We start from the raw sequence: 144,179 nt of genomic DNA, 5'->3' as shown, positions 1-144,179 counted from the left end.
TGTCAATTCCATGGATACTCCAGATCGTCAGCAAACATGCTTGAGAGGTAGATGATTCTCTTCCTTTGCACAAGGCTTCCTTATGCCCCACTTTCTTTCTCAAAAATTTTCTACGCACGCCCCATTCTTCTCCTCTTTTTAAAACAATATAGAACGTGTCTTATCCGCATGAGAGGATAAAGATAAGTGGTTACACATTTGAATTCAAATCAAATTTGAATTCAAATGCAAACCAACTCCCCCCTATCCACTTGGGCGTGAGAAGAGAAGGTGCGAGGCTGCTTTGTGCATGGAAAGGTTTCACAAGAAACTCTTTCTGGTGTGAGATATGGGGCACTAAATAGGATAAGGACATGATGGCGCAAGAGATAAGTTATCCATTCAAATTCAAACATGTTTTGAATTTGAATGGCTAACTAATCAATTTTATCCAAAGATTGGCGCACAAGAGTGGGCGTGAGAAGGGCTTTGCGTGAGAGAAAATTCATGAAAAGTTTTTTCTCGTGAATTCAAATGGGCGCAGGGATATGAGGTGGCACAGGGATTCAAATTCAAATAGTAGTTTAATCTTAATTGAACCAACCTAATCAAAATAGGTTAAGCACAATTAGACTAAATTAAACCCAACTTAATTAGACTTAATTAGGCTCAATAAAATTCTAATCAAATCAGAAATTGACTAAGCCCAATCCCTGATCAACTCAGGGACCAAACCATCTCGACGATTAGGTCAACTCTTAACCTAATCGGGTCAAACCCAACTGAATTTAATTCAATTGGACTTGATCTAAAAATAATTACTCAATAAAATTGAGTTAATTAGTGATTAAATTATTAATTAAATCTCTCATAAATATTGAGTCCAAATCCGGTGAGCAATCGGGTATCAAAGTCCATCAATATGAAACCTTGATCGAAGAGTCCCAAACCAGTGGGACTCTTGACCCCGGTACCCAAAATGTGTGGAACTTGTGATCAGAGAATCCTGATTCTCAATCACAGAGTCCCAGACATGTAGGACTCATAGTCTATAAACATTAGGACTCTTCATCAGCCATCAAATCAGATAGAAACCTCTAATGTGTGTGACCCCGCAGGTTCGAACCTAAGCCGGTAGCACAGGAACCAATTCCTGTACTAATCGAAATGACCATCTAGCAATGATACCCGATGTCTGGATAGATCGAATAGTTGCAATCGTAACACTCAGAACCTACGTGAATATGGTTATTGTATAATTCATCCCTTTTGACCCCTGTGTATAGGACGACTTAGGGTTAAACTATCAACCCTGATTAGATCATCCGAGTCGTGCTCAACTCAATCAGTCCTGTGACTTCTCACTAGGACTACCCTGGCCAAAGTTTTGCTAAATTGAAACACGACTGTACACAGCTCCTGAACTGGAGTGGTCAATCCCATCTTGACACACGCACCGACAAGTCAAGTACTTGACTACACCCAGCAGCCTTCCTTCACTGAATTAGAAATTCAGGTAGTCCAGTGCCTAAGTGTAGTGAGTTACTTGCAAGTCACTGTGGCGGTCTCAGGTCAGAGAGATAGTTATACCCATATCCCATCGGAGCAAATTTTGACAGTAGAAATAGCTCCAGAATCGATCACGTTCAGTGCAGATGTACCTTTACATCTCACCTATATGCCATACCAGTGTCTCCACACTCCTTGGTTAAGAGGACAACCAATCTATATGGCACACAATGACCTATGCTCGATAAATATTGTTGTCCTTGGTAACAACGTATCATTTGGTCGCGAACAGATTTAAGGACTAAACGATAAATCTTCCTTTGTCGAGTCTAAATAGTCCTAAGGACTTCACCACAACACAGGAGTTCATTAGAAGATCACAATTTGTGATGAAAAATATCAAAATAATTTTTATTTATTTATAATTTATGTACTAATACAACAAAGAGCACAACCGTCAACAGGTTGATGATTGGCTTTGAGACACTATTCCCAATAATCTTCCACTTGGCCTAAAGCCAATCGGTACAGTATCTAATACCCATCTTCGACTTGAAGTCGTCGAACTCCTTTACCGCAATGGCTTTAGTGAATGGGTCAGCCAAGTTCTCCTTCCCGTCGATCTTCTGAAGGTCGACGTCTCCTCGATCCATGATTTTCTGGATGAGATGGTAGCGGCACAGAATATGCTTCGTCTGTTGGTGTGCCTTTAGTTTCTTCGCCTAAGCAATGGCTCCAGAGCTGTCACAGTAGAGCAGAACTGGACCAACAAGGGAGGGTGCCACTCTTAGCTCGGTGATGAATTTCTCAGCCACACCGCTTCTTTGGCAGCATCTGATGTAGCGACATACTCCACCTCACAAACTGAATCAGCCACAGTGTGCTGCTTGAAACTCTTCTAGCAGACAGCCCCACCATTGAGGGTAAAAATAAATCCTAACACACTCTTGCTGTCATCGTGATCAGACTAGAAACTAGAGTCTGTAAACCCTATAAGTCTTAAGTCTGATTCACCATAAACAAGTCACGGTCTTTAGTATTTCTTAAATACTTCAAGATGGTTTTAACAACCTTCCAGTGATTCTCCCCTGGATCAGATTGGTATCTACTCACTACTCTTAGTGAGTATGCCACATCTGATCGTGCACATGTCATGGCGTACATGATAGATCTCACTGCCAAAGCATATGGAATTCTACCCATACGCTCTCTCTCTTGAGGTGTTGTCGGACAATCCCTCTTTGAGAGAGAAATTTCATGGCCTATCGGTAGATAGCCTTTCTTGAAATTCTCCATGCTGAATATTTTCAGTATAGTATCAATGTACGTGGACTGAGATAAGCCAAGCAGCCTTTTAGATCTATCCCTATAGATTCTCATCCCTAGGATGTAGGAAGCTTCTCCCAGATCCTTCATGGAGAATTGTAATGACAGCCAAATCTTTATTCCCTATAATGCAGGGATATCATTCTTGATTAAGAGAATGTCATCCACATACAATACAAGAAATACTACTACTGGACCATTAGCCCACTTATAAATATAGGGCTCTTCTCCGTTCTTAACGAAGCCATACGTCTTGATCATCCTATCAAAATGTATGTTCCAACTCCGGGATGCCTGTTTAAGTCCATAAATGGACCTCTGTAGCCTGCACACCTTAGACTCATCTGTGGATGTGAATCCTTCAGGTTGTATCATATACACCTCTTCGTCCAGCTCTCCATTTAGGAAAGCTGTCTTCACGTCCATCTGCCAGATTTCATAGTCCAGATGGGCAGCTATCGCAAGCATAATCCAAATGGATTTGAGCATTGCCACAGGAGAAAATATCTCATCATAGTCTATACCATAATGTTGACGATATCCCTTGGCAACCAAACGAGCTTTATAGGTTTTTACCTTTCCGTCTGCGCCCCTCTTCCTCTTGAAGACCCATTTACATCCTATGGATTTTGCTCCTTCGGGTGGGTCAACCAATGTCCACACATCTTAACCTTCATGGACTCCATTTTGGATTTCATGGTCTCTAGCCATTTCTCAGAGTCAGATCTCTGCATTGCATCCATATAGGTGATCGGATCCTCATCGTTTTCATCAAGTTTGATAGGATCTCCATCCCGGATTAAGAAACCATAGTATCTGTCCGGTTGACATGGTACTCTACTAGATCGCCTTAAGGGTGCATGAATAATGGGCTTTGGATCTGATCTAACCAAATTCGGTTCAGGTTCAGCTACTTGTGTCGATTTTTCCACCTACCAAACTTTCTCAAGTTCGATCTTAGAGGCAATAGTCCCTTTACCAAGGAACTCCTTTTCTAAAAAGATTGCCTTAAGGCTGACAAACACCTTTTGCTCATCAGCTAGGTAGAAATAATATCCTTTGGTCTCTTTTAGGTTCCCTATGAAATTACACTTGTCAGACCTAGGTCCAAGCTTGTCCGTAATTAAACGTTTAACATAAGTCGGACACCCCCAAATCCTAAGGTGCGAGAGTACTGGCTTACGTCCTATCCATATCTCATATGGCGTTTTGGTTACAGACTTACTCGGAAACCTATTTAGAAGGTAACAAGCCGATTCGAGCGCATATCCTCAGAGAAAGATCGGCAGACCAGCAAACCCCATCATGGATCGAACCATGTCCAACAAGATCTGATTCCTCCTTTCAGACACACCATTATGCTGTGGTGTTCCAGGAGGAGTCCACTGAGAGAGAATTCCATTCTCCCCAAGATATGTCAAAAAATTATTGGAAAAGTATTCATCTCTTCGATCAGATCGAAGAGTTTTAATACACTTTCCAGTTTATTTTTCTACCTCATTTCGGAATAGTTTGAATATTTCAAACGACTCCGACTTATGCTTCATTAAGTAGACATATCCATACCTCGATAGGTCATCTGTGAAGGTTATGAAGTAAAAATATCCACCTCTTGCACTTGAGCTCATGGGTCCACATATATCAGAATGTACCAGACCCAAGAGTTCACTGGCTCTCTCACCTTTTCCAGTAAAAGGTGACTTGGTCATTTTTCTAAGAAGACAGGACTCACAGGTTGGAAGTGATTGACAATCACCAACTTCAAGAATTCCTTCTTGAGCCAACCTGTTTATCCTATTCTTATTGATATGACCTAGCCTACAGTGCCAAAGGTAGACTTCTGACACATTTTCTATTCTAGGGCGTTTACCGGAGGTTTGAACCACATTAACAGGCTGTGACAGTAAGTAAATTCTTTTATTTAATTGTCCAATAAACATTGTAACATCATTCAAAATGATATTGCAAACATTTCTTTTTATTAAAAATTGATAACCGTACATGGCCAAAAGGCCTACAGAAATAATATTTAATAAAAAGCTTGGACAATAGTGACATTCACTCAGAATTACATTACGAGAATTGATTACAAGGTTCATGATTCCTAAAGCTAGAACTGAAACTTTACTTCCATCTCCAACGTTCAAGAACCTCTCGCCATCATCAAATCTCCTACTGACCTGCAGACCCTGCATCGAATTACAAATATGATAAGGGCTTCCGGTATCCAATACCTAGGCAGTAGTATCACAAATAAAAAAATTGCAAGGTGTTATCATATAATTATCTTGCTTCTTCTTCGGCCTGTTTGGGTCCAGAGAGGCAATGTATAGAGGACAGTTCCTCTTTCAGTGCCCCTACTTCTGGCAAAAGAAGCACTCCACCTGGCTCTAGTCGGGCTTGCGCTTCTTGGTCTGACCCTGTACAGACGTCCCAGCATGCGGCTGCACCTTCTTGTTCTTCTTCTTGTTCTTCTTCCCTTTCTTAAAGGGTCGACAACCAGAAGAAGACCCTCCCACAACATTCATCGACTCCTTATGGAGCTAGTGGTCCTTCTCAAAGTTCTACAGCAACCCCAACAAGCCGTGGTAGTTCACTGCAGGCTTTATCATTCGAAAATGAGTAAGGAAGGGGAGGAAGGACTTGGGTAATGAATTAAGGATCGCATCCTTACCGAGCTGCTCGTGCAAGGAAAGCCCAATTTACTTAGGTGCTCAATCATTTCGATCATGTACAGTACATGATCAGTGACTGAGGCCCCATCCCTCATCCGAATATTGAAAATGGCATAACTAGTTTTGTGCCTTTCAACGTCGTCAGGCATGCCAAAGGAGTCGTTCAATATTTGAAGCATCTCTTACGGCTGGGCGTTCTCAAACCTGCGACTGAACTCATCATTCATTACCGCCAGCATTATGCATCGAATGGTGGTGCGGTCATTGAGCCACTTCTGGTAAGTATCTCGGACCGTCCCTCTCGTATTCGGGGCTGGCTCCTCAGGTGCTGGATCCGTTACTACATAAAGGATCTACTCATACTCAAGGATGATTTTTAATTTTTGATACCAGCTATCGAAATTCAGTCCCATGAGCTTGTCATTATCTAATAATGACTGAAGTGATAGGGTAGTGGCCATAGCTGCATAAAGAAAAATCGAACCTTAGTTAGTACATAAATTATTAATACTAAAGACTTGGACTTTAGTCTAAAGTTTCTCTCAGTATTTTAATGAACTGGTAGCCTCAACCTCCAATTCGAGAAATTACTTTAATTCCTTAGTGGGTATTAGAATCCACACAGACTACACACGAGCCCAACTTTGGTTGGTCAACCTATGTGCATCTATGGGTAGGTTCATAACCAGTTATTTCTCTAAACAACTTCTAGTAATTAATTTTGCCCCAGAACCTAATCAGTAGGCTTTGGCCTCCACTGAAAAGATCTAGTTAGATCCAACCATTAATATGACTTGATTTGGTGAATCGGACCAATAAATGATCAGGCCCGACTTTGGCCGGCCAACCTGACCACCATCAGAAAGACTCAAACCAAATTATCATACTATGAATGATAATTCCATTAGTCAATAAGCACCAGGCCTTTGGGCCTCCAATGATTATTAAACTAATGGACTCATTATCATTCACTTAATGGGAGGCAATGACTTAGTTATCACTAAACTTAATCATTTTAGGGATCTAATAATTTTGAGGATTTTATTAAAGGATAGAAGAGAAGAAATTAACCAGCCAATTTCAATCCTCCCACTGACTTCACCAAGTCAGATTAAAAAAAAAAAGATTTAATTAAAGTCGACATTAGGAGCACCTAAATCAGTCATACTGATTTACCTAATGACATGGGTGAGCCCTAATCACCAAGTGATCTAATCAAAATCTAACTCACCAGGTTAGCCAGGTAAGTGAGATCAATGGTGGGGATAAGCCATTAACTCGTCAGAGATCGAATCAATACGAGTAGCTCCCACTTAAGAACCACTGGTCAAACTGCCAAACTTACCTTAGACACCAACCGGTTCATTAGTTTTAATTTGATCAACTTAGTAAATAAGGTTCCACCGTGTAGCCATGAATTAAGTCCATCTTGGTCTAGTTAAAGACATGGACTCATTCAACTACAACTATTGGAGTTGAGTCTAGAGTGTCCTTGATCTAATCTAATTCAATTTTTGATTAGATTTGATCAATTACTCTAATTTAGTCTATTTCTTTAAGCTAACCTTAGGTCTAACCCAATTATGGATCTAATCCATCTAACCCATTGACCCACAAGTTTATGCAACTGTCTTAGGTCTTAATTCATAATTTTAGACCAACTTGACAACACTTAATTCTTTTAATTAAGTATTTGGATTGATGGGTCAGGATTTAGCATTTCAAAAATAATTTTTAAATTTGAAAGGTTTTATTTTTTTGTTCATCAAATATGTTGACTCATTTCACAAATAGATCAGCACATTTCATAAATAGCAATCCTATTGCTAATTACATAACAGAAAATAACTCAATCAAAATAAATCATGAATATTGCTTTAGATCTAATCTAACACATTCATGATAAATTTTATAATTGAACCTTTACAATTAAGTCCTTTCACTGCTTCATCTGCATGGGATATAATTACAGCGACACCCCTACCGCCATAGGAGACCCCATCGAATGGGAGGAGAGGGCCTTTAAACCTTACTTTTCTCCTATGACCGGACGGTCATGGCAACCAACCCAATTCGATTACTTACTACTTGGATCAAGTATATCTAAATATACCAATTTTAAAATTTAAATTTTAAATTTCAAATTTTTGAATTTTAAATTTCAAACAAATTTTAAATTTCAAATTTTTGAATTTTAAATTTTGAATTTTAAATTTTTAAATTTTGAATTTTGAATTTTAAATTTCAAATTTCAAATTTCAAATTTCAAATTTCAAACTTTTGAATTTTGAATTTTGAACAACTTTCAAAATTTAAATTTTAAATTTTGAATTTTAAATTTTAAATTTAAACTTTTAGATTACAACTTAATCTACGCATGCAAATTCATATATCATATCTTAGAACCTGCTCTGATACCATTTGTTGCGAAATTTGAGTGCAGGGGTAAAATGGTAATTTTAAAACTTTTCAAAATCATTATTTTACAGTAAAAATAATTAATTAATTTAATTAATTAACATGTATTTATCCTACACTAAAATCTAAATATGATATACAGCATGCATGGATTTAAATTTGAAATTCAAATTTGAACAGTAAACAATTTACTGTTTTGTGTTCAGAACACAATACCTTTGTGCGGGTAGTCGATCACCACAATCTGATCACCGTCGGAAGGCTCTGATCACCACAATCACAGCATGTCTGGCCTCTGCGGATCATCCATATGAGGCTTTCGGTCTGATCAGCTCCTCACGAGTGCTAGCTCGTTGTAGAGCCTTTTCGACAGCTGATGCTGATCAAACTCTTTCGATCGATATCTGTCGATTCTACAGATACTTCGGATCATCAGCAAATATGCTTGAGAGGTAGATAATTCTCTCTCTTAAATTTGGTGGGCTCACGACACTCGTAGCTCACTAACTCACTTCCCGAACCCCAGGCTGAAACCCTAGGGAACACACTGAAAACCCTGTGCCCAATTTTGTTTCTTTTCTTTCTTTTTCTCTCGGAAGGTTTTGGACCTTCACCTCATGCACAAGGCTTCCTCACGCCCCACTTTCTTTCTCAGAAATTTTTTACGCACGCTCCATTCTTCTCCTCTTTTTAAAACAACATAGAATGTGTCTTATTCGCATGAGAGGATAAAGACAAGTGGTTACACATTTGAATTCAAATCAAATTTGAATTCAAATGCAAACCAACTCATCCCTATCCACTTGGGAGTGAGAAGAGAAGGTGCGAGGTTGCTTTGTGCGTGGAAAGGTTTCACGAGAAAATCTTTCTCGTGTGAGATATGGGGCGCTAAATAGGATAAGGATATGATGGCACAAGAGATAAGTTATCCATTCAAATTCAAACATGTTTTGAATTTGAATGGCTAACTAATCAATTTTATCCAAAGATTGGCACACAAGAGTGGGCGTGAGAAGGGCTTTGCATGAGAGAAAATTCATGAGAAGTTTCTTCTCGTGAATTCAAATGGGCGCAGAGATATGAGGTGGCGCAGGGATTCAAATTCAAATGGTGGTTTAATCTTAATGAACCAACCTAATCAAAATAGGTTAAGCACAATTAGACTAAATTAAACCCAACTTAATTAGGCTTAATTAGGCTCAATAAAATCCTAATCAAATCAAGAATTGACTAAGTCTAACCCCTGATCAAATCAGAGACCAAACTATCTCGACGATTAGGTCAACTCTTAACCTAATCGGATCAAACCCAACTGAATCCAATTCAATTGGACTTGAGCCAAAAATAATTACTCAATCAAATTGAGTTAATTAATGATCAAATCACTAATTAAACCTCTCATAAATATTGAGTTCAAATTCGATGAGCAATTGGGTATCAAAGTCCATCAATATGAAACCTTGATCGAAGAGTCCCAAACCAGTGGGACTCTTGACCTCGGTACCCAAAATGTGTGGGACTCATGATTAGAGAATCTTGATTCTCGATCATAGAGTTCCAAACATGTAGGACTCATAGTTCATGAATATTTAGACTCTTCATCAGCCATCAGATCAGATAGGAACCTCTAATGTGTGTGACCCCGCAGGTTCGAACCTAAGCCAGTAGCACAGGAATCAATTCCTGTACTAATCGAAATGACCATATAGCAATGGTACCCGACGTCCGGATAAGTCAAATAGTTGCAATCGCAACACTCAGAATCTACGTGAATATGGTTACTGTATAATTCATCCCTTTTGACCCCTGTGTATAGGATGACTCAGGGTTAAACTATCAACCCTGATTAGATCATCCGAGTCATGCTCAACTCAATCAGTCCTGTGACTTCTCACTAGGACTATCCTGGCCAAGGTTTTACTAAATTGAAACACGACTGTACACAGCTCCTGAACTGGAGTGGTCAATCCCATCTTGACACACGCACCGACAAGTCAAGTACTTGACTACACCCAGCAGCCTTCCTTCACTGAATTAGAAATTCAGGTAGTCCAGTGCCTAAGTGCAGTGAGTTGCTTGCAAGTCACCGCGGCGGTCTCAGGTCAGAGGGATAGTTATACCCATATCCCATCAGCGCAAATCTTGACAGCAGAAATAGCTCCGAAATCAGTCACATTCAGTGCAGATGTACCCTTACATCTCACCTGTATGCCATACCAGTGTCTCCATATTTTTTGGTTAAGAGGACAACCAACCTATATGGCACACAACGATCTATGCTCGATAAACATTGTTATCCTTGGTAACAACGTATCATTTGGTCGCGAACAGGTTTAAGGACTAAACGATAAATCCTCCTTTGTCGAGTCTAAATAGTCCTAAGGACTTCACCACAACACAGGAGTTTATTAGAAGATGATAATTTGTGATAAAAAATATCAAAATAACTTTTATTTATTTATAATTTATGTACTAATACAATAAAGAGCACAACCGTCAACAGGCTGACGATTGGCTTTGGGACACTATTCCCAACAGTTAGGACTTAAACCAAAATATATAAGTAAAACCTACTCAACCATCTTTTCTAAAGTTTCTTCTATTAAGATCTTTGATATCTATTGTTGACACAAAAATCTATCTCGAGGTCAGATCGACTGGAGTTGGTTGGTGATGGCAGGTCAATGATGACAACAGGACCTACAAGAAAAATTTCTGACCGAAGGTGGCTCTCCGATGGAGATCCTTTGATACTCAAGTTAGAATTTCAGACAATAGATGGAAAGAGTGAGTGTGTTGGGAGAGAAAAAATTTCATACCATGGGGGTCCCCTGTAGGCCTTTATTTATAGACGGAGGCTGAAAAGCTGTAAGGATAAAGAGGATCAAGTGGTTGGCATTGACTTATCTGGAGAGATTTGACCGTTATCATTCTCTTATTTGAAGAGATTTTGATTATTATATTTTTTTATCTGCTCTACTGTCAGTGGTCATTTGAATTTTGAAAGAGAGCCTAATAGGATAGGGATTAGATCGGTGAAGATGGATTGCCAAAGTAAAGATCATAACCAAGGATTGGATCGGTAGTCAGAGCAAATAAATCACAGAATTTGGTGGGGCTGGAGGTGTCCTCATAAACTTCACATCTTCGGTCAGGATGAAATTACCCCCAACATAAGTCCCCCTACTCTCGAGTCTGAGTCAGAATTGGATCAGATGAAGGGAGTACTTTAGAATTGCCGAAGACGTGCCTAGAGAATCTTTACTCAAACGACATTTTTTGCTCCATTTGTCTAGGGGCAAGGAGTGCCATAGTGGGTCTGTTGGTTTGTTGAAGAGCAAGAAGCCTGGGCCGTTGACTCATTGAAAAGTGAGGAGCCTTCTTTATGGACTGTTGACTTGCTGAAGAGCGAGGAGCCTTCGAGGGTCCTGTAGATTACTCTTTGTTTGTTTCTAGAGTTGACAGACTGAGGATCCTTGTAGGTTAGCCCTCCGAAGATTCTTTTAGATTAGCCTTTGCTTATCAACTATCGGGGTCTTCATAGGCGTTGGCTTTGTTGAAAAATGAGCATAATCTTCAGAGGTCCTTATAGGTTAGCCCTCGCTTCTCAAACTGATGAGATTTCTGCCCATGTAGGTTGGATCGACAAGTAATGGGGGTCCTTGTAGGTTAGCCCCCATTTTTCATGTGACTAAGATCTTCATGGCTGTTGACTCACTGAAGAGCGAGTATAGCCTTTGAGGGTCCTTGTAGGTTAGCCCCAGCTTCTTAATTACCGAGGTATTGAGTTATGAATCTGTATAAAAGATGAGAAAACTCATCGGATCAGCTCTAGCTGGACCTCTCAATTTTCAAATTAAGCCGAGCTTTTGGAGTAATAGATAATTAAAATTATGTTACTCTATTTTAGCCAGTTTTCTTCTAGTTGGCTTTCTCAGATCAACCTCATTTGAGCTTGTTTTTGCTTTGGTTCAGTCTTGATCTGACTTCGGATGGGTCTGATTCAGATTTTGGATTAGTTTGATTTTGGACTTCAGACTAGTCTGGATCTGACTTCGGATTGGTCTGATTCTGACTTCAGATCAGTCTTGATCTGGCTTCAGATTGGTCTTGATCTAGCTTCGGATCGATCTTTAATTTTTGCTTTGAATTATGTGCTCAAGAATTCATTGTTCTGCAAGAAAGGAAGGAAATAGAATAGTGGAAGGGGCTTGAGAATCTCTTACCATGAGAGTTCTTTTTATTGGAAAGCCCTAAGGTTTTGCTTAACTCCTTCCTATTATTTATCTTAGAGTTGATCCTTGCTCCAGCTTGACCTTATTTTTGTTTCGATTTTATTTTATTTTTGACTTCAGATTGGTTTGATCTGGGCTTCGGATCAACCTTAATCTAGGCCTCAGATTGGTGTAGATCTGATTTCTGATTGATCGGATCTGATTTTGGCTCAATCTAGAGTTTGTTCTCAGCTCGGGCTTATAAGCTTGTGGACCTGCTGAGTGTCCTGGAATCATCAGCCGGTGCCCGGATGCCTCGATAGTATAGCCTCTTGGTATATGGTATGCAACCCATAGCTGAAGCGGAGAACTAATGACCCGGTGAACCTCTTCCTTCAGAGCCTTTAAAATCCAACGGACCATCTCACTTCCCACTAGTCAATCTCAGTTGGTTGACTAGCCCATCAGAGTTTGCTATTACGCTGGGGCTGTAGGTGTCATGGGTGACTTCGGTTAGGGAGAGCTTAGGGGCCGCTGGATGTGAGCGCGCAAGGAACAGGGCCATCCATGGATGGCTTCGGCGTCGGCAAGGATCGCGGGCATGCCAGATGGCCCCGGGCCCATCGTGGGGAATGGGGTGACTCCGGACGTTGTGGGAGGTAGATCAGCGCTGTGAGTGGTGGATCGGCGTCGTGAGAGGTGGTCGGCACCGTCGGGTGTACAGGGGGTGCACGGGAATCTCCACGGACTGGGACTGCCTTGGTCGGGCGGTGGGATCAGCCCCTTGAGCCCCTCCTCATCGTGCTGGTCGTACATCACTTGCCGCCAAAGATGGAGGGGTTTGAAGGGTGGTGATGGTGCTGTAGGTTGTCATAAGAGGGGGCGAGCTCGGAGCTGCTTTGATGCCGGCAGGGAGGATGTGACGGGCTTGTGGTGGCCACAAGAGGGCGAACTTCGAGGCCTCTCCATAGGCGATTTCGGAGTCGATGGAAGCAGAACATGCGTGGAGGGCCCGGCTGCTTCACAGGAGACTTTGGCACCGTCAAAAGCCAAAGGCGCGTGCGGGGGGACTTCGGAAGCCACGGGCGTGCGGGGACTTCGGGACTATTGCAGATCCGGTGGAGTTCGACGTCGAAGGATGGAGGTGCACATGAAGACTTCGGGCTCATGGTTACTGACCTCAGCATCGTCGAAAGTCTGAAGCATGAGCGGAGGAGGAGCTCGATGCCTAAACCCAGTTTGAACTCGGATCGGAGAGAGCTCAGCACCGCCGGAGGTGAAGATCGGCACCACCATGGGAGAACTTCGGGGCCACGAGCGGGAGGCTCGGTCGGTTGGAGCTGGGAGAGACCAGCGACGATAGCAGGGGGGAGGTCAGATCTCGCTTGCGGGTGAGATCCCCGGTGCCCCCGAACCCAAGCACAGGCAGGGTGGCATCAGGAGCCCAGATCGGGGCAAGATCGGTGTCGTCGGCCAGGGGAGCTCGAGTCTGGGAGCCGGGAGAGATCAGCGTCATTGGCAATATCTCACACACGTGGGGGAGGATTCAGATCCATGGACCTGATGTGCAACGTGTGCATGGTGGCGCTGGAAGACTCGGATCTGCGGGAGGGCTATTGGGCCACGATGGCTGGCTTTGGCCACAATGGAGGCGAGCTCGATATCGATAGGGAAGTGTGCATGAGAGCTTCGGCATCGGAGGTACACACGCCATTTTTGTTCCCCTATTTCCCTCTCTCCCTTTTCCTTTTTTTTTTTTTTGCCTTGGCCTTGGGTGCTGAACCTGCGAGAAGGAAGGCAAATAAAATAGTCGACGGGGGTTTGGGAGCCTTTTACCGTGAGAATTTTGTGGAAGTCCCTCTTCTTCTTTTTTGTTTGTGTAGTTTTAGGATCGCCGTATTGGGCATGGAGAGCTCCAAAGTGCATAGTCTTCTGATAGCTTCGACGTGAGAGGTAACTTCAGTATGGGAGGATTTTGGCTTATTGGAGATATGCATGTGCAGGAGGAGCATCGAGGCCCATGGATCTGGTGAGGTTCAGCACTGTCAAGGAGGATTTGACATCATTCAGACCAGCTTTAGTTAAATGCATGGGGAGATTCCAGTCCACCAATAGGCGCAGGGATAAACGGAGTTTATGACCATAGAGGGTGGACAAAGGTGGATTTCCATCCTATAGTCTCCCTATTGTAGGTGTCATACTATCTCAGCTAATATCCTCGGGACCCATACTCAGGAGTTTTCAGATTGACAAGAATACTGATGTAAGGCTTGACCGTGGAGCTCATCATTAGGCTGCCTCATAAAAGGCCGACCTTAACAAGAGGTCGAGGTCATTAGAAAGCTGACCTCATCAAGAATTAGAGTGCCGACCTTATTAGGAGGCCGACCGAAGAAAATTTGCGGTAGTGCAGTATATACAATTAAAAAATTTTATACAGTAGAAACAATAGATTAAATAATTTAATCCTAATCATATGTATAAGATCTAATCTTAAACTACCACATAATGATTTTTGATATGAAAAATATGTATTTTAGATGTAAAAATAAAAATTACATCGATCTCATCAATGCTGAAATTCTAGATTTAACTATTAGATCTACCATAGGAATCAAAATAAGTTAGAGATTATTACCAAACAAATTTTGATCTTAATCACTTCTGATCCAATGGTTGGAGAGGGTATTCCTCAGGTCGCTCGCAGCTACACGAAGTCATCTGGCCTCTATAAAAAAATCTACGCAAAGACTGGTGCAGATCAGGGGCTCAGAGATGCTAATCTGCGAACAACTTCGATAGCTGACCTCTTCCTTCTTCTACAAGCATCTTGGATACTTCCAAGTGATAGGAGATCTGGAGGAGGAAGAGAGAAGGAAGAGAAGAGGTTCTAGAAACAAAAAAATCTTCAAAAAAATTGATCATGGGACATCCAAGAGAGGGGTCCTCTTTTTATAGACTAGGAATTAGGACTTTTCAAGAAAGGATGCCATGAATCAACGCCAAAACCCCTTTTTGGCATTCTCAAAAATTTCAAAAAAATCATTAAGAAATGGAGAAAAAATTTGGAGTCTCACACATTAAAAGATTTCTCAAGAAAAATAAAAAAAAATAATATGGTACCAATAATATATCATATACGAAAAATCTATTTCTTAGTCTGCATCTGATCTTTAATTAGGATCGTATTCGAAATAGGCAAAAGATAATATTATGACTCATTAGCTATAGCCGATCATCCTTATTGGATCTTCTCTCATGATGCCAAAAATCACAATCCAAATCCAATTAGGTGTGGAGAAATTGGCATGGATCCAGATGTGGTGCAAAAGATAAGGATAGAGTCCTAGTCTGACTTGAACTCTTCATTTCTAATTCAATTCTAATCCAAATCAAATTTAGATTGAAATCACTGATAGAAATGAACCTAATCCAATTAAGAATCTAAATATCTCATCAAATTTTTAACCCAATTAGAAAATAGCTAAGTTCAAATCCTGATCGAATCAGGATCAAATTTTTCTTATAATCGGGTTTGATCATATCAATCCCAATATGAGTCGAACTGAATCTAATTCAATTGGACTTATTTCAAAGCTCTTTACTCAATCAAATTGAGTCAATTAGTAATCTAATTACTAATTAATTCTCCATAAATGATAGAGTTCCAGTCCCAATGAGACTCTCCTATAGAGTCCTAATCCAAGTAGGACTCTTCATCAGAGTCACAATCCAATTGGACTCTTCAGCCATCAGATCTGATCAAATCTTCTAATGCGTGTGACCCCATAGGTTCGAATCTAAGCCGGTAGCATAGAAATAACTTCTTATACCAATCGATGTAACCATCTAGCAATGATGATCCGATGACTGGATGGGTCGAAGTGTTGTAAAGCAACCTTCTAGAACCTACTGGCGTATGGTTACCATATAATTTATCCCTTTGATCCAAATGCTCAAGATGACTTAGGATTTAACTGTTGTTGGTGCAAAAATCCGCTTGCGCCGGAGAAGCTGGAGTCGAGGGAGTCGCGGTCGCCGCCGGGACCTACAAAAGAAGTCTAAACTGGAGGTGGGGTTGCTCCGGCAAGACCCTCCGACGCTTAAGTCAGTTCTCTGCCTCAACAAGAATAGAGTGCTCGAACGAAAATTTTAGTAGAGTTTTTAGGTAAAAATGAGAGCTTATAGAATAACGTATCTGGGGTCTCCCTTTTTATAGGCGGAGGGCTCAACAGACTGATAGCGACGTTCATAACCGTCTGGTAGTGGGCCGCCCACTATCAGGAGGAATTTATTGCGAGGAGTAGTGGAGTGGACCCGCGGCCCTCACTGTGGCGCGCCACGTGGAGTCTGCCGCAGGGAGTGGAGCGGCGTCCGTTGTCGCGACTTGCCAGAGGATGGAAGAATCGCGCAGTATCCGTTACAGAAGGTGGAGCAGGATCGTGGGCATCATAGCGGTCTGCCAGGGAATAGTGGAGCCGCGCGGGATCCATCGCAGGAGGTGGGGCAGAGTTGTGGCCGTCATAGCGGTCTGTCAGGGAATGATGGAGCTGCGCGGAATCCGTCGCAGGAAGTGGAGCAGGATCGTGGTGGTTGCTGTGTCGCGCCTGGGAGTGCAGATCCGTCGGCTGAAGTTCGGCAGTGGTCGGAGCAGGTGACGGAGCCTGGCTCCCGTAGGAGTCCGGGCAGAGTCCTTGCAATTGAAGTCGTGGGCGGAGCCCAGCTCCCGTAGGAGTCCGGGCGGAGTCCTCCTGCAGTTAAAGTCAGGTGCGAAGTCCGGCTCCCGTAGGAGTCCGGACGGAGCTTACCGGCAGTTAAAGTTGGCGATGGAGCCCGGCTCCTGTAGGACTCCAGGCGGAGTCCTCCGTGCGGTTGAAGTCGTGGGCGGAGCCCGGCTCCCGTAGGAGTCCGGGCGAAGTCCTCCTTGCAGTTGAAGTCGTAGGCGGAGCCCGGTTCCCATAGGAGTCCGGGCGGAGTCCCCCTGCAATTAAAGTCAGGTGCGAAGTCTGGCACCCGTAGGAGTCCGGACGGAGCTTACCGGCAGTTGAAGTTGGCGACGGAGCCCGGCTCCCGTAGGAGTCCGGGCGGAGTCCTCCTTGCGGTTGAAGTCGTGGGTGGAGCCCGACTCCCGTAGGAGTCCGGGCGGAGTCCCCCTTGCGGTTGAAGTCGTGGGCGGAGCCCGGTTCCTGTAGGAGTCCGGACGGAGTCCCCCTGCAATTAAAATCAGGTGCGAAGTCCGGCTCCCGTAGGAGTCCGGACGGAGCTTACCGGCAGATGAAGTTGGCGACGGAGCCCGGCTCCCGTAGGAGTCCGGGCGGAGTCTTCTTTGCGGTTGAAGTCGTGGGTGGAGCTCGGCTCTCGTAGGAGTCTGGGCGGGGTCCCCCATGCGGTTGAAGTCGTGGGCGGAGCCCGACTCCCGTAGGAGTCTGGGCGGAGTCCCCCTCGGAGTTGTGGATGGAGCCCGGCTCCCGTAGGAGTCCGGGTGGAGTCCTCCTGCAATTAAAGTCAGGGGCGAAGTCCGGCTCCCGTAGGAGTCCAGACGGAGCTTACCGGCAGTTGAAGTTGGCGACGGAGCCCGGCTCCCGTAGGAGTCCGGGCGGAGTCCTCCTGCAATTAAAGTCAGGTGCGAAGTCCGGCTCCTGTAGGAGTCCGGATGGAGCTTACCAACAGTTGAAGTTGGCGACGGAGCCCGGCTCCCGTAGGAGTCCGGGCGGAGTCCTCCTTGCGGTTGAAGTCGTGGGCGGAGCCCGGCTCCCGTAGGAGTCCGGGCGGAGTCCCCCTTGCGGTTAAAGTCGTGGGCGGAGCCCGGTTCCCGTAGGAGTCCGGGCGGAGTCCTCCTGCAGTTAAAGTCAGGTGCGAAGTCCGGCTCCCGTAGGAGTCCGGACGGAGCTTACCGGCAGTTGAAGTTGGCGACGGAGCCTGACTCCCGTAGGAGTCCGGGCGGAGTCCTCCTTGCGGTTGAAGTCGTGGGCGGAGCCCGGCTCCCGTAGGAGTCCGGGTGGAGTTCTCCTTGCAGTTGAAGTCGTGGGCAGAGCCCGGCTCCCGTAGGAGTCCAGGCCGAGTCTCCCTTGCATTTGAAGTCGTGGGCAGAGCCCGGCTCCCGTAGGAGTCCGGGCGGAGTCCCCCTGCAATTAAAGTCAGGTGCGAAGTCCGGCTCCCGTAGGAGTCCGGACGGAGCTTACCGACAGTTGAAGTTGGCAACGGAGCCCGGCTCCCGTAGGAGTTCGGGCGGAGTCCTCCTTGCGGTTGAAGTCGTGGGCGGAGCCCGGCTCCCGTAGGAGTCCGGGCGGAGTCCCCCTTGCGGTTGATGTCATGGGCGGAGCCCGGTTCCCGTAGGAGTCCGGGCGGAGTCCCCTTGCAATTAAAGTCAGGTGCGAAGTCCGGCTCCTGTAGTAGTCCGGACGGAGCTTACCGGCAGTTGAAGTTGGCGACGGAGTCCGGCTCCCGTAGGAGTCCGGGCGGAGTCCTCCTTGCGGTTGAAGTCGTGGGCGGAGCCTGGCTCCCATAGGAGTCCGGGCGGAGTCCCCCTTGCGGTTGAAGTCGTGGGCGGAGCCCGGCTCCCGTAGGAGTCCGGGCGGAGTCCCCCTGCAATTAAAGTCAGGTGCGATGTTCGGCTCCCGTAGGAGTCCGGACGGAGCTTACCGGCAGTTGAAGTTGGCGACGGAGCCCGGCTCCCGTAGGAGTGCGGGCGGAGTCCTCCTTGCGGTTGAAGTCGTGGGCGGAGCACGGCTCCCGTAGGAGTCCGGGCGGAGTCCCCCTTGCGGTTGAAGTCGTGGGCGGAGCCCGGTTCCCGTAGGAGTCCGGGCGGAGTCCCCCTGCAATTAAAGTCAGGTGCGAAGTCCGGCTTCCGTAGGAGTCCGGTCGGAGCTTACCGGCAGTTGAAGTTGGCGACGGAGCCCGGCTCCCGTAGGAGTTTGGGCGGAGTCTTCCTTGCGGTTGAAGTTGTGGGTGGAGCCCGGCTCCCGTAGGAGTCCGGGCGGAGTCCCCCTCGGAGTTGTGGATGGAGCCCGCAAGGGTTAATCCCGCTGAGAACTTTGGCTGTGGGTATTTTATACCCAACACCAGCCCCCCTACTTTAGAATTTGAAATTTCAAATGAAGGAAGTACAGAGTGATTGGCATAGCCAAAGTTGTCCCCTCGAATCCTGCGCACGACCGCCCCCAGATATTTTGGCATTAAATGCGCGCGTGCTCGAGTCTTTTCGAATCGGGGCAATACCAAGGGACCCTTCGAAATTTCCGTCGGTACACTGGCCCAGGTACGATGCCATAATGGCTCTGCCAATCCGTCAGTCGCTTTTAGCCGCCTGCCGGGAGAGTGGGACACGTGTCGGGCGTGGACTGGCCTGGGGGGATTCACGATCATTATGGCGTCGAATCCCAAGGTCTATTTAAACCCATCCTTCCACCTTTAGGGGTCTTATTCCGTTCCAGAGTTCTAGCAGTATCTGCCCTCCCTTCGAGAGCCCTGTTTTTGTTGGTGTCCTCTCGGGCCATAGGCGCCCTTCAAATCATCCCTGTCTTCGTCCCTCTGCATCCCTCAGAGCGATCTAGGTTAGTTCCAGCGCCTTCATCTTTCTTCCCGCCACTTAGGGACCTCTTCTTTGCCATTATATATTTTTTTTGTATTCCTTCGAGTTAGTTTCCTGTGACCTCTCGCCCCTCATCCTGTCCGTCTTCTTCGAGATCTTTAGAGCCCTCATTCGAAGTTATTCGAAATGTCGTCCGGCTTTTCCGCTCCCTGCAGTTCCGGGAGTTCTTCCGCCTCAAACCCCCAGGTCCCTCGTTCTGTAGACAAACCCGCATCTGGGGCTGGGCTCCGCCCGATTTTTGCGCCGGGTGCTGTTCCATGTTCCCTGACTCCGGAGGAACTCCTTCTGATAAGGGTTCGGTATGGAGTTCCTCCGGAGTACGATCTGGAGCTGCCTAGTCCCTCTGACCGGGCTAGCACTCCCCCACCCGGTCATTTTTGCCTGTATCAGGAGGCGTTCCGTGCCGGACTCCGGCTTCCACTTTCGTCCTTTGTTGTCGCCCTCTTCCGCTTCTTAGACATCTCCTTGGCTTCTGTGGCCCTGAATTTTTTTAGGTTTTTAATAGGGTTTCTCTCCCTTTGCCACGTAGTCGAGATCCAACCGTCCCTCTCCCTGTTTAGGCACTTCTATACTTTCAAGCACCATCCTTCGGTGAAGGACTGGTGGTACTTCTCCCCTCAGTTCGGCAAGAAGGGGTTGCTGAAAGGTGCCCCTTCTTCAATCCATAATTGGAAGGGAAAATACCTCTTCGTCCACTGTCCGACCCTGAGGCTGGGCCTGCCCCGTTGGGGCTCTTTGAGGGATTCTGTCCGCCGGGCCCCCAGCCTGGGGAAGGATGACCTCCAGGCTGCCCGGAAGCTTCTTGCCTATTCCGCTCCTTCCCTTCCCAATCTTCTGAGGGAGCAATTTCTGTTCAACATTGGTCTGAGCCCCCAGGATCCTGCGAGTACTTCATCTTTTCCTCTATCTTCTTTTCTTCTGCCCTTCTTCTTTTCTTTCTCTTTTTTCACTCTTCTTCCTTCTCTCTCTTTTTTCTTCTTTTTCTTCTTTTCTTCTCTTTCTCTCTCTTTTTTTTTTTTACCCCATTGTCGATTTCTGACTCTTGATTGATTGGTCTGCTTCTCTTTTTTTTTTTTTTAAGGAATGGACGCCGAAGCAATGCGGATGCTTGCCAGGGGCCTCAGGACCCACAAAAGAAAGGGTGTCGCGATCTTCGGATTGGCGAAGAGGGTCAGGGCGGAGGAGTCGAGCTTGGCCGCACCCGTCCAGGCGGCTCCAGCGATTGACATTCCCTAGGATGCCGAGGCAACATTTTCCCAGACCTCCTCGAGGAGTCCGCCGGCTGGGGCCTCCATTTCGGGGGTCCGCTCCACGGAGGCGCCCGTAGCCGAGAGGGGGAAGAGAAGGAAGTCGGTGGCCCGCAGGGTGAGTAGCCGTCGAACTGCTGCTGACGAGTCCCTCGACTCTGAAGAGGGGCCGAAAAATCTCTTCAACGACAGGGACTTGATCAGGCGGTTGATCGACGGCTGCATTCTGCCCGACGTCGTCGAGAGGATCGACCGCACCGATCCTGAGCAGCAGGTCTGGGACTCTTTATGGTCCTTCCTTGAGGTAAGCAAATCTTCATTTACCTGGCTATTCGGCCCTTGTTCTGATCCTCTAGCCGCCCTTGCAGATTGGGCACCAGCTCTTCGCCAATATCGAGGCGACGAACCGTGCGAGGAGGGACATTGTCCAGGTGGAGGAGCGCTGTCGGGCCGAGGTTGCTCGCCTCCAAGAAAAGATGGCCAAAGTAGTCGCCCTCCAAGAGGCCCTAGAAAGAGAGAAACAAGCCCAGAAGGAGGAGAGGCAGACCTTGGAGGAGTCAGCGAGAAAGGCGGAGGCCGAGGTTGCCAACTTGGCTGAACAGATTTCAGTCCTGGTCTCGGAGGTCAGAGTCCTTGCGGTAGAGGAATTCAAGACCTCCGCGGAGATGAGGGACCTGAATGTCCAATTCGGCCAGGAGGCGTTCATCAAGGGATTCAAGCTCTGCCAAGAGAAGGTGGTCAGAAAATTTCCAGAGCTCGACCTCGGCTTCCTAGTTGAGGAGTCCGAAGACGAGGCCGGTCCCTCGCCCGCTACCACTGCTATCGCAGCCCCCTTGCCGGGGACGCCGAGTTCTCCAACCCCAGCCCCTGAGGTCTGAGACCTCCGACCTTGTATTTTTATTTCGTCGCAATTTTTCTTTTCTTTTTTGTCTTCAAGAATCATCCAATCAATAAAGTTGAATTTTTTATCGTGGGTGGCTTCTCCTTCCTCCCCTTCTTCTCTCTGCTTTTCTTCCTGCGATGAGTCGTGTTTTGACGCTTTTGCCTTCCGATGACAGTGTCCTGCAGAAGCACTTCCCCTGCCCCTGGGGATCCCGCTGAAGTCGATGATCCAGCGGCTGAAGAAGAAAGTCCTTCACTTGACAAAGAAGTCAAAGAAGATGGAAGGCGAGCTTCGCAGATTGAGAGAAGGTCATTCTGAAGCCACCGCGGAGGCCACCCACTTTTGGAATCTCCACGTGAAGGGGATCATGGAGTATAGCCGGAGGAAGGTGGATTTCGCGAAGGAGCTCGCGGAATGCAAGAAGAGCGCCAGCGATCGAATTTGGGCTCAAGCCACCAAGATTAGCACCCTCAAGCTGGAACTGTCGGCTGCGAAGGAGAAGATCGGCCAGTTGGAAGGGAGTTCATCCCGACTCTTGGCCCGGGCCGACGGCGACCGGGAGTGGTCGAAGAGGGTCTCCGCCCTTCAGCAGCAGCTTCAAGACGTCGAGATGAGCTACGACATGCACTGGACCGGTTGGCGCAGGCAGGTGGATGAATATAAAGGGAGACTCAGGGTGGCGACCGACGAAGTCGCCCATCTTCAGAGGCAGCTGGCTGACAGGGCTCAGCTTACTTCCGCTCGGAATTCTGATGAGCTCTAGTCCCTAAGAGGAACCGTTGAAGAGATTTCCGTCGCCCTCGGAGAAAAGACGGTTGAGCTGCAACAACTGAAGATCCAGCTGGCATACAAGCAGCGGGCCGTCACGGACGCGGAGGCAGAATCTGAGGTCTTGAGAAAGAGGCGTCGAGAGGTGGAAACTGAGAGCCAGCGACTTCGTCGGGCGCTCCAGGATGCGCTGCAGAGAAGGAGAGAGCTAGAAGAAGAAATTGAGAATCTCAGGCAGTCCTGGATGAGGGGTGGAGCAGATAATTCTAGGTCGGAGGGAGCAGAGCTTCCCTAGGGCTCTTTTCGTCCTTCTGTCGTTTCATGTATATATTTTCCCTTTTGTTGTTTCGTCCCGCTTTTGTCGTTTTGCTTTTCTTTCCTTGGCCTTCCGGGCTTTGCAGTGTGTATTTCAGAAATGAAATGAAAAGGGGATTTTGTGTTACCTCGTCCGCGCGTTGTATTAAATTATCATCCGTCGAACTTTTCTTGTCGTTCGACCTGTCTGATGTTGACGTCGTTGGGAGGCGCCCAGTCGTTGATACGTTGGCTTGCCTTTCTCGTCGTTCATGGCCGCGAGCTCGAGCTTGGCGGTCCGAACTCCGCATTACCTCGGGGGCGTCTCTGTCTTCTTGACCTGTGTCGAGAGTTTTCTCAGAGACCGGGGGTGTTTGGTAGGAGCTCCCCGTCTTTGTTGAGACGAGGTTCTTTAGGTCTTTGGTGTGGTTCATTCTTTATCTGTTTCCACCGTAGCTCGCCGCTCTTCCTCCTTAATATCCCTCCTCTTCTCAGAGTGAGGGCCCTCCCCTCGCTTTTGCAGGGTTGCACAGGAGTGTGGAGGTGCCGCTGAGGGGCCTTGTCCCTTCACCTGATCTTGTCGGGCGGTCGGGTTTCATCACTATCAGGACGAGGTTCTCCTCCCGTTTCCGCGGGGGCACGTAAGGGCCATCGCCAGGGTCTCTCCCCCCAATCTGGTCTAAAAGAACTGAACCTTCGACTTTGCTCATGGCTGTGGGGGCACGTTAGGACACCGTAGGGCCTCTCCTCCCATCCGGTCTAAAAGAATCGAGCCTTTGACTTTGCTCATGTCAGGACGAGGTTCTCCTCCTGTTCCTGACATGGCCGTGGGGGCACGTTAGGGCACTGTAAGGCCTCTCCCCCCATCCGGTCTAAAAGAATCGGGCCTTTGACTTTGCTCATGTCAGGACGAGGTTCTCCTCCTGTTCCTGACATGGCTGTGGGGGCACGTTAGGGCGTTGTAAGGCCTCTCCCCCCATCCGGTCTAAAGGAACCGGGCCTTCGACTTTGCTCATGTCAGGACGAGGTTCTCCTCCTGTTCCTGACATGGCTGTGAGGGCACGTTAGGGCGTTGTAAGGCCTCTCCCCCCATCCGGTCTAAAGGAACCGGGCCTTCGACTTTGCTCATGTCAGGACGAGGTTCTCCTCCTGTTCCTGACATGGCTGTGGGGGCACGTTAGGGCGTTGTAAGGCCTCTCCCCCCATCCGGTCTAAAGGAACCGGGCCTTCAACTTTGCTCATGCCAGGACGAGGTTCTCCTCCCGTTCCTGTCATGGCTGTGGGGGCACATTGGGGCGCTGTAAGGCCTCTCCCCCAATCCGATCTCAAGATAATCGGACTTTCATTTTAGGTATGTTAGGATGAGGTTTTTCCCCCGTTTCTAGCATAACTTTATTTTAGGCGTTTGAAGGGGTTATACCCAGTCGTGACAAATCCATGCCAAATGGGAAGAGCATGTCAAGTAGAAAGGAATTTAGATTCAAGGTGAAATCGTAAGCGATACATTTACAGGTTTTCCGAGTCCCACGGTTGTGGGAGGTCTGCTCCTCCTTGAGGCCCTCCGGCGATGGAGTCGATGGTCCCGATGGGAGGCCGATCTCCGGGCTGCTCCTCCCTTCTTGGCGATTCAGGTTACGGTAGGGCCCTTGGCCGATCTCCTCTACCCTCAGGCCGACGTCGGATGAACCTGTCGAGTCGACCTCGTCGGATGAGCTCCTCGATCTCGTCTCAGAGCTGGATGCATTCCTCCGTGTCGTGGCCGTGGTCGCGGTGGTAGAGACAGAACTTGTTGGAATTGCGCTTCTCGGGGTGTGTGTGCATCCTCTCTGGCCTAGAGAGCTGCTCCATGACCTCCATCAGTACCTGGATCTTCGAGGCATTGAGAGGGGCGTAGTTGTGGAACCTTCCCGGTGGAGAACCCGCCTTACCCCACGATCCGGACTTTTCTGCCTGTGCACCCGGGGTGGAGTATGGGCACGCTTGTGCCCAGGAGGGGATCGAGAATGCGGTCGGGCTTCTCTCGACCTTTTTTCGATGGTGGGCTTACTCGAGTCTCCCGCCTGTCGCTCCCTCGCTGTCTCTTCATCCTTCATTTTGAAGGCTTCTTCCGCTCGGACGTATCCTTCAGTCCGAGCCAACAAATCAGCAAAATCCCTGGGATACTTCTTCTCCAGGGAGAACAAAAGGTCATTCTTCTAAAGGCCACCCTTCAGAGCGGCCATTGCGACTGATTGGTCCAAGTTCCGGACCTCCAGCACCGCGACGTTGAAACGGTTGATGTAGGCCCGAATGGACTCCCCTTCTCTCTGCTTGATATTGATGAGGGACTCCGAACCCTTCCGGAGGCGCCGGCTGCTGACAAAATGGGCCATAAATTGGTGGCTCATTTGATCGAAGGAAAGAGATGGTACCTGGTTTCAGAGCCGAGTACCAGTTTCTCGCCGCTCCCTTCAAGGTGGATGGGAAGGCCCGACATAGAATGGCGTCGGGAGCACCGTGAAGCAGTATCATCGTCCGGAAGGCTTCCAGATGATCAACCGGGTTCGAAGTCCCGTCGTAGCTTTCGAACTGGGGGAGCTTGATGTTTGGCGGGATCGGTTCCTGCATGATCATTTGAGAGAAGGGAGGGTCAGTACAAATATCCTCACCATAAGCGGGGGGAGCATGGCGGAGTTCTTCGATCCGCCGGTTCATCTCTTGGAGTCTCCAGTCCAGGAAATCCTTCCGACTTCGAGTCTCGAGGGTCCTCTGGCAGAATGGGGGCAGGGATCTTCCAGGGGTGGAGTCGTGGTCCGATTGAGGGCTCTCCACCCTCGGGTTCATTTTTCCAGGAAGGATGGGGAGGCTAGCCGAAGTGGCCCGCCCTGCCGTCGGATTCTGATGTTTCGGGGACACCCTTTTCAGGCATACTGATGCCTGCGGCTGCTGCTGCTGCATAGCCTGCACAGCTTCTGTGAGGCCTCTGACCTGCTGCGCCAGCAGGTCAAACTGCTCCTTGCCGACCGCCATCGCCGGAGGAGGAGGAGGAGGTTGAGAAACAGGAGGGGAGGCCGGAGCCTGAGATCTGGCCGCGGAGGCCGTGGACCGTCGCGTGGACGCCTTGCGGGGAGGCACCAAGCAAGGACCAAGTGGAGAAAGGAGGGGGGAGGGGATGCCGGAAGAGATGCCTGGGGGCGGTCCCGTTGAGCGCTCCTTTAAGAACAAGGATACTGCGAAGACACAACCCCTTCCTCTAGCGCCAATCCTGTTGGTGCAAAAATTCGCTTGCGCCGGAGAAGCTGGAGTCGAGGGAGTCGCGGTCGCTGTCGGGACCTGTAAAAGAAGTCTAAACCGGAGGTGGGGTTGCTCCGGCAAGACCCTCCGACGCTCAAGTCAGTTCTCTGCCTCAACAAGAATGGAGTGCTCGAACGGAAATTTTAGCAGAGTTTTTAGGTAAAAATGAGAACTTATAGAATAACGTATCTGGGGTCCCCCTTTTTATAGGCGGAGGGCTCAACAGACTGATAGCGACGTTCATAACCGTCTGGTAGTTGGCCGCCCACTACCAGGAGGAATTTATTGCGAGGAGTAGTGGAGTGGACCCGCGGCCCTCACTATGGCGTGCCACGTGGAGTCTGCCGCAGGGAGTGGAGCGGCGTCCGTTGTCGCGACTTGCCAGAGGATGGAAGAATCACGCAGTATCCATTACAGAAGGTGGAGCAGGATCGTGGGCATCATAGCGGTCTGCCAGGGAATAGTGGAGCCGCACGGGATCCGTCGCAGGAGGTGGGGCGGAGTTGTGGCCGTCATAGCGGTCTGACAGGGAATGATGGAGCTGCGTGAAATCCGTCGTAGGAAGTGGAGCAGGATCGTGGTGGTTGCTGTGTCGCGCCTGGGAGTGCAGATCCATCGGCTGAAGTTCGGCAGCGGTCGGAGCTGGTGACGGAGCCTGGCTCCCCTAGGAGTTCGGGCGGAGTCCTTCTTGCAATTGAAGTCGTGGGCGGAGCCCGGCTCCCGTAGGAGTCCGGACGGAGTCCTCCTGCAGTTAAAGTCAGGTGCGAAGTCTGGCTCTCGTAGGAGTCCGGACGGAGCTTACCGGCAGTAGAAGTTGGCGACGGAGCCCGACCCCCGTAGGAGTCCGGGCGGAGTCCTCCTTGCGGTTGAAGTCGTGGGCGGAGCCTGGCTCCCATAGGAGTCCGGGCGGAGTCCTCCTTGCGGTTGAAGTCATGGGCGGAGCCCGACTCCCGTAGGAGTCCGGGCGGAGTCCTCCTTGCGGTTGAAGTCGTAGGCGGAACCCAGTTCCCGTAGGAGTCCGGGCGGAGTCCCCCTGCAATTAAAGTCAGATGCGAAGTCCGGCTCCCGTAGGAGTCCGGACGGAGCTTACCGGCAGTTGAAGTTGGCGATGGAGCCAGGCTCCCGTAGGAGTCCGGACGGAGTCCTCCTTGCAGTTGAAGTCATGGGCGGAGCCCGGCTCCCGTAGGAGTCCGGGCGGGGTCCCCCTTGCGGTTGAAGTCGTGGGCGGAGCCCGGTTCCCATAGGAGTCCGGGCGGAGTCCCCCTCGGAGTTGTGGACGGAGCCCAGCTCCCATAGGAGTCCGGGCGGAGTCTTCCTACAATTAAAGTCAGGGGCGAAGTCCGGCTTCCGTAGCAGTCCGGACGGAACTTACCGGTAGTTGAAGTTGGCGACGGAGCCTGGCTCCCGTAGGAGTCCGGGCGGAGTCCTCCTGCAATTAAAGTCAGGTGCGAAGTCCGGCTCCCGTAGGAGTCCGGACGGAGCTTACCGGCAGTTGAAGTTGGCGACGGAGCTCGGCTCCCGTAGGAGTCCGGGTGGAGTCCTCCTTGCGGTTGAAGTCGTGGGCAGAGCCCGGCTCCCGTAGGAATCCGGGCAGAGTCCCCCATGCGGTTGAAGTCGTGGGCGGAGCCCGGTTCCCGTAAGAGTCCAGACGGAGTCCTCCTGCAGTTAAAGTCAGATGCGAAGTCCGGCTCCCGTAGGAGTCCGAACGAAGCTTACCGACAGTTGAAGTTGGCAACGGAGCCCGGCTCCCGTAGGAGTCCGGGCGGAGTCCTCCTTGCGGTTGAAGTCGTGGGCGGAGCCTGGCTCCCGTAGGTGTCCGGGCGCAGTCCTCCTTACGGTTGAAGTCGTGGGCGGAGCCCGGCTCTCGTAGGAGTCCGGGCCGAGTCCCCCTTGCGGTTGAAGTCGTGGGCGGAGCCCGGCTCCCGTAGGAGTTCGGGCGGAGTCCCCCTGCAATTAAAGTCAGGTGCGAAGTCGAGCTCCCGTAGGAGTCCGGACGGAGCTTACCGGCAGTTGAAGTTGGCGACGGAGCCCAGCTCCCATAGGAGTCCGGGTGGAGTCCTCCTTGCGGTTGAAGTCGTGGGCAGAGCCCGGCTCCCGTAGGAGTCCGGGCGGAGTCCCCCTTGCGGTTGAAGTCGTGGGCGGAGCCCGATTCCCGTAGGAGTCCGGGCGGAGTCCCCCTGCAATTAAAGTCAGGTGCGAAGTCCGGCTCCCGTAGGAGTCCGGACGGAGCTTACCGGCAGTTGAAGTTGGCGACGGAGCCCGGCTCCCGTAGGAGTCCGGGCGGAGTCCTCCTTGCGGTTGAAGTCGTGGGTGGAGCTCGTCTCCCGTAGGTGTCCGGGCGGAGTCCCCCTTGCGGTTGAAGTCGTGGGCGGAGTCCGACTCCCGTGGGAGTCCGGGCGGAGTCCCCCTGCAATTAAAGTCAGGTGCGAAGTCCGGCTCCCGTAGGAGTCCGGACGGAGCTTACCGGCAGTTGAAGTTGGCGACGGAGTCCGGCTCCCATAGGAGTCCGGACGGAGTCCTCCTTGCGGTTGAAGTTGTGGACGGAGCCCGGCTCCCGTATGAGTCTGGGCGGAGTCCCCCTTGCGGTTGAAGTCGTGGGCGGAACCCGGTTTCCGTAGGAGTCCGAGCGGAGTCCCCCTGCAATTAAAGTCAGGTGCAAAGTCCGGCTCCCATAGGAGTCCGGACGAAGCTTACCGGCAATTGAAGTTGGCGACGGAGCCCAGCTCCCGTAGGAGTCCGGGTGGAGTCCTCCTTGCGGTTGAAGTCATGGGCGGAGCCCGGCTCCCGTAGGAGTCCGGGTGGAGTCCCCCTCGGAGTTGTGGACGGAGCCCGGCTCTCGTAGGAGTCCGGGCGGAGTCCCCCTCGGAGTTGTGGACGGAGCCCGCAAGGGTTAATCCCGCTGAGAACTTCGACTGTGGGTATTTTATACCCAACAACTGTCAACCCTAATTAAGTCGACCATATTATATTTTAACCTTTCAAATCTATCTCATGGATTATCCTGGTCAAGATTTTGCTAAATTGAAATACATTTATGCATATTTTCTACCAATTCAGAGGGTCAATTCCATCTTGACTCACACACTAATTTGATAAGTACTTGACTGCACCTAGTAACCTTCCATCACTAAGTTAAAAACTCAGATAGTCTGGTATTAAAGTACAGTGAGTTGCTTATAAGTCACCATGGTGGTCTCAGGTCGGAGGGACACTTATACCCATACCCTTCATAAGCTACTCTTGACAGCAGAGTGCTCGACACATGGTCACGTTTGATATGAATGTACTCCTACATTTCATCTGCATGCCATAATAGTATCTCCATACTCTTTGATTAAGAGGATAACTAACTCATATGGCACACAATGACCTACACTTGATATTGCTATCGTCTTAGTAATAGCGTATCATTTGGTTGCGAATAATTTTAAAGACTTAACGATAAATCGTCCTTTGTCGATTAATATATATAGTCCTAAGGACTTCATTACAACACAGGAGTTCAAAGATGATCAATTTATAATAAAAATATCAAATAACTTTTATTAGTAAAAATTCATATACAGTTTATAAGATAAGCACAATCGTCTAACGATTGACTTTAAGACACATTTTCCAACAACTCCCACTTGGACTAAATTCAATAGATACAGTATCGTATATCCATCTTCAATTTGTGATCATCAAACTTTTTGATTCTGAAAGCTTTAGTAAATGGGTCGGCAAGATTCTTCCTTCTATCGATCTTCTGAAGGTCGATGTCACCTCGATCCACGATCTCTCGGATAAGGTGATAACAATGCAGAATTTGTTTAGTGCGCTGATGGGATCTCGGCTCCTTGGCTTGAGCAATGGCTCCAGTATTGTTGCAGTATAATAAGACAGGGCCATCAATGGAGGGTGCCACTTCGAGCTCGTCGATAGACTTCCATAACCATACAGCTTCCTTCGCAGCATCGGATGTCGCGATATACTCTGCTTCGCAAATAGAGTCTGCCACAGTATTCTGTTTGAAATTTTTTCAGCAGATTGCTCTACCATTTAAGGTAAAAATATAACCCAACACACTCTTACTATCATCATGGTTTGACTGAAAGTTGGAGTCGGTGAAGCCCATAAATTTCAAGTCAGTTTCACCATACACAAGCTACTGGTCCTTAGTATTTCTTAAATATTTAAGAATGGTCTTTACGACCTTCCAGTGGTTTTCTCCTGGATCAAACTGGTATCTACTCACTACTCCTAATGAGTATGCCATGTCTGGTTTCGTACATATCATGGTGTATATAATAAAACCCACTATCAAAGCATATGAAACTCTACTCATATGCTCTCTCTTTTGAGGAGTTGTCGGACAATCTCCTTTCGAAAAAAAAATTTTTTGGCCTATTGAAAGATAGCCTTTTTTGAAATTCTTCATATTGAATCATTTTAGCATAGTATCTATGTACGAGGATTGGGAGAGCCCGAGTAGTCTCTTAGATCTATCCCTATAGATCTTAATCCCTAGGATGTAGGCTACTTCTTCCAGATCCTTCATGGAGAATTGTGACGACAGCCACACTTTTATTCTCTGTAATGCAGAGACATCATTCTCAATTAAAAGAATATTATCCACATACAACACAAGAAATACAATTATCAAACTATTTGCCCACTTATATATGTTGGGTTCTCCTCTCCATTCTTAATGAAGTCATACGTTCTGATCACCTTATCAAAACGTATGTTCCAACTCTGAGATGCTTGCTTCAATCCATAAATGGATCTCTGAAGCTTACACACCTTGGATTCATCTGTGGATATGAACCCTTCAGGTTGTATCATATATACCTTTTTGTTCAGCTCTCTATTTAGGAAAGCTGTCTTTACATCCATTTACCAGACTTCATAGTCTAGATATGCTACTATCGTAAGCATGATCTGAATGAATTTAAGCATTGCCATATGAGAAAACATCTTGTCATAGTCTATACTATAATGCTGACGATAACTTTTGGCAACCAAATGAACTTTATAGATCTCCACCTTTCTGTTTGCACCCCTCTTCCTCTTGAAGACTCACTTACACCCTATGGACTTTACCCCTTGAGGTGAGTCAACTAATGTCTATACATCGTTGACCTTCATAGACTCCATTTTGAATCTCATGACTTCAAGCCATTTATCAGAGTCGGATCTCTGCATTGCATCCATGTAGGTGATCGGATGCTCATCATTCTCATCGAGTTCGACAGGATCCCCATCCCAGACCAGAAAACTTAAGTATCTGTCTGGCTGATGCGGTACTCTACCAGATCACCTTAAGGATGTTTGTTCATTGGGCTCCAAGTTTGATCTCATCAAATCCAGTTTCGATTCAATCATTGGTGTCGGTTCTTCTACCTATCAAACTTCATCAAGCTTGATTTTAGAGGCACTTATTCCTTCACTAATGAATTTTTTTTTTCAAAAAATGTGCCTTACTGCTGACAAACACCTTTTGTTCAGCAGGCAGGTAAAAGTAATATCTCTTCATTTTCTTGGGGTACCCTATGAAATTACACTTATCAGACTTAGGACTGAGCTTGTCAGTTTGTAATCATTTAACATAAGCTGGACACCCCAAAATCCTAAAGTAAGAGAGGTTCGGCCTACGTCCTAACCATATCTCATATGGTGTCTTACTAACTGACTTGCTCAGAACATTATTGAGCACAAGACAGGCTGTTTCAAGTGCATATCCTCAAAAAAAGATCGACAAAGTTGCAAACCCCATCATAGACCAAACCATGTCCAATAAGGTTCGATTCCTCCTTTCTGAGATGCCATTATACTGTGGTGTCCTTGGAGGGATTCATTAGGAGAGAATCTCATTCTCTCCTAGATATGTCAGAAATTCACTAGAAAGGTATTCACCTTCTCAATCAGACTGAAGAATTTTAATACTTTTTTTAGTTTATTTCTCTACTTCATTACAAATCTGTTTGAACATTTCAAACGATTCAGACTTGTGTTTCATCAAGTAGACTACCCATACCTAGATAGGTCATCTGTGAATGTGATGAAGTAGCTATACCCTCCTCTGGTACATGTGCTCATGGGTCTACATACATCGATATGTATCAGATCCAGCACATCATTGGCTCGTTCATCTTTTTCAGTAAAAGATGACTTGATCATTTTTCCAAGCAAACAAGACTCACACGTAGGTAACGATTCATAATTATGTTTATCAAGAATTTCTTCTTGAGCCAACCTGCTCATCCTATTTTTGTTGATATGACCTAGCCTACAATGTCAAAGATAGACATCTGTGACATCATCTATTCTAGGATGTTTATTTGAAATGTACATTATATTAGGCCTAGATACAATATAGATACCATTGTTCAACTGTCCACATAAAATTGTAACACCATTCAAAATGATATCATAAAAGTTTTTCTTTATTGATATTTCATAATTTGAATTGGCCAAAAGGCCTATAGAAATAATATTTTAAAAAAAACTAGGACAGTAATGATACTCATTAAGAACAATATACTGAGACTCGAATACAAGCTTGATGATTCCTAAAGCTAAAACTGGAACTGATCTTCCATCTGCAACATTCAGGAATCTCTCACCTTCTCCAAATCTCCTAGTGATCTAAAGATCCTACAATGAATTACAAATATGAATAGAGATTCCAGTATCAAATACCTAGGTCATTGTATCTATAAGAGAAAAGTTACAAGGTGTTATCACATAAGTATCTTGTTCAGCAACTGATTATTTCTTCTTTTTTGGCCCGTTCGGGTCAAGGAAAGCGATATACTAAGGATAATTTCTCTTCCAGTAACCTTGCTTCTTGCAAAAGAAGTACTATGCCTGACTTTGATCAGCCTTGAACTTGAGTTTCTAGGACTGACTTCCAACACCAGGCACCTTCTTATTCTTTTTCTTTTTTTCTTTCTTAAAGGGACAATGACTACCTGAAAAAGATCCTCCCACTAGATTCACTGTCTCTTTATGGAGCTGGTGATCTTTCTCAAAAGTCTGTAGTAACTCCAACAGAACATGGTAGTTGACTACAGGCTTCGTCATTCCAAAATAACTGAGGAACGGTAGATTGGACTTGGGAAGAGAGTTTAGGATCACATCTTTTCCCAGCTGTTCATGCAAAGGGAAGCTGAGTTTGCTCAATTTTTCAATCTGCTCAATCATGTACAATACATGATCAGTAATAGATGCACCCTCCCTCATCCGGGTATTGAAAATAGTGCAACTAGTCTTGTGCCGCTCAATGTCGTTAGGAGTACCAAAGGAATCCTTCAACACTTGAAGTATTTTCTCTGGCTGAGCTTCTTCAAACTTTCGACTGAACTCGTCATTCATGGAGGCCCGTATGATGCAACAAATCTTGGTGCGATCATTGAGCCACTTCAAATAAGTATCTCGAATCGCTTCTCGAGCATTAGGAGCAAGCTCCTCAGGTGTCAGATCCATTATCACATAAAGGATCTGCTCTTGCTCTAGGACAATCTTTAATTTTTGATACCAATTATCGAAATTCGATCCATTAAGCTTCTCACTGTCCAACAATGATCGGAGTGACAAGTTTGAGGCCATATCTGCACACACAAAGAAAGAACAAAGCCTAATTAGTATATGAATCTTTTTTAATCCTAAAGACTTGGACTTTAGTCTAAAGATCCTTCCATTATTTTATACGAATTGATAGCCTCTATCTCCAATTCGAAGAATTACCTTAATTTCTTGGTAGGTACTAGAAACCACACAGACTACATAGAGGCTCGAGGATGGCTCAGTCAACCCATATGCACCTATGGATAGGTTTTCAATCAATTATTTTTTCAAATAATTTTTAGTATTTAATTTAGCCTCATATTTTATTTCAGTAGGTGATGGACCTCCACTGAAAGTTTCAGTTAGGTCAAACCATTAACATGAACCTACTCAGTGATTCTACCGAATGAGTAATCAGGCTCGAGGATGGCTCGATCAATCCAACCATCATCATATAGTACATCAGAGTCATCATATGATGAATGATAATTCCATCATTCAAAGAGAACATCAGATGGATGGAGCCTGCAATGTCAATCAGAAATAATGGATCTATTATCACTCACCTTAATGGAAAGCTATGATCTAGTTATCACCATAACTAGCTCATTTTAAGGATCTAATAATTTAGAGAATTTAATCGATTTAGAGAAGAGGCTCTAGAAATAAAAAAATCTATAAGAGAATTGATCATGAGACATCCAAGAGAGGGGTCTCTTTTTTATAGACTAGGAATTAGGACTTTTCAAGGAAGGATGCCATGAATCAATGCTAAAATCTCTTTTTGGCATCTCCAAAAATTCTAAAAAAATTATTAAGATATGGAGAAGAAATCTGAAGTCTCACACATCAAAAAAATTCTCAAAAAAATAAGAAAAAAAAATATGGCTCCAATAATATACCATATACAAAAAATCTCTTTCTTAGTCTGCATCTTATCTCTAATTCGGATCGCATTCGAATTAGGCAAGAGATAATATTATGACTCATCAGCTATAGCTGACCACCTTTATTGGATCCTCTCTCATGACACCAAAAATTATAACCCAAATCCAATTAGGCATGGAGAAATTGGCATGGATCCAGATGTGGCACAAAAGATAAGGATAGAGTCCTAGTCTGACTTGGACTCTTCATTTCTAATTCAATTCTAATCTAAATCAAATTTAAATTGAAACCACTGATAGAAATGAATCTAATCCAATTAAAAATCTAAATATCTCATCAAATTTCTAACCCAATTAGGAATTAGTCGAGTCCAAATTCTGATTGAATCAAGATTAAATTTCTCTTGTAATCGGGTTTAATCATATCAATCCCAATCTGAATCGAACTGAATCTAATTCAATTAGACTTGTTCCAAAGCTCTTTATTCAATCAAATTGAATCAATTAGTAATCTAATTACTAATTAATTCTTCATAAATGATAGAGTCTCAGTCTCAGTGGGACTCTCGCATAGAGTCTTAGTCCAAGTAGAACTCTTCACCAGAGTCACAATCCAATTGGACTCTTCAGCCATCAGATCTGACCAAATCTTCTAATGCGTATGACCCCATAGGCTCAAACATAAGCCAGTAGTATAGGAATAACTTTCTATACTAATCAATATAACCATCTAGCAATGATGACCCAACGATCAGATGGGTCGAAGTGTTGCAAAGCAATCTTCTAGAACCTACTGACGTATGGTTATCGTATAATTCATCTCTTTGACCCAAATGCTCAAGGTGACTAAAGGTTTAACTGTCAACCCTAATATTATCGACCACATTATATTTCAACTTTTCAAATCCATCTCATGAATTATCCTGACCAAGATTTTGCTAAATTGAAATACACGGATGCATATCTCCTACCAATTCAAAGTGGTCAATTCCATCTTGACTCACACACCGACTTGATAAGTACTTCACTGTACCTAGTAACCTTTTGTCACTAAATTAGAAACTCAGATAGTTCGATACTAAAGTACAGTGAGTTGCTTATAAGTCACCATGGTGGTCTCAAGTCGGAGGGATATTTATACTCATACCCTTCACAAGCTACTCTTGACAGCAGAGTACTCGGCACTTGATCACGTTCGATGCAAATGTACTCCTATATTCCATCTGTATGCCATAACAGTTCTCCACACTCCTTGGTTAAGAGGACAATCAATTCATATGACACACAATGACCTACACTTGATATCACTATCGTCCTAGTAATAGCGTATTATCTGGTCATAAACAATTTTAAGGACTTAACGATAAATCCTCCTTTGTCAATTAATAATATAGTCCTAAGGACTTCATTACAACACAGGAGTTCAAAGATGGTCAATTTGTAATGAAAATGTCAAATAATTTTTATTAATGAAATTTATATATAGTTTACAAGATGAGTACAATCGTCTAACGATTATCTTTGGGATATATTTCCCAACACTGACCTCATCAGAAAGTTGAAGGCCGACCTCATCAGCAAGCTGATAGCTGAGCTCATCAGAAGGTTGACCTCATCAGAAAGCCAGCCTCATCAGCAAGCTGATAGCTGAGCTCATCTGAAGATCTCATCAGCAGGCTCACCAAATTTCTCAAAGACAATTCGAGTTCTCTCCACTTTTATCCACTCAAACTCTCACTTTTTGCTTTTTACTTTTCTATTTTCACTATTTATTCTTAATACCCAGCTAACTTAAACATCGAAGGATCCTAAACTAAAGGGCAACCCAGGTTTTGAGACTTTTTTTGCAAGTTTTACTTGAGGTTCAAATCGACACAGCTCTTAGCTCTCCAGCTCGATTTATTGCCGATCTCATCTTTAGAGCCTTGCAACAACAAATGGGTATTAGAGAAAGGGGAGTTTTTAAAAATTTTTAGTGAAAATGGTGAATTGAGAGGCACAGAACCATTCTTTATCCACACCATCATCTCTAGAAAGTGCGCTCGAAGCTACTCAATCTCTAATTATGGTAGATCCACAACAATTTAATCTGCTAGTTTAGCAAGTCCAAGTTCTTACTGCTACAATACAATAGCTCCAATGTACCGCATAGTAGCAATGAGAGATCATGATAGAAATTAGAGGGTAGCTAAGAGTCCTTCTCTGAAAAGGCAGAGATGGTTTTCTTAATCCCATATTGGTTGTAAGTCAAGAGGGAGTATGGCTTATATGGATTGGAACATTCTCTCCTCATGTTAAAGTACAAAACTGTAAGGCTCCAAATAACCAAGATCCACTAAAGCCCAATAATGGTCAGAGCCAAAGTAGATAATACCTCATGTACATAAGAGCAGACTTAACCCAACCATCCGAGCCATCCAAGCCATTGACGGCAATAAATATCTCCGATCAAATGAGATAAAAAAAAGAGACTATGTTTGTCCAAATGAGGTCAGAAAAAGCCACAATAAGACCATGAAAATCCTAACCAAATCAGGATAACCTAGTGTTTAATTTCATAAATATCTGATGTGAAGCATTTAGATTTATGGATTAGAGTTTGCAACATTAGCACAAGGAGATTTATGTTCTAAGTCATATCCTTAGATAATATGCCCTTGAAAGGAAAGAAAATGACGCACCAAAGATTGAATTCCTATCAGATATATAGGAGATCTGATCTGCTCACTTCGAGCTCAAGTGGAAGGATGCAGTGGTTCACTTGAAGAATCAAATGGCATGGATTCATCACCTCGGACAAGCTAAAAACTTTTTTCATGGACTACTTTCATTCGATGTAACTTTCTTAGACTCAAAAGTGGGGGGCAAGTATCACAGGGATCAATACTGTTAAGAAAAATACATCGAGATTCGATCACAATAAGCCTAAGGTTCAAAACGACAAAAAGAATCCAACAAGCCCAAGAACAGCTCAAACAGAGTCCAGACAGAGGAGATATGCATGAAGGAAGCTCGACAGTAGGCTGGTCAGCCCACAGGCCAGGGCAGGCCACAGCTGGGCTTGGCCTAGGCCAATGCATGAGCCAACCCAAGCATGCACGGGCCAGCCATAGGTGCGGCGGGCCGGCAGTGGATGCGGCCCAGTGGGCATGCGTGGGAGGCCCAGGCGGGGTGCGACGTACCGTGGTCTATCGTGCTAGAGAAGTTGACATGGTCCATAGGAGGTCGCATTGATTGGGTGGCTGTTTCCCCATGGTTTCTCATGGTCCACCATGGACCGAAGGTGTTTCCCATGCATTTCTTGTAGTCCACAGTGGTCTATTGCACGATCGGATAGCTGGAATGCATTATGGGCTTGATCTGGTGGCTGTGAAGACTGCAGATGCAATTCGAGGTGTTATGGACTTGGATTTGGACACTGAGTCCTACCAAAACTCCTGTGCAAAGCCTAAGACAAGGTTTGAGGCCTTTAAGAAGGCCCTATGGGCAACAGTGGCTCGATGGTGGATCGACAAAGACCTGGGCGTAGGAGCAGTGGAGAGCATTGAAAGGTTCTAGAGGGCTGTGAGAGATAGGGAGGTCTTCTTGGGTTTCTTGAGAGCTTTTGTGAGGGTAGCATCTAGTTGAAAAAGAGTTGTGTATAAGGGTTGAGAGTGTGAGAATCTTTTCTTGTACTTGTTCTTTTTCGTAGAGAAGCTTGCATGCCCCGTAGAGGCGAGCCTTTGGCTGATCCACGTAATTGATTATTTTCTTATTTTATTTCTTCTTTCTTCCTTCTACAACGAATGGTATCAGATCTTATCTAACACATACCACCTTAGCTGATGTCCACGGGACTCCTACTCAGGAGTTTTTGGATTGACAAAAATATTGATGTAAGGCTCGACTGTGGAGCTTATTATTAGGCTGACCTCATTAGGAGGCCGAGGTCATCAAAAAACTGACCTCATCAAGAATCAGAAGGCCGACCTCATCAGTAGGCTAACAGCTGAGCTCATTAGAAGGCCGATCTTATCAAGAGGCCAACCTCATCAGTAGGCTGACAACTGAGCTCACCAGATGACCTCATCAGCAGGCTCAGATTTTTCAAAGAAAATTAGAGTTTTACTCTACTTTTCTTCACTCAAACTCTCACTCTTGCTTTCTACTTCTCCATTTTCACAATCTGTTCTCAAGACCCCAACTGACTTAAGCATCGGAGGATACTAAATTAGAGGGCATTCTATAATTTTGGGACTTCTTTTGCAGATTTTGCTCATGGTTCATGTTGGTACAACTCTTAGCTCTTCAGCTCGGTTCATTGCCAACCCCACCTATGAAGCCTTGCAGCAACACTCCCCACTAAAACTCCCAGGGGGCTTCTCATGTGAGCCTTTGACATAGATTGATGGGACATGTGGGTAACTAGGATATGATGTAACAATATATAGTACAACTCCTTATTTAGCTAAAGGCATCCATCCCTTGATTTTCAAAGGTTCAGTGCAATAACTCTATCCATTTCATCATTTCATAAGTCGAGTGCCTCTCTCGTATTTTTACTCATCCCAACTATTGGTCAGTCCAGTCGCATCTTCAATCTTTTTTTTTAGACAATGACTCTTTGACGTGAGCTTTGGCCCCATCATTTTTAAAATCATACTCGATGGAAGCAAGGCTATTCCATGCGGCTTTGGTGTAGGTATAGGACATTCATGCAAATAGCTAGCTGGTGGCTTCGACATCGCCCGAAGTCAGATGCATGCATAGATACTTTCTTTTCCTTTTTTTGTTTCCACCACCTTTTCTCTCTCATTCACTTTCTCTTTTCTTCTTTTTTATTTGATTATGCCACTTATAGGGGGAGGGGGCAAGAGAGGAGTTAGGTGCATGCGTCAGGTGCGAGCAGATCTTGATAAATCCAATGACCTCATGATGCACGTGGTATAGAGGCAATGCAAGATGCTTAGGCACTTTGTGTTGAGGGCAGATTCTATGGCACTGAGTGAGTAACATCAATGTCATCTGCTAGTGACTTTGACAATATCGGACATGAGGATGTGCGGGGGACTTTAGCGTTGACAGGGGGTCAAACTCGCTTGTTGGTGCTCATGAGGAACCTACTTCGAGGTCACTTGCATGTATAGGAGAAGCACAGCCGCTCATGGGGGACCATGCATGGGTGTCATTTGAGGTAGGATGCATGGGTACCTCCTTTCTTTTTTTCCCATGTAGTCACTTCTATTGCCATCTTTCCTGCATGCTGCTAAGAATTCAAAAATAAGGAGGAAATGTGAGTTTTGTTATGGCAGAGATTTTTAAAATTTTATTCCTTGTTTAGATGCCATGATATCATTTCTTGCTTGGATCTCTCTTTTTTATGTGATCTCTTTCCATATTTGGAGCCTTTCTCCCTTTTCCACATGATTTCCTTCCATGTTTGGAGCCTTATTTGGATGCCGTGATTTCCTATCTTGCTTGGACCTTGTTCCAAAATTCAAATTTTGAAATAAATAAAAAAAAAAATAAAAATGATTCAAAAATCAAAAGATCGCCAGCCCCTAGTTTCAAGCCCGATTAGAGTAATTTGGAAGGCGTTGATCGATTGAGAGGCGATCAGATCTAATCAATATCAATTGATTTGGAGAGGGTTGGCCTGGATTTTGTCAGCACCCAACAGATTTAATCATCAAGATTTCGATGACATTGGGATGATGGGATGAAGTTTCTTTGACTAGATGACCTGGATCATCTGATCGATTTGGAGGTAGATGATCGGATCTCGTCGGCGTTGAAGTAGTGTGATGAAACTCCTCCCATTAAATACTTACTCCTTGTAAAATGGGTCTGAGCCCTTCCCTTATCATCAATCTATTGATGTAGAAATCTATCTTGAGATTGGATTAACTGGAGTTGGATGGTGGTGGTAGGTCGACGATGATGGCGGGACCTGCAAAAAAAATTTTTGATCGGAGGCAGCTCCGGCGGAGATCCTCTGACGCTCAAATTAGAATTTTGGACAACAGATGGAAAAGAATGAGTGTATTGGGAGAGAAAAAATTTTTTATCTTGGGGCTCCCCTGTAGGCCTTTATTTACAGGCAGAGGCTGAAGAGCCATAAATAAAAAAAAATGGATAGTTCAAAATATATATTTTTAAAATTTAATAGCAGATAAATAAAAGATTAAATATTTTAATCTTTTAAACATATCTTGGATCAGATCTAAACTACCATTAAAGATCTATAATATGAAAAGTTTACATATAAAATTTGATATAAAATAGAAAACTACATCGATCACATCAATGCCCTGAATTTGATCTAACCTCTAGATCATATCAATTGAGTTCAGAACTCATCACCTTTTCGTAGGTTGATGATCTCCACTACTAATAGGTGTACAAAGATCTCACTGATGCTGAACAGTAGCACAGGCTGTCAGACCTCTACAAATCATCCACTCGAAGCCCTGATCGAATATTCTTTCGTGGGAGTGCTAACTCACATCGAAGGCTCTGGATGGCTAATCCAAGCTCCTTTCTTCAGATCTTCTGGACTCCTCCAGATTAGAAGATAAAGCTTTATAAGAAGATGGTGGTGTAGGAGATTGGACAAGACTCACTTTTATATTTTTCTTCTCACAAAATCTAGAGTCGAAACCCTAGAACCCACCCTATACCTCACGTCCAAGCGAAAGATCACTTCCTCTATTTCTCATGCATTGAAGCCCAACCCACTCTCAGCTTTTCAAGCCTCAACTCTAAAGTTTCTCATATCAAAAATTACTTCTTTTCTCACACAAAACTGATCCCTTCTTAAGGATGGCATCCCATGGAAGATAAGGATAAAAAAGAGGTAGTTTCGGTTTAATTTCAAACATTGGTTGATCCTTATCACCAATTCAAATTAAATTTGAATTAAATTTTGAACCAAACTTTATTCTTATCTTAGGAACTCAGAGAGGTGCTGACTAGCATCAGAATGGCATAAAAAAATTTATGCAAAAGTACTTTATGCGTGGAGAAAGGTGATGGCATGAAGAGAAGAGTCCAACTCAATTTGGACTCTAGATTTTTTAGTCAAATTCAAACCCATCTGAACTCAAATTTAAACCAAACAATTTCTAATTTAAAAATAAATTAGATGTAGACATGAAACTACTTTTGGGTGTGAGAAAAAAATTCACGTAAAAAATTTCTCGCATGAAGAATAAGAGGGCGCAGAGAAAGGAGGTGCAAGGGATTTGAATTCAAATTGATTTCTCATCAATTAGATTCTTAACCCAACCGAATTAGGTTAGACCCAATTGGCCCACTAAACTTAATCTAATTAGATAGAAAATAATCTCAATTAAATCTTAATCAAATCAAAAATTAATCAAGTTTAAGTTCTGATCAAATCAGGATTCGAACATCCTTAGTGATTAGGTCATCTCATAACCTAACCGGATCAAATCAAATTGAATCCAATTGAATTAGATTTGATCCAAATCTTAATGCTCAATCAAGTTGAGCTAATTAGTAATTTAATTACTAATCAATCCTCCTATAATTCATCAATAATTCATAAATTGATTTATTGTAACTTTTATATAGGGTTAATCATCAATCGAATTGACCATTTTATCCTAGAATGATTCTTAATTGTTGATCAGCCATATGATCAGTCAGAATTTTTTTTTGAATATGACCCCATAGGTTCGAACTTAAGTCGGTAGTATAGAAATAATCTTTCTATACCAATCAAACTGACCATCTAGCAATGATATCCGATGTCTGGATAGGTCCAAAGATTGCAAAACATCATTCAAGAACCTATTGGCATATGCTTACCGTATTATTTTTCCCTTTGATCCAAATGATTAAGGTGACCTAAGATTTAACTATCAATCCTGATATAGTCATCCACATTATATTTTAATTTTTCAAATTCATTACATAGATTACCCCTATCGAGGTTTTACTAAATTGAAACACACTGATATATTAACTTCTACTTATTCGGAGAGGTCAATTCCATCTTGACTCACATACTGACTTCGCAAGTACTTGACTGTGCCCAAAAATCTTTCATCACTGAATTAAAAATTCAGATAGTCTGGCATCAAAGCACAGTGAGTTACTTATAAGTCATCATAGTGATCTCAAGTCGGAGGGACACTTATACCCATATGCTTTGTGAGCTACTCTTGATAGCAGAGTGCTCAGCAGTTGGTCACGTTCAGTGAGATGTACTCCTATGTCTCACTTGCATGCCATGCCAGTGTCTCCACACTCCTTGGTTAAAAGGACAACCAACGTACATGGCACACAATGATCTATACTTGATATAGCTATCATCTTAATAATAATTTATCATTTGATCGTGAACTTAAAGTTTAAAGACTAAATGATATATCTTTCTATATCGAATCAAATAGTCTTAAAGACTTCATCACATAACAAGAGTTCAAAATAAGATGTACATAGTGATAAAAAAATTAAATAATATTTATTAATTCAATAATTCATATATAATTACAATAATAAGCTCAACCGTCAATAAACTGATGATTGACTTTGGGACATAATTCTCAACAACTTCCACTTGGACTAAAGTCAATTGGTATAGTATCGTATATCCATCTTTGATTTATAGTCTTCGAACTCCTTGACATCGAGGCTTTAGCAAATGGGTCATCAGGTTCTCCTTTCCATCGATCGTCTGAAGCTCGATGTCACCTCGATCCACGATCTCCCAAATCAGATGGTAGCAGTGCAGAATGTACTTGGTCCGCTGATGTGACTTTGATTCCTTCGCTTAAGCAATAGTGTCAGTGCTGTCGTAGTACAATAAGATGGGGCCATCAAGGAAGGGTGCCACTCCGAGCTCGTTGATGAACTTTCATAACCACACAGCTTCTTTCACAGCATCGGATGTCACGATATATTCCACCTCACAACTAGAGTCGGTCACAATATGCTGCTTGAAACTCTTTCAACAGATTGTTCTATCATTCAAGGTATAAATATATCCCGACATGCTCTAGCTATCATCATGATCCGACTGAAAGCTGGAGTTTGTAAACTCCATAAGTTTTAAGTCGGATTCTCCATATATAAATCACTGGTCCTTAGTATTTCTTAAATACTTAAGGATGGTCTTTACGACCTTCCAGTGGTTCTCACTTGGATCAGACTGATATTTGCTCACTACCCCTAGTGAGTATGCCACATCTGATCATGTACATATCATGGCATATATAATAGATCCCACTATCGAAGTATATAAAATTCTACTCATACGCTCTCTCTTTTGAGGAGTTGTCGGATAATCACTCTTTGAGAGAGAAATTTCTTGATCTATCGGAAGATAGTCTTTCTTGAAATTTTTCATGCTGAACCTTTTCAGCACAGTATTAATGTATGTAGATTGGGATAATCCTAGCAACCTTCTAAATCTATCTCTATAGATTTTCATCCCAAAAATGAAGGATGCTTCTCGCAAGTTCTTTATGGAGAACTATGATGACAACCAAATCTTTATTCCCTGTAATACAGAAATATCATTTTCGATTAAGAGAATGTCATCCAGATACAAAACAAGAAATACTATCACAAAATTATTAATCCACTTGTATATACAAGGTTCCTCTCTATTCTTAATGAAGCCATACATTCTGATCACTTTATCAAAATGTATGTTTCAACTTTGAGATGCCTACTTAAGTCCATAAATAGACCTCTAAAGCTTGCACACCTTAGACTCATCTGTGGATATGAAATCTTCAAGTTGTATCATATACACCTCTTCTTCTAGCTCTCCATTTAGGAAGGCTATTTTCATATCCATTTGTCAGATTTCATAGTCCAGATATGCTGCTATCGCAAGCATGATCTGAATGGACTTGAGCATTGCCACAGGAGAAAATATCTCATCATAGTCTATACCATAGCGCTGACGGTAATTCTTGATAATCAGACGGGCTTTATAGGTCTCCATCTTCCCATCTATGTCCCTCTTTTTTTTGAAGATCCACTTACACCTTATGGGTTTTATCCCTTCAGGTGGGTCAACCAATGTTCATACATTATTGACCTTCATGAACTTCATTTAGATTTCATCACTTCCAGCCACTTATCAGAGTTAGACCTTTGCATCGCATCCATATAGGTGATCGGATCCTCATTGTTCTCATCAAGTTCAATTGGATCACCATTCCAGATCAAAAAATCGTAGTATCTATCTGGTTAATGTGATACTCTACCAAATCTCCTTAAAGATATTTCTACAATAGATTTCAGATTTGATCTAATCAAGTCTGACTCTATGAGTTTACTAGATTGTATCGATTCTTCTACTGATCGAACTTCATCAAGTTCAATTTTTGAGGTATTAGTTTCTTTTTTAAGGAACTCCTTTTCTTGAAAGACTGTCCTATTACTGACGAACACCTTCTGTTCATTAGCATGATAGAAGTAATATCTTTTGGTCTCTTTTGGGTACTCTACAATTAGATACTTGTCAGACCTAGGTCCAAGCTTGTCAGTTTTCAAACGTTTGACATAAGCCGGACATCCCCAAATCCTAAGGTAAGAGAGTACTAACTTACACCCTATCCACAACTCATGTGGTGTTTTACTTATAAACTTACTCAAAACTTTATTTAAAATATAATAAGCTGACTCGAGTGCATATCCTCAAAAGGAGATTGGCAGACTTGCAAAATCCATCATGGATTGAACCATGTCTAATAGGGTTTGATTTCTCCTTTCTGACACATTATTATGCGATGTTTCAGGAGGGATCCATTGAGAGAGAATCTCATTTTTTTTTAAGTATATCAAAAACTCACTGGAGAAGTATTCTTCTCTTTGGTCAGACTGAAGAGTTTTAATACTCTTCTCAGTTGATTTTTCTACTTTATTACGAAATTATTTGAATATTTCAAACGATTCTGACTTATGTGTCATTAAGTAGATGTGTCCATACCTCGATAGATCATCTGTAAATATAATGAAATAATAATATCCATCTCTAGCACTGGTGTTCATCAATCCACATATATCAGCATGTATTAGACTTAAAACTTCACTGGCTCACTCATCTTTTTCAATAAAAGGTGACTTGATCAATTTTTTAAGAAGACAAGACTCACAGATTGAAAGTAATTTACAATCATTGACTTCGAAGATTCTCTTTTATGTCAATCTGTTTATTCTGTTCTTGTTAACATGACCTAACCTATAGTACCAAAGGTAGATATCGGAGACATGACTAATTCTAGGGTATTTGTTGGACGTGTACATTACACAAATAGGTTATGATAATATATAAATATCATTATTCAGCTGTCCATTTATCACATTAAAATTATTCATAATGATATTAAAATTATTTTTTTTTATTAAAATTTCATAACCGTACATGGCCAAAAGACCTACAGAAATAATATTCAATAAAGAAAAAGGATAAAAGTGACATTCACTAAGAATAATTATATTGGACTTGAATACAAGCTTAATAATCCCTAATGCTAGAACTAAAACTAGTCTTGCATCTCCAATCTTGAGAAATCTTTTGCCTTCTTCAAATCTCCTACTGACCTGTAGACCTTGCAACGAATTGCAAATATTAAAAGAACTTTTGATATCTAATACCCAGATAGTAGAATCATAAATTAAGAAATTACAAGTTGTTATCATGCAATTATCTTCTCCAGCAATAATTTGCTTCTTTTTCGGCCTGATCGGATCCAGGAAGGCAATGTATTGAAGACAATTTCTCTTCCAGTGCCCCTGCTTCTTGCAGTAGAAGCATTCTGCCTGACTCTGATCGGACTTGGATTTTTTGATCGACTGGGCTTGGGTGCTCCAGCACTTTGCATCTTTTTTTTATTCTTCTTATTCTTCTTCTTTTTCTTAAAGGGTCGACATCTAGAAGAAGATCCTCCCACAACATTCACCGACTTCTTGTGGATCTGATGATCCTTCTCAAAGTTCTATAGCAACCCCAGCAAATCGTGATAGTTGACTGTAGGCTTTGTCATTTGAAAATGAGTAAGAAAAGGGAGGTAGGACTTAGGTAGAGAGTTCAAAATGGAATCTTTCTCCAACTGCTCATGGAAGAAAAAGTCGAGCTTACTTAAGCGCTCAATCATCTTGATCATGTACAGTACATGATCAGTGACTGATGCTCCTTCCCTTATTCGAGAGTTGAAGATAGCACAACTAGTCTTGTGCCCTCAACATTGTCGGGTGTGCCAAAAAATTTGTTCAACATTTGCAACATGTTCTGTGACTGAGCATTCTCAAAATGACAGCTGAACTCATCATTCATTACCGCTAACATAATACAACGAACTATAGTTCGATCGTTGAGCCACTTCTGATAAGTGTCTCTGACGGTACTACGCACATTCAAAGCTAGCTCCTCGGGTGCCAGATCTGTCAATACATATAAGATCTGTTCGTGATCCAGGACTATTTTGAGCTTTCGATACTAGCTATCAAAATTTAGTCCCATCAATTTATCACTATCTAATAGTGATCAAAGCGACAAGGTGGTGGCCATAATTGCAAAAGAAAAACTAAAACCTAATTAGTATATGAATTGATTAAGCCTAAAGATATAGATTTTAGTCTAAAAGTTCTCTCACTATTTTATTCAAATTAATAGTCTCTACCTTTAATTCGATGAATGATTTCTTAGTAGGTACTAGAATCCACATGGGCTACACACGGGCCTGAGTGTGGCTCGCCAACCCTTGTGCACCCATGGGTAGGTTCTTAACTAGTTATTTCATCAAATAATTTTTAGCATTTAATTTTATCCCAGACACCTCTTCAGTAGGCATGTGGCACCTCTACTGAAAGTTCTGGTTAGGTCCAACCAATAACATGCCAGAATTTAGTATATTTAACAAACGAGTGATCAGGCTAGAGTGTGGCTCGGCCAACCTGACCATCATCAGAAAGAGACAACTAAATTAACATATTATGAATGATAATTCTGATAGCCAGATGAGCACCAGATGTGTGGTGCCTCCAATGATCTTCTAAACTATTGGACTCATTATCATCCAACTTAATGGGAGGCAATGATCTAGTTATCACCATAACTATTTTATTTTTAGGGACCTAACAATTTTAGAGGATTTAATTAATTGAATTGAGAGATGAGAAAAGACTTGACCAATTAATCTTAATCCTCCCACGGACTACATCAAGTCAGATTAAGAAAGATTAGGCATAAATTAGTTCAGCTAATCAGTCATAAATCCTCCCACTAACTTCATTAAGTCATGAAGATGACTCAAGATAAGTTGAGCTAGGGGCACCTAAATCAGTCATACTGATTTTCTAGTTAGCATGAGTCAACCCTAATCATTAAGTGATCTAATCAAAATATGATTCATCATGTTGGCCAGATAAGTGAGATCGGTGGGAGGGATATACTATTAACTCGATATAGATTCAATCTATGCGAGTAGCTCCCAATTAATGACCACCGATCAAAGCTGTCATACTTACCTTAAACACCAACTGGTTAGTCATTTTTAATTTGATCAACTTATAGACTTAGGTTCGATCATAGAGCTACGATTAAAGTTCATATTGATCTAATCAAAAATATGGACTTGACCAACTACAACTATTGAAATTGATCAAGAGAAGAAATTGACCCAATCAGAATTAATTTTTAATTAGATTTAATTAATTACTAACATGATCCATTATTAATAATTTCTAACCCTAGATCTAATCTAGTTAAATAGATTTGACTCGAGCTAACCCAATAACCCATGAATTATGAAATTAATGTCTTAAATCTTTGATTCTCAAATCTAGATCGCTTAATTCTCAATTAAGTTTTGGGTTGATATAGATTTGGATTCGATGTTTGAAAATAATTTTTAATTTTATAAAATATTTTTACAATCAATCAAAATCTTAATTTCAGATCTAATATACATTGATTTCAGATCTAAAATAAAGTTTTAAAATTTTTTTTATTCTTCATCATCATGGAAAAGACCACATAGCATCCTTACACGTCATAGGAGATCCCATCGAATGGATAAATAGGATTGCGAAATCTTGATTTCTTCTATGGCTGGATGGCTATGAGAATCTATCCAATCAGATTACTATACTACTTAGATTCTAAATTAATTATTTAGATCTAATCTAAATAATTAAAATTAAATTTTATAAGGATCAGCACAAACTAGGACGACCTTTGCACTGTAAGGGATAAACCTTACAACAGGACAACCTTATATCAATTTGTGTGATCAGATCTATAACTAATTTTAAATCTAAATATTATATATCAAATTTAATCTAAATTAAATTATAGATCTAAATGTAAATAATATCATGTCATATAAAATCGAGCTCTGATACCATTTGAAGGAAAAACAGGTAGTTCAAAGTATATATTTTTAAAATTTTACAGTAAAAAAATAAAAGATTAAACACTTTAATCTTCTAAACATTCTTGGATCAGATCCAAACTATCATTAAGTATCTATAATATTAAATATTTATACATAAAATTTGATATAAAATAAAAAACTATATCGATCACATTGATACCCTGAATCTAATCTAATCTTTAGATCATATCGATTGAGTTCAGAGCTCATCATCTTTTCATGGGTTGATGATCTCTACTATCGGTAGGTGTGGTACGAAGCTCTCGCTGATGCCAAATAGCCGCACAGATCGTCAGGCCTCTACAGATCATCCACTTGAAGTCCTGATTGGATCTTCCTTCGCAGGAGTGCTAGCTCGCATCGAAGGCTCTGGATGGCTGATCCAAGCTCCTTTCTTTAGATCTTTCAGACTCCTTTAGATTAGAAGATAAAGCTTTACAAAAAGATGATAGTGTGGGAGATTGGACAAGACCCACTTTTATATTTTTTTACTCACAAAATCTAAAGTTGAAACCCTAGAACCTACCCTACACCTCACGCCCAAGAGGAAGATCACTTCCTCTGTTTCTCACGCACGGAAGTCCAACCCACTCTTAGCTTTTTATGCTCCAACTATGAAGTTTCTTATGCCAAAAATTACTCCTTTTCTCGCACAAAATTGATCCCTTCTTAAGGGTGGCATCCCATGAAAGATAAGGATAAGAAAGAGGTAGTTTCAGTTCAATTTCAAATGTTGGTTGATCCTTATCATCAATTCAAATCAAATTTGAATTAAATTTTGAATCAAACATTTTCTTTATCTTAGAAACTTAGAGAGAGCCCAACTAGCATCAGAATAGTATAAAAACTTTCACGCAATAATACTTTGTGTGTGGAGCAAGGTGATGGCATGAAGAGAAGAGTCCAACTTAATTTGGACTCTAGGTTTTTCATTCAAATTCAAATCTATTTGAACTCAAATTTAAGCCAACCAATTTTTAATTCAAAAATAGATTAGATGTGGGGATGGAACTACTTCTGGGTGTGAAAAAAAATTTACATAAAAAATTTCTCATGTGAAGAATAAGAGGGTGCAGAGAAAGGAAGTGCAAGAGATTTAAATTTGAATTAATTTCTCATCCAATTAGATTCTTAACCCAACCAAATTAGGTTAGACCTAGTTGAACTACTAGATCTAATCTAATTAGATAATAAATAGCTTCAATTAAATTTTAATCAAATCAAAAATTAATCGAGCTTAAGTCTTTATCAAATCAGAAATTGAACACCTAAGCGATTAGGTCATCTCATAACCTAATCAGGTCAAACCAAATTGAATTCAATTCAATTAGATTTGATCCAAATCTCAATGCTCAATCAAATTAAATTAATTAGCAATCTAATTACTAATCAATTCTCTAATAATTCACCAATAATTAGTGAATTGATTTATTACAACTTTTGTAGAGGGTTAATCATCAATCGAATTGACTGTTTAACCCTAGAATAATTCTTAATCGTTGATCAGCCATATGATCAGTTAGAAATTTTTTTTGAGTATGACCTTATAGGTTCGAACCTAAACCAGTAGTATAAGAATAATCTTTCTATACCAATCAAAATGACCATCTAGTAATGATATTCAACGTTCGGATAGGTCGAAAGATTGCAAAGCATCATTCAAGAACCTATTGGTATATGATTACCGTATAATTCATCTTTTTGACCCAAATATTAAAAAATATATCTCAAAATCAATTATTAGATGATTGTACTCATTTTATAAATTATATATAAATTTTTATTAATAAAAGTTATTTAGTATTTTCATTACAAATTGACCATCTTTGAGCTCCTATATCGTGATGAAGTCCTTAGGACTATAATTAATCGATAAAGAAAGATTTATCGTTAAATCTTTAAAAATATTCGCAACCAAATGATACACTATTACTAGGATGATAGTGATATCAAGTATAGGTCATTGTGTGCTATATGAATTGGTTGTCCTCTTAATCAAGAAGTGTGGAGACATTGTTATGGTATGCAGATGAAATATAAAAGTACATTCACATCGAACATGATCATGTGTCCAGCACTCTGCTGTCAAGAGTAGCTCGTAAAGGGTATGGATATAAGTATCTCTCAGACCTCAGACCACCATGGTGACTTGTAAGCAACTCACTGTACTTTAGTACCAGACCATCTGGGTTTCTTATTCAGTGACTGAAGGATACTGGGTGCAGTCAAGTACTTATCAAGTTGGTGTGTGAGTCAAGATAGAATTGACCTCTCTAAATTAGTAGGAGATATGCATTAGTGTATTTTAATTTAGTAAAAGTTTGGCCACAATAATCCATGAATTGGATTTGAAAGATTAAAATATAATATGGTTGACTAAATTAAAGTTGACAGTTAAATCCTAAGTCATCTTAAGCATTTGGGTCAAAGAGATGGATTATACGATAACCATACGTCAGTAGGTTCTAGAAGGTTGCTTTGCAATACTTCGATCTATCCGATTATCAAGTCACCATTGTTAGATGGTTACATCAATTGGTATAAAAAGTTATTCCTATACTACTAGTCTATATTCGAACCTATGAGGTCATATGCATTAGAAGATTTGATCAGATCTGATGGCTGAAGAGTCCAATTAGATTGTAACTCTGGTGATGAGTCCTACTGGGATTGAGACTTTAGGAGAGAATCCCACTAGGATTGGAACTCTATTATTAATAGAGAATTAATTAGTAATTAACTTAATTTGATTGAGTAAGAAGCTTTGGATCAAGTCTAATTGAATTAGATTTAGTTCGACTCAGATTGGGTTTGATATGATCAAACCTGATTACAAAAAAAAATTTGATCCTGATTCGATCAGAATTTGGAATCATCTCATTCCTAAATGAGTTAGAAATTTAATGAGATATTTAGATTTGTAATTGAATTAAATTTATTTGTATCAGTGGGTTCAATCTAAATTTGATTTGGATTAGAATCAGATTAGGAATGAAGAGTCCTTGTCAACTTAGACTTTATCTTTATCTCCTTGTGCCACACATGGACCCTTGCTCATATCTCCATGCCAAATAGGATTTGACTTGATCTTTTTGGCATCAAAGTAGTAGACCCAATAATAATGAGCGGCAATGATTGATAACTCATAATCCTATCTCTTATCAAATTCGAATGCGATCGTTAGAGATAAGATGAAAATAGAGAAAAAAATTTTTCATACAAGGAAGGTTGTTGGTGCCATAATAATTTTTTCTTTATCTTTCTTGGAGAGTTCTTGGGTATGTGAGACTCCAGAATCCTTCTTCATATTGTAGAGCTTTTTTTAAAATTTTTTGGATGCCCAAAACTAGTTTTGTGGCATGGTGATTATGGCCCTCTTCCCTTGGATGAAAAACCCTAGTCTTTGCCTATAAAAAGGGGTCAACACTTCTTGGCATCATACATCCCTTTTTATGCTGGTTTTTACTTTTCCAGAGATCTTCTCCTCCTTCTCTCTTCCTCGTCTAGATCTATTCATCCTTTGGAGTATCCAAGGTGCTTGAAGAAAAAGAAAAAAGATCAGCCATCAAAGTTGCTTGCAGGCTAGCACCTCCAAGTCCCTAATCTGCACCAGTCTTCGTATGGATTTTCTTATAGAGGTCAGATGACTTTATGTGGTTATGAGTGATCTAAGAAATACCTTCTCTAATTATTGGACTAAAAAAAATTAATATCAAAATTGTTTGGTATTATTTTCTGTTTTATCCTAATTGCAATGTTAGATCTAATAGTTAGATCTAGAATTTCAACATCGATGAGATCAATATATTTTTATTTTTAGATCTAAAATATATATTTTTTATATCATAAATCATGATATAGTAGTATAAGATTAGATTTTATACATATAACTAGGATTAAATTATTTAATTTTTTATTTTCACTACATAAAAATTTTAAAATCACATGCATAGCACTACTGCATATTTTCTTCACCAAATGCTCAAGATGACCTAGAGTTTCACTGTCAACCCTGATATGATCATCCATATTGTATTCTAATTTTTCAAATCCATCATATGAATTACTTCGATCAAGGTTTTACTAAATTAAAATACACTAATACATTAACTTTTACTTATTCAGAGAGATCAATTTCATCTTGACTCACACACCGACTTCGCAAGTACTTGACTCAGAAATCTTTCATCACTGAATTAAAAGTTTAGATAGTCCGACATCAAAGCACAGTGAGTTGCTTGTAAATCATCATGGTGATCTTAGATCGATGAGATACTTATTTTCATATCCTTCGCTAGCTACTCTTGATAGTAGAGTGCTCAGCAGTTGGTCACGTTCAGTGAGATGTACTTTTACGTCTCACTTGTATGTCATGCCAGTGTCTCCATACTATTTGGTTAAAAGGATAATCAATATACATGATACACAATGACCTATACTTGATATAGCTATCATCCTAATAATAGTATATCATTTGGTCGTAAACTAAAGGTTTAAGGACTAAATGATATATCCTCCTATATCAAATCAAATAGTCCTAAAAACTTCATCACGTAACAGGAGTTCAAAATAAGCTGTACACAGTGATGAAAAAATCAAATAATATTTATTAATTTAATAATTTATATACAATTACAATAATAAGCTCAACCATCAACAGGCTGACGATTGGCTTTGGGACACAATTCTCAACAATACGAGCAAAGAAGATCAAGTGGTTGGCCTTGACTTATTTGGAGAGATTTGGTCGTGATCTTTTCCTTATTTGAAGAGATTTTGGTTGTTACATTTTCTTATCTACTCTACTACCAGTGGTCATTTAAATTTTGAAAGAGAGCCATATACAATAGAGATTAGATCAATGAAGATGGATTGCCAAAGTAAAGACCATAGCCTAGGATTGGATCGGTAGCCAGAGCAAATAAATCAAGAGAATTTGGTGGGGCCTAAAGCATCCTCAAAAGCTTCATGTCTTTAGTTAGGATGAAATTACCCCCAATATTTATCAAAATTCCTCCATAACAATCATGCAAGCCTCTTAAAATCAAAATTTCATATAATACCAAATTTTATCAAGGTCCTCGATAACAAAGACAAAAGAACTCCACATCAGTTCATAAATCAAAAATTTTAAATTATAGTTTTACATATCTCATAATCTTTGAATATATATGAATAGGATTTTTATCTTGATTCAAAGATAGCAATTAAGAATTTTACTAGCAACCTCAATAATAGTAGTAGAAAATTCCTCGATCAACTTAAAAATGAAATCTTTGAAATTGAAATTTCATATATATACCATATAGTATTCAATAGGCTTAAATAAGGTTTATCATTTGGATCCAAAGATGATAATTAAAGATTTCACCAAATAAATATTCAATAATCTCATAATCAATTTTTTTTAATAAGAAATTTGTGAATCATGTCCTCTAAGTATATTTTTGTTTCTAGAAGCAAGCTTCATATATAACTCACATTCCAGTATAAATCTCAAAGAATATTCCAATCAGATATTATAAAAGATCTTCTTAGTCCAACCTAAAATAATATTTTATGAATAAAATTTTATCTTTTCACTAAATAATTAATTTTAAAATTAAGAGCAACATCATAGTATTCTTCTATATCAAAATTGAGCTTATAATTTACTCAAACTATTAATAATCATATTAATAATCACAATATATGATAAAATTTTATGATCAATCCTTTTACAATTACTTTAGATCAAAATCCAACTAATCATAACATGATTCACAAATTATCCATTATATATTAAATCCTATGAATCAATATTTCTTTGAAATCTTTCTATATATATTCACAAGATTTAATCAAAAATCATAAAGATAACTTATCTTATAATCATCATATATCTATATCTCGATGTCTTTAGTATCTACCTACCTACACTCATCCTATATTTGATTCTACGTGTCATGACTTATCCATTTATACTCTAATACTATATTAATTGTCATGCATTCGATCTAAAATCATGAGCTCGAGGTCATGGCAACCACTGCATGCTTATGAAGAATTCTCCCCACAAACATGTAAGACATTTCAAACAGATATCAAAATAATATAGTGGTATTAATTAAAATACTAAAATCAAATCTTAAATTTGATAACCAACCCAAATAATATCTAAATTCTAATGTCTTACATCAATAAAGTTCCACTACAAATAATAAAAATAGATTTAAGTTCAATGAAGCCAATAATGCCAAGCCTCGTCTCTGAAACTCTCTTCCAAAATAATGCCCACATTCATAATTAATTATCTGAATGTTAAAAAAAATAAAAGAGAGAAATGATGAGCTCAAAATTTTAGTAAGTAATAAATATTTTAACTAGATATTTCAGATATTAAATATGATGCTTGAAAACAAATGCCATGAAATCATAAGAACATATATTCTATGTAAATTAAATATTTTCAAATATTCATATACATATGTAATCATAAATCTGATTTAAAATAAAAATATATATAACTCAATAGCCTTTGATGATGATCAATGTTTAACCCCATTGGTAAGATCCACTGAATACCAACATATAACCTCCATTAGCAGGGTTCACTAAATACCAGCACACAACCCCTACTGACGGGGTCTATTGAACACTAGCACACAACCCCCATTGGTAGGGCCCATTGAATACCAACATATAATCTTCATTGATAGGGCCCATTGAAACATAGTTTGGCTAAGAGTATAAATTCAATCAAAGTACTTTTATAATATATAGATATCATAATTTTTATTGAACATATGCATATTCTATAATAAATTCATAAACCATGGGATACTACAAATCTTAATTTTCTAAATCACTTGCCATTCAAAATATAATTGCATAATTCAAAGAATAATTATGTACTTTCAAAATAAATTATGAAATATCTCGAGAAGATGGTTCATTACTTACTCTTGTAGAACACTGAACGAATAGATTCAATCAATTTTAAAAGCATCCTTCAGAACCTATTATTCAAAATATATTCTTTTATCAGTCTTAAGTCACAACTAATAAAAATTTTAAGTTCAAACACCCTCACAAGGTTGACCAAAGCAATAACGTCCAAGATCCCGATCGATCCAATCAAGGTGGTTTTATCAGATCATGATTAGAATAGAAAGCAGATGGTTCAATAAAGATCAAGAGTGATTAGTTTAGTAATGTCTGATAAAAGTCAAAATGAAGATCGATACACCAATTGATAATTAGGGATCAATTTAATCAAATAGCTTAATCTAATAAGGATCGGATGTTTGATAAAGACTCAGATGGTGTGGACATATTATTCGACTGATAGAGCAGTTCAAAATCTTCTACTAGAATTGATTTAGATTTAAAGTAATAAGTCAGATTTATTAGATTCATAAATTACATATAGAGAGAATATCAATGGAGAGAAGAAATCGATAAGGTGGAACATGGCTGATTAAAAAATACTGTTCGACAATCTGATTGATCTAATCAATGCGATTTAATCAAATCATGGTAGAATTAGTGTATACATAGTTCAATAAAAAATTATAGATAATCAAATCTTATGGTATCCGGATCTGGTCAAGGTGGGTGCTAGCATGCTGCTTGATGATCATAGATCAGAACTCTCTTTTTAAGGTCAGATCAAAATCATTGAAAGAAATCTTTTTGCTAGATCAATCATAGCGAAAAATACATGAAGAGAGAGAAATAATTCAGAGAGAAAAAAGATATAGAGAGAAAAATCTAAAGAGAGAGAAAGTGAAACTTTTAGAGAGAGAAAATAGTGGGGATGCACGTGAAGAGAGAAAAGAGAGAGAGGGAATCTCTCTCTCTCTTTTCTTTTTCTTTTCTCATTTTTTTTTTCTTCATAGAATAGAGGACCTGCATCCTCTTGTTCTTCCTCTCTTCTTTCATAGAACAGGGGTTCCTTTCTTCCCCTTATTCCCAATACCAAAAGGTCCCCTCTTCCGGTCAACAACCCTCATGGCTGGAGGAGCAGGACATGGTGGTGACCAGCGACCTAGTTCTGATGACTGGCGGGGGCAACCGACAGCAAAAAATCAAAAATAAAATATGAAAAAAATAGGAGAAAACATGCTCGATAATAGCCGGCTGGAATCCCAACACCCAAGGGCTATGAAAGATGAGGAGAAGGATTTATTTGATCTTCAATGGGATTTACTCTAACTTTCAGTGGCTAAATCAAGATGAAACTACCGATATATCAAGAAGAAATCCTAGAAAAGGGGCTGCTAACGATAGTGGAATTTGGTGAGAAAAATCTATAGGTTTGAGGCCTTCAAATAGACCTCTAATGGAGAGGAATTTGAATCCATTTTCATCTAAAATTCTTGATGGATATAGGACTTTGGTTGGAAGAAGAACACTTTTGAGAGTTCTTCATGTTTTCCCCAACTCCCATGGTGTTCAGCTTTCCTTGCATGTGCAAAGCACGTGTTGGCCTTAAAACTTTTTTTCCATGCTTTGAGATTTATGCTGTGAGACTGGGTATTACACTAAGTATCTATGAAGGAAAGCAGTTTTTATATCAAGTTGTTCAATCTATACATTCATGCTTATAGCTAAACCAAGAATAATTTAAATTGAAGATATCTTGACTATAGGTGAGAAATTTTTTTCAAAGTCAATACTCTTTTTTTGACCAAATCCTTTTCCAACCAATGGTGCTTTATATCTTGGCTATGAGTTTTTTTTTTAGTCTTCAACCTAAATACCCACTTTTCTTAAGTATTCTCTTATCCTTAGGTAGTTTCACTAACTCAAATATACAGTTCTCATGCAAGAATTTTATCTCCTCCTGTATGGGTTTTAACCACTCTCTTTTTTGCTTATGATTCATGGCCTCTTGATAGGACTATGATCTCCTCCATTAGTGATCATCACATACTCATGAGGAGAATATCTTCGTGAAGGTCGATGCTCTCTAGTAGATCTTCTCAACTGTGGCTCAATTAGTGGTTTAGGAGGGGCATGCTCAACACACTCATCTTGTGCATTATTATCAGGTATGGGCTCATTAACTTTATTACCATCATCTTTTTATACATCTTCTCTATTATTATCATTCATCATGGTAGGAGGCACTAGATGTAGATCAATATAATTTTTAGTGATAGATTTTGGCTTCTCAATCTTTTCAAAATCTTTGATAATCTTATTTTTTAGAAACATAACTTTTCTGCTTTTGATAACCTTCTTATCAATTGGATCTCATAAACTGGAACCAAATTCTTCGTATGCATAAGCTAGGAAGATACACTATTTAGACATACCATCAAACTTGAATATATCATTTTTATGGATGTGAATAAATATCCTGCAGCCACACACCCTTAAGTGATCATATCATACATCATTTTCAATCCACACACTTTCTGAAACATCTCATTAAGAGGAACAAAAGGAGAAAGATTAACCAAATCCATTGCAGTTCTCATTGCTTCATCTCAAAAAAATTTTAGCAATTTAGCATAAGAGGGCATACACCAAATTTTTTGCAAACAGTATGATTCATTCAATTAGCAACTTCATTATGTTGAGGTACTTTAGGAATCATTTTTTTAAGCTTGATATCATGATCTCAACAATATTTCTCAAATAAATGCTTGAATTCACCACAATTATTTTCTTGAATATACTTGCCTTTTATGTTTCTCTTTCAACATTAGCATGAATACTTGAACGCATCGAGTACTTGATCTTTGGATTTTAAAGCAAAGTCCATATTTTTCTAAAATGATCAGCAATAAAAGTAACAAAATATAAAATACCACTAAGAGTTCTAGTATTCATAATGCAAACATCAATGTGAATTAAATCCGAAATAAGTGATCCCACATGTGGAGGGGATTTATAAAAAGCAACTTTATGTTGTTTTCCAGCTAAACAATGACTGTATATCTTTAAAGATGTATCTTTTATGAGAAAAAGTTTCTTTTTAGTAAGGATGTCAAGTCTCTTCTCACTCATGTGGCCCAGCTGCTTATATCATAATTCAATGTAGAAATTTTTAGCTGTATTCATCTTCCATATGTACAATTTTGTTTGCATCATATAAAGTATGCTTGATTTTTTTCCTCTTGCTATTATTAGAGAATCTTTGATAAAATTTTATTTTTCTTCACCAAGTGGCTGCAGTAACTTTCATCATCAAGTACTCCAGTGAAAATTAAATGAAGGTGGATATCTGGAACATGTTTTATATTTTTCAGCAATAGTTGACATCCGAACATCATCTATGCCCATAATCTTACTTTCTCCATCATGTCCCATTTTGAGAATACTAAAATCACCACTAGTGTAAGATGTAAAGAAGTAATATCAAAAAATTATATGAAAAGAGGCACTTGAGTCAATAACTCAAGTACAATCATGGCATATCATGTTCACACAATCATTATCATACATAATGTCAACATCAGATACAACTACTATTATATCCTTTTCTTCCTTCTTTTCTTTACCTCTCTTCCTTGATTACTCTCTTTTAAATTTTTTGCACTCCCTTTTTATGTACTATGGCTTGCCATAATAAAATTATTTTATCTCTTTTCTAAATTTAGGCCTTTTGCTTAACTTTTTAAGTTTTTAAAATTTTGCCAATTTCTTGTTTCACTCCTTCCCTATCTTTCTATAACCAATGCCTCTAATTGTGTAGTCACAATCTATTTTCTTCTGATTTTCTCATTAATCATGCTATCCTTTACCATTCTCAATGTTACCATATTAGTAAAAGCTGAATTATTGAGTAATACAACTAAAATTTTTCAATAATCAAGTAAGAAATTGAGTAGTAATAATGATTGCAACTCATCATCTAGCATTATTTTTATAGCAACCAATTGATTTTCTACATCTTGAAATTTATTCAAATGCTCGGCAACTAAACTTCCCTTCTTATACTTCATATTCACAGGCTTTCTGATCATGAATGCCTTATTATATGCAATCTTCTACTTGTAGAGACTCTCCAATTTTTTTCATAAACTATGGATATTAGTTTCCATAGCAATATGATGAAAAACACTATCATCTATCCATTATCTGATTAGATAAATTATTTATTTATTTATTTTTGTTCACTCTTACTGAGTTTTTTCACTTAGTTTGGCACTATCTCCTTTAATGGGATCATACAAATCTTTGTAGAATAATAAATCTTCCATTTAGGGCTTCCAAATTGAATAATTAGAAGACATAAGTTTAACCATTCTTCTATCAATATGTTCTTTTATTTAATCAACATGAAAAAATTTAACTAATAATAACCTTGCTCTGATACCATTTTGTTGGAAAAAACTACAATCAAAAAATAATAATTCTAGAATTTCTTGCTCTCTTTGTACAACTAAATGAGATATGATAATGCAACAATACTTTCTATGATCTACTCAGACAATTAATAAGCAAAAATAATTAAACAACCAACAAAAAGAGATGCTATAATTTTAATGTAGAATTTTTTTGATATGAATTCTCTACTATTTAGAATAATGAGATTACTATAGATGTTCTTTAGGTCATTAGAGGCTATACAAATATGTCATCAAGGATAAATCTTTGCTTCTACAATAAAAATAATATCACTAATAAGATGGATTCCAACAAAAAATAGAAATAGAGAACGATCTCATCAAATATATGGATGCTTGAAATAATCAATGGAGAAAATTTTTAAAAAATCAAAATTGTTCAACTTGTAACTCTTGATATTAGGACAACATACTGAAACTTCATTAAAATTGAAATAAAATCAGCTCACTGCTCATCCGATAAGGTAGCTCCAAAAACTTTCTAGATTTATTCTTCTTCTTCCCTGCTCTTTCTTATGCCGCCTCTATTTTTCATGTCATAAGGCTTGCCGCACGAAGGGTTAGTGCCATAAAGAACCCACCACGTCAAAATCCCTTAGGACTTTTCTTCTTCTTTTTTCTAAATTTTATTTTAATATTGTGGGCTCCACATGAGAAGGGATCACACAGCATGAGGCTTCAAGCAACCCTTGCTCCTGTATGCAGAACTTGAGTTCAAATTGAGTGTCGCTTTGCTGTTCATTCAGCAAAGAATATTGCAAGATCACTGACCCAAAGCAAAGGAGTGGAAAATTCCCCATCTCTCATTTGGTTTCCTTTCTAGGGTTCTTTCCTCTACTTGAGGCTATCTCTTAGCTCCATGCATGTGGATAGATTAAACAATTCCATCTCCAAGAATCTTAGTAAGTTTCTAGGCAAGAGTAGTCCTTTGCATTTAGATATGCAACAATTTTGTCTTGTAATTTCATACCCTAATTGTTGTCTCTTTTGGTTAGATTACTAGCCATTTGTTTCTTCATTCTAAGATTTTTTCATTCCTATTTGTATATAAGTTGGGGATAGGGTGGGGTGGGGAGGGGGGTGTTGGGGAGGGGGATAGTTAATATATTTGATTAGAGAAAAAAAGATTTAGCTTCTATTCTTGACTCTCTCGGCTATTATCTCTGTCTTCATTGTCATTTGTAGAAGTTTCGCTTGTTGTTTTCTTTTGAAATTTAGGCACTGTTAATACTATTCATTATTTCAGATTTTGCACCAACTTGATGCTAATCAATTTTTTTGGCTTAGTTTTGCTAGAATGCTCTTTACTTGATGCATAGATATCTAAACATGATTCAATCAAAGTTTTTGTTGACACTAGCTTTTTGGATTTGAATGCAATATTGATGGTCTTTCAAACCTTATAACCTCAGATTTCTTTAGCCACATTGCTTATTTTACTATATAATTTCCAGCAAAAATAATTAGATGATGCTGATTCATGGTGTTGGGGTGTGGGTCATTTGTGTGAGTCATTTTTTACCAATGACAATACTTCAGTTTGGGATGAGGTGGTTTGGGCCATTTTACAGATCTAGCCTAAGGAGAAACAACAAGTTTATGACCCCGAATAACAATTGATCCTTTCATCAAATGTAAGCTGATTTGATAACTATCAGCTCCAGTTCATCACCAACTGATCTAGATATTGGATAAGCACCACTCCGAGGCTTATGATATCACACATACATAGTCGACCCCAGATTTGCACCAAAGTGGCACACCAGCATTCTACCGACTTCAAGCCATCGGTTTACTCCATGATAAGGTCAACCCAATGGAAGCTCCCATAATACAACACGATCTTTTGTGATTTTTGAAACATAAATAGAATCCATGAATAATGCCCATGACTAACAATGATGATCTGTAGGTTAGTAGATAGTTTTTCTATCCTAATGGTCTACCAGATTAAGATGTAATAGCCTACTAGATTAGGGCCTAACGATCTATCAGATTCAGGCATAACAACCTATGTTTCCATCTCTATATAAAGTGGTAACAAGGGGACCTTAAGATAAGTGAACAAAAAGACAACAATGCTTGCATTCTATCGCTTTCCTATCTCTTTCTTCTTTCTCCTTTCCTATTCTCAAGCTTTGGCTAACTTAAGCATCAGAGGGTCTCCTACCAGAGCATCTTTGATGAATGTGGACTTTTGCTATGGGTTCTTGAAGGAGGAGGTGCCCCCAACCTAGATCCGAACTCTACATCAATGAGCAAGCGATGGCGGTTCAGAGACTTGCAGCAACAAATTGATGCTAGAGGAAGAATTTTTTTTAACCATTTTTTGGAGAGAAGAATAAAGAAATGGCAAGAACATGATTCCAGGACACCTCCATTGCCTCCCACCACCAATCATCTTGGCGAAGCCAACAAAACTCAAGGCTCGAGTTTGATTTTGCTCGCCATAGTGGGGATCTGTAGTATTTTGACATCCTAGCCCAATAGTTCTAGGTGCTGACCGCCACTATCCAACAGGTCTAGCTGTCGAGAGATAAAACTAGTGGGAGCCAACTTGCCAATTTACTCTATTGCAGCATAGCTACCGGTCCCACCTTGAGAGCCTGGAGAGGATCCTATGGCATTCTCATCACTTTGAGTTGGCTGTTTGTCAATCCCTATCACCTCCACAAAGCTCTGAGAGAATAGATTGATGATGGTGAACTTGGGAGTCTTCAAGAGGAGGCTTAACTCCAGGGTGTCCTGATGGGTCTCGACTTGAGGATGATCTCGAGTGGAAGATCTAGGAGATCAAATGGAAACTTGAGACATTCTATAAGGGAGATCAAAAGCATGACAACTCCCTTGGCTTCAACTTCTTCCCACCTTTCCCTGAAGGATACTAAAGGAACCAATCCCACTTTAGTTTAAAATGCCATAGGTAGAACCATATGATGGTTCCTCAGATCCGTTAGACCATCTTAAGGGCTACAGAGCCCTCATGATGCTCCAAGGAGCTTTAGACACTCTCCTCTATGTTGCCTTCCTAATAATGCTCAAGAAGTTGGCGTGAGTGTGGTACTCCTGTGAGGCCTGGCCCAAGCAACGAATCCTAAGCCCAAAACAAAAAAAAAAGAAAAACAGAGCAGGAAGACTCCCGATCGGAGTCTTCCTCTTCTCCGATCAAGAATCGGAGTCCTAGAGCCATTGAAAAACCCTAGGACGAGCTCTATAAGAACCCTTCCCCTCTCCTCTATGGGTAGACCCTTCCGTCGCCGTCGATTGCCGGAGATTTTTCTCCGATTTTCCCGTTTGAAGCCGTGACTCCTCGACCCGTGTTCGCCGCGATTTCTCGCCGGTGGGGGTCACCGGAGGTTGTGGTAAGGTCTCCCTCCTCTCCCTCTCTTCTCTCCCATCTTTCCCGTGCCTGTGTGCACGATGGCCGGCGATGGGTGTCACCGGATTTAGTTGGAGAAAGAAACCCCCCTGTTCGCCGCCTCTTTCCTCTGATTTTCTGGCACCGACGGTCACGCCGACCGCCGGCCCTGGTCTCTCCGAACCCGGGAGAGTCGGCCGTTGCCGTCGGCCACCTCCGGCCATAAGATGGCCGTGATCGATCGATCAAGGCACGGGGACCTCTAGGTCCCCTGTTTCGGCCCAATGAAAGCCCGGGAAGAAAAGAAGAAGAAGAAGAAGGAAAAGAAAAAGAAAAAGAAAAGAAAAAAAAGAAAAGAAAAAAAAAAAAGAAAAAAAAAAAGAGAGAAAGAAAGAAAAGAAGAAAGAGAAAAATAAAATTAATTAATAAATAATGAGATAAATAATAAAATATGAGAAAGAGAGTTTCTCTCTCTTCCCTCTCTCTCTTCAGCTTGAATTAGTATTTTTCTCTCTCTAGAATTGGATTTTCTCTCTCTACTTTCTCTCTCTAGAATTCTCTCTCTAGATTATCTCTCCTAAGATTTCTAGAATTTTGAGAAGAATGATGATGAATTTAAATGATCCTCGTGATGGATTTTTGATCCGTGATCGTCGGACGGTACACCGACATCCACTTTGATCAGATCAAGTATTTTTAGATTTTATTTCTCATGATCTTATTGAATTGTCCACATGATAATTTTAGCATGATTTGATCTGATCGATCGAATTTGTTGAATCATATTGTCTGAAGAATTCAAGATGAGTTTTCTCTCTCTAGAATTTTTTCTCTCTAGAATTTTCTCTCTCTAAAATTTTCTCTCTCTTGATTGATTCTCTCTCTAAAAAAAAGGGTTAGTGAATGAAGAAATTTCTTTTAATAAGTCTGATCTGATTCTAATGAAGAACTTTGATCCATGATTGTCAGACAGCGTACTGGCACCCACTCTAATCAGACCATGAATCTTTAGATTTGATCATCCATGATTTCCGATCTAGCCATGACTTGATTTGATCACATTGATTTCACCAATCGAGATATTGGACCCATCGTAATGTTGGATTGTGTCACCTGATCAATTCGAATTGTACCTCATGAATTCTCTCTCCTCTGATTTTCTCTCTCCACTTGATTTTATGAAATCGATGAAGAAACCTTGGTCCTATCACTTTGAATCCGATTTGATCTGATAGTCAAACTTTGGATCGTTTAGGTCCTAATTAGATTTTGATTAGATGAAATTAGGTGATCGGATCCAATCTAAACCGTTGAAATATAGAATTCGTATTCTTTCTAATTATTCAAATTGATTCTGTATAGGATTGTGGATGTTTGATCATGGGATATCGCGATATGATCTACGAACAGAATTTTTGGAAGAAAATTTATAGAATTTTATGGATTTATTGGAATGCGTTCGAGGTAAGTAATGTTTCACCTTTTCTAGATTCATCGGCAAATTATAGTGTATTCTTCTGATATGATTTATGAAACGATGCATGAATTGGATGAATGGTATTTTTGTTATGAAAATATCTTATTTGAAATGTTATGATGAAGCATGATTGAATATATTGATTTCATGATGCATTATATTGATTGATTTCGATACTACATGATTATATGTTTTATTATCGAAATTAGAATATGAAACATGATTTATGAAGAATTATGATATAAGAAACAATAAGAATTGACAACCTGACTGTGTTGAGGACCCCGCCAACGGGGGCATATACGTTGGCAATTGACTGTCCTGAGGATTTATGTCGCCAGTAAGACCAGCGACATGTCGCCAGATAGACCAGCGACAAAACCGCCAGTTAGACCAGCGGTTCCAAAGGACTTGGCTGCCAGATGATTCGCAGCCCACCGCAAGCAGATACGCGGTATTATGACCCTGCCACAGGGATAATGTGGTCATAGCTCATGGTTGACGAAAAGAAATTGAAGAACAAAAGAAATTGAAATCCCGAAAGAAACTTGAAATTTCGAAAAAAAGAAATGAATTTGGCATGAATTATATTGCATAATTGAAATTGATTTCGAATTGATGAACTCTATATGCTTATTTTCTATAAATGATTATTTACTTATATGCCTGATGAAATCTGTTGAGAAGTGATCGTTGCTTACTGGGCTGTCTAGCTCATTACCTCTTATTTTACTATTTTTACAGATGTTGAAGAATTAAGATGATACAAGATATGAATAGAGGAGTGATCAGAAGCAGAATCTTCGTATTTTTATTTTAGGTTGGAAGGCTTATTGAATTTGATGCAAAGCCTTTGAATTATTGTTGAATTTATTGAGATATTAAAGAAAAAAAAAAAAATTTTAGGTCGTTATGTTTTGGATTTAAATTATTGAATAATTATTCCGCTGTTGTTTTAGGATAGCATGATAAGATGCCTTGCATGCTTATGGGAAGAGTTTTCTATGAGTATGCGGCGGTTGCCGCGACCCTCGATTCACAAATCTCGGGTCGGGGGCGTGACAATTAATATGGTATCAGAGCATAAGTGGATGAATTATGAAACATAGAATCAGATATAGAATGGGTGTTAGTGGATAGACACCAGGGACATTATAGGGTAGATCTTTGATGATTGTAGTGGGAGAAATATTTATAAATTTTGACTAAACATTGAGATTATGTATGAAAGGATCACAATAGATTATAACATATAGAATTTGAAATATGATGGATGATCTATGGATCATGATATGATTACTTAGATCTTGATCGAAAGTAATCACAAAAGGATTGATATAAAAATTGTATTGTGCATTATGGTTATTAATTTGATCATTGGTTATTCAAGTGAATCGTAAGTTCAAATTCGATGTGAGAATAATATTATGATATTACTTCTAGTTGAGAGATTGACTATTATTGGCAAGATAAAGATTTGATAATAAAATATTATTCCAGAATGGGCTAAGAAAAAAATCTTTTATGATGTTTGATTGGAATATCTATCGAAATTGAATTTGGTATGTGGATTATATATAAAGTGGTATATTATGATGAATACATATTTGAGGATATTGCAAAGAAACCTATGTCTTATTGATGAAATTGATTTTGAGATTGTAGAATATTCATCGTACCGGAATCTTTAATCATCATCCTTAGATCTAGATAATAGATCTTATTATGTCTCTTAGAGACTACATAATGTGTATGAAATTTCAATTTAAAGATTTCGTATCTAAGTTGATCAAGAGATTTTCTGATATTATTGTTGAGGTTGTTAATGAAAAATTGATATCTTCAGATTAAGATAAAAGATATGATTTATATTTATCTCAGATTAAGAGATCCATGTGAATTTACAATTTAAAAATTTTGGATTTAAGAATTGATATGGAGTTCCTTTGCTTTTGTTAACGAGGTTCTTAATTGAATCTACTATTAAATGGAGATTTGATTTTTGAAGCTTATATGATTGTTATGAAAGGATATTTGATAGATATTGAAGATTCTGATGATAGAAATTTTAGAAAAAAATAATAATAATAATAATGATTTGAAATTCATATATATTCAGATTATGTCCAAATTTGATGGAGCATCGAAGAATTTTCTCGTTGATTTGACTTATAAAAATTTTTGGTTTGAAAATTATCGAATTGAATTGATATGAGAAATAAGATTTAATTCATATTGATTATAGTAAATCTATATGATGGTTTAAATATGATATTGGACTCAAGGGTTAATCAAGATTATTGTACACCAGTAAAGGTATGAATGAGAATCGAAAGTTAATCTTTGATTTCAATTGAAATTTGAAAATTTAGATCTTTTCTATTGATAAGGTAAAGAAATAATTTGATCAAACTTTTTTTTGGTGAACCTAAGAAATTTTGATTGTTAGATCAGAGTGCGCAGCGGAAGCATGGTAATCTGGACTACTTTGAGTAAGTCAGGAATGTTGACCCTTTGAGTTAAAGAATTATGATAGATGATATGGTTTGATACAAGAAATTTATTGATATTAGAAATAATAATATTTTAAAATTTTGAATTATTTTAGATATCCTAATGTGACTTTTTAAAAGTAGTGCTTCCATCTACTATGCTACAAAAATAATTAGCATCCTAATTCTAGGATGAGTAGACCTTTGATTTTAGATTTAGAATATTTAGAGATAATTTTTTTTTATCCTAGAATTAAATTTTATAATTCTCTAATTACTAGGAAGAACTTGAGATTGTTTATCGAATGATGATTTTGATCTTAGATTATTATACTCAAATATTTATCTCCAGGGTATAATGAAATTTGAAGTTAGAACTCTTTTGATCATTATTATTTCTCAGACTGAATGAAAAAGATTGTTATCTATTGATATTGACGATTGTTCTACAAAAGATGGATTGGAGTTATTCATAATTTGATAATGAATTGATTAATTAAGAGTTGTTAATATTTAGATAAAGAAAATTGATATGCTTACTTAGAATAGAGACATTGATTTTGATTATAAGAAAAATATAGTTTTGATTTAGATCAATTTTTGAGTTATTGATTTTATTATGGAATGACTTAATGATAAAATTTGCTTCAAGAATTAGAATATTTAAGAGTTTGAGGATTTGAGTAAGAAAATTTCGATGACTAAAAATAATGATATTGATTCAATCAACAATGGTGATATTGATCTTTATGAAATAACTTAATGATGAAGTTGTATCGAGAATTAAAATATCAAAAGCTCGAGAATGAGATTGAAATGATAAATCTTCAACCTTTGAAAGTACGAATAAGAGAAAATATTTTTGAATTTTGATTGATTGGGATGTCATCATATGACTCATAGAAGTATGATTTCCTATCTTATGATGGGTTGAAATTAAGAGTGATTAATATTTTGAAATAAAATGAATGATGATGATGAATGAAGTTCTTATGCAAGAATAGAGACATTGACCTTTTTCTATTCACAAGAGATAGATTTGATTTTAATTTGAGTCATGAGATATTGAATATTAATTTTTACAAGAAATGAGATCATAATTTTGAAATCTTGAAATATTGAAAATCTTTGAGATGTTGATCTTGATGAATAAGAAAATGAATAGTTCCGTATCAGATTGATATTAATGTATTGACTTTTTCTTATGAAATGATTTAAGAATGAATTTATATCAAGAATTAAAATATTTGTGGATGAGATTCAAATAAGAAACTATGAAGACTCAAGCAAGGAAAAATTTCGAGGACGAAATTTCTTTTAGAGGGGAAGAATGTGAGGCCTGGCCCAAGCAACGAATCCTAAGCCCAAAACAAAAAAAAAAGAAAAACAGAGCAGGAAGACTCCCGATCGGAGTCTTCCTCTTCTCCGATCAAGAATCGGAGTCCTAGAGCCATTGAAAAACCCTAGGACGAGCTCTATAAGAACCCTTCCCCTCTCCTCTATGGGTAGACCCTTCCGTCGCCGTCGATTGCCGGAGATTTTTCTCCGATTTTCCCGTTTGAAGCCGTGACTCCTCGACCCGTGTTCGCCGCGATTTCTCGCCGGTGGGGGTCACCGGAGGTTGTGGTAAGGTCTCCCTCCTCTCCCTCTCTTCTCTCCCATCTTTCCCGTGCCTGTGTGCACGATGGCCGGCGATGGGTGTCACCGGATTTAGTTGGAGAAAGAAACCCCCCTGTTCGCCGCCTCTTTCCTCTGATTTTCCGGCGCCGACGGTCACGCCGACCGCCGGCCCTGGTCTCTCCGAACCCGGGAGAGTCGGCCGTTGCCGTCGGCCACCTCCGGCCATAAGATGGCCGTGATCGATCGATCAAGGCACGGGGACCTCTAGGTCCCCTGTTTCGGCCCAATGAAAGCCCGGGAAGAAAAGAAGAAGAAGAAGAAGGAAAAGAAAAAGAAAAAGAAAAGAAAAAAAAGAAAAGAAAAAAAAAAAAGAAAAAAAAAAAGAGAGAAAGAAAGAAAAGAAGAAAGAGAAAAATAAAATTAATTAATAAATAATGAGATAAATAATAAAATATGAGAAAGAGAGTTTCTCTCTCTTCCCTCTCTCTCTTCAGCTTGAATTAGTATTTTTCTCTCTCTAGAATTGGATTTTCTCTCTCTACTTTCTCTCTCTAGAATTCTCTCTCTAGATTATCTCTCCTAAGATTTCTAGAATTTTGAGAAGAATGATGATGAATTTAAATGATCCTCGTGATGGATTTTTGATCCGTGATCGTCGGACGGTACACCGACATCCACTTTGATCAGATCAAGTATTTTTAGATTTTATTTCTCATGATCTTATTGAATTGTCCACATGATAATTTTAGCATGATTTGATCTGATCGATCGAATTTGTTGAATCATATTGTCTGAAGAATTCAAGATGAGTTTTCTCTCTCTAGAATTTTCTCTCTCTAGAATTTTCTCTCTCTAAAATTTTCTCTCTCTTGATTGATTCTCTCTCTAAAAAAAAGGGTTAGTGAATGAAGAAATTTCTTTTAATAAGTCTGATCTGATTCTAATGAAGAACTTTGATCCATGATTGTCAGACAGCGTACTGGCACCCACTCTAATCAGACCATGAATCTTTAGATTTGATCATCCATGATTTCCGATCTAGCCATGACTTGATTTGATCACATTGATTTCACCAATCGAGATATTGGACCCATCGTAATGTTGGATTGTGTCACCTGATCAATTCGAATTGTACCTCATGAATTCTCTCTCCTCTGATTTTCTCTCTCCACTTGATTTTATGAAATCGATGAAGAAACCTTGGTCCTATCACTTCGAATCCGATTTGATCTGATAGTCAAACTTTGGATCGTTTAGGTCCTAATTAGATTTTGATTAGATGAAATTAGGTGATCGGATCCAATCTAAACCGTTGAAATATAGAATTCGTATTCTTTCTAATTATTCAAATTGATTCTGTATAGGATTGTGGATGTTTGATCATGGGATATCGCGATATGATCTACGAACAGAATTTTTGGAAGAAAATTTATAGAATTTTATGGATTTATTGGAATGCGTTCGAGGTAAGTAATGTTTCACCTTTTCTAGATTCATCGGCAAATTATAGTGTATTCTTCTGATATGATTTATGAAACGATGCATGAATTGGATGAATGGTATTTTTGTTATGAAAATATCTTATTTGAAATGTTATGATGAAGCATGATTGAATATATTGATTTCATGATGCATTATATTGATTGATTTCGATACTACATGATTATATGTTTTATTATCGAAATTAGAATATGAAACATGATTTATGAAGAATTATGATATAAGAAACAATAAGAATTGACAACCTGACTGTGTTGAGGACCCCGCCAACGGGGGCATATACGTTGGCAATTGACTGTCCTGAGGATTTATGTCGCCAGTAAGACCAGCGACATGTCGCCAGATAGACCAGCGACAAAACCGCCAGTTAGACCAGCGGTTCCAAAGGACTTGGCTGCCAGATGATTCGCAGCCCACCGCAAGCAGATACGCGGTATTATGACCCTGCCACAGGGATAATGTGGTCATAGCTCATGGTTGACGAAAAGAAATTGAAGAACAAAAGAAATTGAAATCCCGAAAGAAACTTGAAATTTCGAAAAAAAGAAATGAATTTGGCATGAATTATATTGCATAATTGAAATTGATTTCGAATTGATGAACTCTATATGCTTATTTTCTATAAATGATTATTTACTTATATGCCTGATGAAATCTGTTGAGAAGTGATCGTTGCTTACTGGGCTGTCTAGCTCATTACCTCTTATTTTACTATTTTTACAGATGTTGAAGAATTAAGATGATACAAGATATGAATAGAGGAGTGATCAGAAGCAGAATCTTCGTATTTTTATTTTAGGTTGGAAGGCTTATTGAATTTGATGCAAAGCCTTTGAATTATTGTTGAATTTATTGAGATATTAAAGAAAAAAAAAAAAATTTTAGGTCGTTATGTTTTGGATTTAAATTATTGAATAATTATTCCGCTGTTGTTTTAGGATAGCATGATAAGATGCCTTGCATGCTTATGGGAAGAGTTTTCTATGAGTATGCGGCGGTTGCCGCGACCCTCGATTCACAAATCTCGGGTCGGGGGCGTGACAACTCCAGTTTTCACTTGAGAACCATTCATTCATCTGAGTAGCTCGAGAGATAATTTATTGTACACTTCAATAGCAATCACCTCGAAGAAATGAACTTCGACAACCTTTTCTTGATCCAATAGAAAGAAGGAGAGTCACTATATGATTATGTGGTGTGCTTCAATGCGGCCACGTTGGAAGTCTGCAACTTCAATAAAATGATTGGGATGTCTGCTCTAAAGAGAGGGTTTCATAACAATCACCTTCTTTTCTTCCTCAATAAGAACTTTTTGAAGGACTATGCCGACCTCCTTGCCTATGCTCGAAAGTATGCATAGGTCGAGGAAGTGGCGGTCATTCACTGACAATCTAAGGGAGGCAAAGGAGGAATCAAAAAGTGCCCCTTAGAGGAGCTTTGGGAACGCCAAGATGAGGCTGAGTCCCTTTGCCAGCTGAAACATCTAAGGTTGAGGAGCTCGCCTCATCGATTCAACAGCTACACCCCCTGACTGCAGCTCGATCTCAAATCCTCATGGAGGTTAAGGGATAAAGATATCTTTATTGGCTAGAGATGATGAAAGCCCCAACAACAAGGTAGAAGTAGAGGAAGTATTGTCAATTCGATCATGACATCGGCCATGACACTGAGGACCGCCATCAATGGAAGGATGAGATTGAGGTCCTAATTCAGAGAGGGTATCTTGAGAAGTATGCCCAAGATCAAAAGGATCGGATGATTAAGCAGCCTCCTCATCCCCAACTCAAGAAGGAGAACAACAGTAATTGTCCAGTGGCCGGCATCATCAAAATGATCTCAGGATTCACTGAGTGTATGGGGCAGAGGACCAGGTTGAAAGCCCATCACCGAAGATGTAATGGATGGGTCATGTCATTACTTTTTCTGATGAGGGTATCTAAGAAGTTCAAATTCTTCATGATGATACTGTTGTCGTCTTTATAATGATAGCAAATTATGATATAAAAAGAATCCTCATTGATGATAGAAGTTCGACTGATATCTTATTTTATGATATTTTTCAGAGAATGAAATTATCAATCGACCAGTTGAGAAGGATCAATATGCCCCTTATCGAGTGCTCTGGAGACTCTTTCTGGTTGAAGGAGAAATAGCTTTATTTGTTATAGCCGGTTAAGAATTTTGGTAAGCAACTATGCAGCTGACCTTTTTGATGGTTTGGGTCCCTTTTGCCTACAACACCATTATCGATCATTCTGGGCTTAATGCACTTTGAGTGATAGCATCCACTTACTACCTTTTGGTGAGGTTTTTGATGAGGAATAGGGCCAGCGAAATATGAGACTAGATGCTAGCCCATCAATGCTTTATGGCTTTGATAAAAGGAAAGAAACCCATAGAGTCTATTGATCAACAGCCTAAATCACTAAGAAGAGCTCAAGGAGGCCTAAGGTGAACCTACCAAACAATTGAAATCAGTACCACTTAGAGAAAAGGATCCGTGCAAAACATCCAGATTGGGATAATGCTATCGATGGATTTGTAGGCTTGCTTACTATAGTTCCTATAGGCCAATGCCAATATCTTCACCTGGTCAGTTGCTGATATGCCAAGTGTTCCTCTTAGCTTTATTATTCATAGGTTGAACGTTGACCCTAAGCATCACTCAGTCTGGCAAAAGAAAAGGAGCTTTGCATCAGATCAACAGTGAATGATAGATGAGGAGGTAGACAAACTTCTGACGACATGCTTCATCTGAAAGGCCCACTACCTTGATTGGCTGGTGAATATGATGATGGTAAAAAAAGTCAATTGCAAGTGGAGAATATGCATCAACTACACCTACCTCAACAAAGTTTGCCTGAAAGATAATTTTTTGCTACCATAGATTGATTAATTTATGAATGCCATCTCGAGACATAAACTCCTAAGCTTCATGGATACCTTTATCAGATAAACCATATTCGAATGGCACTTGAGGACAAGAAGAAGATTATATTCATCATCGATAAAGCTTTGTATTGTTGCAAAGTAATGCCTTTTGGTTTTAAAAATATGGGTGCAACATACCAGCACCTCATCAGCAAATTGCTCAAGAACTAGATCAGCCATAACATGAAGGTTTATGTTGATGATATACCGCTAAAGAGTACCAAAGTAGATTGACACATAGCTGATCTGGAGGAAGCCATTGGAGAGTTGAGACGACATCAGATAAAGCTCAATCCAATGAAGTGTGCCTTTGGAGTCACCTCAAGAAAATTCCTAGGGTTATGGTTGTTGGGAATAGTGTCCCAAAGCCAATCGTCAGTCTGTTGACGATTGTGCTCATTTTAGTATATGAATTATGAATTAATAAAAATTATTTTGGTATTTTTTTATCACAAAATATTTCATCTTCTAATGAACTCCTATGTTGTGGTAAAGTCCTAGGACTATTTAGACTCGACAAAGGAGGATTTGTCGTTTAGTCCTTAAATCTGTTCGCGACCAAATGATATATTGTTACCAAGGATGACAATGTTTATCAAGCATAGGTCATTGTGTGCCATATAGGTTGGTTGTCCTCTTAACTAATGAGTGTGGAGACACTGGTATGACATACAGGTGAGATGTAAGGGTACATCTGCACTGAACGTGACCAACTCCGGAGTTATTTCTGCTGTCAAGATTTGCTCCGATGGAATATGGGTATAAATATCCCTCCGACCTGAGATCACCATGGTGACTTGCAAGCAACTCACTACACTTAGGCACTGGACTATCTGAATTTCTATTTCAGTGATGAAAGGCTGCTGGGTGTAGTCAAGTACTTGACTTATCGGTGCGTGTGTCAAGATGGGATTGACCACTCTAGTTTAGGAGCTATGTACAGTCGTATTTCAATTTAGCAAAACCTTGGCCAGGGTAGTCCTTGTGAGGAGTCACAGGACTGTTTGAGTTTAGCACGATTCGGATGATCTAATCAGGATTGACAGTTTAACCCTGAGTCATCCTGAACACAGAGGTCAAAAAGATGAATTATACAGTAACAATATTCACGTAGGTTCTGATTGTTGCGATTGTGACTATTCGACCTATCCGATTATCGGGTATCATTGCTAGATGGTCACTTTGATTAGTACAGAAATTGATTCCTATGCTACCGGCTTAGGTTCGAACCTGTGGGGTCACACACATTAGAGGTTTCTATCTGATCTGATGGCTGATGAAGAGTCCTAATGCTTGTAGACTATGAGTCCTACATGTCTAGAACTCTATGATCGAGAATCAAGATTTTCTGATCATGAGTCCCACACATTTTGGGTACCAGGGTCAAGAGTCCCACTAGTTTGGGACTCTTCGATCAGGGTTATATATCGATGAATTCTGATGCCCGATTATCCATCAGATTTGGACTCAATATTTATGAGAGGTTTAATTAGTGATTTGATCACTAATTAACTCAATTTGATTGAGTAATTATTTTTGGATCAAATCCAATTGAATTGGATTCAGTTGGGTTTGACCCGATTAGGTTAAGAGTTGACCTAATCGTCGAGATGGTTTGGTCCCTGATTTGATCAGGGGTTGGGCTTAATCAATTTTTAATTTGATTAAAATTTTATTGAGCCTAATTAAGCCTAATTTACTTGGGTTTAAATTAGTCTAATTGGGCCTAACTTATTTGGTTCAATTAGGTTGGTTTAAATAATGAAACCACCTTGACCCATTCTCCCTGTGCCACCTCACTTCCACTGCATCCATTTGAATTCACGAGAAGGAAGTTCTCATAAATTTTTTCTCATGAAAAGCCCTCCTCATGCCCTACTTTAATGCACCAAATGAGTGGATAAGGATGATTGGTTGGCCATTCAAATTCAAAACAAAGTTTGAATTTGAATGAGCAATCAATCTTAGCGCCTTGACCTTATTCTCTTTTAACACCCCATTTATTACACGAGAAAATATTTCTCATGAAATGACTCCATGCACAAATTAAGCCACACCCTCCTCTTCTCATGCCATTTATGGATAGGGATGAATTGATTTTTATTTGAATTCAAAATTTGATTTGAATTCAAATGTGCAATTACTCATCTTTATCCTCTCATGTGGATAAGACGTTTGTTGTTGTTTTAAAAGGAGGAGAAGAGTTGGGCATGGAAAATAGAAAAATTTTGGAGAGAAAATTTGGGTGTGAGGAATCCTTGTGCGTGAGGTGAAGGTCCATATCCTTCTGAGAGAAAAAGAAAGAAAAGAAAGAAAAAAGGTGCGCAGGGTTTCAGTGAGTTCCCCAGGGTTTCAGCCTGGGGTTCGGAAAGTGAGAAGGTGAGCTACGAGTGTCGTGAGCCCACCAAATTTTAGGAAGATCTTCATCATTCTCTCAAGCACGTCTGCTGATGATCCAGAGCATCCAAAAAATTAGCAGACATCGATCGAAGGAGTTCGATCAGCATCGGCTGTCGAAAGGGCTCTACAATGAGCTAGCACTCGTGAGGAGTTGATCAGACCGAAAACTTCATGTGGATGATCTGCAGAGGTCAGACATACTGTGTGGCCACATCACGACGATCAGACTCTCCCGACGGTGATCAGATTGCGGTGATCTACTACCCGCACAAAGGTATTGTGTTCTAAACACATTACAGTAAAGTGTTTATTGTTCAAATTCGAATTTCAAATTTAAATGCATACATGCTATATATCATATTTAGATCCTAGTGTAGGATAAATTTATGTTAATTAATTAGATTAATTAATATTTTTTCACTGTAAAATCATAATTTTGAAAAAGTTTTAAAATTACCATTTTACCCCTGCACTGAATTTCGCTTCAATGGTAACACAGTGCGAGATCAAGGAAAATCCAGATAAGATTTGACCTATCCTAGATATGAAGCATTTGACCTCAAAGAATGATGTTTAGCACCTCATAGGAAGGATAGCCACCTATAGCCATTTCATCTCGAAATTGGCCAAAAGATGTCTCCCTTTCTTCAAAGTTCTACATCTAGTGAAGAACTTTGAATGGGTGGAGGAATACCGAATTACATTTAAGAGCCTCAAAAGCGACCTTGGATCTCCCCCATTGTCATCCGACCGAATGTAGGTGAAGTTCTATACCTATATTTGGCTGTCTCATCACTTGTAGTAAGTTTGGTGCTAACTTAAGAGGAAGAAAAGATCCAAAAGTTGATATACAATGTCAACAAGGTGTTGTGAGATGTGGAGATCAGATAATCCAGATCAGAGAAAACCATCCTCACCCTAATCACCTTGGTGAGATGACTTACTTTTAGGCTCATTTAGTGGTCATCTTGACTAACCTACCACTGAAAGCCATCTTGTAGAGGTTTGATACTTTGGGGTGAATGGCAAAATGGGGGATTAAGCTTCACGAGTTCAACATTGATTATCGATCATAATCTACTATAAAAGCTCAAGTCCTAGCAGACTTCACTGCCCAAAATACTATCTCGGAAGAGTAACCAACTCTAGAAACATTCGAGGAATAGGGCGGCCACTCCAATGGATCTAACATGTTGACAGAGCCTCCAATTCTTAAGATAGTGGAGCTATACTCATTCTCACTAGTCTGGATGGAGTTGTGACCGAATACGTACTATGGTTCGATTTTAATACATCAATAATGTAGGAGGCATTAATCACCCAACCTTAGCATCACCAAGGAGCTTAGGGTGGAATGACTTAGGACCTTCACTAACTCCTAGTTGATCATCGGCCTTGTATGAGAAGAATATGAAGTTTGGGAACCAACAATGTTTAAACACTTGCAAAGACTCTAGGAGCTATCCTTAGTTTTCAAAAAAATTAAAATTCAATAGATACCAAGGACTGAAAATACCTGGGCAGACCTATTGTCCTGACTAGCCACCTCAGGTCGTGATGAGCTCAGCTAAAGAGTTCTCTTCGAGTATCTAAAAAAATTCAACATTGAGGAGCCACCTGTGGTCTTGTAGGTCGACCATGAGTCAAGCTGGATGGACCCGCTTATTAGTTTCCTTGTTGATGGTGTCCTTCATATAGATCCTATCGAAGCTTGGAGGATCAAATGCCATGCCCTTCAATATGTTCTCCTTGAGAGGAAGCTGTATAAAAGATCATACTCACTATCTTTACTCAAATGCTTTTAGCCATCAGAAGCTAATTATGCTCTTTGGGAGGTGCATGAAGGGATTTTTGAAAATTACTTAGGAGTAGATCGCTGGCTTACAAAGTACTCTAACAAGGGTACTATTGGTCAATTTTGCAACAAGATTCCATCAAGCTTGTCTGAAAATATGACCAATACCAAAGATACACTAATATCTAGTATTGACCTTCAGCCAAGCACACATTGATCTTTGCACCTTAGTCATTTGCCTAGTGGGGGATCGACATTCTTGATCCATTTCCATAGACAATCGGATAGAGAAAATTTCTTATCATCGTCATCAACTACTTCATGAAGTGGGTCAAAGCCAAGCCTTTGGCACAAATCACCAAGAAAATGATACAAGACTTCATCTGGAACTCATTCATTTATCGATTCAAACTTTCCTGACCCATTATCACTGACAATAGGTGGCAATTTGATAATCCAAAGTTCAAGGAGTTTTGCTCTAAACTTCATGTACATTGATCACAGACTCACCTCGATCAAACATTCACAATCCAATGAAGAAGCTGAGGTAACTAACCAAACTATTTTATAGTGTTTGAAGATAAAGCTAAGCCATGCCAAAGGATTTTGGGTGGAAAAGCTCTACAGCATTCTTTAGGCCTACTGAACTACTTCTCAGATTCCAACTGGAAAAACACCATTTAGCCTTTCCTTCAGCATGAAAACGGTTACCCCGATCGAGATATGTCTTCCATCGATCTAAGTAGAGAACTATAATGAGCAAGCTGATCAATGCATAAATATAACATAAGAAATATTAAAATCTATGATATTTAATTTTTATTATTTTATATTTGATATTTGTTATATTTTTTTCAAAAATTATTGATTATAAAGATTTAATCACAAAAGCCCACGCCAAAAGCCCAAAACAAGCTGCAATTCACATGCAACTCGTAGAAAGTACCCATGCAGTTCCTAGTACGGTCTATGGGACCTAACGTACAGTCTATGCACGTTGTTACACAGCTCACGTGGAGGTCTTCACGTGGTGCATAGGCACAAGTGCCTACAGCATGATTTGAATTTGGACGTAGTCTGGGCAAGCGAACGGGGGGCCGATCAGATGGTGTGGAAGCGGGCACCTGAGGTCCTAGCACATGGGTGCGAGCAAATGGGTTTTGGTGGGCTTCACAGTGAGCGGAGGCAGTTTGAAAGCGGCTTAAGCAAGCATAGATTGGGTTCATGTGCGGGGGAAAGGACACGATGTGTGCCTGAGATATGAACAGAGAAGGTGGCTAGGGTATTAAAACATAAAAAAAAAAAGAAAGAAAGAAAAGGAAGATGTGAAGGCTTAGAAGATTGGATACGATTAGGACTTTGGAGGCTAGAAAGGCTGTAAAAAGAGGTATAGGGCACTTTGTGGTGGCATAAGGAGATTCTACTACATCTTCTTCTTCAAATTCTTCTTTAATCTTCAAAGAAGATGGAGCTTTTGGTGGCGAGCCAGATCCAATCTATATGCAGCTAAACTCTTTATCTTCGGAGGAATAGATGAAGTCCTGAAATCCATATTTGTATTTTATTTCTTATTCTTATTGTGTATTTTTTTTATTATGCAATCAACTATTAGAACATTGTAAGGCTACTTTCTTTTGAATCTTAAATATTTTGCAAACATGAATATTTTTTGTGATTTTATTCATGTGTTCAAGTACTAATTTTTTTTTATTTTATGGTACTTAACCTAGAATAGTCTATGACTATATAGAGATGAGTTGTGATCTAAGAAAATGATTCATGCTCAGTGAGATATGCTATGTTAAGAACAAGATCATAAATTCATCTTTTTGTTATTACTACAGCTTGTAGTTTGTAATGATTTGAATTGTTTTGATTAGAATACTGATCTGTGATTAAAGGATGGATTCAAAAATCTGAGGCACTTTTTTCTATTTGATTTTTCTTAACTTTATTTCTATCAGACTTGTCTCTTTTATTCCTCTTAAAAATTTTAAAATCTAAATCTTTCACCATATTTATTTTAATTGAATGCAACTCAGCCCAAGATCTCTGTGCATATGATCCTGATTCATCCTAACTATATAATAGCAAATTAGATTTATTTTTGACTACTCACGATAATGATTACAAACCAATTTCGATCAACTGTGAGTGAGCCTTGATCTGTTTAAAAAAATAAGGGAGCAAGCTCAAATCAAAATAGCCTCATACCAACAACAAGTATCTCGATACCACAATGTTAGAGTCAAATTGAAAGTCTTGTAACTTGGGGACCTCATGCTCTAGTGAGAAGAGGTGTCCAAATCTACCAAATAGGAGAAGCTTCTCCAAATCAGGAAGGCCCATATTGAATCTCAGAGATCATTCGATCAGGAGCCTACAGGCTTGAAAAGCTCAGTGATAAGGCCCTTCCTCAAACTTGGAATACCAAAAACCTAAAGGTATACCATCAGTAAGCTTCCAAGCTTGTATTATTGAAAAGTCAATAAATATATATTGTTCTTCTCAATTGTCTTTTAGAAAAATCTCTCAAGTATCAAAAATTGGATCAAACCGATCTAGAGACACCCCGACTCCAACTGGACCACTAAGTAGATGACTGAAGATGTGTCTATTATATGGAGACACCTAGGCTCCAGCCTAGATCTCCTCAGCTAGGTCAATGGATCAACCTCTTAAAAATATCCTAGCTCCAATCAGGACCTCTGAATACATGCTCAACTAACATCGACATAAGAGATACCCAAGCTTCAGCTTGGACCTCCTGGACTAGGTCAGTGGACCAACCTCTTGGAGATATCTCAACTTCGACTAGAACCTTCGAATATGTGTTCGACAAACACGAACATGAAGAGATATCCTGATCTAAGTTGAGATCTCCAAACTAGAGATCAGGAACTAACAACCTCAAAGGCTCTAGATGAGAATCAACTTTGGATTCGACTTGATTGATAACAAACTTAGAACCAACCTTGGATCCAAGTGATGCTTCAAAGTGACTCATAATTATGTAAAGGCCCTAGCCTTAGCTAGAAGACGCATCTTGGGAAAATCCGACATGGGCTATTTTGACAACCATGCACAAAGGGCTAAATTAGACTTCGATTATACTCTTACTTTGGCTATTTTGACAACCAAGCCCAAAGGGATGAATCAAACTTTGGTTTTATTCTAAAACTAAATGTACTTTAGCTAGGAGCTAAGGATTCAACTATGTTCTTAAAGACTTGAACATCCTAGAAACAATGAAATGAAGAAAATGAAATTCATTTCATTAAGTATATGACTCTTGTTACAACTACTTTGGCTATAAGTCTGAAGCACAAAAAGAGAATAAAAAGGTACAAAATTGAGGAGCTTCTTCAACAGGAGATGCGATCTCGACTTTGGTCTTACAAACCACCTCGGAGAGGATTCTTAGTTGCTGGGGCTTACGTTGATCCAGAGCTGCCTAGGTTTTACATCCAAGAAATAATGATTTCTATGTATTCAGGAATGATTGGTACCACTTGGATGATTGGTACCAATAGGCCAACTCAATGTTGTGATTCATAGCTGATGATCTGTAGAAGTGTTAGTCATGGTGATGGGCTTAGTTGCTAGTGTGGTTGTTGAAGTAGAGCTAATATTTGCGCCACCTTCCTTGGCCTTATCTTTTGGGTTCATCTCTAGCAATGATGCCAAGGCAGGGGCAACATTTATCCTATCTTCTGCTATATCATCCGCCCTGGGTGCTATTGAAGAAGTGGCACCAATATTTATGCCTTCTTCCTCTACCTCATCTTCACTCTCCTTGGGATTCAGGCAACCAACATCGACTTCGGGGAAAAACTGGGCCACTTGTACCTTGTAGAGATTGAACCCCATGGTGAAGGCTGAGGCCAAACCCTCTGTGATCTCCACCTCAAAGGCCTCCAAGACCTTGTCCTCCTCCATATCCTGGAGCTTGGCCTTAGTAATAGCCGATGATCTTTCTCGGCTACTCTCTCCTTCCTTGCCGTGGGCTTCTCTTCGGCTGCCTTTCAAGCTGCTATCAGCTCCCTCTCTAGCTCAACGATCTTCTTCTATTGAATTTCTACTACTACCCCCTTGTAGGCAATCTTTCCCTCTAGGACCTCCATCTAGTCATAGGTCTGCTAGAGCTTGGACAATGCTCGAGAAGCCTGCTCCTTGGTGGCTTGGGCTCGGGCCTTAGTAGCTTGGGCTCTGTCCTCCAATTTATGCTCAGATTGCAGAAGCCTAAATCCTGTCATTGAGCATGGCAAAGTTGCGGACCAGCTACAAAAGCAAAAAGATTAAATGTAAAGCCATGAAGATCAGAAAAGACCAAAGCAAAGAAAAAAGAGGGAGGAGAAAGAAAACTTATTGAGAGGAGCCTTGAGAAGCCTGAGCTCACCACCTCCTCGATGCAATGGGATTTACTTATCGACCAGTCCACTAGCAGGAAGATCATCTACATCAGCTCTATTGCAGAAACTCGGATGTGACCTCCTCCATACTTGATCATAAACTCCTCGTGTGAAATCTGGATGTTACTCTAGCAATCAATAAAGAAGAGAGAAGGATGCTAGGGTTTGGTGTTGGAATCGGAGAGGAAGAGAAAGTTAGAGAGAAAAGATCTTTATTCACTCAATCATGTCCTGTCTATAAAATCCTAATACACCCTATGTATATTTATACACAGCCATTAGATTCGATCAAAAAACTCTCTTTGACTCAACCCAATACATGAAAGCACTCACCAAACCATGTCTCATCCATATCTCACATGCTCCCACCCCTTAGACTTAATCTCAATCCAAGCTCTTGAGTTAACCCCCTTAAAACCTTACAAACAAGACCTTAAGACCCCTAGGATCAAATCCAATCCTAGTCGAAATCAGAGTCCATGTACCATTCTATTCTCAGCTCAAGCCAGCTCAATCAAACCTCGAGTCGGCTTGACTATCATGCCACCATGCATGCTAGTGAAGCCCACTCTCTATTCCATATTTGAGCCAACTCTCTCAGGATCCAAAGCCGACTCGACCCAGTCTGAGTCAACTTCACCCAGATCTGAGTCAGATCCTCTACTATAGAAATAGACCTTCACCCTAGGATCTCTCTCGTCCTATCCCTAGGACTCATATCCGATCCCAACCTCCTAGAGCAGTGGCCGTGACTCTTTTTATGATCTTTCAAGGCTTGGGAGCACCATAAATTCACAATAATCTCTACCTTGATGCCCCAAGCCTTAGCAAACCCTGCACAATCCACCTACACAATCTGATTGCCTTACTTATCTCTTAGCACCCTCCAGTATCCTGTTGTCCTTCAGTACTCCATGCTCACGCATCCAATGCATCTGCATTCACTACCACCATAGTGGATCTACTGTGCATCATTTTTGCACCTTGCATGCCTCTGCCATCAAGAAACTCGAAGTCTGCATCCTTCAAGGTATCCTCTTCGATTTTGATACTCCACAGCCTCCACCTAGATCCCAAAATCCCATAATTGTTTGTAGCCTAACTACGCATCTATCCCACAACCACCTATATCTGGCTATGCCTCTACCATGGCTCCGCAGCTGCCTGTCTCTCTAGCTACACCTGTGCTGCAGTCTACGATCGCTTATCTCCATGATCATGCCTGTGCTATAGCTCCACAACCATCTTTCTTCGACCATGCATTTGCTACAGCCCCATGCCACCGTCTGAATCCTGGCTGCATCCGTCCCATGGTCCACAACTATTTGTCCTCTAGCTACCTCAGTGCCACACCTCTGGTTCGTAGCTATCTGTCTTCCAGCTGTCTTTGAGCTGTCTCTATGGTCCGTAGCTGCTTGTGTTCCAGCTACCTCTGTGCCACTCCATACAGTCACCTATGTCTCGGGTCTTCCGACTGCATCCATTCTGCAACTCTACAACTGCTTGTCTCCGAACATGTCTCTGTCGCATCCCATAGCTATCTATATCCCAACTGCACGTCAAACTTCGTCACTGCCCCTTCAGACCCTCCACACCTCGTGGGCTCCTCCGAAACCATCAAGAGATCATCCATCTCTAATACTTTAGCGATTGTCCCGATTGAGTCCCTCTCTTCTCCTCCTTTCTTCCGCAACAGACAATCCTTCTTGAAGTGTCCAATCTTATGGCACCTGTAGCACTTCAGAATCTTCTCCGATCTATCCCTAGATTTTTTTCTCTTCCCAGGCCTTTCTCGCCTCTCATGAACAATGAATGCCTCCGAAGTAGAGTCTCCCATGCAGATCTTCTCCTGCAGCACGTTTGACCTCAGGGCACCCATAACCTCCTCATAATCCAAGGACTCCTTACTGTATACCGAGGTTGTAATCAGACTATCGTATGTCGATGGGAGTGAGCACAGTAGTAACAATGCATGATTTTCTTCCTCAATCTTCACATCTATATTCAACAAATTAGAGCATATCTGATTGAAACTCTGGATGTGACCAACCCGATCATCTTCTTTGGACATCAGTAAGCTGTATAACTACTTCTTCAGTTAGAGTTTAATGTCATGTTTTTTCCCATGTGCATCTTCTCTAGCTTCTCCCAAAGACCTCTTGCCGTGGTCTCTATATTAACCTCTGGTAACATCTGATCCACGAAGCACATCCTGATCGTGCTGAAGGCAATATCCTCTAGCTTCTATAAATCCTCAGCAGAGATCTTTTTCAGTCTTTTTTGTATCATGACCTTATAGATCCACTGTTGCACCAACAAATCCTTCACCCACTGCTGCCATAAGATGAAGTTTTTCTTTCCATCAAACTTCTCGAACTCTGCCTTAAACCCGCTTGAAGCCATTGCACCCTTCAAGCCTACAACTAGCCCTAACCCTTCTGCAATACCATGCCTCACACTCTAAAAATCGGATCAAATCTGAAATAGATCTCCTCCACCATCTTCCAACCTTTTCTTGAGTCAAAATCCTCCACCTAACTGGGAGATCACCTCAACCAAAGAAGCAACAAGGAAGAAAACAAGGAAAAATCTGGGCTGAAACTTGCCTTCAGCATCTTCTTCTTTCCTCCATGTAACCGAGCTCTGATACTAATTGTTATGAAAACTTTGGTATAACCTCCTCCATACCTGATCATAAATACCTCGCAAGGAATCTGGATGTTACTCCAACAATCAACAAAAAAGAGAGAAGGATGCTAGGGTTTGGTGTTGGAACCAGAGAGGGAGAGAAAGTTAGAGAGAAAAGATCTTTATTCACTCAATCACATCCTGTCTATAAAATCCTAATACAACCTATATATATTTATACACAGCCATTAGGTCCGACCAAAAAACTTTCCTTGGCTTAACCCAATACATGAAAGTACTCATCGAAAAGTATATCTCATCTATGTCTCACATGCTCTCACCTCTTGGATTTAATCTCAGCCCGAGCCTTTGAGTTAACCCTCTTAAGATCTCATAAACAAAGCCTCATGACCCCTAGGATCAAATTTAATCCTAGCCGAAATTAGAACCCATGCACCATTCTGTTCCCAGCTCAAGCCGGCTTGACTGTCATGCCACTGTGCCGGTGAAACCCACTCTCTGTTCTATATTCAAGCTGACTCTCTCAAGGTCCCAAGCCAGCTCGACCTAGTTCGAGTCGACTCCAACTTGATCCGAGTCGGCTCCTCTACTACAGAAATAGACCTTCACCCTAGGACCTCTCCCATCCTAGCTCTAGGACTCATATCCGATCCTAGCCTCCCAGAGCCATTGCTGTGACTCCTCTCATGGCCTCCCAAGGCTTGGGAGCACCATAAATTCACAACAAGCTTCTAGACAAGCTGAGCATCCTAAAGTCTGGAGTTAGACTAACTGATCACCTTTCATAAAGCCATGAGCTCCTCCTCGATCCTGAATGAGGAGGGCCAAGCCCTGGCCCATGCTATAGAAGAGCTTGGGGTAAATGAGAATGGTGCGATCCTCGATGTTGGAGCCAATTTTGAAAGGGGAGAAGGGCTATGGTAAGTCATCAAACTTCAAGCTCCATTTGTCTTTGGGGAGGCTGGTGGAGCTGAGCTAAAAGGCATCATAGTGATGACCTCTAGCTCATCATCAAATCTCTAGGGGCTTAGTGTTGGAGGTCCTTGGGGTCGGCGTCGGTTAGGATGGAGCAGCCACCCTCTACTTCTTTGATGATGAGGCCTCACCATTGGATGTGCCTGACCTCTTCTTTAAAGCAAATCTTAGGGACTCCAATGTCGGCCTCATCACTACAATAGCAAACAAAAAGTTAGCATTCTACAAAATACAAGAACAAAGTGAAAGCAAAAATCCAAGTCAAGGAGAGTGGCCATAGCAAAAATCTAAGTCAAGGAGAGTGGCCATACCCTGAGGACTAATCAAGCGGATTTCAGCATTGTACAGAGTCTGCTCTGTCAGAATCTCCTTCAATTATAGAAACTCCTTATAGCGCAACTTGTAGAGATCCTCCTTGTCCTCAAGAAGTGGCTCAGCAACTTATTTCAAAAAATCAATGGATGTCTTTAGCTCCAACTGAAGCCCCATGGAAGGTTAGATGAAATAAAAAAAATGACTTTTCTATCCATGATGGAAGAAGGCAACCCCTTAATGGTAGCCTCCATGAGGAGTGAAATACCACCAACCCTTGCTAAGGGGGTTGCCTTTTCAAGGTAATGGGTTCTCGAAATAGTGAGCACCTTGGCTTGGTCTCAATGAGATCACAGAGAAGAACAAAAACAACAAGCATTCGAATACCATTCGGACTGATCTGAATAGAACTAGATGATTGAAGTCAAGAAAATTAGCAATAAATTGGTGGAGAGGCAATCATAGCCCAGCTTGGAGGAACTCCTCATAGATATCGAGGTGCCCCTTAGAAGCATCTGTTAGTCAACCATCCCTACCAGGCAGCTCTAATTAAGATCGATTTGAAATATAATACTAAGCTTGGATTCTTTTCAGATTAGACTTAATAAAAGTATACCTCTCCACACTTAGCCCATGCTTAGAAACATCTAAGCTGGAAGATTTGGACCAACCAAGAGAGTCCAAAGCGGTAGTGATTTAGGATGGTGTAGCGGTCTGAGGTTCCACCTTAAACCCAGCTTGAGGAGGGGCCAATCGAGAACTCTCTTTAGCTTGATGGCATTTGTCTTGAGTCTCACTACAATTGGAAGCCATATAGATTGAAGAAAAGAAGAAAATGGAAGAAACATATAAGAAAAATGAGGATGGAAGTATTAGGAAATGCCATCACATAACGACCGTTATGCATGCAGAAATTTTAAAATTTAAAAAACTCGCAGCAGAAAAAAAATTTTAAAAATTATTTTCAATATCATTTTAGAATAATCATACAACATAACATTTCAATGTTATGCCAGGGCAACCTTATGCCAGAATGATATTAAAATAAATCATTAATTAGATCTAATCTAATCAAGCATACATAGAGATCATATCTTAACATAAAGTCGGATATCATTATATGTACAAGATTAAGATCTATGTAAAAATAAAAATCTAATTTTTATATTTGTATAGATAGATCTTTACCATGATCTGATGATTTATGGATATCTTCAGGGTTTGTCGAGTCATGATCTGATAATCTATGGATGTCTTCAAAGTCCGTTGAAGCCGCATAAGTGTCTGACCTCTATAGGTATCCACTCAAAGCTGATCTGATAAAGAGATCCCAATCTCATCGGGATGCTAGCTCCCTTGCAGTGATCGCTTCTTGAATTATCTAATATTTTTTTCCATTTGATTCTCTTCTCAAGGGAATCAAGGAGATCCGTAGGAGAAATAAGAAATTAGATCTAATCTGATTTCTTTTTTTCTTTTTCTCTTCTCAAGAGAAACAGAAGAAGATCTAGAAAAAGAAGAAGATGAGAGATCAAATCTCTCTTCTTTTCATTTTCTCCAATGCTTGGATTGAATCTAGAGAAGAAGGAGATGGCCTATCCAACTCTTGGACCAAGAGAAAGAGAGAGATGAAGGGAAAGGCATCCAAATCTTTGGATGTCTGGAAGATCAAGAGGGAGAGAGGTGAGAGGGGAGAGGCATCCAACAACTTGGAGTGTGCCCATGTGTACCCAATCTAATTTTTCCTATCATGATTCCTCACGCACACCCTCTTTTTCTCTCTTTTCTTCATGCCACACCTCACATAATCTACTATGTGGAGACACCCCTTTTATCCCATTTTTAAACCATAACAATTAGTTGTTAGGGTTGTTAGGATAGAGTTCGGGAGGACTTTTGGAGTGTTGCCGCCCCATCCCTTTTTGCACCCCACTTTCTCCATGCAAAAACCTTTCTGGTGTGAGAGCTATTGGGTGTGTGATCTAGGAAGAGTCCTTCTGTAGGTTAAATTTCTAATTGATTTGGATTTGAATAAGTGAAGTACTTATTGATTGAGTCCAAAACCTTTTGGACTTGTGAAACCCAATATGATTAGGTTTCATCATAAATCAATAATTGATTTAGTCTAAACCTTTTACATTATGAAACCCAATCTAATTCAAAATTAGACCAAATCCAATCAAATTAAATTCAATCTAATTAAATCTGAATTTAATTTGATTAGGACTTAATCCCATTATTTGATCAAATCAAATAATCTAGCAACAATTATAATTAAGTTCTCCTATAACTTACTAACTTTTAGCAAGTCCTCCACGTAACTTTTATAAATTAGTTTAATCATTAATCATATTGATAGTGGAATCTTTTTATAATTTGAAATCATAATTCAACAATCCGATCAGTCAGGGCTTCTTTTAAGTGTGACCCCATAGGTTCTATTCTATCTAGTAGTAAAATATATTTTGATCTCCATCAAAATATTATTAAAACTTCTTTCAATAGATTGGAATACTTTCTAATTCAGCCAATTAAGAATTATTGATCATCTAATAATTCTCAATGGCCCCACAATCCATCAGTGATACCTAGCAGTATGTAGTGGCAATCTAGCAGAATAGAAAGAATAAACCTCTAGGTGTAGTTACCATATGATACAATTCTTCTATTGTGAGTTTCGATAAGATGGAGGTTAAGAAAAATTTATCAAGCCCCATCATCTATCATATGTAAGATTTATTTGACTTGAGTTTTTATATGAAAACTATGAAAATACTTTTTCATCATTTACTCTGCCCTGGCCAAAGACTTCTAAACTCAGTCTCATAAATCATATAGAACTACTCCTTATCTACTAAGATATATAGATCCTATCTAGATGCACACCCTACTCCTACAACAAATCTACTGCAGTCAACATATACCTTAAGATTCCTTATGGCTAGAAGACTGAGTTATGGTACAGTCAAACTACAGCAATCCTATTGTGAATAGTCGAGACACTGCATATCAAAGAACTGGTCACACCATTACAGCATCGAGAAAGTTATTGGCGAGTAAGTAGTCACCCATATAATTTCTCATATTGGTCATGCTCGATACTTTTATTCTCTAACAAATATCTGTACTCTTATTTTAGTATCCTTAGACTGTAGACTCGAGACTCCTCTTTCTAAAAGAAAGTGATCTGTGCACCAATCTAATCGGATCAATCACCATCTCCATGATGATCTATCAATCGAGAGTAATTTAGAAATTAATCACTAATGACATATACCTCAAATTTTTAACTTTTGAGAATATGTATTATTATCTTATTAATTTTCTAGATGATTCATAGACACGTACACTCCATGAATAAAAATTAACTATCCTAATTAATTAAATCAAGTATAAAATTATATTTAAAAAAATAATAATGTGTCAGTCCGATTGACTTCTATGGCATACATCTAACAATCTTCTACTTGCACCAAAGTCAATCTACCATAGACCTAAGCCCTATCTTTTGAAGATGTGCTTTGGTCCTCTACTAGCAAGATGGTTTAGTCAGTGAGCCCATCATATTTCTATGGCATCTACTCTCTGATTCTTGAAGTTTTACTTCTCGAAATAGTCATGAATAATTAAAAGTTATCGCTCTTATATTCTAAAAATTCTGATGAGATCTAGGCTCCTTCGCTAGAGCTATGGCACCTATATTGTCATAGTACAGTGTTGTGTCATCTCATAACATTACACCCAATTCTACAACAAATCCTTTTTAACCAAAAGGCTTCTCTAGTTATCTCATAAACGATGATATATATGGCTTCTAGAATTTACAATGATTGGTTATTTAGAACTCTTCCAATTTATTGAATGTTTATTGTATAAGAAAACACATAGTGATGTAGACTCTCTAACATCAAACATAAAGTCTAAATTAGTAAATCCTAGTATTCTTAATTTTTCTTCTCTAAAGATCATGAACATATCCTAGGTGCTTCTAAAGTACTTAGAAATATTTTTACAGCCATCCAATATTCTCAATCTGGATTTAACCAATATATGCTCGTGATATTTACAACATTAGTTATATCAATCTCTGTACTTAGCATAATATACATAAGGCTCCTTATAACTAAAACATAAGGGATCTAGCTCATGTGCTGTATCTCTACAAATATGTTGGGACACACCTTTTGGAGATATCAATCTCATGCCTAAAGGATAGAAACCTCTCTTGGAGTTTTTATACTGAACTCCTTCGGTACCTCTTCTATGTGCATCTTCTGTGAAAGATCTAGCATTCTCTTAGATCTATCTCATAAATTTATATCTGTCTTATAGACCTTTATAGGATGCTTCCAAAGATCTTTCATGGAAATTTTTTTAGGCAATCAAATTTTAATCGAAGTCAATATGAAAAAATTATTCATAATTAGGAGGATATCATCTACATACAATAAGAGGTGACAGTGCTTCCACTGACCATTTTATAAACATATGTTTCCTTCTTGCTCTTGATGAGATCAAACTATTTGATTATATTGAGTATTCCAATTCTGAGATGTTTGCTTTAAAGGACTGTACCTTTATATTTCTTTCTTTTATAGATCTATTTGAATCCAATAGATAGTATACATGCTAGTGGATCTACTAAGGTCCAAATTTGGTTGGAATATATCGAGTCAATTTTTGACTTCATTGCATTCAATCACTTCTCAAAATTGATATCTGACATCGTCTCATAGTAATTTTAGAATCATCTCCATATTTTCTATCTTTCATAAGAAATATTTTCTCTACATCCTCTGTTAGAATACTTAAGTATTTTTTAACAGGATGAGAGATTCTACTCGACCTATAAGGTGGAGGAGGTACTATATGTATTAGCTCAATATGAATAGATTCTATAGGTTCTATGGCTCGTTGCTTTTCAGAGACTTTCTCTTTGAGCTCAATTTTTCTCTCACTATCTCCATCTTGGATAAACTATTTTTTCAAGAATATAATATGTTGGATAATAATCATATTATAATCTTTTGAAAAGTAAAAGTAGTATCCCCTAAACTTTTTAGGATATCTTAGAAACGAGCTTTCATAGATCTAACCTCTAATTTATCCATCTGCTATCGCTTGACATGGGCCGAACATCCTCATCATGCCACATCTCATACAACATGATAGGAATAAACTTAGAGGAAACTATTCACTAGTAAAGCTTATCCCCAAAGAAATAAGAAAAGATCAGTGATGTTCATCATGAATTAGACTATATCAAATAAGATCCCTTTCTTCTTTTCCAACATCCCGTTGAATTGAGATGCACTAGGAAGAGTCCATTGTGTGGCTATACTATTTTCTTTGAGATCGATTAAAAATTTTCACTAAGATATCTGCCTCCTTGATCTCATCGAAGAACCTTAAGAATTTTCTAGTTTGTTTCTTTATCTCATATCTAAATTATTTGAATTTTTCAAAACTTTAGAATTGTATCTCACACATGTACCCATACTTTGAAAAGTCATCGATAAAAAAGAATGAAGTAAAGGTAACCATCTCCGGCTTGCACATCAAATGGGCTATACAAATCAGGATATACCAGGGCAAGTATTTCAGTGATCCTTATCCCATATTCTATAAAGGATAGTTTAGTCATTTTCTTTGAATGCAGAATTTACAAATCGAAAACAACTCAAAAGTTGATGAGCCTAAAAGCTCATGACATTCTAATTTGTTTATTCTGTCCTCTCCAATATGATCAAACCTGATATGCCACATATACTTTGGGTTTATTTCATCTCTAGATCTTTCAGATCCTATGGCACTCACTATCTGCTCAGATACTAATATCGAACAGATCGAATATACCTTCTGAAGGCATGTCTCTTTTTTTTTCTTTAGCCTCTCCAGGTATACAGGATAGTTCCTTTGATGACTGTTAACATCATAGAGATAGCCACCTTCTTAGGAGCTTCCTTCTTTGGCTGGCTCTTGAACTTATATTTCTTCATGGACTTCTTCTTCTTCTTCTAAGTAGACTTTCTCTTGAAAGTAGAAGTCCACTCCACAATGAGCACTCTACCCCTTGAACTCTTCAAGGTCCCATTGGTAGTCACCAATATTTTTAACAATTTAAACAAGGTGCAATAGATCTAATTCATGTGATAGTTTACTATAAACTATCCATATAAACTAGTAAGAAATTGTAGGATCAAATTCATTCGTAATTTCTTATGCATGGTCATCCCGAGCTTCTCAAGCTCATCCAAATCCTTAATCACTATCAATCAATGATTATAAACTGATAGCCCTTTGATCAATTATCGGACGATTTGGTAACATAAGGATATCCTGGTTATAAAATTAGCTTAACTTTTTGGAACTAAAAATTATTTTTGATTCCAGAGTCAATCTTTATAACTTGTTTGGTTAATCAATTGGTTGATGAGCTAGAGGATTGGAAGCTGATATTTTATTGTTTCAGAAAGTAAGGATGCTAGTTAGATTTTTGTACTTGATTTTAAAATTTATTATAGGATCTTTTAAAATAAATATATCTCTCACTATTTTTTTGAATCTCTTACATTTCTTAGGTAGAGAGATAGAAATCCTTCGCGATTAAGATTTTAAGTGGGTATTGTGGTCCTATCGAATGGCACACCACCTCACCTAACAGTTATTGATGATATGTCAATCAATGAGTGGATAACTCTTATCTAATATTTTTCAAATAAATTATAGTGGTCACCAGTCTCTAGGTCCTGAAGCCTCACCTGATATTTATTGATCTCATTCCTTAGTTAAGTCAGACCCATCGTTCTTATGAAAGTGAAGTCATCAATGGGATCCTTACCTAACAATTATTGGATCCAATCCCATCTCCATCGGATAGCATCTCATGCTAATAGAGTAGTTGTATCTTTTCGATGTAACTGAACTATTGTATCCAGTTGAGAACAATCAACATCAAGAAGGGCCCGTACATCTATAATGGTGGAAGACCGCTCCACTTAACATATGTGAGGAGATTTAATTTAGATCTTTTTGATTTTAATTATTTATTTACATTCGATGTAAATCCATAATTACCACAGATCTACTTAAGAGATCCTGACTTGGTTCACCAAGATCAAAATCAAGATGCAATTGCAACATATATAGTGAACTCAACACTAGGCATCCAAAACCAAATTGATCAGATAAGTTCAAGATTGGTGGGAGGCTCCTCGTGCATAAGCAATGATTCTAATTAAGTAAACACCATTCTTTCACTTACCTTAGATACCAATCGCTCAATCAGTACCAAATTGATTTAGCCCATTGGTTTTTGCCACCAGGATAAATTTTCTTCTATTTTATTGATGGTTATTCAGGGTACAATCAAGTACTTATATTTCTGGATAACTAAGAAAAGACTACCTTTACCTGCCCCTATGGCACCTTCGTTTTTTGACGTATGCCATTCGGACTCTACAATGCACCCGCTATATTTCAATGGTGCATACTGGCCATTTTTTCGGATACGGTGGACAAATATCTTGAAATTTTTATGAATGATTTTTCTATATTTGGAACCACCTTTGAGGATTGTCTCCATAATCTTTCCAAAGTTCTTAAACAGTGTATGGAGACAAATCCTGTCCTAAGTTAGGAAAAGAGCCATTTCATGGTGCGGAAAGGAATTGTATTAGGATATATTATTTCTGAAAGAGGGATCGACACTCATGTTAAGATTCAAGCAGGAATAGGATAGACACTCTTTTAGCGTTTGGCTGAAGACGTTAAATTTAGCACTTTTTGAGAGGCAACCCAAATTTTTTTTATTTTATTTTAACTGATCTTCATTTTTTTTTAAGAATAAAAGACCGCTCTGTATGGAAGAGTCTGTCAATAAACTTGACATCTGGCTGAAGACGTAAAACTTAGCGCTTGTTGGGAGGCAACCCAACGATTTTATTTTTTTTTTTTTTACTTTACTGCAGCTACAGAAATTTAGAATAAGAGTCCATTAATCAATGAAGCTATCTTCAACTTCCGAAGCAAAATTATCACTGGTGCACTCTCTCCTTTTATTTTCTTTGCTTTCCTACTCCATTGAGGATAATGTAGATTAAGTTGGGGGGGAAGGAAATAGAAATTAATCAAATCCTCGAGTATGGTCAGAAATAATTAGTTTTGTGTATCCAAATTTTATTTTGATTAAGAGTCAATTAGGCATCCTAATAAATGAATGATTAACGATCAAGATAATTTTAGAGATACTGAGGAATAAATTATTAAGAAAACCCAATGAATAGTAGGGTTTAGACTAGACCAAATTTTAGAAGTGATTCTACAACCCTCTTCTTACTGATCTCAATAAAGAATCTGCTTCATGAGAGATTGGGTGGAAAGGTCGAGGAATAAATTATTAAGAAAACCCAATGAATAGTAGGATTTAGACTAGATCAAATTTTAAGAGTGATTCTACAACCTTCTTCTTACTGATCTCAATAAAGAATCTGCTTCATGAGAGATTGGGTAGAAAGGTCGAGGTATGCAAAAATTCTTCTTAAAATTTACTTTAAAAAAAAAATATTGATTTCCTACTGAGTAACCGGGCCCTTTCGCCTAAGTAAGTATTGTGGTTCGCATAAAAAGGTGGGCAATGTTAAAAAAAAATAGTGGATAATAAGGAGACTAAATTGCAAGAAGATAATAAATTTCTCTCACATTAAGTTAGAGGATTTAAAGAGTAAAGTGAGGAGTTGGTGAAAGAAAAGCTCTTGAAATTTTTTTAGTTAATACTCAGCCACTAATTGTGTCAAATTGATAATCCAATGAAGTATCTCTTTAATGGTCTGACCAGGTATCATCTACCTTTTGGGATGCCTAACCTAACTTTTTATTCAAGATCGAGTCGTTACACAATGCTGATATATCTATTTTACTTGAGGACGAGCAAAATTCAAGTTGGAGGGTGTGATAAATACTTAATTTAAGTCATTTAAAATAGAAAATTATATTTAATTTATTTTATTTATTAAAAATTTGATGCTTTTTTTTATGTTTTACAGGAAAGGTGATCGTCGATACAAAGAGTCCGATTCGCAGATCAAAAAGACTCAAGTTTGAAGAAAATTAGACTTAAAATAAAATTTAAATAAAAGAAGGATGCATACGGTATTATAGAAAATGAAGATACTATACAAGGAACCCAAAAAAAATATAGACGTCATTTTAAAGAAACAAAAGTTTCTTTTTGTAAAGGAGTATAAACAGTTAATGGGTTCACGTGGAAGGAGCACGCGGAAGGGCGCGCGGGCGAGAGCGGAGGCGCGGGCGAGGCAGCAGGCGCGCGGGGTTCGTGGGGACAGATGAACAGATGGATCTGAAAATTAAAGGAAAAAAATATATACTTGGAAATACTTCAAGAGGAAGAATTTGTATTTTCTTTATCTGCTTGTGATCTTTCCATCTCATCCATTCACCTTTTAGTCCTTAGTATTTTCTTTAGTCCCACATCGAAAAACCATGTAAAACTCCTCCCTCCTAATATCTATAAAAAAGCTTTTGTACTCTCATTGGAGGGGGAGCCCAAAAATTCTTTTAGAGCCTTGCATAGAGGAATAGAAAGGGACTACTTCATGATCAGCTAGGCTAGCAGTCTAGAGAGTGGAGAAAAAATTTTGTAACGATATAGAATTAATATTAGGAACAACTTTTACTTTTCGAAGATTCATCGTGATCTACGGGTATGGGGCGTGCCGAGGAAAGAAGAGTTGTTTACCTAGTACTTTTCGAAGATGCGCCATGATCTATGGGTACGAGGCATACCGAGTAAAGATAGGTATTTTTCTTAAGATTAATCGCATCTATTTAAATATAAAAAAAGAGATACAACTCTACTAGTGCAAAATTAATTCAAAACTTCCAAGCTCTTTATTTTCTAATTACATCAATTTTAAGATAATTTATTTTCTAAATCAAAACAACACTTCTTTCTTTTATTTTGCAATCTTAACTTAGTCCAAGGTCCCTGAGGATACGATCTCGACTCATCCTACCTACGTAGTGAGTAGAGTTATTTTTGGTGCTATCATTGACTACGCATCATAGGATTTATTCAACTTGAGTTCTCATGTGAAAATTATGGAAATACTTTTTCATCATTCACTCTGTCCTGACCAAGATCTTTTGAACTCAATCTCATAAATCACATAGGACTACTCCTTATCTACTAAGGTCAATAGACCCCATCTAGGTGCACACACTACTCTTACAATGAACCTACTGTAACCAACATACACCTCAAAGTTTCATATAGCTAAGAGACCGAGTTATGATGTAGTCAAACTATAGCAATCCTGTTGTGAATAGTCGAGGCACCATAGGTCAAAAAACTAGTCACACCACTACAGCAATAAGAAAGTTACTGACGAGTGAGTAGATATCCATGTGACTTCTCTTGTTGGTTACGCTTGATATATTTATTTTTTAATAAACATCTATACTCTCACTTCAGTATCCTCACATAGTAGACTCAAGACTCATCTATCTAAAAAAAAATGATCCATGCACCAATCTAATCAGATCAATCATCATCTCCATGATGATCCATCGATCGGGAGTACTTTAGGAATTAACCATCAATGACACATATCTCAAATTTTTAACTCTTGAGAATATATGTCATCATCTTATTAATTTTTTAGATGATTCATGGACACCTACACTACATGAATAGAAATTAACTACTCTAATTAATTAGGTTAAGTATAAAATTATGCCCTAAAAGGAGTTTATATGTCAGTTTGATTGGATTCTAGGGCATACATCAAATACAAAGCAAGGAAAAGAACTAAACAAAAGGTTCGAGAGAAGAAATCCAAAAAGACTATAGAAAAAGTTCATAAAGTGAAAGAAAGGAAGAAGAAAAGGAAGAAGCCCACCGAATAATTGAATGGTGGCCTAAAAAGCATGTGTTGGAAGCTCTAGAAACAATTAGCAGTGATAGAGAACTCTTCCGACAACAGCACAAGTGGAGACCAAGTGAAGAACTGATAGAAGGTGAAAGGAAGCAGGAGGGGGTGGCTAAAATTTATAATGCCTCTAATGGTCCTAAGCAGTCCGATGGTTCAATATACCCATCTGAGATGCTGATACATGTTAGTCTTTGATTTCCACAGTAATCCATAGTAATTGAAGAAAACATGCACTTTGCCACATGTTAGCTTTGGAGATGGTGCGTCAGTAACCAAGAGATCCTGGAATTGAATGTTTTAAATGATCTTTATGCACCACCTCAATTTTCATGCTTCCATAATTATGGTGCTTCATTCACTATGAAAACTAGAGCCTAGAACCTTCTACACAGTAGTAGTGGTGTAAGCGAGAAGCATCAACCTAAAGACAATCCTCCTCGGACATTCCTGGCAACCAAAAAATGACTCCCCAATGAACTACTCCTATCACCCAATGTTAGCAAGTTACCTTGGACTCAAGTGTGGGGGGCAAGCATTGGGGTGTTGGCCCATTTAGGTGAGTCATTTTTTACAACCACACTACTTCAACCTGGGATGAGGTGGTGTGGACCATGATATAGTTCCAGCCTAAAGAGAAACAACAAGTTTATGACCATGGATAATAATTGGTCCTTTTATTGAGTGTAAGCTGATCCTGATAACCATCGATTCCAGTTCATCACCAACCAATCTAGACATCTGTTAAACTCGGCCCTAAGGCTTATGATCTCACACATACTTAATCAACCTCAGATCCACATTGAAGTGGCACTTCAGCATTCTGTCGATCTCAAGCCATTGGTCCACTCAATGACAAGGTTGAGCCGATGGAATCTCTCATGATACCGCACAACCTTGGACAATTTTTAGAATGTGAATAGAATTCATGTATAATGCCCATGACTAACAACTGTGATTTACAAGTTAATAGGTGGATTTCCTATCCTAACGATCTATCAGATTAAGATCTAGCAGCCTACCATATTAGGGCCTTGTGGCCTACCATATTCAGGCATAATTGTCTATGCCTCCATCTCTATATAAAGAGGTAACTAGGGTACCCTAAGATAAGCAAGCAAAAAGAGAATAGTGCCTATATTTTCTCGCTCTCCTATCTTTTTCTTCTTTCTCTTTCTCTATTCTCAAGCTCTGACTAATTTAAGTATCGAAGTATCCCCATTGGAGAATCTCTAATAAGTGTGGACTTTCATTGCAGGTTCCTGAAAGAGGAGATACCCCCAACCCAGATTCAAACTCCTCATTAATAGGCGACTAACATCAAGTCAAAGACTTATAGCAAGACAAGGTTTTGTTAATAGGTTCCAAGAAATGAACCTAATTATTCCTCAATTTTAGGAATTTCTAGAGGCTTGGCGCTCCTGAATCTTGACACTATAGTAGCTGATTCCAAATCCAATACATCCTATTTATTTTTTCTCTCCTTCCTCTACATCCTAGTCCTCAAGCAACATAGTAGACACCATCAATATAGCCTCGATGGTTACAGTAGTAGGAAGTCCAATTTTTCACCTAGTTATAACATCTTTCTCATTAGTTTTCGGTTAGTTCGAAGATTTAAAGTTATTGTATATAGTAATTTTTTCCCCAGCCATTGTGATCTTCTTTATGGAGAAAAACCTAACAGTTGCAAGTAATTGTATAAGGTTTACATCACATCCTCTCAAATTTGTTTAGTAGGTTAAAGCTTGGTAGGGTACTTATGCTATTTGTCTCTAGGGGTATGATGTTAAAGAGGAAATAACATGTGCCTATGGTCAAAATGATTAATTTCTGATAAGGCATTCATTGTTACCAACAAAACTCATTAGCATCCAAATTTTCAACTTGGCAAAAATAATGCATTCTATCATGTTCAACTTTCATATGATGAATATATGAAACCACCAAAATGATCTAAGACATCCAAACTATTGCCCAAAGGTAGCAACCTAAGAGGGGAGGGATTGGATTCTTAAAACTTTGCAGAATTTTAAAAGTTTTAGCTAACTCGAAAGAAATAGTATATTGGTGTGTGTAGCAAATAAATCAGCATAAAGAATAAGATTAAATCCTTTAACCAATTTCTAGAAATTGTGCTAAAGTATGAGGAACCAATATCTCAGAAAAATTAGTGACTTAAGCACAAATAAAGATGTGTGTAGAAAAATTATAATAAAAATAAAGGCAGTCAGCACATAATCATAAATACAACAAATTTATAGTTGTTCGGTACCAATCTTTACACCTATATCCTCTCTCCAAGCTTATCTATTTAGGAATTCTACTATAATCTCTAAAAGATTAGAGCCAGACTCTTTTCTAGGCTCACAATCATAATCTAGTAGGTTTTCTCTGGTTCACCGGTCAAAATGTTTTCCCAAACTAAGTCTCCTAACTTAGCTCAATACAAACATCAAATTACGGACTTGGATAGGCTTTACACCTCAAGTTCCTTATCCCAAAAAACTTGTTATAATCACTAGACATCAAGAGATAATGAATTTAAGGCACAATAAATAACACTTTTGGAACTCTTAAAGGTAGTTGAAGTTGTAGCTCAATTATAAACTCCTTCTTTAATGCTTGATAAAAGCCTAAGAGTAAACTTGAAGAAGATTCTTTACAGTAGGTGTGCTCAATTAGTATGCTTCAGCTCTTATTTTTCTATTGTGAAGGCTATTGAATACTCTCTTTCAGTTCTCTCTCTTTCACTAGAATTTTCTCAAAGTTTTTCAATGGAAAACCTTATTTTCTTTCTTTTTTAAATTAAGTTCTATATTTAAAATAGGTTCATGAAAGGCTAGAAATCTAGAAATAATGGTTAAAGAGCTCAAACTAATCGTTTATAGCCATTAGAAAAAGACTGATAAACTAGCCATTTAATTCTGTCACAACATAGTAGAGTCGGTTCTTAATCTTCAGGATCAACTCGACTTATGCTGGGTCAACTCGGCATCTTGTTGGGGTTGACTCGAATGTTGGGTTGGTTCTTAAAATATCTAGAGTTGGCTCTAGTAAAGAAACTTAATTTGTTACTCTTTATCTTTTTGCTATGAGATATCAGTAAGGTCAACTCTTGGACATCGAGGGTCGACTCACTTTTGAGGTCGACTCATGAAATTTTGGAGTCGGCTCGAGATGTAATGCATGTTGGGTTTTGGCACCTCAAATTCAATCCACAATAGAGAAGCCCATAGCAGAGAAGCCCAAAATGAAGAAGCCCAATAGACCAGGCCCGCAGACACAGGCATGCAGCCCGTAGGCCCACAGGCTCAGCCTACAAGCATAGGTCCATAGGCCGGCAGGCATGGCCCACAGGCTCGGCCTGCAGGCACCTAGGCTTGTTGGCACGCGCAGCCCAGAGCTGGGCCTACAGCATGCGTGGCCCACAACACATGGCCTAGCATGTTGTGCGGGCCACCACATGGTCTAGGAGACCATTTCATGTAGTCCACATGCAATCTATGCGTGGTCCATGCACGAGAATGCATGATCCGATGGCTGAGGGCACAATCATGAGCTACTTTGAATGATCAAATGGCTAGGAATGTGTGCGGGGGTGATCAAATGTCCAAAAGGGATTTTTGATTCCTAACAGGAGTCTGGATTTGACTAGGACTTGATTTGGACTCTATAAAAGGAGGCAGATGGGTTGAGAAGGGCTAGTAGTGGCTGTGGAGCATAGAGAGGGGCTGGTAGTGGCTTGCAATGGCCAGAGTGTCTTTATGGGGGGTTTTGAGAGCATTACAAGGATTTCTTTTGTTCTTCTTGTTGAGAGAGAAAGATTGATGTATGAGAGTTGAAAAGATGTAATCTTCTTTTATATTTATTCTTTCTTTCATAGTAAAGCTTACATGCCCTATGAAGGTAAGCCCCATGCTAATCCACAAATTTGATTGTGTCTTTGTACATCTTTCTTTTTCTTTTCTGTTGCGGTATTGATACGTCACTAGTGTTTGCGATCTTGGGTGGGAGATCTATATTCCGCACTCATGAGAAATCCTTTCCAATAATGAGATCAACTCGAGGTCCTTTGGAGTCAGCTCAAATTTTTATTTTTGAAATATAGCTCTCCGTTGGGCATTCTGAATCCTTAATCAAGTTGACTCGAGAGGATATTAGAGTTGGCTTGATAGGAAGTAGAGTCAACTCATCAATATTTTAGGATTGGCTCTAGTTTAAGGTTGACTTTAGAAAATGTTAGAGTCAGCTCGAGTATTGCAGATCCCTGATATATTGTCTGTGCCAAAGTGTGCTATAACTGATTCTCTTCTTTGTCAAAGTTAATTTTTGAGTAGCTTTATTCGATGAATAATATTTTTAGGTTAGATTTGCTTTATCAAAATGAGCAACCTATTAATTTAGAAAATTTTCACCTACACATAATCTCAAGCATTTATTAGTACCAAAAGTACTTAAGTATTTTGATATTACCAAAATCAATTTTTGGGTCAACACAAATTTCATTATTCTAAAGCATTAAAGGGAAAGCACCTCTGAGGGTACCACTCCCTAATCATCAGCAATCATGCATGCCAAAACTAAGAGTTATAGGGCATCTGTTAGAAACTGGGGCTGATTTATATGCACAGTGAAAGGATAAAATAAATTTTTTAATTAATCATGCAGTAAAAAATTAAAATAAATTTTAGATTAATTATGATGCGAGTTCTCATCTCGAATCAACTCCAGATCCCTCATAGTTATTAAGATTACGATTAAGAAGAAGAAGATCAGATCTTCACCCTTGCATGGGTAGTTCTTATTGGGATTTGACACCTCCAATTCGATCCACAGCAGTGAAGTCCAAAGCAGTGGAGCCCAAACAGAGCAGCCCATACAGGCCAGACAGACGCATAGGTCCAGAGACATGGCTTGCAGGCATGCAGGCTTGCAGGCATGGCCCACGGGCATGTAGGCCTGCAATGCACGGCCCGCAGCGTGCGCAGGCCTGCAGCACGCACAGCCTAGGCATGGGACGCATGGTGCAGATAGCGGTTTACGGCACGATCCACGCACAGTCTACCACACCATGCGGGAGGTGGATGCACGGTCCATGTGCAGTTTATGGACCATGCCTCACATGGTGCACAGTGAGGTGTGCACTATGCTTCACATGGTCCACATGCAGCCCATGGACTATTCATGCAGTTCACATGCGGTCTAGGGGGCAGTTGTGCACGATCGATGGCACAGGATGTGTGTGGGAGTGATTGAATGGCCTGAGAGCTATTGGAGTCATGTTAGGAGTCTGTTATAAATTTTGGACTCGATTTGGATGCAAATTTAAGTTTTTAAAAGGGACAAATGGGCTGGGTCTATACAGAAGTGATGTAAGACGACAGAGAGTCTCCTTGGGAGACTTTGTGAGAGCTTTTATGAGGGTTGTACTTTTTATTGAGAGAGAGATTGATATATAAGAGTTGAGAGGGTGTGATCTCCTCTTATATTTATTTTCTTCTTTCATAGTGAAGCTTGCTTGTCCTATAGAGATAAGCCTTGGGCTGATCCATGTATTTGATTATGTCCTTTTTATTATTTTTTTTTTCTTATTATGATGTCGACATCGTCACCTAGATTAGCACTTTTGGATGGAGGATCCATATTCCACACTCGTGAGAAGTTCCTACTACCGCAGGTCATGGTATATGATGGAGTTAAGAATGAGTGGCCTGGCTCGACTCCCATATTTGTCCATCTATGAGTAGCTAGGTATTTTCTCTAGGGCATAGGGGTGAGATCATCCTGAAGCTCTCAAAATTAGGTAGAGGCCGAATGTCGAGTCGAGGTGGAGATTCTTGAGATTTGGTGTCTTGAATTTGACCCACAGCAGCAAAGCTCACGGCAGTGGAGCCTAGATATAGGAGCCCATGCAGGCCAGACAGATGCGTAGGACCGGAGACATGGTCCATAGGCGTGCAGGCCTGTAGGTGCGGCCCATGGGTGTGAGGCCCATAGGTGTGCAGGCCTGTAATGCGCCACCCACAATGCGTACAGGCTTGCAGCGCGCACGGCCCAGGCACGGGATGCACAACCTAGATAGCAGTTCATTGCACGATCCATGCACAGTCTACCATGCCAACACAGGAGGTGGATGCACGGTCCATGTGCAGTTTATGGACCACACCTCATATAGTGCACAATGAGGCACGCACCATGCTTCACATGGTTCACACACAGCCCGTGGACCATTGACACAGTTCATGCATGATTCAGGGGCAGTTATGCATGATTGGATGGCACAGGATACATGTGTGAGTGATCGAATAGCCTGGGAGCTATTGGATTCTGTTAGGAGTCTGTTATACATTTTAGACTCGATTTGGACACAAATTTAATGCTTTAAAAAGGACAGACGGGCTAGGTCTATACAAAAGTGGTGTAGGGTGGTAGAGAGTCTCTTTGGGAGGTTTTGTGAGAGCTTTTGTGAGGGTTGTGTTTCTTGTTGAGAAAGATATTGATGTATGAGAGTTGAGAGGGTATAATCTCCTATTGTACTTATTTTTTTCCTTCATGGTGAAGCTTTCATGCCCTGTGAAGGTAAGGCTTGGGTTGATCCACATTTGATTATGTTCTTTTTATTTCTTTTTTCTTTCTGTTGTGGTGTCGATATCGTCATCTGGGTTAGCGATCTTGGGTGCGGGATCTGTATTCCACACTCATGAGAGATCCTTCCCAATAGTCTTCATCGTAATCTGATGATCATGGATGTCTTTATGATTTTTTGAAGCCGCACAAGCATCTAGCCTATAGGTATCCATATAAGAAAGGTCAAGGATTCTCTCCAATTTGTTTTGATTTTCTTCGTAAGGAAATCAACACAGCCTTCTCTTTGTAGCCTTTGATCGTGCTCCATTTTTTTATCGCTAGATGCCAAAAGGAAGAGAGAAAAATTTTTCAAGTCACCCAACTTTTAGGCATCCCACCTATGGGCATGAGAGAGAGAGAGAAAAGAGTGTGAGGCATGGAGAGGGATCTGAGTTCTACTTTCTTTCTTTCTTCCACATGCCACATGTTGAAGCCCCATATAAATAGTCATGGACTCCATGCCTTGAAGTCCTACCTAAATCTAAGAGTTTTAACCAATTAAAACTCTGATTACATCAGGAGATGGGATGTAAGATGGACTCCCTTTGGGCATGAACTTCTACCAAATGTGGACGAAGTCATGCATGAAGATAGATGGGCGGCAATAGCTTTTTTATGTGATGAGTCAAGGGTGCTAAGAGTCCTTCTGCAGATGGAACTCCTTGGCACCTCCTCCTTTTCCATGTTAAGCTCTTTTAGGTGTGATGATATGGCACAGATAGGAGGGTGTGATGACTCGTTGTGCACAATAAAAGGAACGCTTTGATATAAGATCCAATCTTATACCAATGAGTCTCAGTCCCACAAGGCTTTGACTAAACAAACCTTTTGATTTAGTCCAGCCCTTTTAATTCCTCAAATCCTTATTTGAGGAGGACTCAAGCTCATGGTGCCCTCTTTCTCCCTCTTGACATAATTAATAATTGGGTGTGTGATTAAATCAAGATCAAAATCAAAATCCTTATCGCATAAGGATTCCTAATGGCATGCACTACAAGAAAAGCCATGATTTCCTATGGATTTTTTTTGTAGATTTTTTTTTTCAAGAATTATCTATGGATTTTCTTGCGGATATGCTTGTAGATTGAGTTTAGCTAAACTTTTCTTGTAGAAACCAAATTCGTAAGAAAAGACATAGCAATTATCGATGGATTTTTATTCCTTAGAAAAATCCATAAGAAACATTACAGCCATACAGTGGAAATAATTTTTATTTTGATGGATGAAGTAGTATCTGTTGTTTTTTCTGAACATTTTCTATCCACATGAAAAGTCATAGGAAAAACTATAGAAAATATTTTCTATAGATTTTTCTGTGAATATGTGCTATGATTTTACCTGAGAATTTGTTTCCTGAGAATTTATCTGTAAATTATTTTTTCTGAGGATTTACCTATGGATATGTTGAAAGAATTATGCCCTACAAGCCAATCGCATATAGGATGCGATAGGGTATTTATTATAATTTATCTTTCAAACTTATATAATTGATATTAATATTATTAATAAAATTAATATTTTTGATTCATTATATGCTGTATGTTATTAATTTTAAGATTATAATAAACCCCATAGGTCTGGGCAATAGTTTTAGGATCATGATGAGATCACGTCTGTGAGACCTAAATCCTTGATAGCCCTGATCTAAAATATTTCTCATCGTTGGTATATTGAGTTGGAGATCAATGATACCGATAAGACTGGCATGTCCTATGTATGCTCAGAAATGAGGATGGTTGATCTCACAACTACTTGTATGGTGATACTAATACAAGGATATGAGTGCTCATTAGAAAATGAGTTCACCAAATTGATCTGCGAGAGAATAATCAGATGGAGTCTTATTTATATGTCAACTGATAATCTTCTAGTAAGAGTTGTGTAAGTGATCTTTTGATCTGAGATCACCATGGTACCTTATGTACATGGATCCATATTTTGGTTCACTACCTAACTTGATTCTCTAATCCTTGTGTGGAGTGTTCTGGATATAGTGAAGTATGCATAGAGATTGTGAGTGATCAATAAGAGATCAATCACTCCTAATAAGAGGAGCGAATATCCTATGTGATCTCATAGGACGGTGATTCTGAAAGTCTTTGGCCAAAGCATGGTGATAATTAGAAAAAAATTTTTAATGTATCATCAACTAAATCATCACCTTCAGATCGAGATACATAAAGATAAGTGATTGGGTTTGACATATTTTTAAATCCACAGCTCATCTAGAATATTGTTTGACTGAAAGATTGAATTACACAGAAACTTATCACTGAAAGATATTTTGATAAATTTTTATCAAATTTTTTAATCTTTCGGATAGTCATGACATATTGCTAGACATCAATTTTGACTTGTAGGCTTGATAAAAATTGAAAGAATTTAATTTTGGAATCAATTTGAAAGAGTCCAAGTTGATTGAGACTCTTCGGATGATCTAATCTCATCGGATTAGGGTTACGTTGAAAGTCCGGATCCACTGCTCGCTAGATTTGAAATCCAATGGGTCACATACTTTAAAATTTAATCTTGATCTGATTTAATTAGAGTTTAATATAAATTTTATGGGTTAATTTGATATGCTAGCACATTGTATTAACCAAGTTCCCAAATTGGTTTGGTTCGAAGCATTTGAGCTAACCTAAACCAGTTGGCTTTGACCTAATGGAATTGGGTCAATTTAGATTGGATCATTATCCAACTTGGATCAGTTCAAGTGGAGGAGAACTCCTCCACATTCACCAAAATCCATACAAAAATATAATTGCTACCCACCTCAAATCAGCGTGAGAAATAAAGAGTCCTTCTTAAAGAAGGCTCTTTATTAAACGTGTTGCCTTAAAAGATAAATCAGAAATCTTATGTTTTGATGCCAAAAAATTAATAGAATTTTTATGAAATATAGAGAAAGAAGAGTCCTTCTACTCCAAGTATCTAAATCACCAAAAATTTACTTGGTGAATTTATTTGGCACATGGGAAGTTGGAGCACCAAAAGTTGGTGCCCCTTCATCCCATGTAACATCCCCTAGTTCCCTATTTATAGGGGACACCTCAAATTGATTCTAGTTGATATTTTTGGGTGAACCAGAGAGAAGGAATGTAAAAATCATAATAAAAAATCTAAAAAAATTTTAAGAAAAAAAAAGGAGAATTTGAGTGGCAAAAGTTGCTACAAGGGTGGTGAGATTTTCAGCAAGTGTTGCTGGAGAGTCCTATGATTTGCTTTTCCCATATGTTGAAGCCAAAAATTAAATCCTAGGCCATATGACATTTGAAGAGTGTCTCCATGGTGTCATTTTGGTGGTAAGATCAAAAGCATCTGGACTTTGGTGCGATCATGATGCAAGTTTGAAGCCGGTAGTATTCTTGAGAAGACAAGGCTGCAGCTGCGCATCAGTTGGAAAGGACCTTGGCCAACTTTCATGTGGATTACTATTGAAGGACTTCTATCTTGGAATCTTGTGGAGAACACCAATATGTCATTTTTTTATTTTGGTTAAAGTATAATATTCTATCTCTTTGCATGCTTGATTTGCTTTGATCGTTATATAAGGGTGTTATACATGCCTAATTAGATTAGAGTATGTTATATATGAATTTGTTAGTCATATATTATGACTTTGATTGCACCTTGATATATTTTTTGACATGATAATGTGATTGCTATTTTGAATAGTAAAAGCATGCAAATTTACATAATTTGTAGTATATATTTTATGCACTTATATAGTTAGGATGTGTCGAGACCAGTTTAAAGTCCCTCATAAAATTATATTAAGTTGTAATGTCAGGATTCACTTTTAAATCAAAAGTCAAATTCTTAAGATCAATTGGTGTTGAGAAAAGTATAAAAGGTAATTTTTTAATTAGGTCCGTATGCTGGTCTGGCCAACTCTGTTGGTGTTTAGAAAAGCTACAGTGAGCCTCCCACCTACTTACCTGGCCAATTTGATCATCTTAAATTTCGAACTTAGATTGATTAGTGATGTAAACACTACAAGGGCCTTCCTTCAAACTTTGTTGATAGAGTATGTCAAGATCTTAGTGAGCTTATTGTGCTATCCATAAGGCTTACTATAGAAATTGACATGATGTTGATCAAGTGCATATTGATGCTTATGGTATATTTGAATAGTATTGCTTTGTTGTGCTATCCACAAGGGCAGCATTGTTTAAGTATGACTATATGGGATTGAAGGATCAACTTAAATAGAATACTATAGTTTGTTATGCTATCCACAAGACTATATATGATTTAAAGGCCAGAATGAAAGATGTTGAGAATTGTAAAAGTACAATTGGTAAAGAGTTACCTACTCTTGAACTCATGAATACTTGTTATGCTATTCACAAGGTGTTTGTGAGGAATAAAAATCTTAACCCCACTAAGAAATATTAGTATGTTTCTTGATTTTCATATTTTAGGGTTATGAAGTTCGATAAAATAGTGAGAGACAATTAGATAAAAGTCCTAGTCTAGCTATGAATATCTTCATGAGTTGTCCGCTTATATTGTGTTCTTATTATTGTAGATTATTTATACTTATGGCATCCTCACTGTCCCTTAGAGGTATCCTAGATACTAACAAGTTGACCGAACCTAACTATATCGACTGGTTAAGGAATATAAGAATTATTTTCACTCAGGAGAAAGTCTCCTACATTCTGGATACACCTGCTCCAGATTCTCTTGGGGAAGATGCTTCCGAGGAGGAAAGGGCCACATACAAGTGTGAAAAGATGATAGTAAACTGTCAAATGTATCATGCTTGTCTCCATGAGCAATGAGCTCTAGAGGCAGCATGAGGACATGGACGTTCCCTTTATTCTCTTAAATCTTAAAGAGTTATATGGAGAGCAAAGTCGAACTGCTCGATATGATATATCGAAGTAGTTGTTTCGTGCCCATATGACTAAAAGCTCTTCCGTGCAAACACATATCCTAAAGATGATTAATTTGATCACTCGTCTGGGACAGCTGGATTTTGTCATGGATGGTGAACTGAGCTAGAAATTGATCCTGTAGTCTTTTTCTGACTCTTTTTCTCAGTTTGTCATTAATTATCATATGAACAAATAGAACATCAACTTGTCTGAGCTGCTAAATATGTTAAAAACAACAGAGAGCCATTTCAAGGATGAAAAGGCTCAGGTTCTTCATGTTGATAAGATCAGCAAGAAGAAGGCGAAGAAGGGTTCTAAGAAAATGCTGAACCCTAAGGCTGGCATCTTCAAGAAGAAAGCAAAGAAGGTCTCCGCCAAAGGTATTTGTTATCACTGTGGCAAGGAGGGCTACTGGAAGAAAAATTGCAAGGAGTACCTTGCAACTGTGAAATTAGCAAATATTGCTAAAAGTTTGTATATGATACAAACTAATTTATCATTAAGTACTTCAATGTCAGATTTTTAGGTATTGGATACCGCCTATGGTTCACACCTTTGCAAATCATTACAGGGTCTACAGGGAATAAGAAATCTGAATAAAGATGACTTCGAGCTGTTCGGTGCAAGTAAAGAGTCTATTCAAGCCGAAGCCATAGGAACCAGGGTTTTGAAGTTGCCTTCAAAAAAAATTTTGAAACTAAAGACCTATTATTACATTTCAAATATTGTTAGAAATATTATTTCTGTACCATTGTTATTAGAACAAGGTTTTGAAATAATTACAAAAAATAATGATTGTTCTATATATTTTTCTAATGAATATTGTGGAAGTACTTTTCTTGATAATGGTCTTATGTTTCTTTCACTTAATGATAATGTGCTTCATATTGATAATATGAAGGAAAAAAGAGAGAGGATGTGAATGTCACATACCTCTGGCACTGCAACTTGGCCATATAAATGAGTCAAGGATTAACAAGTTATACAAAGATAATTTCTTTGATCCATATGATTACGAATCATATGAAACTTGTGAATCTTATCTCATGGAAAAAATGACCAAGACTCCATTTATTGGACATGGAGATCGGGTAAGTGACATTTTGGACCTTGTACATACTGATGTGTGTGGTCCAATATCAATTCAAGCCAGAGATGGATACTCTTACTTCATCACATTTACTGATGATATGTCTAGATTTGGATATGTGTATTTAATAAAATATAAATCTGAAGTCTTTGACAAATTTAAAGAATATCAAAGAATGGTCGAGAAACAAACTGGTAAAAGTATTAAAGCTCTTCGATTGGATCGAGAAGAAGAATACTTGTCTAGTTTATTCTTCGATTATTTGAAATAAAATAGTATACTCTCTCAATAGACACCACCTTATACTCCACAATTAAATGAAATTGTGAAAAGAAAGAATCGCACCTTATTAGATATAGTATGGTCCATGATGTGCTTCACAGATCTTTCATTATCCTTTTGGGGATACGCCCTCGAGGCTGCAGCATATATTTTAAATAAAATACTTTCAAAATCTATTTTTAGCACTCCATATGAAGTAAGGAAAGGAAAAAAACCCAATCTTAAGCATCTTAAGATTTGGGGCTGCTCAGCTTATGTGAAAAATATTGAGGGACATAAGCTAGATGCTAGATCAAAAAAATACAGGTTTGTAGGTTATTCCAAGGAGAGTATAGGATACTACTTCTATAATCTTACTCAACAAAGAGTATTTGTTGGTAGGCATGCCATTTTCTTGGAGAAAGAGTTTATCCAAAAAGGAGGCAATGGGAGGTCTGTTGAACTTGAAGAAGTTCAAAACCTACAATCAATCCAAAATTTACTAGATGGTTCTCAACCAGATGTGCCCATTATTGAGGCACAGCCACTACACACACCTCCTCTTCGAAGGTCGAGTAGAGTGCGTAGTGTACCTCTCAGATATGGGTTTGTCATTGAGAATGACAACACAACCCACATCATTGAGAATGATGAGCCTACGACCTATTTGGAAGCTATCATGAGTAGTGACTCTGACAAGCGGCTCAATGCTATAAAATCCGAAATAGACTCCATATATGCCAACTAAATTTGGACATTGGTTGATGCACCTGAGGGTGTGACCCCAATAGGCTACAAATGGGTCTTCAAAAAGAAGATTGGAGTAGATGGCCAGGTAGAGACCTATAAGGCCAGGCTTGTGGCATAAGGTTTCAGACAAAAACAAGGTGTTGATTATGAAGAAACCTTTTCACCGATAGCCATGCTCAAGTCTATTCGGATAATTCTTGCTATTGCAGCATACCATGACTATGAGATCTAGCAGATAGATATCAAGACTGCCTTCCTCAATAAAAATCTTAAGGAAAAAGTCTATATGACTCAGCCAGAGAAATTTATCTCAAGTGAGAGAGCAAATCAGGTATGCAAGCTGTATAGATCCATATATGTATTAAAGCAAGCATCGAGGAACTGGAACATCCATTTTGATGAGACAGTCAAATCATTTGGCTTCATCAAAAATATAGATGAACCTTATGTGTACAAGAAGAGTAGTGGGAGTGTTATTATCTTCTTGATTTTGTATGTAGATGACATACTGCTCATTAGAAATGATATTTCGATGTTGCAATCGATCAAGACTTGGCTATCATAAAAGTTTTTCATAAAAGACTTGGGTGAAGCATCTTATATACTTGGTATAAAGATCTATAGGGATAGATCGAAAAGGATGCTAGGCTTGTCTCAGTCTAGGTACATTGATCTTGTGTTGAAGAAGTTCAACATGGAAGGAAGTAAAAGAGGTTACTTGCCCATAGGTCATAACATACAACTCTCTAAGAAGATGTCTCCTAAGATACCTGAAGAGAGAAATAGAATGAGTTTTATTCCTTATATTTCGACAGTAAGATCAATAATGTATGCTATGTTATGTACCAGGCCTGATGTAGCTTATGTCTTGGGCATTGTAAGTAGATTTTAGGTTGATCTCGAAGAGGATCATTGGAAAGCTGTGAAAAACATACTCAAATACTTGAGAAGAACTAGAGATATTTTTCTAATATATGGTGGATCTGATTTAAAATTGAAAGGTTATATCAATTCTAGTTTTCAATCTGATCTGGATGATAGCAAATCGATATCTGGATATGTGTTCACCTTGTATGGTGGTGCAGTAAGTTGAAAAAATTTTAAACAGCAAATTGTTACTGACTCGATCACTGAGACTGAGTATATTGCTGCAAGTGAGGCTGCTAAAGAGGCCGTCTAGATGAAAAAATTCAATACAGAGTTGGGTGTGGTTCCAGAGATTAAACAACCAGTGCCTCTTTATTGTGATAATACTGGGATAGTTGCTCAAGCCAAAGAACCAAGGTCTTATCATAAATCCAAGCACATCCTAAGACGGTTCCACCTCGTTCGGGAGATAGTCGAAAGATGCGATGTGATCATGGAGGAGTTAATACCAAGAATAATATAGCAGACCCATTCACTAAGGTCTTGTTAATACAGTAGTTTGACCGTCACCTTGATAGCATAGGTATCAAGTATAGGGACGATTAGTTTTAGTGCAAGTGGAAGATTGAAAGAATTATGCCCTACAAGCCAATCACATATGGGATGCGATAGGATGTTTATTGTAATTTATCTTTCAAACTCATATAATTGATATTAATATTATTAATAAAATTAATATTTTTAATTCATTATATGCTGCATCTTATTAATTTTAAAATTATAATGAACCCCATAGGTCTGAGAAATGGTTTTAGGGTCTGATGAGATCACGCCAGTGAGACCTAAATCCTTGATAGCCCTGATCTAAAATATTTCTAGTCATTGTTATATTGAGTCAGAGATCAATGATATCGGTAAGACTGGCATATCCTATATATGCTCAGAAATGAGGGTGGTTGATCTCATAACCACTTGTATGGTGACACTAATATAAAGATATGGGTGCTCATTAGAGAATGAGTTCACTGAATTGACTTGCGAGAGAATAATCAGATGGAGTCTTATTTACATGTCAACTAATAATTTTCTATGAAAGTTGTGTAAGTGATCCTTTGACCTGAGATTACCATGGTACCTTATGTACATGGATCCATATTTTGATTCACTATCTAACTTGATTCTCTAATCTTTGTGTGGGGTGTTTTGAATATGGTGAAGTATGCATGAAGGTTGTGAGTAACCAATCACTCCTAATAAGGAGAGCGAACATCCTATGTGATCTCATAAGACGGTGATTCTGAAAGTCTTTGGGCAAAGCAGAGTGATAATTAGAAAAAAATTTCTAATATATCATCAACTAAATCATCATCTTTAGATCAAGATACATAAAGATAAGTGATTGGGTTTGACATATTTTTATGCCCACAGCTCATCTGGGATGTTGTTTGACTAAAAAATTGAATTACACGAAAACTTACCACTGAAGGATATTTTGATAATTTTTTATCAAAATTTTAAATCTTTTGGGTCATTATGACATGTTGCTAGATGTCAATCTTGACTTATGAGCTTAATAAAATTTGAAAGAATTTAATTTTGAAATCAATTTGGAAGAGTCCAAGTTGATTGGTACTCTTCAGGTGACCTAATCTCATCGGATTAGGGTTACGTCGAAAGTCCGGATCCACTGCTAGCTAGATTTGGAACCCAATGGATCACACATTTTAAAATTTGGTCTTGGTCTAATTTAATTAGAGTTTAATATAAATTCTATAGGTTAATTTGATATGCTAGCACATTGTATTTATCAAGTTTCCAAATTGGTTTGGTTCAAAGTATTTGAGCTAACCTAGACCTGTTGGCTTTGACCTAATGGGATTGGGTCAATTTGGATTGGATTCTTATCCAACTTAGACCAATTTTAAGTGGAGAAGGACTCCTCCATGTTCACCAAAAGCCACAAAAAAATATAGTTTCTGCCCACCCCAAATCAGCGTGAGAAATAAAGTGTCCTACTTAAAGAAGGCTCTTTATTAAACACATTGCCTTAGAAGATAAATCAGAAATCCTATGTTTTGATGCCAAAAATTAATAGAATTTTTATGGCATGTAGAGAAAGAAGAGTCCTTCTGCTCCAAGTATCTAAATCACTAAAAATTCACTCAGTGAGTTTATTTGGCATGTGGAAAGTTTGAGTGCCAAAAGTTGGTGCCCCTTCGTCCCATGTAATGTCCCCTAGTTCCCTATTTATAGGGGACTCCCCAGATGGCTTCTGTCTGAGATTTTGGATGAGCTAGAGAGAAGGGATGTGGAAGTCATAAAAAAAATCTGAAAAAATTTTGAGAAAAAAAAGGAGGGGAATTTGAGTGGCAAATGTTGCTACAAGGGTGGTGAGATTTTCAGCAAGTATTTCTGGAGAGTCCTAGGATTTGGTTTTTCTATATGTTGGAGTCAAAAATTAAATCCTAATCTATGTGATATCTGAAGAGTGTCTTCTTAGTGTCATTTTGGTGGCAAGATCAAAAGTATCTAGACTTTGGTGCGATCGTGATGCAAGTTTGAAATCGACAGTATTCTTGAGAAGACAAGGCTGCGACTGTGCACCGATTGGGAAGGACCTTGGCCAACTTTCATGTGGATCACTATTGGAAGACTTCTATCTTGGGGTCTTATGGAGAACACAAATGTGTCACTTTTTCATCTTGGTTAAAGTATAATGTTCTATCTCTTAGCATGCTTGAATTTGCTTTGATCGTGTTCAGCAAGGTGATTCTAGGATTTTGGGTTCGGCTCGATAGTTTTATTTAATAAAGCTATTGATTTGAGTATTTTAAAAAAATTTAAAAATTATTTTCCACTGTGATCAGAACCCAACATAAGTTTCATAGGGATTTACTTGGAGATTTTTTTTTTAAGGATTTACCTGGGGATTTTTATTCCTGAGATTTACATACGAATTTTGTTGTAAATTTTTTTTGCTATGAAATTAGCTGTAGATTTACCTGAGAATTTTTAACATTTTTTCTTATCATTTTATGCTTTTATGAAATTTTTTGAAGATTTAGTAAAGATTTCACTCTTATACTTATTTAAACATTATCTTAACAATACTTTTGTGCAAAGTTTGTTATATATTTCTTTTAAAATTTAATATTTTCATAACTAATTAAGAGCTACTATTATCCAGCTAGACAAAGCAAAAGGGAGGGGGGTAAATTGGGTTATTAAAATTTAAAATAGATATGTGCTCAATTGACCAATTTACTCTTAGTGAAATAGTACAATAAGAGCTAAATTAGAATATAAATAAGAAGAGAGCAAGCACACACACACAAAGGCACAATAATTTTATAGTAGTTTGGTACACTCTCAGCATCTATATCCTCTCTCCAAGCAATCCCCTTAGAAGTTTCACTATAATCTATTCAAGATTATAGTTGGATAGCTATCTGCACTATAATAATTTTACAGTTAGATAGCAATCCCCTTGGGAGTTTCACTATAATAATTTTATAACATCCTATACTATTTCATGACTATCTGCACTGTTTCATGACTTGGCGCTATTTTCATGACTTTCGATAATATTTTATGACTTTCTGCATTGTTTTATAATTTTCGATATATCGTGCACTATTTTATGACTTCTGACACTGCTTCATGGCTTTCTGTATTATTTTATGATCATCAGGTTATCTTATGAAATGATCCTTGAAATAATGAAAACTTTTGAATATATTATATAATATGTCAGCTTTTGAAATAGCTAAATACCAAGTGACAGCAAGTAATTAAACATTACACACTGAATTCAATTATGAGAACATAGATGCAGCTAGTTAACACCAATAAACTTGATATTAAGTTTGAAAATAAAAATATAAGTATGCAGTTTATAAAAAGATATGATCCGATAGATCATAGATAGCAGAGGATGTTTGATACATTTGATACAAATACTGATACATTCATAACATAACATATCCGCATAATCAAAACACAAAACACAAAGCATTACATCCTCACAACTCACACATACATCATCACAACACAAACAAACATCAGAGACTTGAAAGCAAAAGACATGATATGATGCCGACACACTCTAATCCTTAGGATCAGCTTGCATAATAGGACAATAGTAGCCTTGAGGGACTCTACCTTAACAACCACTACGTGTACGAGTAGGGTGAGATGAGGATGGTCTAGAGGAGGATGGTTGAATAGAAGGAGGCTGATTGGGCCGAGCCTTACTTGGGAGACTTGGAACTAGGACATTCATTTGCTAGCCAATCTAGACAACAGTTTGTAAGACCGTAGCCAATCCAATAGAGAGAATGGCATAGCTTTCTACCACACCTGTGCCTCTCTATACCATAGTCGGAGGACTCTAAAAGTACAGATTACATCAGATAGCTGATGTTGTAAGTCTGCGTGAGGTGAAAGTCATGACACAATCTCAGAAGTCATAAAATAATGCAGAGAGCTGGATGTCACAAAATATATCAGAAAGTCATGAGACAATACCAGAAGTCCTAAAACAATATAGGAAGTCATGAAACAGTGTAGAAAGTCATAAAATAGAATAGAAAGTTATGAAATAATACCGAAAGTTATAAGATAATGTTGGATGTCATAAAACAAAACAAAAAATCATGAAACGGAATGAAAAATCATAAAACAATGTCGGAAGTCATAAAACAATAGAGAAAGTCATAAAACAGTACAGGATGTCATGAAATATTGGAGGAAGTCATAAAATAATGCAAAAATCATAAAATATTGTTGAAAATTATGAAACAGTGCCTGAAGTCAAGAAATATTAAATGAAGTCATAAAATAATATCGAATGTCATGACATAATAGAAAGAGTAGAAAAAGTTATAAAAATAATACAGGATGTCACAAAAAATTGCAAGATATCATGAAACGATAGAGGAAATTATAAAATAGTACAGTCATAAAATAGCGAAAGATATTATAAAATAGTATAAGATGTCCTAAAGCATTACAGATGTCATAAAATAGTATAAGATATTATAAAATAATTTTGAAAGTCAAAAAAGAGTGCATGGAGTCATGAAACAATGCTGGAAGTCATGAAATAGTGTCGAAAGTCATGAAACAGAGCTAGCGTAGAAACTTCTACTATGGGAAAGATGATGGTGCACCCAAGTTTCAATTTTCTTTTTGGTGAAAGAAAGAAAAGGGGCCTTTCATCAGGCAGGCATAGAGTTGGCCTCTGTTGTTTCTATCTATATGATCGCAAATCGTTATGATCCTTTTCTCTATAATTATTATAAATAAAATATTTTATTTGGAATTGAACTTTCTTTCTTTATGTATGAAAATATTTATGTCTTGATTTTGAACTATAATGTCATAAATTTTTATCATCCGAGATATCAGGAAGTCATAAAATAGTGTAATGACAGAGATTATAAAATAACGTCGGAAGTCATAAAACAGTACAAAAAATCATAAAACATTGTAGGATATTATAAAATAATACAAAAAGTTATGAAATAGTATCAGAAGTCATAAAATAGTGCACGATGACATAACACATTGTTGAAAATTATCTGAGAGTATCAGAAGTCATAAAACATTATCGAAAGTCATGAAATAATGCCGACAGTCAAAAAAACAATGTCAGATCGATGTTATAAAACAATAGAAATAGTAGAGAAAGTTATAAAATAATATAGAATATTATAAAATAGTGTAGGATATCATAAAATAGTGAAAAAAATTATAAAATAGTACTATCATAAAATAGCGAAGGAAGTTATAAAATAGTGTAGGATATCCTAAAGCATTACTGGAAGTCATAAAATAGTGTAGGGTATCATAAAACAATTCAAAAAGTCATAAAAATATATGGAGTTATGAAACAATATTGGAAGTCATGAAATAGTGTCAGAAGTCATGAAATAGTGCATCATGAAATAGTGTCAAAAATCATGAAACAATATCGAAAGTCATGAAACATTGGCGAAAGTATAAGACAGTGCTAGATGTCAAAAAAAATAGTGGAGGAAGTCATAAAATACTATAGGAAGATATCAAATATTGCTGGAAGTCATAAAATAGTGCAAAAAATCTAAAATAGTATAAGAAGTGATAAAATAGTGTAGAAAATCATAAATAGTAGAGAAAGTCATAAAACAGTATACGATGTCATCTAAAACTTGATTTTGGAAGGGTTTATGGATGCCATTATTGGATGAGTTTGATGCTTACATGTGCAACCAAATTACACAGGAGAGAGGGAATAATTAAACTATTCTTCAAGAAGCTATAAAAAGACATTAAATAGTGGTCATAAGTATCAGGATGTTGTATATATTCTTCAAAAAATATATTCTTCAAGAAGTTATATATATTCACATGAAGCCATATATATATTTACAGAAATTCATATATATTATTCAGAAAGCCATAAAAAGGTATAGAATAGTCATCCTAAATATCAGGATGTTCTAATATACTCTTTGGGAAGCCATATATATTCTTCATGAAGTTATATATATTTTCATGAAGCCATATATATTCATAAAAATTCATACATATTGTTCAGGAAGCCATATAACACATCATGAAGCCATAAAATGCATCTGGAAGCCATAAAAAAGTATCAAGTAGCAGAAATGGTACTTAGAAAGTCTAATAATGATGCAGAAAGGCATAAGTGATGTTTATTTGTAATGTATATTCACATGAAGTCATACATATTGTTTCGAAAGCCATTCAATGCATCAAAAAGCCATAAAAAGGCCTCTAAGGGGAAGACCATGGTTTGGTGGCCAACTTTCTTGGAAGCACATAACCTATAGAGAATGCTCTAGAAAATGTAACTAAAGGCATGCCCCCATGTTGTGCATGGGTCCACACTTCTCCTAAGTGAGATGATTGTTTTCAATACCTCCCAAGCCAAGCTAGAATCTACAAGATGACTTCTTTCCCTCAAACGATAGGCGATAGCCCCGATCGAAAAGGTGGGCTCCTACGGTGAAAGGAGCTGCCCCATCACATCATAGCATGCAAGAGGTGAACCTCCACTCTGAACAAAGGTGAGGTGGGGGTCTTCCTTCATAAAAAGAGGAGCCAAATTCAAGCGCACCGTAACCACCATAATTAACTAGCAACATATGTCGACTAGGCATTGGTCGCAAGCATCGTCCAAGCTAACACACACTTAATTCGGGCATGAGTGGGGTGGTCATGTCATATCGCCTCCCCTTTCCCTGACTTCGATGCAACGTGCATTCAATAGGGGCACAGAAGTGCGGTGTCATAATATTAATTATAGGTCAAAATTATGGCATCCATTTTTGCTTCACCTACAAAATATCATAATATTAATCTAGAATATCATAATATTGACTCCTGATATCATAAAAATATCAAAATATATATTTGAAAGGTATTTTACATACAAGATATCATTATTTTAATATCGAATATCATAATTTTAACATACAATATCATAAAAATATCAAAAAAAAATTAATTTTTTTTCTACAAGATGTCATAATATTGACACATAATATCATAATATTGATTTGGGATATCATAATATCATCAAAGCTACTTTTGATAGGCATTTTACCCATAGTATGTCATAATTTTATGGTAAATATCATATCTTCATGCAGAATGTCATAAAAATGTTAAAAAAAAAATTTTAATTTAATTTTATCTATAGGATGTCATAAAAATATCACAATATATAAATTTATAATGTCCTATCTAAATTAAGGCATCCTAGATTAAAATTATGACATCCGATAGTATCCATAGGTCCAAATTATGATATCTTAGAACAGAAAAGTCCTAGAACATAGAACTATGACATGCTAGATAAAAAATTAAACCATAATATCATAATTTTAATCCAAAAATTCATAATTTTAATCCTCCCTTGGTGCAATCAAGGAGGCAGTGAGGAAGAGAGTGTGCTTCGAGAGCAACGAGTCATCCTCCGAAAGATAAAAGACTCTCCAACCTCCTATTTCAGTCCTCTTTTCATAGCTATCTGAGCCACCATCGGTTGGGTTGCCACCGCCCTTCCATGCTCCCCTCCTTTCTGGCCGGACTCAGCCTTCTCCTAGCAAGACGCAAGTCTACATTTTTTATGACATCAAATCCTTTTGCATCGAGGAGTATAAGGCTTTGGTCGATTTTCAGGAGGAAATCATGAAGGCATCCTTGGTCTATTTCATTCATGGCTTCAACGACTACAAGGCATGCCTGTGAAGGATGGTTCCAAAGTTGGACCTGACATGCTACTCTGGAGAAATAGTGATGAGAAGAATTATGGCATTCTATATAGAAATTTATGATATTGTAGGTTAAAATTTACAGTATTCTATCAATCATGATATCCTATCCAAATTTTCATAGGCATTACGCAGATAAGATCAGTACATACTCAATTATGTTAAAATATGAGATCATCTGTTGTGATATATTCCACATCTTTATGAAACTATAACATCCGGCATACAAATTTTGACATCCAGTAAAAAATTTACAGCATGTTGTTCTCATATCGAGGTGCTTTTCTCCCCCATCCCTCCACGTCTCCTTTCACACAAACCATTAGGGAGGGACTTTGTTGTCATGCATGTAGGTGCTTTTCTCCCCCGCCCCTTCTCTCCCCGCCCCTTTTCCCCATCCCTATAGATCTCCTCTTTTTGCTATCCATTTCACAGAAACTTTCCAAATACGTCCTATTCCAAGGTGTGTGGGTGTGCGACAGCACACCCCTCTCGAGCTCACTACATCCATCCGAGAGGTTGGGGAGTATCCATCACCATCGAGCCGATGTATCACCACAATGGGAGCATCTTCTATCACATCTTCACTGATGGGGAATGCTGGAGGAGATCATACTGGGCACACCTGGTAGCACTAGCTGCTGTTTGTGGAGGACTTTGAGCACGATGGTGAAGACATGGGTGTCGAAACATACTAAGGGCTATTTGTAGAGGACTTAAGAAGGTTCTTAGGAAAAAAGGAACAATCCAGAAAGATTTTCAATGCCACACGTGGTGCATAGAGAGATCACGTGGTGCAAACAGTGCATGTAGAATGAAGACATTGCATGTCAAAGTTATGACATCCACAGAGCAAATAGATAGAAATTATGATATCCTGCATCAGAATTATGAATTGAGTGTCAACATTATCACATCGTGGCAAATAAAATATCTCTGAATGCTAAAAAATGGCATGCTATATCAGATTTTGATATCGTAGGTCAAAATAATGACATAGTGGAATGGAAAATGTACCATAATGCAGCATTATGCCATCCATGGTCTAAATCATACGGATCAAACTCTCTCTTGTATTAGTTGGCTAGAGACGTATGCATCAACTCATCCAAAAATGGATCAGAGGATGGTTGGTTGGTCGCACTTATTTGTACACATGTATGCATCAAATCTACCAATCCAAAAATGGATCAGTGGATAATAACATTTTCAGAGAATGATTCGTCACATCCCTAAATTTTCATTCTATTTATAAAGAGCCAAGAATGAGGGTTACTGATCCATCTTCTCCATACCTTCATTGAACACTGCACCTCACTTGGAAAAAGTTCTCCAGGTTCCAAGTTTCCATGAAAATATGGAGTTCGAACAGGTAAAACATGAAAATGCCCCTTGAGAATGACCACGATGTCATAAATTTGTTGATTGAATATGACAATCAGGGATGTTTTCACTGTTGAGTGTCATAAATTCTACTTTCTTGATAATAGTGGCATGGCATCCTGAAATGTTATGGATATTTTATTTCAAAGTTATGATATTTTGTATCAAAATTATGACACTGTAGGATAAAATTATGACATCCTCAGTATAATATTCAAAACCCATACTTGTTAGGCATTTTATTTACAGAATATCATAATACTAACATATAATGTTAATACTCCTCAATAAAATATCAAAATATTGCCAAAATTCTCTAATATTTGTGATGATTTATTCTTTGCACGGTCAAGGGCCCCTCCATCGTCAAGTCTAACAATTGGTAAGAAACAGGCAAATAAATTTTACGATACCATGAAAGCATAATAGGATGACATAACGATGCAGAAGAATGTCATAAATACTGATCAAGATATCATATCATGTAGAGGAAGGCTCCCGTAATGCTTCCTGCCAGCCTATATGACTTTTCGATAGATCTTATGATATCCTATATTCTATTTATGACTTTTTGTTTGCTCATTATTGCTTTCGATTGCAATGAAAACTCAAACAACATTCATGATATCAAAAAAATAAAATAGAATGACAAAATAATTCAAGATGAGGTCTAAAATGTCTATGGTCATGACTTATGATGCTGACAAAGGCTTCTATATTAGATGTATGTCTTAGAAGCCAATATGACTGACACATTGTAATATATCTTGGATACAATTTTATACTTAATATATTGATATGATCAATAAATGGATAAGTTCTTTTTCATTCAAGTATGATGTGTCTTTGAATCATCCATGAAATTAGTTTTGATACATATTCTCAAGGTGTTGAGAATTAGAGACATGTATTTAATTTCTAAATACTTCAGATCATAGGATCATCATGAGAATGATGATAGATCCAGATAGACTGATGCATAAATCACTTCTTTCAAGATAGGTGAGTCTTTGATCTACTATGTAGAGATACAGGATGACAAATGCGGGTAGTTGTTAGAAAATAACTAGTACTGAGCGTGACCATACGAGAGATCACTTGGATTTCTATTCGATCGTCAGTGATTGTCTGGATGCTATAGTTATGTAACTGATCCTTTGACTTGAGATGGTACTGCTACTCGCAGTGAGGCAGTTGGAGTTTGACTGACGCATAAACATGGGTCTCAATGAGCCCTTGTAGTGAATATTGGCAATAGTTGGTCCACTGTAGAGGTAGGGTATACATCAAGATAGGATCTATCGACTTTGATAGAGAGGAGTAGTCTTATGAGATTTAAAAAGCTAAGTCCAAGAGTCTGTGGTCACAATAGTGTGATTGATAGAAAAGAGTTTCCATAGAAGTTACAACTAGACTTGAGCTAATCGAATCTATCATATGACTGATGATGAGGTTTAATGATTTATCCATGGCCTGCCATCTAGTAGAGACTCACGATAGAGAGATTGAATCACATGTTAACTACACCTAGAGGTTCATTTCAGTTCTACTGGATTGCCATTACATACTGCTAGGTATCACTGATGGATTGTGAGAGCTCACTAGGATTATTTTGGATCGATAATCTTTACTGAGATAGAGTGAAATTATTCTGACTCATTAAAAAGAGTTTCAATAATACTTTGATAGAGATTATTGTATATCTTACTATCAGATAAAATTAAATCTATTGGATCACACAACAAAGAGATTAGGTCTGAAATTAGCAATTGAGCTTATGAAGTGTCAATTGGGTTTAAAAAAATCTATTGGGTTCATGATAACCTTGCTAGTATATGGTTGGATCCAATTTTTCTTTCCATTAGAATTATCTTATTCACCAAACCTCAAATTTCAACAGTGATATCAGAGCCACAGATTTTCATATGCTGAATTTTGATATACATATTTTTGAAAAAGTTTCAAAATTAGATTTTTTCTTGATACATGAGATGTATAGATAGATCTTCTAATCTAAAATTTGATTTTAGATTTAATTTTAAAATATATAGTTGATATATTATTACATACATAGATCTGAATTTTGATCTAGAAAAAAGTCTAGTTCATGTTCATGTGATATATAGATGCATGCATAAAATCTAAAATTTTTATATGATTTAAATTTTGATCCATATATATATGTTATATATTTATATATTTAGATTATAAATTTACTTTTAATTTGATCCATGATTAGTATATGAGATATATGATATCATACTTAGATCTGAAATTTTATTTAGATCTGATTTTACATGCATATATATGATATATATTTATGTGTTAAAATTTAAAAATTATTTTTATATTTTAAAATTTACTTTCATGCAAAGAATTTAGATCTAAAATATAATTTTAAAATCTAAAATTTATATTTGTGCATAAGGGTTTTGGTCATGAAAAAAATTATTAATTAGGTCATGTAATAGGATTGCATTTAAGATTTTTGATTTGAGTCATATGGGTTTAATCCGATTAAATAATTGATCAAACCGAATCAAGTATTGATCAAGGTCAGATCAATTAAGTTAATGATCATACACTTATTGTTGATCAAATCAATTGAATCTCATATATAGAATCGATTAACCTAAGGATCTAATTTGGCTCATTGATTTGAGCCCTATTCACTTGAGCTAACCAATTCTGATCAATCGACTTATTGGTGTCTAAGATAAGTTAATGAGATACGATTATTTAATTAGTTTCATTAGCCAATCTGATCAATTTATTGGTGTTTAAGGAAGGCAACTGGGGGATCCTCACTGATCTCCACTTATCTGGCCAATTTGAAAGATTGGATCTTGAATTAGGTTACTTAGCAGTTTAGTTTAGCACCTGTCAGTTAAATCGGTCTTATGATAATAGATTAGATGAGACCTAAATCTAAACCCCCTCATAAATATTAAGTCCATAGGTCTTCCACCATTGTAGATGTGCGGGTATGCTACTGATGTTGATTATTCTCGACTGGTTACAGTGGTTCAGTTGTATCAAAAATATGCAACCACTCTATTAGCAAAGAGTTGCTCCAAGATAAGGATGGGGTTGGGCCTAATAACTATTAGGTGAGGGATCTAATGATGGCCTTGCATCTACTTGTGAACGGTGGATCGGGCTTAACTAAGAAGTATGGGCAATAACTGTTAGGTGAGCCCACATGACTTAGAGACCAAGTCACTGCAACATACTTAGAGAAGCATCTAGGCAAAGAGTTACCTATGTGTTGGTGCAGAATTCTATCGAAGCCAGAGAAGCTGGAGCTGAGATGACCGCGACCGCCGTCGGGACCTGCAAGAAAAGTCTAAATCGGAGTTGGGGGTACTCCAGCATGACCCTCCGATGCTCAAGTCAGTACTCTGCTTTAACAGAAATAGAGTGCTCGAGTGAAAATTTTAGCAGAATTTTGAGATAGGATTTAGAGCTTAGAGAAGAACGTATCTGAGAGTCCCTTTTATAGATGGAGAGCGTAACTGATTGACAGTGATGTCTGTAACCACCTAGTAGTGGGCCGTTCAGAGCCATGCGGAGTTTGTTACGGAGAGTAGTGGCGTCAGGGGTCGTTTAGGGCCACGTGGAGTTTGTTATGAAGAGTGGAATGGTGTCCATTGTCGCAACTTGCCAGAGAGTGGTGGAGCCACACAGAATCCATTGCAGAGAGTGGAGTAGGGTAGTGGCCATTGTTGTGACTTGCCGAGAGTGGTGGAGCCACGTGGAATCCGTTACAGAGTGTGGGGTAGGGTAGCAGCCATTGTCGCGACTTGCCAGAGAGTTCGGATCGGTCGGTTGAAGCTCGGTTGGGATGTCTGATGGAGCGGAATGGCTCTCTATCTCATCGATCTAGGAGAAGCTCAGATGTTTTCAAGATTGTGACGGGTCTACTGTTGTTGGGTGCCTAAAGCACTGATGCTGCGGCGGGAACCATCTGCTATAGAAGCTTGGATGGAGACTTTCTGTTGAAAAAGTTTGATTTCATGAAGAATCTAACGGAGGATCGACCGACGGTGGACTTTGGATGGCATTGGGGAGATTCATCCACTGGAGGAGTCTAGAGATCCTGTGGAAGTCTGGATGGCGTTGTTGAAGTCTGACTGACGCTATTAAAGGTTGATGGCTGGGGAGGTTCGACAGACATCGGAGACGATCAGCCATTGTAGAAATCTAGCTACTGGAGTCCGTCTATTGTAGAAGCTCGTCCGGAATCCATCCGCTATGGAAGTTCGGACAGAGCCTGATTCTTGCAGAAGGCTGAAAGGAGGCCGCTTATTGTAGAAGCTTGGTCGAAGATCGGTTGTCATGAAAGCTCGGAGTAGTGACCTGATCGGTGGAGCCTGTCTCATTGTAGAAGCTCATTTGAGATCCGGAGTAGATATCCGAAGTAAACCGCCTGCAGTAGGAGTTCGGAGTAGACTGCTTGCTGTAGAAGTTCGACTCTCGCAGGAGCTCGGGTGGAATTCGAAAGGCGGTCGACCGTCGTAGAAACTTGGATGGAGTCTGATTACTGTAAAAATCTCATTGTCGAAGAAGCTCAGATATTGACGAAGTCCGGATGGAGTTCGGAGTAGGGTCGTCCGTGGTCGAAAGAAGTCTGGAAGGGATTCGGAGAATAATTGATCACTGTAGAAGATCGGCTGATAGTGAAACCCAGAGAGCCTTTGGAGCGGCCCGGTAGATGAATGGAGAAGCTCATTATCGGAGAAGTTCGGATGGTATTATAGAAGCTCGGACAGTCGAGGGGGTTCAGAAAGATGCCACACAAGGTAGGAAGTCGAAAAAGTTCTGGAAGGGTTGGTCTTCTACAAACTTCGGCTGGGGGTATTTTATACCCAACACCAATCCCTCTACTTTCGAGTTCGAATTCTGAATGAAGGAAGTACAAAGAAATTCTTACAGCCGAAGTTGCCCCCCTCGATTTTCGTACTCAGTGATTTCTAGATATTTTGGCATTTGACGCATTGATGCCGGAGTCTTTTCAAATCAAGACGATCCGAAAAGATTTTTTTGAAATTTTTGTCGGAGCGTGGCTCTAGGTACGGTGCAATAATAATTTTGTCAGCTGTCAGCCATTTTCAGTAGCCTGTCATGGTGAGTGGGACACGCGGCGAGTGTAGGTCAGCCAGAGGAGATCCGCAATCATTACTGCACCGAGCCCTATTGCCTATTTAAACCCGCTTCCCCCTTTGAGAAATTTCACTTTGCCTCTTGTTGGTGCCCTTCTTCTTCTTCCCTGAGAGCTCCATCTTTTTCGGCCTTAGGCGTTCTTCGAGTCGATCCCCTTCTCTGCATCCCTGCACTTCTCAGACCAGTCTAGGTTAGTTCTAGAACTCCCCTCTTCGCTTTTTCTTTTGCTATTCTTCTTTCGTTTTTCTTCTGTTACATTCCGCCTGTTCAGTTTTTCGCAAGTGCCCCATCTCTTATTTTTTCTGATTTTTTCAAGATTTTTAGGATTTTTGCTCGATCCATAATGTCCTCCAGTACTTCTTCCTCTAGTAGTTCTAGGAGTTCGTCTGTCCCAGCTCCCGAAAACCTCAGTTCTGTAGATGAACCTTGTTCGGTCTTTGTACCAGACACCATCCCCTGCTCTCTGACTCCGGAGGAACTCTCACTGATTAGGATTCAGTATGGGGTTCCTCAAGAGTACGAGCTGGAGCTTCCCGGGCCAACTGGTCGGACGAGTGCTCCTCCCCCTGGCTGCTTCTATTTATACCAAGAGGCTTTTCGCGCCGGACTTCGACTTTCGCTTTCGCCTTTTGTCATCACTCTCTTTCACTTTCTAAATATTTCTTTAGTTTCTGTAGCGTCGAACTCCTTTAGATTTCTGGTAGGATTTCTTTCCCTCTGTCGCCTAGCCGAAGTCCAGCCAACCCTTTCTCTATTTAAGAATTTCTATACTTTCAAGCGTCACCCTACGGCAAAGGACTGGTGGTACTTCTCTCTCCAGTTCGGTAGAAAGGGGTTGCTGAAAGGCGCCCCCTCTTCTATCCATAATTGGAAGGAGAGGCTCTTCTATGTCCGATGCCCGACCTTGGAGTTGAAATTACCCCCTTGGGACTCTCTGAGGGATTCCGTCCGTCAGGCTTCTAGCTTGGAAAGGGACGACCTCGAAGCCTCCAAAAAGCTCGAGGCCTATCAAGCCCCCCTCCTCTCTAAACTTCTGAAGGAACAACTCTTGTCCAACGTCGGCCTGAGTTCTCTTAATCCTGCCGGTACCATTATTATTATTATTATTATTTTTGCTGCTTCCCCTCTCTCTTATTCTATCTCTGAGCCGTGTTGATCTTTTTTTATTGCAGACATGGATGCAGGTGTGGCTCGGCGGTTAGCCCAGGGTCTCAAGACCCACAAGAAAAAAGGTGCCTCAACTTTGGGATCGGCGAAGAGAGCCAGGACAGAAGAGACAAGCTCGATCATGCCTGCTCAGGTGGTCGTTGTCGTCGACGCCCCTTCCGACGTCGAACCCGAAGTCCCCCGAGCCTCTTCAAGAAGCTCCCTGGCCGAGGATCCCGCTCCAGAGGCTCGTCCCGAGGGGGCACCCGAGGTCGAAGGGAGGAGGAGAAAGAAGATCCTGGCCCACAAGAGCCACAGCCGCAAGGCTGCCGTCGAGGGGGCCGGCAGCTCCGAGGAAGATCTGGGGGAAAATTCCTTCAACAATAGGGATTTAATAAAGAGGCTGGTCGAAGGGTGTATTCTGCCCGAGGTCGTCCAGAGGATCATCCTTACTGATCCTGAGCTGCGGGTCTGGGACTCTCTGGGATCTTTTCTCGAAGTAGGTTAATTCACTTTTTTCTCCTTATTTTTTTACTTAATTTACTCCTTAGCCTTTATATTGACTCCCCGGCCTCTCTTGCAGATTGGACACCAGCTTGTCGCCAACGTCGAGGCGATGAAGATCGCTAAGAGAGAGGCAGCTAGGGCAGAGGAAGGTCGCCTGGCTGAGGTCGCCCGCCTCGAGGAGAAGATCGCCGAGGTCATAAGTCTCCAGGAGGTGCTGCAAAAGGAGGGACAAACCTCGTCCGATCTGAGGACCGCCTTGGAGGAGGAGAGAAAGAAGGTAGAGGCCGAGGTCTCCGAACTGAAGGTGCAGGTTTCTGAGCTGAAAGTGCGGATCCCGTCCCTGGTCTCAGAGGCAGGGGCCCGAGTAGTGGAGGAGTTCAAGGCCTCCTCCGAGATGGAGGATCTACAGGTCCAGTTCGGTCATGATGCCTTCATCAAGGGTTTCGAACTCTGCCAAGAGAAGGTGGCCGAAAAGTTTTTGAACTAGACCTTGGCTTCCTGGATGAGGCATTCGACGATGAAGCCGGACCTTCCAAAGCCGCTGCCGGTCCTCCTCCAGTCGAGACCTCTTCGACCGCTGCGACCACCGCTACTGACCTTTCGGGGACGTCGAGCCCCTTCACTTCTGCCCCAAAGGTCCGAAACCTCTAATTTTGTATTTTTCTTTTGTGGTGACTTTTCTTCGTTCTCTTGTACATAAAAATTATTTAATCAATGAAATCAGATTCTTCTTTACAAAGAGCCCCCTTTTTTTCTTCTGCATTCTTTTCCTTCTCTTTTGTCTTCTTACACTAATTTGAGTCGTGGTGCTCTTGTCTCCCAACGATAGTGCCCTGTCGAAGCTCTTCTCCTGCCACAAGGGATTCCTCTGAAGTCGATGATTTGAGATCTCAGAAGGGAAGTTCGTCAGTTGACGAAGAAATCCAAGAAGCTGGAAGATGAACTTCACCGACTGAGGGAGAGTCATTCAGAGGTCACTGCGGAGGCTACTCGCTTTCAGGACCTCCACAAGAAGGATTTCATGGAATACACCCGGAGGAAGGCCGACTTCATGGTGGAGCTTGAGGAACTCTGAAAACGTGCCAGCGATCGATCTTGGACTCAAGCTTCCAAGATCAGCTCTCTTGAAGTTGAGCTGGCAGCTGCACGAGAAAAGATCGGCCAGTTGGAAGGGAGCTCGTCCTGGCTTGCAACTCAGGCCAAACACGATCGAGACTGGTCGATCAAATTCTCCGACCTTCAAAAGCAGCTGCAGGATGCTGAGGCAAACTACAACGCCTATCGGGTCGGCTGGTGCGGGCAGGTAGAGGACTATCGAAGGAAGCTCCAGACGGTGACCGATGAAGTTGCCCACCTTCAGAGGCAGTTGTCTGAGAGAGTCCAGTCTACCTCTGCACAAGGCTCCGACGAGCTCCACTCCTTAAGGGAGACCATGGCAGAACTGTCTGTGGCCCTTGGGTAGGAGGAGGCCGAACTGCAGCGGCTGAAGATTCAGCTGGTCCACGAGCAGCAGGTGGTCAGAGATGCCGAGGCGGAGTCCGAGGTCCTGAGGAAGAGACTTCGGGAGTCAGAGGATGAAAGTCGGTGGTTTTCACTAGATGTACCGGGAGATGCTGTTGAGAAAGATGGAACTAGAGGAAGAAGTCAAAAACTTAAAGCAATCCCTAATAAGAACTGGAACCGAGAGCTTGAAGTCGGAAGAAGTTAAGCTTCCTTAGAGCTCCTTTTTTTTTATCTTTCATCCTTCCATGTATTCTTTTTCTTTTCTTATCGTTTCTCTTTTTTGACCTTCGAGACTTTGTAATGTACACTTCACTAATGAAATGAAAAAGAAATTTTTCATTACCTTGTCCATTCTTGTATTGAGTTGTCATTTACCGAACATCTTTTGTCTATTTCTCCTCAGCCTGTGTTGAGTTTCCTCTTAGCGACTGAGGGTTTTTGATAGGAATATCCTTCCTCATTGAGACGAGGTCCCTCGTGTCTTTGACATAGTTTGTTTTTCACTTATCGCTGGTATAGTTCATCGCCTTTCCTTCTTATCTCCCTTTTTCTTTTTATTTGGGCGAGGGCTTTCCCTCTGCTCTTAGCGGGGTTGTGGGGATGTAGAGGAGCCACTGAGGAGGCTTTTCTCCTCATCCGATCCTGATCGATCGGGTCTTTGTTTGTGTTAGGGTGAGGTTTTTCTCCTATCCCCGACATAGTCAATTTCAGCTCATGCTAGGATGAGGTCCTCTTCCTGTTCCTAACAAGGCTGTGGGGGCACATAACGGTCGTTGCAAGGGCCTCTCCCCCCATTCGGTCTTTAAGTAATCGGGCCTTCAACTTTGCTCATGTTAGGATGAGGTTCTCCTCCTGTTCCTAACAAGACGGTGGGGGCACATAAGGTCCGCTGCAAGGGCCTCTCCCCCCATTCGGTCTTTAAGTAATCGGACCTTCGACTTTGCTCATGTTAGGATGAGGTTCTCCTCCTGTTCCTAACAAGGCTATGGGATCACATAAGGGCCGTTGCAAGGGCCTCTCCCCCCATCCGATCTTTAAGTAACCGGACCTTCGACTTTGCTCATGTTAGGATGAGGTTCTCCTCCTGTTCCTAACAAGGCTGTGGGGGCACATAAGAGCCATTGCAAGGGCCTCTCCCGCTATCCGATCTTTAAGTAATTGGGCCTTCGACTTTGCTCATGTTAGGATGGGGTTCTCCTCTTGTTCCTAACAAGACTGTGGGGGCACATAAGGACCGTTGCAAGGGCCTCTCCCCCCATCCGGTCTTTAAATAATCGGGCCTTCAGCCTTGCTCATGTTAGGATGAGGTTTTCTTCCTGTTCCTAACACACTTAATTTCGATTGTATGAGGGAGTTACTTCCTGTCGTTATAAGCTCATGCTAAAAGAAAAAATATGCAAATATGAAACTTTTATTTAAGGTAAAGCTATTGGTAATACATTCACAGATTTTTTGAATTTCATGATCGCGGAAGGTCTGCTCCTCCGAGCTCTTTTAGGTAGTATGTTCTGGTCCGGACTACCTCCTTGACTTCATACGGACCTTCCCAATTCGGGGCAAGTTTCTCTTGATTCTGAGGTTGTGAGACAGCGGCTCACCGAAGTACCAGGTCTCTCGCTCTGAAGGCTTTGCTTTTGACCCGATAATTGTAGTAGCGGGCTACTTTCTGCTTGTAAGCCGCAATCCGAACTTGAGCTGTCTCTCACTTTTCTTCTAACAAGTCGAGGTTGGCCTTGAGATCCTGTGGGTTGCACTGCTTGTCGAATGCCATGACTCACACCGACGGAAGCTTGAGTTCAATCGGGATCACGGCTTCTGTCCCAAAGGCTAAGGCAAAGGGGGTCTCCCCTGTGGGCAATCTCTGAGTAGTTCGGTATGCTCATAACACATGATAAAGCTCGTCTGCCTAAGTTCCCTTGGCGTTTTCAAGTCTCGTCTTGATTCCTTGCAACAGAGTCCTGTTAGTCACCTCAGCCTCACCATTTGCCTGCGGATGGGCTACCGAAGTGAAGTTATGGGAGATATTTAGGTCCTCATAAAATTCAGCAAATCTTGCTCCAGCAAATTACCACCCATTATCAGTAATGAGGGTTCTAGGTAAGCCGAACCTACAGATAATTGACTTCCAGACGAAGTCCTACACTTTAGCTTCTGTGATTTTTGCCAAAGGTTCAGCTTCGACCCACTTGGTGAAATAGTCTATTGTCACCAGGAAGAACTTTCGCTGCCCGGATGCCATGGGAAAAGGTCCAAGGATATCCATCCCCCATTGTGCAAACGGCCATGGGGCACTCAATGGTGTAAGTTCGAAGGCAGGTTGCCTTTGGATATTTGCATATCTCTGACACCGATCACACCTTCTGACATATTCGACAGAGTCGTGGTACATGGTAGGTCAGTAATAGCCTTGTCGGAGCAGTTTGTGGGATAAAGATCTGGCCCCTAGGTGACTTCCACAGACTCCCTCGTGTACCTCCCTCAAGGCGAAATCAGCTTCAGAAGGCCGGAGACATTTCAGGAGGGGTAAAGAGTATGACCTCTTGTATAGCTTGCCTTCGTAAAGGATATATCGGGAGGCCTAGTTCCTAAGCTTTCGAGCTTCTTTTGCATCAGGAAGAAGAACCCCATCCTTGAGATATGCAACCAGTGGGTCGATCCAGCTGGGTTCATGGCTGATTTCCATCACAAGCTGTGATTCTTCCGTACTTGGGCATTTCAAAACTTCGAAGAAGACTTCCTTAGGTAGTTCAGCTGGAGCCAATGTAGCCAACTTGGAGAGAAGGTCGGTCCTGGTATTTTTTACTCTCAGGATCTTCCTGATGTCAAAGTTGTCGAAGGTAGGGATGATCTCCTTTACCTTTTCTAGATACTTGGCCATACTGTCCTCCCGAGCTTCATAATTTTCGCTGACCTGTCCCACTACTAATTGAGAGTCACTGTAGGCTTGAAGCCGATCTATTTCTAACTCTTTGGTGATCCTTAGTCCAGCAATCAGAGCTTCATATTCTGCTCCATTATTTATCGTAGGGAATTCGAAGTGCAGTGCATACTCCGCGATAATTCCATCTGGATTGATCAAGATCAGGCCCACAGCTGCGCCTGACATGTTGAAGGAACCATCCATGTAGAGGGCCCAAAAACCATCAGGGAGATCTGTTCTTTCTTCAGGAGAGTTTGGCTGGAGCCCTGGGTTGTCGGCTTCATCTCGTCCAAGTTCAGCCTCTTCCGAGATAGTGCATTTCACCATGAAGTCTGCTAATATCTGGGCTTTTATCATCGACCGAGGTCGATAGTCGATGTCGAACTTCGTGAGCTCGATTGTCCATTTTGCTATCCTCCCAGAGGCATCCGCTCGATACAGAACCGCCTTGATCGGCTGATCGGTGAGTAGTGTTATAGTGTGTCCTTGAAAGTAAGGTCGGAGCCTTTGAGCTGCAATCAACAAGGTGTAAGTTAGTTTCTCTATCTTAGTATACCTGGTTTCGGTGCCTCTCAATACTCAGCTTATGTAGTAGATCGGCCGTTGAATTTTTGCTTCTTCCTTAATCAGAACTGCTACGAGAGCCACAGGGGAGATCGCCAGGTACAGGAACAACTCCTCTCCAGGTTCGGGCTTTGCCAATAGTGGAGATGAACCGAGATAGTTCTTCAGTTCTTCGAATGCTTGCTGACATCCAGTGGTCCAACAGAAGTTCTTCGACTACTTGAGAGTCTGAAAGAAAGGTAGGCACCGCTCGGCCGATCTTGAGATGAAGTGATTTAGAGCCGCTACTCTCCTAGTAAGGCGCTAAACTTTCTTTATTGACTTCGGGGTGGTCATTTTCTGGATGGCACGAATCTTTTTTGGATTTGCTTCGATCCCGTGCCCCAATACCATAAAGCCCAAAAATTTTTCTGAGGATACTCCAAAAGCACACTTGGCTAGATTCAGCTTCATCTTGTATTTTCGGAGGGTGCTGAAGGTCTCCTCAAGGTCGGCGACATGGTTCATCGAAGATTTGCTTTTTATGAGCATATCGTCCACGTAGACCTCCATGTTGCGGCCAATCTGCTCTTTGAAGATCTTGTTTACCAGTCGTTGATAGGTCGCCCCTATATTTTTGAGGCCAAAAGGCATGACCCTGTAACAATAAAGGCCACGATTAGTAATAAAAGCAGTTTTTTCTTCGTCCTCTGACGCCATCCTGATTTGATTGTAGCCGGAGAACGCATCCATGAAAGTGAGAAGCTCGTGGCCCGAGGTTGCATTTACTAATTGATCGATTCTGGGCAGAGGGTAACTGTCCTTCGGGCAGGCTTTATTCAGCTTTTTGAAGTCTATACACATCCTCCATTTATCGTTCGCCTTCTTAACCAGGACCACATTGGAAACCCAATTCGGATAGTTGACCTCTCTGATGAACCCGGCTTTCAGGAGTTTATCAACTTCCTCAGCTATTGCCATTTGTCTTTCCGATGCATGACTTTGAACTTTTTCCTTCGTCGGTCGGTGTTTGGGATCAACAGCCAGACGGTGTTCCATAACTTCAGCATCGATCCCTGGCATGTCCGCCAGAGCCCAAGCGAAAATATTTGCATTCTTTTGTAGAAAGTTGATAAGCTGTGTCTGCACCTCTTTCCTTAAGTTGGAGCCGATCTTCACCACGTGCTCTTCATTCCCATCATTCAAAAGAATTGAGATAAGATCTTCTATTGGCTCACCCCGTTCTTCAGTCAGATCGTCACGGGTGTCCAATCCATCAACCGGATAGGGGTCAGGCTGACCATTTCTTTGTAGGGCTATGTTATAGCAATGTCTTGCCAGGGCTTGATCTCCTCTGACTTCTCTGACCCCCTGGCTAGTAAGAAATTTTAATTTTAAATGGTAGGTTGATACTACAGCTCGGAGGGCGTTGAGGCCAGGTCGACCGAGTATTGCGTTGTAGGCAGATGGCGCCCTAACTAGCAGGAAATCCACTAGCGCTCTAGATTGTTTCGGATACCGACCTGCACCTACAGTTAAAGTTATTACTCCCTCCACTGGCACAGCATCACCAGTAAACCCTACCAACAGGGAGCTAATCGGCCCTAACCGACCATCAGAGATGGATATTTTTGAGAATGCATCGTAAAACAAAATATTGATCGAGCTTTCACTATCAACAAGAATGCGGCGTACATAATAATCAGTAATATTTAAAGAAATTACAACCGCATCATTATGGGAGAATTGGATCTCCCGGGCGTCTTCTTCAGTAAAGGTTATAGATCCTTCAGTTCTCTGCCGCTTGAGCGGTCCGGCCGATCCACTGACCACTCCCCTCCGGGGCCCTCCAGAGATGGTGTTGATGATCTCGATTGGAGGCCGATCTCCAGGCTGTTCTTCCCTCTTTGGTGGCTCCGGTTGTGGCAGGGCCCCCGACCGATCCTCCCTACCTTCAGGCCGATGTCGGATGAATCTATCAAGCCGACCCCGCCTGATGAGCTCCTCGATTTCATCTCAAAGCTGAATACACTCCTCCATGTCATGGCCGTGGTCATGATGATAGAGGTAAAATTTATTTGGGTTGCACTTTTCAGGGTGCGAGCGCATTCTTTTCGGCCTCGGCAGCTGCTCCCTGACCTCCATCAGTACCTTGGCTTTTGGAGCATTGAGAGGGGCGTAGCTGTAGAATCTTCCTGGGGGAGAGCCCCGTCGAACTTTGCGGTCCGGGCTCCTCTACTTATGAGCTCGGGGAGGAGTCCGGACACGCCTGTATCCAGGAGGAGTTTGAGAACGTGGCCGAGCTTCACTTGGCCCTTTTTCAGCTGCGGGCTTTCTGGAGCCACCCGCCTGCCGCTCCTTCGTGGCCTCCTCATCCTTCAATTTGAAGGCTTCCTCTGCTCGGGCATATCCTTCGGCCCGAGCCAACAAATCAGCGAAGTCCCTGGGATACTTCTTTTCTAGGGAGAACAGAAGATCATTCTTTTGAAGACCACTCTTTAGGGCGGCCATTGCAACCGATTGGTCCAAGTTTCAGACCTCCAATACGGCGGTGTTAAATCAGTTACCATAGATTCTGATGGATTCTTCCTCCTTCTGATTGATGTTGATAAGGGACTCCGAACCTCTCCGGAGATGTCGGCTGCTAACAAAATGAGCCACAAACTGGCGGCTCATCTAATCAAAGGAGAAGATAGTACCCGACTTCAGTGCCGAGTATCAGTTTCTTGCTGCTCCCTTTAAGGTAGATGGAAAAGCTCAGCACAGGATGGCATCTGGTGCGTCATGGAGTAGCATCATTATCCGGAAGGCCTCCAGGTGGTCAACTGGATTCGAGGTCCCGTCATAGCTTTCGAATTAGGGGAGCTTGAAGTTTGGTGGGATCGGTTCCTGCATGATCATTTGAGAGAAAGAAGGGTCAGTACAGATGTCCTCACCATAAGCAGGGGGAGCGTGGCGGAGCTCTTTGATCCACCAGTTCATCTCCTGGAGCCTTTGATCCAGGAGGTCCTCTCAACTGCGAGTCTCAAGGGTCTTCTGGCAGAATGGAGATAGGGATCCTTCGGGGGTGAAATCGTGATCAGACTGAGGGCTCTCCACCCTCGGCTTCTCCTTTCCGGGGAAGATAGGGTGACTGGCCCAAGTGGCCCACCCTATTATCAGATTTTGAAACTTGGGCGATGCTCTTTCCAGCCGCACTGACGCCTGTAGCTGTTGCTGCTGCTGCTGTATGGCCTGCACTGCTTCGGTGAGGTCTCTGACCTGCTGAACCAGCAGGTCGAAGTGCTCCATGCTGACTGTCGTTGTCGGAGGAGGAGGAGCCTGAGAAACTGGAGATGGGGCTAGAGCTTGCGGAGCTCGCTGAGATCTGGCCGTGGAGGCCGTGGATCGCCTAGTGGATGCCTTTCGGAGAGGTATCAGGTGGAGATCTAGAAGGAGAAGGAGAAGAGGATGTCGGAGAAGATGACCGGAGACAGTTCTGTTGAGCACTCCTTTAAGAACAAGGGTATTGCGAAGACACAGTAGGGCCCCTTCCTCTAGCGCCAATTCTGTTGGTGTAAAATTTTGCCGAAGTCGGAGAAGCTAGAGCTGAGATGACCGCGGCCGCCGTCGGGACTTGCAAGGAAAGTCTAAACCGGAGTTGGGGGTGCTCCGGTAAGACCCTCCAACGCTCAAGTCAGTACTCTGCTTCAACAGAAATGGAGTGTTCGAGTGAGAATTTTAGCAGAGTTTCGAGATAGGGTTTAGAGCTTAGAGAAGAACATATTTGGGGATCCCTTTTTATAGATGGATAGTGCAACTGATTGACAGCGACATCTATAACCACCTGGTAGTGGGCCGTTCAGAGCCACGTGGAGTTTGTTACAGAGAGTAGTGGCATCAGGGGCCGTTCAGGGCCACGTGGAGTTTGTTACGAAGAGTGGAGTGGTGTCCGTTGTCGTGACTTGCTAGAGAGTGGTGGAGCCACATGGAATCTATTGCAGAGAGTGGAGTAGGGTAGTGGCCATTGACGTGACTTGTCAGAGAGTGGTGGAGCCACGTGGAATCCGTTACAGAGTGTGGGGTAGGGTAGCAGCCATTATCGCGACTTACCAGAGAGTTTGGATCTGTCGATTGAAGCTCGGCTGGGATGTCTGATGGAGCGAAATGGCTCTCTATCTCATCGATCTAAGAGAAGCTCAGATATTTTTGAGGTTGTGACGGGTCTACTGTTGTTGGGTGCCTAGAGCACTAATGCTGCAGGCGGGAACCATCTGCTGTAAAAGCTCGAACGGAGACTTTCTATTGGGGAAGTCCGATTTCATGAAGAATCTGGTGGAAGGTCGGTCGGTGGTGGACTTCAGATGGCGTTGGGGAGATTCATCCGCTGGAGGAGTCTGGGGATCCTGTAAAAGTCTGGATGGCGTTGTTGAAGTCCAACTGACACTATTGAAGGTTGATGGCTGGAGAGGTTCGGCAAACACCAGAGGCGATCGGCCATTATAGAAATCCAGCTACTGGAGCCTATCTGTTGTAGAAGCTCGTCCGGAATCCATCCGCTATGAAAGTTCGAATGGAGCCCGATTCTTGCAGAAGGCTGAAAGGAGGCCGCTTATTGTAGAAGCTCGATCAAAGATCGGTTGTCGTGGAAGCTCAGAGTAGTGACCTGGCCGGTAGAGCCTGTCCCGTTGTAGAAGCTCGTCTGGGATCCTGAGTAGATATCTGAAGTAGACCGCTTGCAGTAGGAGTTCGGAGTAGACTACTTGCTGTAGAAGTTTGGCTCTCGCAGGAGCTCGGGTGGAATCCGAAAGATGGTCGACCATCGTAGAAACTTGGATGGAGTCTGGTTACTGTAGAAATCTCGTTATCGGAGAAGCTCAGATATTGACAAAGTCTGGATGGATTTCGGAGTAGGGTCATCCGTGGCCGGAAGAAGTCTGGAAAGGATTCGGAGAATAGTTGATCACTGTAGAAGATCAGCTGATAGTGAAGCCCAGAGAGCCTTTGGAGCAGCCCGGTAGATGAATGGAGAAGCTCATTGTCGGAGAAGTCTGGATGGTATTATGGAAGCTCGGATGGTCGAGGGGGTTTAGAAAGATGCCACACAAGGTCGGAAGCCAGAAAAGTCCTGAAAGGGTCGGTCTTCTACAAATTTCAGTTGGGGGTATTTTATACCCAACACTATGCATCGGTGTGCATGTTACCAATAACTATTAGGTGAGGTGCATGTCATTGGTGGGACCGCATCACCTACTAAAAATCTTTTATCGCGTTAGGGTTTTCATTTTTTTCTCGAAGAGTGGAGGGATCTGATAAATTAGTGGGAGTTATTGTTTGCATCTTAAAGCCCTTAGAAGCAAATATAACTATTAAGTATAAAAGTCTAACTTGAATATCTACTCTTGCAATTAAACAATGTCAGCCTCAAACCTTCTAGCCCACATCCTTGAAACCAATCGTTTGATCGGTAATAATTTTAAAGACTGGCTTAGAAACCTCAAGATTGTTCCGACCTCAAAAAAGTTAAGCCATGTTCTCAATCAGGATCCTGTAGTGCTACCAAATCATCCTACTGCTAAGCAAAGAGCTACTTTTGAGAAGTGGATGGATGAAAACAGTCGAGTCAAATGCTATATGCTGGCATCCATGTCAAACAAGTTGCAAAGCCAGCATGAGCATATGTCCACTGCCCGGGCTATGATCACTCACCTACAAGAGTTGTATGATGAGGAGAGCCGTACTGTATGCTTTGAAGTATCCAAGAGATTCTTCAATTTGAAGATACGCGAGGGGCAGTCTATCCATGAGCACTGTATGACAGTGATCAAGGATATTGAGGAGCTTGAAAAGTTCGGACTGGATATGCAAAAGGAATTATAGATGGATCTATTTTTTCAATACCTTACTAGTTCATATAGTCAATTCATTATGAATTTTTATATGAACAAATTTGACTGCACTATTCCCAAACTCGTCAACATGTTGGTCACCACGGAGGGTATCTTAAAGAGTTCAAGGGGCATTGTTCTCTCTGTGGAGCGGACTTCTTTCAAGAGAAAGTTTATTAGAAAGAAGAATGTTAAATCCATGAAGAAGTAGAAGAAAGAAAGCAAGCCGAAGAAGGATGGTCCAAAGATGGCTGAGGTAAAAAAAAAGTATTTCCACTGTCATGCTGAAGGCCATTGGAGGAGGAACTGTCCTAAATACCTGGAGAGCCTAAAGATCAAAAAAGGTGATAAACCTTCAAAAGGTATGCTCGTAATTGAATCTAACCTTACGGTTTCTTCTACTCCTAGTTAGATATTAGATTCTGGCTCGAGTGCTCATATATGTACCTCAATGCAGGGTCTGATAGAAAGTAGGAGGTTAAGAGAAGATGACATGGTCCTTCAGGTCGGTAATGAAGAAAAAGTTGCTGCAGAAGCTGTTGGCACTTACCTTCTTCGATTACCATCTGATGTTAGATTAGGTTTGAAAGATGGTTATTATATTTTTGTAGCTAGTTGGAATTTAATTTTCATACCTGTGCTAGCACAAGAAAGTTTTAAAATTTATTTCAATAAAGACTTTTATTCTATTTATTTATAAAATAAATTGGTTGCATGAGATCTTTTAATTGATAGTCTTTATCACTTGCATGTTGATGCGAATGTGAACCTAAACGAGCAAATAATGAGTGCCGTAGGTCGAAAGAGACCTAGAAATAAAATTAACCAGAAGTACTTGTGGCACCATAGACTAGGCCATATTGGAGAGGACAGGATAAACAGACTGAAAAAGGATGGGATCCTTGGCTCTCTTAATCCAGAGTCGTATCCAGCTTGTGAATCCTACTTTCAAAAAAAAATAGCCAAGTTATCCTTTGTAGGACATAGAAAAAAGGCCACAGAGCTACTTGCCCTGGTACACACCGATGTATCTGGGCCATTTGATGTGCAGGCCAGGGGTGATTATACCTACTTCATTATCTTTACCGATGATCTATCTAGGTATGGTTATGTGTATTTGATGAAATATAAGTCTGAGGCCTTTGAAAAGTTCAAAAAATTCAGGCATGAAGTAGAAAAGTAGACAGGCAAACTTGTTAAGATCTTCGATCTGATCAAGAAGGTGAATACCTTATCGAAAATTTCTAGGATATCTTAAGGACAACATCATAGTTGATAAACACTTAATTTAAGTCATTTAAAACAAAAAATTATATTTAATTTATTTTATTTATTAAGAATTTGATGCTTCTTTTTATGTTTAACAGGAAAGATACTCGTCGATACAAAGAGTCCGATTCATAGATCAAAAAGACTCAAGTTTGAAGAAAATTGGACTTAAAATAAAATTAAAATAAAAGAAAGATGCATCCGATATTATAGAAAATGAAGATACTATGCAAGGAATCCAAAAAAGATATAGATGTCATTGTGAAGAAACAAAAGTTTCTTTTTGGAAGTGGAATAAAAAAGGTAGCGTGAAGTTCATGCTGTTCCTAGACGTGGCGTGACAGCGGGCAAACGCACTGGGCGAGTGCGCGGCACGGACGCGGCGTGAGCGCGGGCAGATGCACAGTGGGCGGACGCGAGCAGGCGTGCGCACGACGGGCGTGGCAGCGGGCACGCGGGACGGCGGGTTCGTGAGGAGAATTTGGCATGGCAGACACAGCGGCGAGCAAATTAAAGGAAAAAAATTTTATTTGAAAATGCTTCAAGTGAAAAAATTTGTATTTTCTTTATCTGTTTGTGATCTTTTCATCTCATCCATCCATTTTTTAGTTATTAGTATTTTCTTTAGTCCCACATTGAAAAATCATGTAAAACTCCTCCCTCCTAACACCTATAAAAAGGCTTTTGTACTCCCATTGGAGGGGGAGCCCAGAAATTCTTCTAGAGCCTTGCATAGAGGAATAGAAAGGGACTACTTCATGAGCAGCTAGGCTAGCAGTCTCGAGAGTGGAGAAAAAATTTTGTAATGACACAGAGATGGTTTATTGTTCTAAACTTTTCTGTATTTCTTTATATGCAATAAAGATTATGCTTTTTATTTAAATCGTCATGAGTTCTTTATTTGCTTCCTTTCATATGCTTTTATTTATACTTTTTTGTTAGATTAATATTAGGAACAACTTTTACTTTTTGAAGATGCACCATGATCTACAGATACGGGGCGTGCTGAGGAAAGAAGAGTTGTTTACCTAGTACTTTCCAGAGATGCGCCGTGATCTATGGATACGGAGCATGCTGAAGAAAGATAGGTATTTTTTCTAAGATTAATCGTATCTATTTAATTAAAAAAAGAGATACAACTCTGCTAGTGCAAAATTAATTCAAAACTCCTGAGCTCTTTATTTCCTAATTACATCAATTTTAAGATAATTTATTTTCTAAATCAAAAACAATGCTTCTTTCTTTTATTTTGCAATATCAACTTAGCCCAAGGTCCCTGAGGATACGATCTCGACTCATCCTACCTACGTAGTGAGTAGAGTTATTTTTGGTGCTATCAACGACTACGCATCAAATTTTGGCACCGTTGCCGGGGACCTTGGTATGGTTGAATTAAAAAAAAAAAATCACTGACATTTCATAACACTTAACTAAAATAGCGTAACCTTAAATATAAAAATTTCTAACTTGATTGGACACCGTGTTTCTTTGCATCTCATCTCCATAATTAATCTTAAGGGCAATAACCCATTAATCAGATAAGGTGGGGATTTGATCACCCTTCCTTGGCCCACAAATCACTATCTTGCATTTGCATAACCTAGACCTTAATCTAAAATTAATTAGACGTTGACCCCTAAGGATTTCGAGCTCAATAGGATAAGAAAGCCCTAGAGTTGAACCGAGTGCGGATTGGTTAATTGCTCGGTGTCTAAGGCAAGTGGTTAAAGAAAGTGGTTTTCAATTGGTTCCGTTGACTGATCTGGCCAACTCAGTTGGTGTCTAAGAAAAGAAACAAGCAGGAAACCTCCCACATCTTATGCTTACCTGGTCGAGTCAGTTAGTCAGTCTTGAGCTTGGAGTGCTCAAAGGCGGTCTTGAAAGTTAGGAGCTGTCTAGATCTAAGTTAACCTTAGGATAGAGAGTCTATGCTTGTTTAAGTTGATTGCAATTAACATCTAAACATTAACTAATTTTTTTCTTTTCATAGATTTAAGATTCTTAGGTTCTTCTCTTTAGATTTTCTTCACTCTTTTCTCACTTTATTATAAAAATATATATATATTATAAAAACTAAAATTTTCTGTGTTTGCTCTAAAGTATAATTGTAAGGTGTATGCTTGGCCGTAGATCGTTACGATCAGAAATCCAACCTTTTGATCCAGAAATAGAAAGAACCTTTAGAGCCAACAGACGTAAAAATATGGACCGAAATTAGGAGAATGATTCACCCAAGCAACTAAAGGAGTACTTTACTCCTTCCACATATACCTACTCTCTTTGTATTCAAGTGCCCCCTGTGGAGGCCACTCAATATGAAATTAAGTCCAGTATAATCCAAATGTTACCTTCATTTTATGGACTTAGTAATGAGGACCCTTATAAACATCTTGAAAAATTTCTTGAGATATGCTCAACTGTCAAAATTCACAACTTCTCCAATGATGCTCTTAGGTTAAAATTATTCCCTTTCTCACTTAAGGACAAAGCCAAATACTGGCTACATAATTTGGATTCCATGACTATATCAACCTGGGACCAGTTGCAAGGAGAGTTTCTCAAGAAATATTTTCCCATAGAAAAAACTAATCAAATAAGAAAAGCCATAACTAGTTTTTCTCAATTAGATGGAGAAATATTTCATGAAACATGAGAGAGATTAAAGGACCTTATTAGAAAATATCCCCACCATGCTGTACCCAAGTGGCAGTTAATCCAATATTTTTATGATGGGCTATCTGAAAGACATCGACAAATGGTCGATACATCATGCGGTGGGACATTCATGCTGAAAAGTGAGGATGAGGCATGGCAACTGTTTAAAATTTTAAGTGAAAATTCATTACATCATATGTCTGCCTCTATTAGAGATAAACCCATGTTAAACCCAAAGAGAGGTGGAATATATGAAGTAGGAAATGCCATAGATATCCATCATAAGGTAGATGAATTATCCCAAAAGTTAGATCGATTATTAAGTATAGGACAGTCACCTTCTCCATCCCGTCAGATACAAGATATATGTGCATTGTGTTCGAGCCCCACTCATTGTGTGAATGATTGTCCGGTTGCACCACAGTTTCATGAACATGTACAAGAACAAGTCCATCAAGCCCAAACTACTCATAGACTAAGGAACAACCCCTATTCTAGTACGTACAATCCGGGCTGGAGAAATCATCCAAATTTTTTTTGGAGACCACAACCAATGGTTGACCCTGCCACACCTCGACCTCAATATCAGGACCCAACATATAGGCATGGACCATACCATCAATTTCAAAATGCTCCTCAACCGTCTACTACTGGTCACAGCTCAGCTTTTGAAAAAAAAGTTTTGAAAGCACTAGAATGATTAGAAGTCAACACTCAGATCCTTAACTCCCACACACAATCCATTGCTAAGCTAGAGACCCAAATAGGTCAACTAGCGACTGCATTCAGTAGGAGGGAAGGAGAAAAATTATCTAGTCAACCCGAGAGCAACCCAAGAGGTCAATTTGTGATTGAAAGTTCTAATATCCCAGAAGCTTTTTCTGAACATGCCAAATCAATCATGACTTTGAGAAATGGAAAGGTCATTGAACACACTAGTAAAACCAATGAGATCGATCCTAAACCTTTAACCAAATTCAAATCACCCAAGAACAAGAAGGACCTTAAAATAGAGAAGGAACCAACTGCATCAGAATCATCTTACTTGCCTAAAGCCCCATTTTCGGATGCCCTGAAAGCCCCTATTCCAGCAGATAAGAAGGGAGGAAAACTCGATGAGATGTTGGAATTGTTTAAGCAAGTCCAAATTAATCTTTCCCTTCTAGATGCAATCAAATAGGTCCCTGCTTATGTCAAATTTTTGAAGGATTTGTGCACCCAAAAACGTAAA

At 39.9% G+C, this 144,179-nt stretch overlaps 1 non-coding gene across 1 annotated transcript; it reads right to left on the bottom strand.

The window, feature by feature from the left end:
• Positions 1 to 142,883: 142,883 nt before the first annotated feature.
• LOC140859589 (small nucleolar RNA R71) lies at positions 142,884 to 142,989 on the bottom strand. The gene has a single exon (XR_012143126.1). It is a non-coding gene; the product is annotated as a small nucleolar RNA R71 (small nucleolar RNA).
• Positions 142,990 to 144,179: the final 1,190 nt, after the last annotated feature.

The sequence above is a fragment of the Elaeis guineensis genome, chromosome 7 (genome assembly GCF_000442705.2).
Source record: "Elaeis guineensis isolate ETL-2024a chromosome 7, EG11, whole genome shotgun sequence".
NCBI classification, from domain to species: domain Eukaryota; kingdom Viridiplantae; phylum Streptophyta; class Magnoliopsida; order Arecales; family Arecaceae; genus Elaeis; species Elaeis guineensis.
This window is presented reverse-complemented; position numbering and strand designations above follow the sequence as displayed.